The sequence below is a fragment of the Eublepharis macularius genome, chromosome 5 (assembly GCF_028583425.1).
Source record: "Eublepharis macularius isolate TG4126 chromosome 5, MPM_Emac_v1.0, whole genome shotgun sequence".
Taxonomy (NCBI): Eukaryota; Metazoa; Chordata; class Lepidosauria; order Squamata; family Eublepharidae; genus Eublepharis; species Eublepharis macularius.
The window spans coordinates 22317438-22460720 of record NC_072794.1 but is presented as its reverse complement, the minus strand read 5'-3'; the positions used below and the strand labels follow the sequence as shown (position 1 = coordinate 22460720).

At 45.6% G+C, this 143283-nt stretch overlaps 4 protein-coding genes across 4 annotated transcripts; 3 read left to right on the top strand and 1 right to left on the bottom strand.

Moving 5' to 3' along the window:
• Nucleotides 1-30776: 30776 nt before the first annotated feature.
• Nucleotides 30777-56188, bottom strand: NUF2 (NUF2 component of NDC80 kinetochore complex). The gene is made up of 14 exons (XM_054980812.1): nucleotides 56102-56188; nucleotides 53675-53798; nucleotides 51316-51390; nucleotides 50088-50164; nucleotides 49326-49387; nucleotides 46176-46273; nucleotides 44643-44716; nucleotides 43158-43254; nucleotides 42753-42815; nucleotides 41562-41699; nucleotides 38220-38360; nucleotides 36473-36648; nucleotides 32660-32795; nucleotides 30777-31755 (listed from the first exon to the last, which is right to left on the bottom strand). Exons 1-14 carry the CDS (start codon nucleotides 56146-56148, stop codon nucleotides 31618-31620), a joined length of 1446 nt encoding a protein of 481 aa, XP_054836787.1. The 5' UTR covers nucleotides 56149-56188; the 3' UTR covers nucleotides 30777-31617.
• Nucleotides 56189-63091: 6903 nt separating this feature from the next.
• LRRC52 (leucine rich repeat containing 52) lies at nucleotides 63092-75557 on the top strand. The gene is made up of 3 exons (XM_054980327.1): nucleotides 63092-63794; nucleotides 72814-73047; nucleotides 75385-75557. The coding sequence occupies exons 1-3, from the start codon at nucleotides 63092-63094 to the stop codon at nucleotides 75555-75557; spliced, it is 1110 nt and encodes a 369-aa protein (XP_054836302.1).
• An 8276-nt stretch (nucleotides 75558-83833) lies between these two features.
• On the top strand, nucleotides 83834-100404 carry MGST3 (microsomal glutathione S-transferase 3). Its single transcript, XM_054981719.1, has 6 exons — nucleotides 83834-83938; nucleotides 91302-91425; nucleotides 96190-96263; nucleotides 97127-97184; nucleotides 99481-99553; nucleotides 100191-100404. Exons 2-6 carry the CDS (start codon nucleotides 91309-91311, stop codon nucleotides 100310-100312), a joined length of 444 nt encoding a protein of 147 aa, XP_054837694.1. The 5' UTR covers nucleotides 83834-83938; nucleotides 91302-91308; the 3' UTR covers nucleotides 100313-100404.
• A 2772-nt stretch (nucleotides 100405-103176) lies between these two features.
• TEDC1 (tubulin epsilon and delta complex 1) lies at nucleotides 103177-139676 on the top strand. The gene is made up of 8 exons (XM_054980326.1): nucleotides 103177-103350; nucleotides 105591-105669; nucleotides 112375-112577; nucleotides 118729-118896; nucleotides 119893-119991; nucleotides 131843-131929; nucleotides 134523-134726; nucleotides 139031-139676. Exons 1-8 carry the CDS (start codon nucleotides 103177-103179, stop codon nucleotides 139406-139408), a joined length of 1392 nt encoding a protein of 463 aa, XP_054836301.1. The 3' UTR covers nucleotides 139409-139676.
• The last annotated feature ends 3607 nt before the right edge of the window (nucleotides 139677-143283 follow it).

Below are 143283 nucleotides of genomic sequence, written 5' to 3'. Positions count from 1 at the left end.
TCAGGCTAAGACCAAACAACCGTTTCTTAAAATCCGTATAATTCCACCTTATAACAAGACTCAGCAGGAAGGAATTGGTGGCTGTCTTAAGATCTTGGAACACAGCAAAAAATGGTGATGTTACTAAGTTGTTTGGAACCTTGAGAGTCACGTTTTGCTCTGTCTCTTCTGAAAATTACCGTGGTTGCAAAGAGCTCCTTGTTAAGTCTTGCCTCCGTTCGACTCCCTGCTCTGTCTTTCTTCAACATTTTAAGTGTAAGCTTCCTATGGCAAGGTCCTGGCTTTTGCTTCTGTTATTATATGTGCCATGGATATCAGCAGTACAAATAATATAACATTTAATATTGTTATACAAATTATTATGATGTTTAATTCTGCCACATTGGGCCACACACCCCACCCCAGCAGAGAAATGAGTTTTAGTTTGGAAGTTTGGACTGTTCCAGAATCTTTAGACATGCAGATGCCTTGACTGGCTGCAGACAAAGGAAGGGCCTGTTGAGACTTTTTGCTAAAAGTTGACCCTTCCAGGTGTGTGTGTGGGGGTAGGGTTACCAACTCCAGGTTGGGAAATTCCTGGAGATTTGGGGGATTTGGGAGCCTGAGGAGGGCAGAGTTTACGGAGGGGAAGCTCCTCAGCTGGGTATAATGCCATAAAATCCACCTTTCAAGGCAGCTGGTTTCTCCAGTTGAAATTCCAGGAAATGTCCAGCCATCACCTGGAGGTTGTCAAAAGAGAATACAATACAGGAGGGACAAAATATAGTAGTTTCAAAGAACAAAATTTTAACCACTTATATCCATTTAGCTATACATTACACTCTAAAGCCAAACGTTCTCATATCAACACCAACTCTTATTGGGTGTTGCTCTTGGCGTGTTAGCAATGGAACTCAATAAGGTTTCTTGCCGCTGAGGAAGTTTGTTTGGACGAAGAACTTTAGAAAATTGCCGGCCTTGGTTCCGGGCTATACTTGGGACTGTGCTTTCCATCCTCCTGAATTGGAGTGTCTCAAGACCATCTATAAAAAGGAAGAAAATACGCACAACAAACATTCCATTGCCAAAGACTTACCTTTGCCATCACACCCCTATGTCCTCCCTCTGGGGACGTCAACTGGATTCACAGAGAAAATTTTGTTACAATTTCATGTGATGTAACTGTTCACAAGTTGATATGAGAACGTTTGGCTTTAGAGTGTAATGTATAGCTAAATGGATATAAGTGGTTAAAATTTTGTTCTTTGAAACTACTATATTTTGTCCTTCCTGTATTATATTCTCTTTTGACAGTGTCTTTTCATGGGGGAGCCAACTTTGTTTAGTCCATCACCTGGAGGTTGGCAACCCTAGTGTGGGGGTCACACAGAGCTTTGGAACTCTAAAATGACAGCAAAGATTTTTCCTATAGACATCAGGAAAAGCCTCTTTCACCTGCCCTGGAGTGTGAGCGAGATGATTAAATTCCCTGATGTAGAGGGAAAATTCTCTTTTGCTAATTGTATCTGTAGGAAGAAGCTGTGCACACTTGGCCACCTTACAGACAGCAGCCATTGGCATGTGGGGTGAGGGGGAGCTGCAGGCCTAAATCAGGACAACCAGGTATGAAAACATTTCAGTAAACTGTAACTGAAGTTAAAGAACCTGCCTTAGGATAAGATGAAGTCAGGGCATGTGTAGAATAAGGAACCACGGAATTGCTTTTTCATGTTTCTTTTGAAATCTCTCGCTCAATGTATTGCTGTACTAGAAAGTAAGAGTGAGAACAGCTGAAGCTGCCTGCGCTCTGCTGACCAGGGAGGCTACTCCATCGAGGGCTGAGCTTTTCCACCTGCTCAGCCCTGCCCCCTGAGTGCTCTGGCCTTAAAGGAGCTGCTGCCGGGGACTGCTGCTGCTGAAGCTGCCTGCGCTCTGCTGACCAGGGAGGCTACTCCATCGAGGGGACTGCTGCTGAAGCTGCCTGCGCTCTACTGACCAGGGAGGCTACTCCATCGAGGGCTGAGCTTTTCCACCTGCTCAGCCCTGCCCCCTGAGTGCTCTGGCCTTAAAGGAGCTGCTGCCGGGGACTGCTGCTGCTGAAGCTGCCTGCGCTCTGCTGACCAGGGAGGCTACTCCATCGAGGGCTGAGCTTTTCCACCTGCTCAGCCCTGCCCCCTGAGTGCTCTTGCCTTAAAGGAGCTGCTGCCGGGGTCTGCTGCTGCTGAAGCTGCCTGCGCTCTACTGACCAGGGAGGCTACTCCATCGAGGGCTGAGCTTTTCCACCTGCTCAGCCCCGCCCCCTGGGTGCTCTGGCCTCAAAGGAGCTGCTGCCGGGGACTGCTGCTGCTGCTGAAGAACTGGTGCTGTTTATTGCTGCTTAGGATGTTTGTATGCTGTGATAAGGGGATGGATATGAGGAAGGCATCTGAGATAGGGCCAGGGATACCAGTCCTCTGGGGACGGGGGAGGTATGGCGGTGGGGCCTGGTTTAAAGGGAGAAGGTCACGGAGATGTGGAAAGGCTCAGTGCCCTTCTAACCTACGCCCCATCCCGAGGCACGCCGGTGTTGGAGCTAGGAAAAATCCTCCTTCGATACTGATGTTGTGCAATGCCAGGTCCATAAATAATAAGACCAGTATGCTGCATGATACTTTTATGGCAGCTAATATGGACCTGGTATGCGTGACCGAGACTTGGGTGAGGGAAGGAGAAACAGTTGCTCTTGGTGAGCTGACCCCCCCGGGTTATGCGGTCCTTCATCAGTCACGAACTGAGGGTCGGGGGTGAGGGGTGGCAATCCTTGTCCGGGAGGGTTTCTCCTTCAAGCCGCTTCCCGCCCTGAAAATCTCTGGCATTGATTGTGTGGGCCTGGTGTGGAATGCCGAGGAGAGTTTGGCTGTCTGCTTGGTGTACCGACCGCCCAGCGCACCAGCAGACGCCTTACCGCGCCTGCTAGAGGTGGTTGCTGGGTGGGCCTTGGAGTACCCCAGGTTGATGGTGCTGGGGGATTTCAATGCCCATGTAGATGATGCCACCTCGATACAGGCCACGGACCTGGTGTTAGCCATGGCAACACTGGGACTCTCCCAATTTGTATCGGCACCCACACATGAAGCAGGCCACACGCTAGATCTGATCTTCGGGATGGGATTGGATGTGGTTCTGGATAAAGTAGAGTTGGTGCCATGGTCAGACCACATGGTTGTGAAGGCCCGGCTGGGCGTGCCACCCCCCTCCTGCAAGGGCGGTGAGCAAATTTATGCTCGCCCGCGGAGACTTATGGACCCAATTGGGTTCCAGAATGCTCTGCGGGAACCAATGCTCCACGGTGGTTCATTAGATGAGCTAGTGGAGGGCTGGCAAGTCCGGCTCTCTGAGGCCATCGATGAAATCACCCCCCATCGTCCTCTTCGCTGCCGGAATCGCTGGGCTCCTTGGTATACAGAGGAGCTGCGGCAACAGAAACGGGAGCTAAGACGACTTGAGCGCGTGTGGCGGCGATCTCGTGACGAGGAAGCAAGAACATCTTATAGGCTGTTTATGAAGTCCTATGAGATGGCGGTGAAAGCTGTGAAGAAAGAGTATTATGCAGCTTCCATCGCATCAGCTAGCTCTCGCCCAGCTAAATTATTTAATGTGGTCCGTTCATTGGTCTCCCAATCAGGTGGAGACCATCAAAAGTTGAATTTGGAGATAAGCTGTGAGGCTTTTGCGAGCTTTTTTACTGATAAGATCTTGCTTCTCCACCACGACTTACCAGCCCCAGTTGATACAGTAAATGAACTAGAGGCCCCTTGGCCGTCTTCGGGACCCATATTAGATCATTTCAGCCCTCTTTTCGGGGAAGAGGTGGACAGGATTCTGCATGTGGTACGGCCTACCACGTGCCCCTTGGACCCGTGCCCGTCATGGCTGGTGAAAGCCAGTGTTGACGGGCTTCGGGATTCCTTGGAGGCGATTATAAACCTGTCCTTGAGCTCTGGGGTTTTTCCCAAGGCACTGAAGGAAGCTGTGGTATGGCCTCTTCTGAAGAAATCATCATTAGATCCTGCTGACCTGCTCAATTACCGACCAGTTTCCAACCTTCCGTTTTTGGGGAAGGTGATTGAGCGGGCGGCAGAGAAGCAACTGCAGAATTTCCTGAAGGAGACCTCAGCCCTAGACCCCTTCCAGTCTGGTTTCCGCCCGGGACATGGGGTCGAGACATTGTTGGTCGCCCTCACAGACGATCTCCACAGACATCTGGATCAGGGCGGATCAGCACTGCTGATTTTGCTGGATCTGTCAGCAGCGTTTGATACGGTCGATCATGAGCTTTTGACCCACCGCCTTGCCGATGTGGGGATTCAGGGGACAGCACTGCAGTGGCTGGTCTCCTTTCTCCATGATCGGGGACAGAGGGTGGCGCTCGGGGAGAGGGTGTCATCTCGTAGGCCACTGGTTTGTGGTGTGCCACAGGGAGCGATACTCTCTCCATTATTATTTAATATCTATATGCGCCCCCTCGCCCAGCTGGTGCGGAGATTTGGGCTTGGGTGTCACCAATACGCGGATGACACCCAGCTTTATCTGTTGTTGGACGGGCAGCCTGGATCGGCCCCTGATGCCCTGGAGCGTGCTTTTGAGGCTGTGGCTGGTTGGTTGAGACAAAGTCGGCTGAAATTGAATCCCACGAAGACGGAGGTCCTGTATGTGGGTCGTGGGGAGATGGCTTTGGGACCTCGGCTTCCTACACTTGATGGGGCAGCACTTACACTGGCCCCGAGGGTTAGGAGCCTGGGGGTGATTCTGGATTCCTCCTTGAAGATGGAGGACCAGATCACTGCAGTTGCCAGGTCTTCCTTTTATTATCTTTGGCAGGCCAGGCAGCTTGCCCCTTATTTGTCTCCCCGTGACATGACTACAGTGGTCCAAGCAATGGTCACCTCTAGGTTGGATTACTGTAACGCGCTCTACGCTGGGCTTCCCATGGGCCTGATCCGGCGGTTACAGCTGGTACAGAATGCAGCAGCGCGGGTCATTGCTGGAGCACCGGTGTGGGAGCATATTACACCAGTGCTACGCCAGCTGCATTGGCTGCCAGTGGAGTACCGAATCAGGTTCAAGGTTTTGGTGTTAACCTACAAAGCCCTACGCGGACTGGGACCGATATATCTGAGGGACCGTCTCTCACCATATGAGCCCCGGAGGACTCTCCGCTCTGGCGGAAAACATCTTTTAAGTGTCCCTGGCCCTAGGGAGGCCCGCCTGGCGTCGACCAGGGCCAGGGCCTTTTCAGTCCTGGCCCCGACCTGGTGGAATGCTCTGTCTTGCGAGACAAGGGCCCGGCAAGATTTGCTTGCATTTCGCCTGGCCTGTAAGACAGAGCTATTCTGCCAGGCATATGGCTAACGCCGGGCAGTGCCCCCCCCTCCGTGAAGGGGGGGTTAAACCATCACCCCTATGCAAACACAGAGGCATGTATGAACCACTATGCAGCATGAATTGTTATATTTAATGTTTTTAAATGTATTATTTAATGTTTTTAAATGTTTTTAAACATGTTTGTATTTGTTATCCGCCCTGAGCCAGCGAAGGCGGGGAGGGCGGAATATAAATGTAATAAATTAAATTAAATTAAATTAACATTTTTTTTTCTTTTTTAAATAATGCTTTTTTCATTCCTGAATGCTGGTACCTGTTCTCTGTACCAAACAGACTTTGTTGGCAAATTGCTGATCCCAGGACCAAAGAGTTCCCGTGGTAACCAGTCCCTGGATAGGAGGAGATTCAAGTGCAAGGCACAGGGGAGTGGGGAGCCTTGTCCCTCCCCATGGGCAATTCCTACAAAAGTCACATGGTAGCAATGAGTAAAGGAAAGGAGGAGCCCCTTCCAAGAGTTGGGATTTCTGGGAGGGGGGGTGGCATGAGCCAGGCAGAGGCCACTGGTGTCCAGACATCTTGGAGGGCAAGATGCAACAGTGCCTGCAAGTCAGTGACCTGTTCCAGCACACCCCCTAAGGCCTTTGGTGATGACAAATAAAATTGTACTTAAAAACAACAGTGTAGAGAAGATCCTACCATGGTTGCCAGCTCCAAGTTGGGAAATTCCAGGCAATTGAGGGGAATGCCCAGAGAAGACAGAGTTTGGAAAATAGAAGAGAGCTCAGCAGAACTCTCCAAAGCTACCATTTCCTCCAGGGGAACACATCTCTGTAGCATGAAGCTAAGTTGTAATTCCAGAACCCATCTGGAGGTTGGCAACCCTGGCTGCTAGCAAAGAATTATTTCAGTAATGCAGTTTTTCCCATGTGGGGGCAGTGGCGTGTACAAGAATATTGTTGGCAATATTCAGTATCATATAAATCTGCCTTATCAGCCCACGGAAAGGGAAGAGCTAGTCAGCATTTCAGGCTCTATTACGCTATCAGCCGGCAGTTATAAAACATGTCTTTTGCAAATACAAGGCCAGCATGTTTCCTCAGCTCTGTTTTTGCTAGAATGAAGAGGTTTGGCATCCAGCCTCGTTCTCAGCCCCTGACATGAGGCAGCAGTAGATCACCCGCCTTGGAGATGGCTGAGACCAGTCCATTTTTTTTAAAAAAGGCACTTGATTCAATGGGTACTTTTGGAATTTTGAAAAAAGGTACCTGATGCCACCACAAAATGGCAACCACTGTATAAGGTACCAAGCCAAGCATCCTGCTACAACTGAGACTGTTTCTAAATTTAAAAAAAACCCGCAGACACAAAGCTAAAACCTGGCATGATACAGCAGTTAGTAATGAAACAGGATCAAGGAGACCCATGTTTGAATCCTTGCTCTGCCATGGAAATTCACTGGGTGACTTTAGGCCAATTATATATTCTCTCAGCCTAACCTACCTAACAGGGTTGCTGCGAAGAAGAGTAGTAAATGCTGTTGTAAGCGGTTTTGTATCCCCACGGGCTATTGTACTAGTAATGTGGGTTTCCTGAAAAATATTAATTGGAAAATATCCAATGTTCTGAAGAAGTCATCTGATTAAGCATGCTTATTTTAACACCATTTCTGAAGTATCCTGTTATTTTGATGTTCCCCAAAGCAACATATTTAAACTGAAATGTCTTCACCACCTGTACAGGTAGGCCAGCTTCAAGCTTTCATGTAAGAATGCAATCCTCCAACTAACCCCAAAATAGCAGTCCACTGGCGCCTTAAAGACTTACAAAATTTACTCCAGCATACGTTTCATAAGTCGGGTTTCATCAGATATCTAGAACATACATCCATAATGATATATTTATACACACTTTATGCATCTGATAACACAAGCTCCAACTTGCAAAAACTTATGCTGGTATAAATGCTGCTAGTCTTTAAGGTGTCACTGGACAGTTATTTTAATTTGCTGCAGTGGACTAACAAAGCTACTCCTAGAATCCTGCCTCCATGCTTTGCTACCTTCCAGGATAGATTATCACGATGAGAGATGGGCATGAACCAGGGGAAAACCGAACCATGCGGTTCGCAGTTCCTCAAATTTCACGAACCACGAATTTTCAGGAACCTGCCCCTGGTTCATGAAGCAATTCGTTTGGTTCGTGAAAATGTCACATCCAGGTCATAAAAGCATCACTTTCGGGACAGCAGAAGGTCACTTCTGGGCCAGCAGAAGTTCACTTCCGGGTCAGCAGAAGGTCTGCAGGAAGTCCATCCCCTGTTGCCTAGGAAACTGATTGATTGGCACCAGGCTGTCTGCAGTCACAAACCAAAAAACGAACCAAACAAACCAGCCTAAAAGTTCGTGGCAGTTCATCAGAAATGGGATCTGACAAACCGTGGTTTGCAAACCATGAATCAGCCTGGTTCATGCTTAATTTTGGTTCGCTTTTCGGTTTGTGCCCATCTCTAATCATGCATTATACATTGGACCTGAGTTTGACAAACGTTGCAAAACTCTCCCAAGGTAAGAATATAGCAGCCAGTTTACCAACTGGGACCTCCAAGATGGATTCGTATGTTGCCAGTACTTATTTACTTAGAGTTTGTTGCCTTTTTTTTACATCCTTAAGCAGCCTAGATGGACCATCTCCTCCCATATGAACTTGCCTATGTCTAAAAATATTTTTATTGAATTGTGGCTCCAACTGCCTCTCTACTTTCTGAAGTAGGTTACTGGCTGCTGAGGTCAGGGCCTTTTCCAACATTCTTCCAATGAATATTCTGTGTTATTTTGGGGACAATTTAAACACTTTAATGCTTTATCAGCATTGAAATTTGTGTATTTAATCTCAGCTACTAGAGCCATTTAGCTTTATTTTTACTTTTTATTACAAATAGTTAAGCTATGAGACCTATATTTGACGGAAAAACAGGATTATATCTTTTAAAGAAATTATGCTGGTCCCTCAGGAAGCCTTTTCTTGCCCTTTATTTCTTTTGAATTTTTACAATATTAAGAATTGCTTTTTAAAGTTTACAGCAACTCAGCACCTTCTTCCAGATGTCAAGACCTTAAAAAACAGAATTGGATTTGGGCATTTTGATTAAGATCTGCCAGACTGTACCCAAAGTCTTCCTGGAGAGGAGAAACAAGCCACAGAAACCTGAACATTTTCCTTTGTTTTGAGAGGGAGTTCTGTGACATGCAGGGCTGGCTGTGTTCAAAGCTGCTTTCTGAGGGGCTGTCAAAAGGCAGGCGATTCACCTTTGTTCTGGCAGATATGCAGCTAGAAATAAATATTCATTCGATTCCAACATCAAACATTTCAGGGTACAACAGTGTCACCCAGTGGACAACCCTCAAAATTACTTATCCTAAAAAAAAAAAAAGGGCAAACACCCAAACTATAGCCTGGCCAATTTAACACACTCCCGTAACACTAGCAAGATCCAATACACATAACAAAACAAGCATTTCCGATCAATAAAACATTTCTACAGTAAGTCCAAAAATAAGGCAAAGAAATGTATCCCCCCTGGAAACCAAAACAAGAGCAGGGCCAGTGATAGATGATAGCAGTTAAGTGATGTGTCTGTAAGTAAAAATGCTCCACACACACAACCGAACAGCAATTCTTGTAAAGCAGATCACAGCAACATTATCCATATAAGGTAGATGGGAAGAGGGCATGCCTAGCAAGAATGGTATGTTGAAGGGGTTCGTGGCCAATGTGAGATTAGTACCAGGGATCTCCTGAGGTACAATTCAGTCTCTTGGGATCACAGGAGACCTGCAATTCCAGTAGGTTTATTTTTAAAACTACATTAGCAGCCCCCTTTTTCTGACTGGAGAACTGGAGCTTAACTCTTTCCTCCTGCGCCTCCCCTCCAATTTATATCACACACCCAAAGCTACAATTACCTCAGCAGGGCAAACTCTGAAACAACAAGAGGGGTGGGACAGTGGAATAGGATTATGCAGAGGGGTAGAGATTAATGGCTTGGGGGGGAATCATTCCCTTTTTTCCATGAGGATTTTCCGCAGTTTTTCCCAATGAAAAAAATGGAAACATTTGGGAGAAACACTGGGGGGGAAAACTCCTGCGAAATAATCTTTTAAAATGAGTAAAATGCTTCCTAAGGCAAGTATTTTCAAGCTATATATTCTGAGTGTGAAAACTTCTTAAGGTCTATTTTCAATTTTTCCCTGTTTTAAAAAAGGGGAAAATTGGGGGAGTTTTGAAAATCGCCTATAAAATATTTTCATTTTGAGTGAAAAAACTTCGGCTTACAAAGCATTTCACTCATTCAAAAAGTGCGCGATGAAAAAAATGTGAAGGCTTTCTCAATTTTTCCAGTTGAAAATTTTAGTACATTTTTAAAGAAAAACGTATACTGTAGACTTATGCAACAATAACTTCATCTTCGTTCTTCTGTGCCTCCACACATGGGTACTGCGCACGCGCAGGCCAGCCGCCGGAAGATTCTTCACCGCTTTCCTAGCTCCGAAGGGGCCGTTTGCCGCGCGCCTCAGCAACCGTTTCCCACCCAAACGGTCACATGCTCCTCCAGCGGCCAACGGCCCCTTCCCTCAGTTCTCTTCTTGCCGCCGCTTGAGGAGAACGTTCGCTTGTAGCTCCGTGCTTGTTTGTGTCTTTGGATTGCTTTTTCGTGACTTGACTTGGATTCTGGATTTGACTTCTCTTCTGCTTAGTGATTTGGACGGACTGATCTTGGTAGAGTATTTGACCCGGACTGTGTTTGACTTCGCTTTTTGGTTTGCCCCTCGGAATGGCTTCTACAGCCCTGTTTAAGCACTGTGCCCAGTGCCGTGCTAAAATGGCCCAAACGGATGGGCATAGCCTTTGCCTGCTTTGCCTGGGGGAGGAACATATAGTCCCCACTTGCAAGGTCTGCCAGGGGTTCACGCATAAAGCCAGGCAGGAGCGGTCCGCCCGCCTCAAGGCTTCACTGTGGCAGCGGGTCTTGGACGCCCCTGGGCCCTCCAAGGCGGAGAAGCCGGGGGCCGCGGAGAAGGCTGGCCGAACCCCCACCCATGCCGGGGGCCGGTCTCGAGCGGGCTCTGTGGCCTCTTCCAAATCAGTAGCTACATCCCGCCCGGCGGGCAAGCCGGCGTCAAGGGCAAGCTTGGTGGCGAAGTCGTCGAAGTCTCCGCTTAAGTCGGCGTCGGTGAGGTCGGAACCGGGGAGGTCGGCTCCGAGGCCGGAACTGAGCGGGTCGGATCCGATAAGGTCAGCCCCGGCGTCAATCGAAGGGCCTGCGACAGTCCCGGGACCGGAGGCTGCGCGGAAGGCATCGACCAAGAGGGCGTCGGTTCCAAAAGCTTCCTCCGAGTCGGTTCCGAAGAAGAAGGCTAAGAAGTCCAAGCATCGCTCTCGGTCCCCTCGGCGCCGGTCTACGGAAGAGGTGGTCCTGGTGTCTCCACCTACGCCATCACCTCACCTGGACTCCCCTGACCGTCCCCTCCTTGAGGAAGAGGTGCCGGATCCGGGGGCCTATGTGGTCCTGTCGAGCGGACGGCGTTCGCCAACACCGGAATCGATCCTGGCTCCGCGTCGTCGGATCCGAGAGGCGACTAGGGATCCGTCGCCTGCACAGTCTGTCCGTAGCCAGCGGTGTTGGTCCGAGGGGAGTGTCGGATCCGAGCGGGTCGGATCCGAGTGGTCCGTGGCTCACGTCACCAGCAGGCTTCAGGTCTACCGGAGGCCTATCGGTGCCTGTGGAAAGGGGCTCCACCTGGCTTCAGGTCATCGGATCCGGGGCCGTCGTCATCTGGCCATCGTGAGTGGTTGCCTCCACCCTTCCCAGAAGGGGAAGTGTCAGCACCAGCGTCTGATGAGGATGACGAGGATGCAGGGTCCGGCTACCGCTCTGAGTCGTTCTCCGAGCCATCCCCGGACGACAATGTTGGCCCTTCCACCAGCTCTCCCTTCGAGGACCTGCGGATTTATGCAGACCAAATGGCCCGCATGTCCAAGGCCTTGGAGATTGACGTGTCTTCTGTGGTCCCGAGGACGAAGGACAAGTTGTTGTGCAGAATCTATGGGGAGAACCCGGCTACAGTAGGTTTTCCTATGTTGGAGGCCTTGGAGGAGATCATTGACAAGGTCTGGAAGTCACCATCTGACCTGCCTGCCACGTCCAAACGCATCGAACAGATGTATAAGATCAAACAGGGGACGTGGCAGTCTCTCATCAAGCACCCTCCACCGTCATCCCTGATAGCCGAGGAGATTCAGCACAAGAGGTCGGGGTCCTCCTCCGTCCCGCCAGATAAGGAGGGAAAGAAGATGGACGCACTGGGTAGGCGTCAGTACTCGGTTGCTGCTTTAGCCCTCCGGATAGCCAACTATCAAACGATCATGGCGGGCTATCAGCTCTACCTCTGGGAGAAGCTGGCGAACTATGTCACTGACCTCCCTGCTGACAAGAAGGCGGTGGTGTCGTTGCTGCAGATGGAGGCAGTACGATTGTCAAAGCAACAGATGAATGCCGGGAGTCATGCGGCTGACACGGCTGCTCGGGGTATGGCGTCAGCGGTGCTTCTGAGGAGGCACTCGTGGTTGCGGTCGACTGCCCTCCCGCAGGAGGTGAAGGCCAAGATCGAACGTCTGCCCTTCGAGGGTGACTCCCTCTTCTCCACCACCACCGACGAGGCGCTTAAAAAGAAGAAGGAGGACCGGCAGACGGCACGCTCCCTGGGGGTCACCCCGACGGACAGGTCCACGTTCAAGCCTCGGTACTCGTCGAGGTATAACCCCTACCAGTACCGCAGCAGATATCAACCCCGTCCATACTATCAGCAGTACCCTCCCTCGCAGCGCCAGTACACACCAGCGCAACACCAGGGCAGGAGGCGTAGGCCGTTCAAGCCCCGCTCGTCTCAACCTCCGCCCCAGCAAAAAGATCCGCAAGGGGCTGGAAGGCAGTTCTGAAGGCCCGGCCCTGCGGCAGCCCTGAACTTTTCGGACAGACTCAGACCTCTCTTGTCTGAATGGGAGTCAATAACATCTGACTCATGGGTCTTAACGATTGTTGATAAGGGGTACGGGCTGGAATTCACTGAACTGCCGATGTGTACTTCACCGCTGAGTGCGGTGAATAATACCTTGGTTGAGCTGGAGGATGAAATTAGGTCCCTCTTGGCTAAGGGTGCTGTGGAAGAGGTGCCCTTTGTGGAGTCTGAGAAGGGTTTCTTTTCCCGGTTCTTCCTGGTCCCTAAGAAGGATGGGGGTCTACGTCCAATTTTGGATCTTAGGGGCCTAAATGCCTTTTTAAGGGTGACCAAGTTTAAGATGATCACACTGCCTGCTGTAATTGCCCTTTTGAAGAGGGGGGATTGGTTCGCTGTCCTGGATTTAAAGGACGCTTATTTCCACGTGGGGATCTTGGAGGAGCACAGGAGATTTCTGTGCTTCGTTTACAAGCAGTGGGTATTCCGTTACAAGGTTCTCCTCTTCGGCCTTTCCACAGCCCCACGTGTGTTTACTAAGTGCGTGGCTCCTGTGGTTTCCTTTCTTCGAGAGCAGGGCTGTACCATCTACCCCTATCTCGATGATTGGCTTATAACAGCGGGCTCGGAGGTTAAGCTGCTGCAAGATGTGGCATTGGTGCTAGACACTTGCGAACGCTTGGGCCTCCTGGTTAACTTTGAAAAATCTAAGCTGACACCTAGCCGTGTTGTGCCTTATATTGGGGCAGTGTTCGACTCATTGGAGGCCAAGGCTTTATTGCCTCCAGAGCGGGCACGTTCCTTGAAGGGCCTGGTGTCCTTGTTTAAACGAAATCGTTTTCAGCCAGTGCGCATGATTCAATGCTTGCTAGGGCATATGGCTGCTGCCACCCCGGTGGTCCCTTTTGCGAGGCTGCAGATGCGCCCGCTCCAGAATTGGTTTGTGAGGAGATACAATGCTTTACAGCATCCTCCGACTGCTAAATTCTCTGTCCCCAGAGCCGTTATATCCTCTCTTGACTGGTGGTTGTCGGATATTAATTTGTTTAAAGGGACCCCATTTGGTTTCCATCATCCCGAGTTCTCCGTGACCACGGATGCCTCTCTGCAAGGGTGGGGGGCTTTCTGTGGGGAGCTATGTGTTCAGGATGTGTGGTCTGAGAGAGAAAGGGGTCTCCATATTAATGTGCTTGAACTGAGGGCTGTTCGTTTTGCACTTATGTCATTCACAGCGATCTTGCGGAACCATCAGGTGCTGGTGCAGACGGACAACACTACCGCCATGTATTACCTGAACCAGCAGGGCGGCACGGTGTCCATGATCCTCTGCAGGGAGGCCACGCTCATTTGGGAATGGGCAATCAGGAATGGGGTGACGCTTCGCGCCATTCATGTGGCTGGGTCGGACAATGTGCAGGCGGACACCCTCAGCAGGGTGCACATGCTGAATCACGAGTGGGGGCTCAACGCAAAGTACGTTGGGCCGATCTTTCGGAAATGGGGTCGCCCGAGCATAGACGTGTTCACGACATCGGCGAACACCAAGGCCGAGATTTTTTGTTCTCGGGCAGGGAGCGATCCCCTCTCTATTGGGGATGCCTTCCAATTTACTTGGGCCCGGGGACTACATTACATGTTTCCGCCTTTCCCTCTCATACCCAGAGTGCTATGCAAGGTGGAAAGGGAAAACACGGACTGCATCTTAGTGGCTCCGTTCTGGCCACGGCAGCTCTGGTTCCCGAAGCTGCTGGAGATGTCCGGCCATGCTTATGTGGCCCTTCCGCCCCGGCGGGATCTCCTCCTGCACGGGAAGCTCTTCCACCACGAGCCCAGGAAACTACACCTGACCGCTTGGCGGATTCGACCCCGTCCCTAGGCTTCTCTGAGCCAGTCGAGAGGGTCCTATTGAACGCTAGGAAGCCCTCCACCCGGCGTACCTACAAGTCGAAGTGGAGTAGGTTTGAGGCTTGGGCCGCCTCTAGGAAGGTAGAGCCTCTGTGCAGCCCCTTGGGGATGGTCCTGGACTATCTTTGTGAACTGAAGGACCGGGGCCTTAGTGTGGCGTCTCTGAAGGTGCACCTTGCGGCCATCTCTGCGTTCCACGACCGGGTGGATGGCTGCACGGTTTTCTCTCACCTTCGGTCCCGCCAGTTTTTGAAGGGGATGCTTAATCTTTACCCGCCTGTGTCACCCCCTGTGCCCCAGTGGTCTCTCTCCCTGGTCCTGGCTAGGTTGATGTTGCCCCCCTTTGAGCCTTTGGCTACATGCCCTCTGGACTTGCTCTCCTACAAGGTGGCATTCCTCGTGGCGATCACTTCTGCCAGACGGGTCAGCGAACTGGCTGCTCTTAGGGCGGACCCCCCGTTCCTTCGCTTTCATGCGAATAAGGTGGTCTTGCGACCGTGTCTTTCGTTCCTGCCCAAGGTGGTGTCAACCTTCCACCTTTCACAGGAGATTTCTCTGCCTGTATTTTTCCCTGAAGCTTCTACTAAAGGGGAAAAGGCCCTCCACAGTTTGGATCTGCGGAGGGCACTGGCTTTTTATTTGGAAAGGACAAGGGTGTTCAGGGACAGTCCCTACCTTTCTGTGTGTTTTGGGGCAAAGGATAAGGGTCGCAGGACGTCTGCTCAGACGGTGTCCCGTTGGATTGTGACAGCCATTGTAAGGGCCTACGCCACGGCTAAGGTGGACTGTCCTTTGGGTGTCAGGGCTCACTCCACACGGTCCCAGGCGGCATCTTCGGCACTGCTCAGGGGTGTACCTTTAGCTAATATTTGTAGGGCTGCAACTTGGTCGTCCGCTGATACCTTTGTACGACATTACGCTGTTGATGTAAATGCCAATGAGGATGTGGCTGTAGCTAGGGCCGTCCTCCACTCCTTGTTTCCCTAGGAGTATGCTGATTAATCTGCTCTGATGGGGAAGGCGGAGTCTCTGTATGTAGTGTATATATATATGTATATCTATATGTACTTGTTAGATGTTGTGGGGTTGGTATGTTTCCACATGTATATGTGTGTATATATTGTTGCTCTTTTTCCCTGCTGTATAATAAAATTGAGTTGGATTTCACCCCACCTTCCTTATTGTGTGAAGCTTGGTACTCTCCCATGTGTGGAGGCACAGAAGAACGAAGATGAAGACAGGGTTAACATACCTGTAACTTATGTTCATCGAGTTCTTCTGTGCCGACACACAACCCTCCCTCCTGCCCCGCTGTGAACTCCAACGCAGATTGCTGTACTTTTGGGCTATAGTTCTAGTTGCTTAGTCGGAGTTATGGCTTTGTGTATTGGATGAGCGGCGGCAAGGGAGAACTGAGGGAAGGGGCCGTTGGCCGCTGGAGGAGCATGTGACCGTTTGGGCGGGAAACGGTTGCTGAGGCGCGCGGCAAACGGCCCCTTCGGAGCTAGGAAAGCGGTGAAGAATCTTCCGGCGGCTGGCCTGCGCGTGCGCAGTACCCATGTGTGTCGGCACAGAACTCGATGAACGTAAGTTACAGGTATGTTAACCCTGTCTTCTTTGTTTCAAAGTAACTAATTTAGCCAACAATTCATATGCTGTGTATAATATATTATTAGAGTTCAGTTCAGTACTTCCAGTGTACTGAAAAGCTTTACAATATAGTATAAAGTTCAGCTTAATATCTAAACATGTTGGCAATCCTACTTGTTGTGATTCTATGAGTTTCTCTCAGAATATTTTTTCGTTTACTCCAGAAATTGTAAATCTTCAACTTTTATTTCTCTCTCCTTCCTCTCAGATAGCAAAAATTAAAGATACGTATGTCATGGTAGCATAGGTGCAGCAGTTTGCAACTTTCTCAAGTATTAAGGCATTTATACTTTGAAATTCCATAAAGATGCTGTCAATAGTTCAATTTTAAATACTAATTAAGTCATAAAGGATGCATTTCACATTAAAAGAATTTTAGGAATAATAGGAAAGTATAGCATATATTTCAAATTCTCCCAGAGTTTTTTCCAAAACAATTTTTTTTGCCTAGGGTTTCAAAATTTCTAGAAATGTTACATCTCTAGAAGAGAGGAAATTGCAAGTCACTCTCTCCTTCAACAAAAGCACCAACTATGAGCTACTGAAAGTCTTTGCATGCAGTTTCCAGTTCCCTTGGGTAGGGGCTGAGTCAATGGTAGAGCCTCTGCTGGACATGCAGTTCTCCAGTTATAAAGATCAGATAGTCAGGGATGTTGAAGATCCCTACCCGAGACCCCTGTAGAGCCAGTCTGAGTAGACAAGGCTGCCTTTGATGGACTAATAGTGTGATTCAGTATAAGGCAGATTCATGCATTCCATGATTGCCTAACATGTTCTGCATTAAGATTCATATTTGCTCTAAGCTCATTCTTAGGGACTGGAGTGGTAGGAAGACAAAGATGGACCAATGGGCACCCCTGGAGAAGAGATTGGCCTCCAGAGAAGTAGGAGGCTTCTTACCTTGACACGGCCAACCAGGCCACCTGGATCCATGCTATGGTAACATCAAAACTTGACTATTGTAATGCACTATACATTGGTCTCCCATCTAAGTTAACTAGGAGGCTCCAGTTGATGCAAAATGCATCAACTGTTAGCAGGAGTGAGTAGGAGCATGAACATCATTCCCATCCTACAGTGACTCCATTGGCTACCTATCAGTTACCATGCTCAATTCAAGGTATTGGTTATTACGTACAAAACTCTTCATGGCTCTGGCCCAGCAAACCTATGGGACCACAAACCTCCCTATGTCCCTCCACGGCAGCTTCGCTCATCAGAAAACAGGGTTAACATACCTGTAACTTATGTTCATCGAGTTCTTCTGTGCTGACACACATGGGACTGCGCAGGCGCAGGCCAGCCACCGGAAGATTTTTCATCGCTTTCCTCAGCTCCGAAGGGGCCGTTGGGCGCGCGCCTCAGCGACCGTTTCCCGCCCAAACGGTCACGTGTCCAACGGCGACCAACGGCCCCTTCCCTCAGTTCATCCTTGCCGCCGCTATCCCACACACAAATTTAATTCTCATTGTAATAATTCTTAATAACACTTTCTTTCTTTTCTTTTTTTTTTGTAGTAGGAGTTCACAGCAGGGCAGGAGGGAGGGATGTGTGTCAGCACAGAAGAACTCGATGAACATAAGTTACAGGTATGTTAACCCTGTTTTCATCTTCGTTCTTCTGTGCCTCCACACATGGGAGAGTACCAAGCTTCACACAATAAGGAAGGTGGGGTGAAATCCAACTCAATTTTATTATGTACCAAAAATATTAGCACAAGATAACTTGTTCAAGAAACATTAGAGTTGTTCAATAAACTATATACGTATATACACATACAGAGTTTCAGTCTCCATCATTGGAGCAAAGCATTCAAGTGTACTGTTATGCAAACAAGGAGTGAAGGACTGCCTTGGCCACAGCAACATCTTGCTCTGCATTAACATCCATAGCATGTTTCACAAACATGTCAGCAGACGACCACGTAGCCGCTTTGCAGATGTTGACAAGCGGTACACCCTTGACAAGCGCTGACGAAGCTGCCTGAGAGCGTGTGGAGTGGGCACTGACCCCCAGTGGACAATCCACCCCAGCCAGAGCATAGGCCTTAGAAATGGCCGACACTATCCATCGAGACACTGTTTGGGACGATGCCTTATGACCCTTGTCCTTACTTCCAAAGCAGACAAAAAGATGGGGACTGCTACGGAAGTCCTTAGTCCTGTCCAAATAAAAGGCTAAGGCCCTCCTCAAATCTAAGGTGTGAAGGGCATTTTCCCCTTTAGAAGATGCATTCGGAAAGAACACAGGCAACGTGATCTCCTGCGACAGGTGGAAGGTGGACACCATCTTGGGCAGAAACTTAAGGCACGGCCGCAGGACCACCCTATTCTTATGGAAAAGAAGAAATGGGGGGTCAGCCCTGAGTGCTGCTAACTCGCTAACCCTTCTAGCAGATGTTACAGCCACCAGAAACGCTACTTTGTAAGACAGTAAGTCCAAAGTGCATGTAGCTAACGGTTCGAAGGGAGGCAGCATCAACCTAGATAGTACTAGGGAGAGAGACCATTGAGGCACTGGTGGTGACACAGGCGGGTAAAGATTAAACATCCCCTTTAAAAACTGACGAGATTTATGGTGTGAGAACACTGTACTACCGTCAACCTGCTCGTGAAATGCGGAAATAGCCGCAAGATGTACCTTTAGGGAGGTAACCCTAAGCCCTTGGTCTTTCAAATGACATAAATAGTCAAAGACGAACCCTAAGGGGCTACTAACAGGCACCACGTTCTTTGAAACTGCCCAAGCCTCAAACCTAAGCCACTTAGCTTTGTAAGCCTGTCTAGAGGAGAGTTTCCTTGCATTTAGCATGACTTTCTCCACTTGCTCAGAATAAGTTACAGGCGGGGTAGAATCCGCCAGACAGACAGGTGCAACTTCCTGGGCTCGTGGTGGAACAAGCTCCCGTTCAGCAGAAGATCCTGCCGGGGAGGCAGACTCACATATGTCCGATTGGACATCTGCAACAGTTTGGGGAACCACACTTGTCTTGGCCAGAAGGGTGCTACCAGAATGCAATCTGCATTGTCCTTCTCTATTTTGCACAACACCCTTGGTATCAGCGGGAAAACAGGGTTAACATACCTGTAACTTATGTTCATCGAGTTCTTCTGTGCTGACACACATGGGACTGCGCAGGCGCAGGCCAGCCGCCGGAGAATTTTCTAGAGCTTCCATGGCTCCGAAGGGGCCGTTTGTCGCGCGCCTCAGCGACCGTTTTCCCGCCCAAATGGTCACGTGATCCTCCAGCGACCAACGGCCCCTTCCCTCAGTTCTCCTTTGCCGCCGCTTGACCAACACACTTCAGCCATAACACCTTAAAAACACCAATTTCCGTTACAGCCATCACATTATTGTGCATTGGAGTTCACAGCGGGGTAGGAGGGAGGGTTGTGTGTCAGCACAGAAGAACTCGATGAACATAAGTTACAGGTATGTTAACCCTGTTTTCATCTTCGTTCTTCTGTGCCTCCACACATGGGAGTGTACCAAGCTTCACACAATAAGGAAGGCGGGGGTGAAGTCCAACACAATTTTATTGAACAAACAAGAACAACAATAAATAGATATGCATATATACATCTATGTAAAAAACTGTGTAAGGACACATAAATACTCAATATTTACATATATACACACCCCCAGGTACATATATACACACTTTCACTCAAGGGTACCCAGCAGGTACGCCAAGAAAGTCATTCCAAAACTCCCTTAGGAAAAAAGGGAGTGTAAGACAGCCTTGGCCACAGATACATCCTGCTCCGCATTGACATCAACGGCGTAATGCCTGACAAAGGTGTCTGCAGAGGACCATGTGGCTGCTTTACAAATGTTAACCAGGGGCACCCCCCTGAGGAGTGCCGAAGAGGATGCTTGGGACCGCGTGGAGTGGGCTCTGACATGAAGCGGGCAAGCCACCCCTGCCAGGGAATAGGCCTTGCTAATGGCCGTCACAATCCACCTAGACAGGGTCTGTGAGGAAGCCCTGTTACCCTTGTCCTTGGCCCCAAAACATACAAACAGGTGAGGACAGGAGCGGAATTCCTTCGTCCTATCCAGGTAATAGGCTAGGGCCCTCTTCAAGTCTAGGGAATGAAGGGCCTTTTCCCCCTTAGAGGAAGGTTGAGGAAAGAATGCAGGCAGTGAGATATCCTGCGAGAGGTGGAAGGCGGACACCACCTTGGGCAGGAACCCGAGGCAGGGACGCAGGACCACCTTGTTGGGATGAAACACAAGAAAGGGAGGGTCAGACCGCAGTGCAGACAGCTCACTGACCCTTCTGGCCGATGTGACGGCCACCAAGAATGCTACCTTGTAGGACAGCATATCCAAGGGGCATGTAGCCATAGGTTCAAATGGAGGCAACATGAGACGTGAGAGCACCAAGGACAGCGACCACTGAGGCACTGGCGCCGACACAGGTGGGTAAAGATTGTACATGCCCTTAAGGAACTGGCGGGATTGTGGGTGAGAAAACACCGTAGCACCCTCAACTCGGGCGTGAGCAGCTGATATCGCTGCCAAGTGTACCTTGAGGGAGGACACCTTCAAGCCCAGGCCACGCAAGTGGCACAAATACTCGAATACAACCCCCAAGGGACTGCTGTCAGGCACCACTCCTCTGGCAAGTGCCCAGAGCTCAAACCTGCGCCACTTGGCCGCATAAGCGCGCCTAGTGGATGGCCGACGGGCATTCAGGAGGACCCTCTGTACCTCGTCAGTAAAGCCTACAGGGGAGGAACGATCCGCCAAGCCGTTAGGTGCAGCTTCCTGGGATCGTGGTGGACTAGGCTCCCGTTTAGGAGAAGGTCTTGCCGAGGGGGCAGACTCACATATGTCCGTTGGGACATCCGCAGGAGCTTCGGGAACCAAACCTGCCGTGGCCAGAAGGGGGCCACTAGGATGCAGTCCGTCCCGTCCTCCTCTATCTTGCACAGGACCCTGGGAATCAAGGGGAACGGAGGAAACATGTAGTGCAAGCCCTGCGTCCACGTAAACTGGAAGGCATCCCCAATAGAGAGGGGGTCGCTCCCTGCCCTGGAACAGAACGTGTGGGCCTTGGTGGTCGCCGCAGTGGCGAACACGTCTATCACCGGATGACCCCACATCTGGAAGATAAGCCCAATGCACTCTCCGTTCAGTTCCCACTCGTGGTCTAGTAAAGGGACCCTGCTGAGGGCATCTGCCCGGGCATTGTCTGACCCAGCCACGTGTATAGCACGGAGCGACACGCCGTTCTTGATAGCCCACTGCCAAGTGAGTGTGGCTTCCCGGCACAGGGCCATGGACACTGTGCCCCCCTGCTGATTCACGTAGTACATGGCAGTCGTGTTGTCCGTCTGCACCAAGACCTGACGATTTTTCAGCAGTGCTGTAAGAGACACAAGTGCGAAACGAATGGCCCTTAGTTCAAGCACATTGATATGGAGGGTCTTTTCCCTGTCAGACCAGACATCTTGCACAGACACATCACCACAGTAAGCCCCCCATCCCAACAGAGAGGCATCAGTGGTAACCGTGATGTCATGGTGTTGATACCCAAAAGGGGTCCCTCTAAACAAGTTGTCATCAGACAGCCACCAGTCCAAGGAGGAGAGGATGACCCTTGGGACAGAGAATTTGAGGGACGGAGGGTGTAGCAGAGCATCGTACCTCCGCACAAACCAGTTCTGGAGCGGGCGCATACGCAGCCTAGCAAAAGGCACCACAGAGGTGGCCGCTGCCATATGCCCTAGTAAGCACTGGATAGTGCGCACAGACTGGAACCGGTTCCTTTTAAACATGGACACTAGGCCCCGTAGGGACCGAGCCCTCTCCAAGGGGAGCAGGGCCTTACCCTCCACAGAGTCTAAGAGTGCGCCAATGTAGGACACCTTGCAGCTGGGCACCAGTTTGGATTTCTCCAAGTTCACCAGGAGCCCCAGGCGTTGGCAAGTGCTAAGTACCAAGCCAATGTCCTGCACCAGCCTAGACTCCGATTCAGCCACGATGAGCCAGTCATCGAGGTACGGAAAGATGGTACAGCCTTCTTCCCGTAGGAAGGAAACCACAGGGGCCACACATTTAGTGAACACTCGTGGGGCAGTGGACAGGCCAAAGGGGAGCACCTTATACCGGAAAACCCTTTGCCGGTAAACAAAGCTCAGGTATTTCCTGTGCTCCTTCCGTATGCCCACGTGAAAGTATGCGTCCTTTAAGTCAAGAACCGCAAACCAATCTCCCTGTTTCAGCAAGGCGATCACAGCCGCCAACGTAACCATTTTGAATTTGGTCACCTTGAGGTAGGCATTAAGGCCCCTCAGATCTAAAATGGGACGTAAGCCCCCATCCTTCTTGGGGACCAGGAAGAACCTAGAGAAGAAACCCTTTACAGAATCCTCATAGGGCAATTCTTCCACAGCACCCTTGGCCAAGAGCGACACGATCTCCGCATCCAGCTCGGCCATAGTGTTATTGACAGCTGTCAGGGGTGAACTGCATCTAGGCAGCTCAACAAACTCCAGCCCGTATCCCAGTTCAACAATAGTTAAGACCCATGAGTCAGATGTTATTGACTCCCACTCAGAGAGGAGTGGACTAAGTCTGTCCGAAAAGTTCGGGGATACGGCTGGCGTGACCCGTCAGTACTGCCTCCCGGCGCCCTGCTGATCCTTCTGCTGGGCCGGTTGCTGTGCCTGACGAGGCTTGAAGGGCCGACGCCTCCTCTGCTGTTGTGCGGGAGGGTAAGGCCGCTGCTGGTAGGCAGGATACTGCTGGTAGCCCGGCCGCTGTGGCTGGTATCTGCCCTGGTAATGGTAAGGGCCAGACCGGGGAGCGTACCGTGACCTGGAGGAGGGCTTGTCCGCTGGAGCCAGACCCAAGGACCGCGCCGTCTGCCGGTCCTCCTTCTTTTTCTTCAGGGTCTCGTCGGTCGATTTGGAGAACAGCGAGTCCCCTTCAAAGGGCATGCTCTCCACCCTGGAACGCACCTCTTGGGACAGGGCCGTAGACCGCAACCAGGAGTGGCGCCTGAGGACCACCGCCGAAGCCATTCCCCGAGCAGCAGTGTCAGCAGCGTGGCTCCCAGCATTCATCTGCTGCTTAGACAGCCTGACAGCCTCTGTCTGCAACAGGGAGACGACAGCCTTCTGCTCAGGTGGGAGGTCTCGAGTGTAGGATGCCAACTTCTCCCAGAGGTACAGCTGGTACCCTGCCATGATGGTCTGGTAGTTGGCGATCCTCAGACCCAGTGAAGAGACAATGTACTGGCGCCTGCCCATGGCATCCAGCTTCTTGCCCTCCTTATCGGCAGGCACCGAGGAGTGACCCGATCGTCGGGGGTTGAACTCCTCTGTGACCAAGGAGGAAGGTGGAGGGTGCTTCACCAACGCCGGCCAGGTGCCCTGCTTGATCTTGTAAAGCTGCTCGATGCGCTTGGATGTTGGCGGTTGATCACAGGGCACCTGCCACACCTTCTCCACAATCTCCTCAATACCCTCGAGCATGGGGAAGCCAACGTACGCTGGATTGTCCCCGTAAATACGTTTGAGGAGCTTGTCCTTGGTCTGGGGGACTGCCGAAGAGATGTCCATCTCGAGAGCCTTGGCCATCCTAGCCATCTGGTCGGCGTAGATGTGGAGGTCCTCGAATGGCGAGTCCGCAGATGGCACTAGCTCCTCAGCTGGCGATGGTTCGGACCAGGACTCCGACTGGCAGCCACCAAAGCTCTCCACATCCTCCTCATCGGAACCGAGCTGGGATTCCGGAACCGGGAGCGGAGGGGGAGCCCACGCCGACCTCGATGTCGAAGGCCTCGGTTCCGACACGGAGAAGCCCGCAGGTGCCCCCTCCCATTGGCAACGGTATGGCGAGGGGAGGCGGGAAGCCTGTTGATGTCGGGACGCAGCGGACCGGACTGATCGGACACTGTCCCCGGAACCATGACGCTCACGACCGACCGGAGGTGGAGACGGACGGGCAGGCGACGGACGGCTCCGACGAGGGGACGGGCTCGGTTCCAGCCTCGGCGACCGAAGGGGAAGCGATGGTCGGCTCCGACGGCGCGGGCTCGGCTCCGGCCCCGACGAGAATTCTGCGGGCACCGTCTCGAAGGCCATCGGATCCGGCACCGGCACGGAGATGTCTTCTGGCTCCGGGGAGCCCAGATGAGGGGAAGGCGTGTGAGGAAGCACGATGACCTCTTCCTGAGGAGCGGGACGCGGCGACCGGTGATGCTTGGTCTTCTTCTTCTTCTTCGCTGGCTCCGAAGAAGACCTCGGAACCGACGCGCTCCTCGCCTTCGAAGGGGACCTCGGCTTCGACCTCTTCGCCTTGATCGGGATCGAACCGGTCGTCGGTTCCGACCGGGGACTCGGTACCAGGATCCTTGGTTCCGACGCTGGTCTCGGATCCGACCTGGTAGATGACGCGCTACGGGGCGGCCGCACCGGTCCCTGCGCTGGAGAGGCCGCTCTCGACGCCGAGGCACTCGGGGGAAGCGGTTTCGACCCCGACCTCGCGGAGGCCACTGAGCCAGCTCTTGATTGCCGTTCGGCAGAGGGGCTAGGGCCGGCCTTGGACGGACGTAACGGGGTTCCCTCCGACATGACCTTCTGCCACAGCGAGGAATTTAACCGGGCCTTGCGATCCTGCCGGGCCTTGCTGGTGAAACCCTGGCAGATCCTACAGGCCGAGACATTGTGGGTCTCTCCCAAGCAAAAAAGGCACAAATCATGGCCATCGGATTTGGCCATTTTAGTGTGGCATTTCAGGCAATGCTTGAAGAGAGCCGTAGAGGCCATCTTCAGGGGCACGCGAAAGAAGGGTCAAGAACAGTCCGAGTCAAATTACCGAGTCCACGTCAAAGTCCAAAGCGAAATCCAAAGAATAGTCGAGGTCACGAAGTCCGAAGTCAAAAGCCAAGCAATCAGTTAGAGTAAAGTACGAAGCACAAAAGCACAGAGCAACGAAGCTCACGTTCTCTCCAAGCGGCGGCAAGAAGAGAACTGAGGGAAGGGGCCGTTGGTCGCTGGAGGATCACGTGACCGTTTGGGCGGGAAAACGGTCGCTGAGGCGCGCGACAAACGGCCCCTTCGGAGCCATGGAAGCTCTAGAAAATTCTCCGGCGGCTGGCCTGCGCCTGCGCAGTCCCATGTGTGGAGGCACAGAAGAACGAAGATGAATGGTGGAAACATATAGTGCAACCTGTGGGTCCACATAAATTGGAAGGCATCCCCAATAGAGAGGGGGTCGCTCCCCGCCCTTGAACAAAATATCTGGGCCTTGGTGTTTGCTGACGTTGCAAACACATCTATGCTCAGTTGGCCCCACATTTGGAAGATCGGCCCAATGTACTCTGTGTTTAGTTCCCACTCGTGGTCCAACATGTGCACTCTGCTCAGGGCATCTGCCCGAGCATTGTCTGATCCCGCTACGTGTATTGCCCGAAGCATCACACCATTCTGGATCGCCCATTGCCAAACGAGCGTGGCCTCCCTGCAGAGAATCATAGATGCTGTGCCCCCTTGCTGGTTTAGGTAATACATGGCAGTTGTGTTGTCCGTCTGCACCAACACCTGACGGTTTTGTAGAAGTGCTGCAAGGGACACAAGTGCAAAACGAATAGCTCTTAGTTCAAGAACGTTAATATGCAGGTTTCTTTCCCTTTCTGACCATACATCCTGTACGCACACAGCACCACAATAGGCACCCCATCCCTGCAGGGACTCATCAGTGGTTACTGTAACCTCAGGATGCAGATAGCCAAACAGGGTCCCCATAAACAAGTTGTCATCTGACAGCCACCAGTCAAGGGAGGATAGAATGACCCTAGGTATGGATAACTTGAGACGGAGGGTGGCATCGTACCTCCACACAAACCAATTTTGAAGCGGACGCATATGCAGTCTTGCAAAGGGTACTACTGAGGCAGCAGCTGCCATATGACCCAGTAAGCATTGTATCATGCGCACAGATTGGAAACGATTTCTCTTGAACATGGAAATCAATCCCTTAAGAGACCTAGCTCTTTCCTGTGGAAGTAGTGCTTTACCCTCAACTGAGTCTAATACGGCACCAATGTAAGAGACCTTACAGCTGGGTACCAGTTTTGACTTATCCAAATTTACCAGCAGACCCAAACGTTTGCATGTGCTCAGTACTAACTCTACAGAGTGCACAAGCCCAGCCTCAGAGTCTGCCATGATGAGCCAATCATCGAGGTAAGGAAAGATGGCACAGCCTTTCTCTCGAAGGAAAGACACCACAGGAGCCACACACTTGGTAAATACTTGTGGCGCTGTGGATAGGCCAAAGGGAAGCACTCTATAATGGAACACCCTTCGCTTGTAAACGAAGCCCAGAAACTTTCTGTGCTCCTCTAGTATTCCAACATGGAAATAGGCGTCCTTCAAGTCAAGGACAGCAAACCAATCCCCTTTCTTTAGCAAGGAAATTACAGCAGACAGCGTGACCATCTTAAACTTTGTCACTTTTAGAAAGGCATTAAGACCCCTTAAATCTAGAATGGGGCGTAAACCCCCCCATCCTTTTTGGGGACTAGAAAGAAACGAGAAAAGAAGCCTTTCTCAGACTCCTCGTATGCCACCTCCTCCACAGCACCCTTGGCCAAGAGAGATATGATCTCATCCTCTAGCTCAGCCATGGTATTATTCACAGCCTTTAACGGTGAGATACACATAGGCAGTTCAGTGAATTCCAGCCCATATCCTTTGTTTACAATTGTTAAGACCCATGAGTCAGATGTTATTGACTCCCATTCAAATAGGAAAGGCTTCAGCCTGTCCGAGAAAGTTAGGGCTGTGACTGGTTCATCCCATCAGAATTGCCTCCCTGCTCCTTTTTGCTGAGCAGGAGGCTGAGATGGACGGGGCTTGAAAGGCCTATGCCTCTTGGGTTGCTGCGTGGGAGTGTAATGGCGCTGAAAAGCAGGGTATTGATGGAAGTAGGGACGCTGTTGGTATCTCCCATGGTACTGGTACAGGTTGTATCTCGTGGGGTACCGTGGCTTGAAAGCAGACCTGTCCGCCGAGGTCACTCCCAATGACCGAGCTGTCTGCCTATCCTCCTTCTTCTTCTTCAGCGCCTCATCCATGGTAATCCATGAGAAGAGGGAGTCCCCTTCAAAAGGCAGATTTTCAATTTTGGCCTTCACCTCCTGCGGGAGAGCTGTCGACTGGAGCCAAGAGTGCCGTCTCAGGATCACCGCTGATGACATACCACGGGCCGCAGTATCAGCTGCATGGCTCCCCGCATTCATCTGCTGCTTTGAGAGGCGAATGGCTTCGTTTTGCAGCAGGGACACCACCGCCTTCTTATCTGCAGGCAAGTCAGCGACATAAGGCGTCAGCTTCTCCCACAGGTAGAGCTGATAGACAGCCATGATGGTTTGGTAGTTGGCTATACGGAGGGCCAGGGCCGAGATGGAGTATTGGCGCCTGCCCAGGGCGTCCATCTTCTTCCCCTCCTTGTCTGGCGGGACGGAAGAGGAACCTGACCGACGGTGCTGGATCTCCTCAGCAATCAGGGATGAAGGTGGAGGATGCTTGACAAGCGATTGCCATGTGCCTTGCTTGATTTTATACATTTGCTCAATGCGCTTCGATGTAGCTGGCAGATCTGAAGGCACCTTCCACACCTTCTCCACTATCTCCTCTACGCCCTCCAACATGGGAAAACCCACCGTAGCCGGGTTGTCGCCATAGATGCGGCACAGGAGCTTGTCCTTCGTCTTAGGCGTGGCTGAAGAGATATCAATTTCCAACGCCTTTGCCATACGGGCCATCTGGTCAGCGTAGATATGGAGATCCTCATACGGGGAACTCGTACTGGGAGCCACATTGTCATCCGGAGACGGTTCCAACAAGGACTCAGAGCCACACTCGTAGCCAACAGCAGCCTCCTCCTCATCAGAAGCAGGAACCGACACCTCATCAGCTGGAAACGGTGGAGGTAGCCACTCACGCTGCCTGGATGTTGATGGCCTTGGATCCGAGGAGTCATACCCCGCAGGAGCCCCACTCCATTGACAGTGGTAAGGAGGTGGAATATAGGAGGCCTGTCGGTGCCGGGAAGCCAAGGAACGCTCGGAACCGACGCTTTCCACATCGGAGACAGGGCGTCGACTCCGAGTGGAGGAAGCTGGAGATGCGGAGGAGCGCTACCTGGGTGTGCATCGGATCCGACAAGGGGCAGCCGGGCTCGGTTCCGGCGACGGAGCACTCGAAACCACAACATATGTACCCAGATCCGGTACTTCCTCCGGAGCAGAACGGTCTGGCGAGTTCAGATGAGGGGAAGGCGTGCGTGGAGAAACTAGCACTACCTCATCAGCAGACCTGCGCCGTGGGGACCGAGAGTGTCGATGTTTGGACTTCTTCGGCTTCTTCGACGGCGGTTCCGAGCAGGCTCTCGGATCCGACGCCCTTTTGGTGGAGGACTTCTTGCCAGCGGAGTGTGGTCTCGGTGCTGCAGCGGCCTTCGGATCCGGCGTCGGAGTCGACAGGCAGGTAGGATCCGACCCCATCGGATCCAATCCCGAAACCGACTTCTTTGGATCCAGCCTCGACGACGCCTTTTTTCTCGGCGATTTCGGAGACATCGCCACTTGTGAACCCGCTTTTGGTGCTGCTATACTCGCCGGTCGAGATGTCGACACCGACTTAGCAGAAGCCACAGAGCCCGCTTGTGAATGCCGTTCGGCCGAGGAGTTAAGGGCAGCCTTTGGGGAGGACAACGGAGTTTTGCTCACCACCAAAGGGGGCCTGGAGGTCTCCTCTCCATCCAACACTTTCTGCCACAGGGATGCCTTCAAGCGCGCAGACCTCTCCTGTCTGGCCTTATGGGTGAACTTCTGGCAGATCTTACACGTTGGGACAATATGACCTTCCCCAAGGCAAAAAAGGCACAGATCATGCCCATCTGTTTGGGCCATCTTTGTCTGGCACTGAGCACAGTGCTTGAATAAGGCCTTAGAGGCCATGTTTAAGGGGTTCAGCAATACGCGCCGTCGAATAACAGTCCGAGTCAATACACACCGAGTCCAAAGTCCGTCCAAATCAGCAAGAAGAAGAGTAAGCCAAGTCCGAAATCCAAGTATCAAAACCAAAATATCAATCACGAAGTAACAATCACTACAAAGCATGGAGCTGCGAAGCAGACGTTCCCTTCTAGCGGCGGCAAGAAGAGAACTGAGGGAAGGGGTCGTTGGTCGCCAATGGACACATGACCGTTTGGGCGGGAAACGGTCGCTGAGGCGCGCACCCAACGGCCCCTTCGGAGCTGAGGAAAGCGATGAAAAATCTTCCGGTGGCTGGCCTGCGCCTGCGCAGTCCCATGTGTGGAGGCACAGAAGAACGAAGATGAACAGGGTCTCTTGCAGGTGCCACCCTGCACATGGGTGAAATCAACAGCAGCCTACACACGGGCTTTCTCTATGGTGGCCCCTACCCTGTGGAACAGGCTGCCTGAGGAGGTCAGGAGAGCTCCCACTCTCCTGGCTTTCTACAAACAATGAAAAACCAAATTATTCAAAAAGGTTTTTTTTAAATCAAGATAGAAGTATTGTAGGCAGGGGGGTCTCAAATGCTTTGCTAATGGGTTAGGGACCATAGACTTCACCACTAAGTTGCCTTGCCTATTATCTGTTGCTTTGAATATGTACTCCTTCCTATATACTACCTGTTCATGTTATCTAATGGCAGTCCTAGAATTATGTTCTGTTTCAGCAATTCTTCAACTCTGTACTGGATCCTTGCTAATGCTATGTCTTTGTGAAATCCTATTATATCGTTTATGGAAATGTCCTCGACACTGTATGGAAATGTCCTTGATATTGATTGCACTAATCTCAGACTGTGTAATCCACCTTGAATCTCAGTGAGAAAGGCGGACTATAAATGACATTAAATAAATAAAGTAACAGCTAAGGATCCAGGCTTCCGTTGATGGACACATCAGAGAAAGAGGAAGGACAGGAAGCAGTCAGTGTTATATGCATGAATCCTGCTTGGTGAAGAAGCTGCTCAGCAAGAAACATTTTGTCATTTGGAGGCTGGATCAGTGTTGGGAGCTTATGGTCTCCCTTTGACCACTAAAAGAGACTATGTTGAGGATAATGGGATTTGCATATACAAAGCCATCTGGGATGGAGGCTGTAGTGATGAGAATTAAAGCAAGAGTTAAAACACTAGTTGCAGCCAACCCCTCAAGTAATGGGATATAGAGCCAGGGGTAGAAGCAATATACCTGACACAAGCATCTGAAACATCTATCAGTAGGGTGCCAGACATTGCCTTGGAAAATGCTGGGGGATATCAGGGGCAATGGAGCTTAGGGAGGATGTGATATCACTTCTGAGTGATACTCTGGGATGCCTTCTGTATGGTCTTTACCACAGAAACTAGGGCAAAATCCTAGAGTGTCACTATGGAGGCCATTTTGTCTCCTGCTCCACTGTTCCTTGGAGATGGGAAATTGGGGCTGGGGCAGTTAAATGGGAGGCCTGTATATACAGGTCAAGTTCTTGTTTGAGATACAGATTGCTGACACTTATCCTTGCACAGGAGCAGTGGGAAAAGTATTCCTAGAGTACCTGGCAGTCCAAGGACAGGTTGAAAGTAAAGTGGACAGATCTTTGGGCTAATGCAAACATCATCCAAATCCCCTACCTCTTCCCACTAGAGTAATCATAGACAAAATCTGAATTGATGTATTGTCGAAGGCTTTCACGGCCAGAAAACGATGGTTGTTGTGGATTTTCCGGGCTGTACAGCCCGGAAAATCCACAACAAAAATCTGAATTGTTTGGAGGACTTTGACATTTGAATGAATAAGAGGGCAATGAAAATATTGATGAGAGCCAAATGCAAGCAATTATTTTATTTTAATGCAAAATATCAAAGCCTAAATTAAAAGTCGAGCTAACAAGACTTAATCAAGATTCAGTGGGTTAATGCAACTAAAAACTTCAGTTCAGGAGTTACATGGCACTCGGGCATAAATGCACAGCAAAAATAGTGTATCAGATGCACACGCAACATTAGGCTGAGCAGTGGCCTTACCACCACAGAAAAACATGCTCCTATTTAAGATGTAAGAAAGCCTCCAGCCAGACCAGTGGAAGTTGACTGAAGCTCTCACCCGAAGGCTGCTGCCTGCTTGCCCCAGGACAGTTGTTGCTTAGAGACGTTCAACCTGGATGCTGCCTTCCACTCTGCATTCTTCTCCAGCTGAGGATTCCATGCAGATTCTAGACCTTCTGCAACCAATGGGTTAATCCAAAAATAATTACCAAGATGACTTGGCTCTTTTATTACAAAAAAAAAAAAATTACAAGATCATTCTGGAAACACAAAGTGCATCATCTCTGATGCACAGAAGAGAAGGCATCAAAGGATATGTAAACACAGAAATGGAGTTTATCCAGATAAAAAGAAGTCCAACCCACTCTACAGCCCTCCCAACCAGTTGCAAATAATCCCATTGTTGACCTTGCGTAATTCTGGTATTCGTTGTGCTGTCGTGACTTGGCTGGCAGAGAATATAATGAAGAAGGTATGAACATGCTCCATCCAACAGGCCCGATGCTGGATCACTCCAGCATTAAAATGGGGACCAATCCCCTCCCATCAATGCCCCAAGAAAGCCACTCTTAAAACTGTCTCCTGCACCAGAAAAACAAGTGCAATAAAAGCAGAGTATGAAATCAAGAGCGGAATGATGCACTCAGAAGAGTCTCTAATTCCATAATTTTGCTTTCTCTTGCAGATGTACAGCTGTCCACCATCTTCGCCAGATTTTCATGGTACTTTTCCAAGCCAACCCTCAGGTTGAGATAGATCTCCTTAAGTGGAGGGAGGAAAAGACGTGTCATGTACTTATTCAAAGTAAGGAATACACCGAGCATCCCAACAGGTCTCAATATTCTTCAGCCCTTTCAGATGGATTCAATATTTACAAAACCAAAAATGCGCTTTCTGCTTATGAGAACAGTTAATAAATTCGTCTTTTCTGGGTCCTTCATGCTTCGTACTCTACTTTACAGCAGAACACACCCCAATTGAAGAGGGATCTGCGAGGGTGGGGTGCTCTAGGTCCTCCCCAATCAAGCCCTTGAACCAGAGCTGTGGCAGTATTATCCAGGGCCCTTGTCTGCTCAGGGGACTGTGGGAAGGAGGGGGTATATGGGGTTGGAGGGCTTTGTGGAAGGGGCTTCCCATCCACAATCAACCCTAGACAGCCTGGTCCATTCCTGCAACAGCTAGGCTGCTGGCCAAATCTAGTTACTGCTGGCACAAATGGTGCCACTGCACCAGGTCTGCTAAGCCTAGTCCTACTGCTCCTACAACACTTCCTAATCTCCGGATCATGCCCCCAATTCATGTTTGACACACAGGAAAGCCTTAACGCCATACTGTTTTTATCAGTCTCATTCATGCATCTGTTAAGGTGAGAAGCACATTCATGGCTGCTGGGGTTTGGGGTTGGTGGCCACCACCAAAAAAGAAAGCATTTAAGTGTTCCACAGGTTTCTCTTTGCAGCTCTGCCAGATCATATCTCCAAAGGGGTTTGAGGATGCACTTAGTGGAGAGCCAGACAACCCTGTCAGCAGTCTACTTTCCCAGCACTCCGCTGAGCAAACACCACATCATGGCCACCTTGGTCTTCCGTGCGTGCTTTTAAGTTTGGTCCTATCCAACCTCAGTGGGAGTTTCCTACAACACACCTGTTCTATGCACTCACTCACCTGTGCTTTTGCTTTCTCTCTTCCAACCTTGCCATTTAGTTGCTGAATCCCTGCTTTGAGTTGCTTGATTTCAGTGTGAATGGAGGTCAGCTTCTCACAAACAGCCCCTCTTTTCTCCTGAAACTTGTTGCAATACCTGAGGAAAGGAAAGCCATCCATCAGCACGCTCCTCACAAATATTTCCTGCTCTTGGCAAATGCCAGATTATATTTTCTGTGTTAAGTTTTCCTCTTGCAACAGGAACTGGAGTTGAGTTGCTCTGCAGGTTGGTAACTGAACAGCTGTCGCTTCACTCTCTCCTGCTAGCTCTTCTGAAAAACTAATGTTGCTCAAGAAAAAACCACAGCCAGATGTAGTTTTTAAACCAATTTTAAACAGCTCCAGGAATCATCAAACAAAACTAAGCTGCTTACTTCCAACCAATAGTCTTTGCACAGTTGCATGTCTGGGATGCTGCTCCTGTGCAGAAGCCCCTTCGAAAGCATTCTAAGTCTCTAACTGATGGTCCTATCTCCTTGAGGGACTTCTGCCCCTCTGTACATGCTCTGAAAGGAGAGGCAAGTGCTTTGCTACTCAGTTCCTTCAGACTGGGGCAACCAGCTCTTCCGAAAGGATAGAAGACGAGCCCACAGGAGAGAATTAGCCACACAGGTTAGGTAGTTGGAGGCATTCATGATGGCCTAACTGCAAGGATTGTTTTGTTTGTGCATGATAATGCTTAATCATCGTTTGGGGCAGACTGGATACGTGAAGGAAAGCCAGCAGGTAGAATAAGAGTTGGAAGGGACTTCCAGGGTCATCTAGTCCAACCCCCTGCACAATGCAGGAAATTCACAACTACCTCCCCACACACACACACACACACACACACACAGTGACCCCTGCTCCATGCCCATAAGATGACAGAACACCAGAAAGATCCCTAGCCGAACTGGCCTGGGGAAAATTGTTAGAATACCTGTACAGATTTTCAAGGTATCCAGGCTACAGGAGCTCTTAGTTGCTTCCAAGAGAACCCAGACGAGTAGATACAGCATAACTGACTGGACCGGTAATATTTAGAGGAGGTTGTTAAGTTTTCAGTCCTATGCCTAGAGACAAACATTTGATTTGCTATGTGTAGAAAAAGAAGGTAGACTTTGATCCATCAGCTGCAGAAGCTGCAGGCTATTCAACAAGCGACTAGACAATCACTTCCTTCTAGCTGGCTCATAAACCAGTGACAGCAGAGGAAAGGCTTTTATGCTACCTTCCTGACAAGATGGCCTGAGTTGTGTTCAGAGAACTTGCTCCTATAAGTAGGACTACATTTCAATGTAAACTGCTGTGCCTTAAATACACAACCGCGGAATCAGACACAGAGACAAGATCTGCCTAACTTAGTACAAGAAGAATGGAAAAGGGAGAAAAGAAAAGAAGCTGGAGGTGAGAAACGGAAGGAAAGGCTGAGGAGGTGACCCTTCAAGCTTTTGGCTATCACTGCAATCACAAAAGAATGGAGTACTTGACCTTGCCTTCAGAGCACGATGACCTGAGCACCACTTCCTTGGCTAGAACACATCCAGGACTGAATATTACAGAACCACCCTATCTTTGACCTTAATTCAACTTAGTTTCTAAACGAAGGAAATTGGGATTATTTATCGAAAAGAAACAGGTTCACTCATTCACTCTCATCCCTTCCTGCCATCCCTTCCCTCCACCCCTCCCTTGCCCTTTTCTAAATTTAGGCTGGAAGCTTCCTGTCTTTTGCCCATGTTACTGTCAAGTGTCAGGCACACCAGTGGCATCGTAATAAATTGAGATATATTTTTAAACAAGCTGTCGCATCAACAGGATCAACTTCCTTGTCAACAGGGACCCTGCAGCTGCAGAAGCAGAGACAGCCAAGTCCCTTCCATTTGTCTACTTTTCGATGTTCATTTATATTTCTGGTCAGCCGCCTGAAGATTTTTCTGACCAAAAAATGCAAGCTGAAAATACCTCCCGTGTGGCCATTTCTTTTGTTGCCTCCTCATCATATACTTTAAGCACAATGGGTGGGGTTCCTTCCCATCTATTACTGGTCAGTCCCCTTCCTTTCCCAAGTACTCATTCAGTTCTTTCTCATATAGTCTATAGCACTGGTCTCCAGCCTCGTTGGATCTGTGGGCACTTCTGGAAATTTGAGAATAGACAGTGGACACACCACAACACAATGAAGGCAATTGCATGGACTTCATTCTTGGTTTCGGATTTTACACAGGCCAATATGGCTGTGCACCTTTTTCTGCTTCATAATTTAGAAACCAAGCTGCCCACTAACATTTCTCAAAGCAAAAACTGAAATCATTGTTCTTGAATGTGACTGGAATAAAAATGGCACAAAGGAAAACCTTTGAACCCAGCGGAGTTGGACACGCACTGTTTTAACAACATGACTTTTTAAAAATTCATACCCCAGCGTTGCTGTTGCCATCTGGCTGTTGAAATAACTGCTGTGGGAACAAGTTACCAAACCCGGCTTATACCTTCAGCAGTTTTATTTTGTAGGCCACTAAGAAAGAAGGCTGCTTTAAGAGCCATATAGGAAGAGAAGCTGGATCTGTGCTTAACTATAACTATATTTGAAAAATCAGACTGGGAGCCTGAGAAGAATTTCTTTATCAGTCCTATTATGATTAGATTCTCCCAGGGGTCATTTCGTAGAAAAAGAGCTGGAGGAACTCATTAGCATATGCCACATCACCAGAAATGTGTCATTTGCATAACTGATTTGCATATGCCACACCCCCTGACATCACCTATCCTGGCTGTTTTGGACCCAATCCTGGCCATTCAGTACTGAAATTGGGCCCAAAATGGCAAAAAGGGGCTAAAAATGGCCAAAAAGGGGCCCAAAATGGTCAGGATCAGGCTGCTGCTGAGCAGGAGAGTGATCTACCACCCGTCAGAGGCCCGATCTGGGCCGTTTCAGCCCCAATCCAGGACTAAACGGGCCCAAAATAGTCGAGAGTCAGGTGGGCGGGGCCACCTGACATGTGACCTCTTTGGGAAACTGCCGTAACTGCGTTCCTGTGCGTTCCCCCTCGAAATGAGCCCTGGATTCTCCATTAATTGACCCTCATTCTTCTATTTATCATCTAGATTAAGAATTGCCACTACTGAAAGGCAATTTCTTGATTTCTTAACAAAGTCATAGGTCTGAATACAACTCTGATATCTACTGTCATTAAAATGTTCTTAATGAGAAATTGGGGAGGTTAGGTTAGGGGTTAGCTTTTTGTTTTGTGGTGCCAACAACCAGGGTTGCCCGCATATTTACTTATGTGCTACAACACTTTTGTCATTGCATCAATAAAATTATCAAGAAACTGTGATTAGGATTCAATTTTCTGGTAGCAATCATCAGAAAATATGGTCATTAAGATACAAAACATGAAAGTGCCTAGAGCCAAAGAAAATTTATCAAGGCCTGAATTAGTACTACACTGAAAGTTTCTGGTGGGTAGCTGTATTAGTCTTTAACAGCAGAACAAAAGTAGAGTCTAATAGTACTTCAGAGACCAAAATTTCGCAGGGTATAAGCCTTCAGGAATTAAAGCTCACTTTGTCAGTGAAAACACTGAAAACACTGTTGTGAAACTGCAATGCAGACATTAATGTACCATACCATCTGCCTATAAACACAGTTGCTTTCATACCCAAATAACTATTCCACCCATTTCTCAAAAGAGAACAGAAGACTGAGTATGCTTTCTTCTAGTTTTGAAGTTACATTAAATTGCTTTGAGAACTAAGTAGGACAAACACCAATGCCAGTTTCATTCATACTCGGTTATTGCTTGCTTGCGCTGCTCCATATCCTCCCGTATCTTCTTTATTTTGATTTCAGTAGTGGTGAGCTTTTCCCGTTTTGTAGTAACCAGCCTCTTCAAGGACATCTCTTCCGTCTTGGAATTTCTGAATCCGCTTTTGCTGCTCTCAATCTGGTGCTCTAAGGTTCGGATCTGGAACGTGAATGTTTTGGAAGACATGTCAGAAGCAGTTATGGAAACAGTCCTCTCATCTGGACAACAAACTACTACAAGGTAAAGAGATGCAATATCTGGGCGGCCAGTGTTAACAGAGTCAGAGCCCACTCTGCAAAACAAAGACAAATTCATAACTAACAAACATACGCAAAGAGAAAGACTTGGCATGTTCAGGCACTCAGATTTGTTTCAGGATGCTGTCATTTTATTGTTTTCCTCAATTTCCTTGGGCACTATTTGGTGGAAGGCCAGGTTAGAAATTGTAGCCCCCTATCATATTAATGGTGGGGGGGTGTCTCCACAAAGATCAAGAGCAGAAGACAATTTTGGAAATCATCTTATCACTCAAATCACCCCCTTCAGAATTCTAAGCTCTTGGGAGCTTGAACTGGCCAACCCTCCCTGCCTTTTATTTTGACATTCAACTACTGCCAACATCAGGGGTATGCATTTGGGTATTTCTGATCCAAAACAGGGCCCCCAAATCCCTGTATTGTTTCTGACCAAAAATACCTCAAACAAAGCAAGGCTCGGGCACCATTTTGGAAATATCCAAACGAACTGCCATAGTCAACATTCTGTCCCTTTTGGAGCATTTGCAGATCTTCACAGAGTCAGTTTATGTCTTTTTAATCTTTTCTAAATTAACCAGAGTTGTAGCTCTGTATATGTGGGGGGTGGTTTTCCCTGAATAGATAAAAGACCCTTGCCTTGTCTGTGAGTGGCTCTCTTGTGCCATTTTCATTGTCCACACAGGTGCCAGCCATTTTACTATTGGGTATAGTGATCTCTCCGTGCCAGGCAGTCTTAGATTAGCTGACTTTTGCATCTTGCTGGCTTCTGAGAATCCATTTCAATATATATTAACAAAATTTCATGTATGTTTTACATTTCCTTGGAATGTCTTTGGGCAAGAGGTGATGTGAATATAAACCAGCACGAACTGGAATTTACTACAGGGTTAGAAAAGGATACCAAGAAATCTACAGCTTTGCACTGCACATACAGTTTCTATTCATACTTGCTCTGGAGCGCACAAAGAGTACATCTTTCAACCCAGAAACTAAATGCCAAAACCCCTGCCAGAAAGCCAGTGTGGTACTGTAGTTAGGAGTGCCAGACTGGGATCTCGGAGACCCAGGTTCAAATCCCCACTCCGCCATGGAAGCTTGCCATGTGACCTTGGGCCATCAGTACAACTCACAGGGTGCCTTTTGCAAAGATAAAATAGAGGGGAGACCAATGCTGTAGAGCTGCTTTGGGTCTTCTTTCAGGAGAAAAGGGGGGTTTAAAAATAGCAATGAATAAGTTGCTGCATACATTTCAGGATTGCTATAAGGCCTAACAGAACAGTCTGCTGGTGCACGTGCGTGGATTGCTACAGCCTGGCTGGCCTGCTTACTGGTTCTTCAACCAGCCTTCTGCCCCCAGCCCAAGGCTCAGTATGGAACTTATTTTGTGTGGTGCTCACACCAGGAGACTGTGCTCCAGGTGTTTGAACAACAACAGTTTTGTAGCTCAAGTTAGAAGGAGATGTAAAGACAAACCTCTGCCATTACACTGGACTGCCTATCCACATTCGCCTCCTGGGTTCGCATTTTCTCCTGATACATCTGTATCTCTGTCTGACAGGACGGCAGCATCTCTACCAGGTCTCTGTAGACTTCATACTTCTTAATAACTTCTTCCTTTAACGATTAAAAACCAAGAACTTTTAGTATTCCCATTTTACATTAAGTAGATTATTAAGTGTTCAAGATTGGTCACATGCCTCAATATCATGACAGAGAAGTTGCATGATTTACAGTTACTGATCAGTACTAGAAAGCCAACATAGCACACGTCTGCCTGAACAATGGGGTTTTGATTTTTATTCTACAATTTATCCTGCATTTCTACTTCAGAAGTACTCAGAAACAACTAGCCATCAAGTTTGAAAGTCTCGAAATATAAAGCATTAAACGTTATATAATAGAACCAGCACTGGCATATAAATGACAGAACCACACAGAGTACCCTTCAGTTTATCCAAAAGACTGCATCAATTCCCACATTTGCAAATAGTTTTGCATTTATATTACCACAGCCAGGGCTTTTTTTCAGCAGGAACACGGCGGAACAGAGGCCGCTGGAGCGGCACGGAGGGCAATCTAAACTCCCCTGTCTGGAGATCAGGGGGCGGGGGCCACTGGCCATGTGACCATTTTCGCTGAGGGCGATGTAAACTTTTAAAAACTCCCCCCTTGTTCTGGGTAACCCAAAGTGATGTCATTGTGTGGTCCTGATTTCCACCACTGAGTTCCACCACCTCTTTTCCCAGAAAAAAAGCCCTGACCACTGCAATCCAAGTTTTTCCCTTTGGCACTGTGTCCTACAAGTTACTGCGGTTTCCTCCAAGGTGGATGAATTGCAGTAGAGGTCCCCGGTGTTCTTCAGCAAGACATTTGTTAATCGACATGAGCCAGCCCGCTTTTGTACAATGCTTTCACTTTCAGGAAACAATTCCTGGCAAACCGAAGAGTGCTTGAGAAGCTAAATAGAGAAGCTTGAAATTATCAATACCAGTACCAAAGAGTTTATTGTCTATAGCCATAGGCCGTCACAAATTTCCCAAACATCAACTAACAAACAGTTACATCCAGTATCACAGTTTGAAAAGGTTAATTAAAATTAATTAAAACGGTACAGTATGCCACACTATCCCAGAGCTTGAAATTATGCTGGGATTGTTTTCCTTTATTTCCAAGCAGAGGCCTCCTCTAATTTACTCATCAAGACAGGTGTCTCCCCCCTGCCCCCAACCAAGCCAGGAGAAGCCTCCCCAACATGGAGATGGCTCTCGTGCGGGTGGCAAGAGCAGCATGGATCTCTTGGCGGCATTTCCACCTGGTATCAAAACAGAGCTCATCATAAGCTCCTCCTCCAAGTTCCTTTGCACATGAAGAAGGAGGGGAAGGGCCAATGGTTACCGCAAGTTATGTCTGGCCAAGCCCAATCTTCAATATTTATTATTTATTTATTTGCAAGATTGGTAGGCCACCTTTCAGTCAGGGCCACTAAGGCCCTGATTGAAGTAGGTATTGTGCCAAAACAAGGCATAATAAAAACATATAAACGACTGAAACCAAAACTAAAACACATATATAAAAAAACATAAAACAAACATTAAAACGTAAGGCAGGAAGGAGGGAATGCCAGATGAAGCAAAAAAAAAAAATCTCCACCTGCTGGTGGAAGACAAGAGATGGTAGGTGGCAGAGAAAAATCCCTGGGGAGAGAGTTCCATAGGTTTGATGCACAACCAAGGTGGCCTTGTCTCAGACTGCCACCTGCCTAATCTGCAAGACGTATATGCCTAACTAACAACTTCAGTAATTCATTTATTTACACATTCATTCATGCACAATACACATAATAAAATCTATTTATACATACAAATCTTCACTTCCCACATGGAAAATCCTTTGCACAATTGCTAAAAACAGGTTACCTAAAAATATTAAAGTGCTGGTGCTACAAAATGCTATACAATTTTATTGCACATATAGTCCATAAAGTGCAAATGCATAGTAACAACCCAGCAATATCCCTAATTACAGGTCCCAATTTGCAAAAGTTCAGCTGGTATGTGAAGACTACAATCAAAGTAGGGGAAATCCTTCTTGTATGTCAATTTCAAACGGCTGTGTAAAGTAGAGTCCAATAAAATTGGTATGGTCCTCAGAAGGCGACCTTAGAGGTCAGGTTCCTATGGGATTAGGCAGTCTTTCACATAAGCTAGTATAATGCTGCCAATTTCTCTGCATCCAAAAAAACCCCACCCTTTTTAAGAGATGAAAGTTTCCCCAGATTCTCCAGTTACAGGTGTTTAGGGGTGCTATCATCATTTACTCACTAAGGTTTGGCCACTATGTCCTTCTTTCTGCTGAAGCAAGAAGCTGTCCACCAGCAGTAGAAACACAGGGCAGTAGAAAGCAGTAGAAATGCAATGCCCCTCTCCCGCAACAGCACCGTCTTTTCAGTGCTCATAGGTAGTGCTAGGAGAAGGTGGGAAAGATTCTTTTGTGCCACCCTATTCACTAGAGCTGCATGGGATCCTGCCCAAAACATGTGGAGAAAGAACATATGCTAGAAAAGTGTAGATCAGCACTAAGAGAGATCTCTAAACTACCATTTTCCAATTGACATCTGATTAGCAATTGTTAAATTCACCTGAGCTAAAGGCAGATATCATGGACTAGCTTTTCAGAGAAACAGACACCATGCATGTTTCAGCTTAACCTACAGTGATACTGACTGCATCCTCAAAGCTGGTGGCTTATGATTTAAAGTACAGCATACGTTTAAGCAGGCAAACATATTCTTTGAATAATTGCTTTGAATAATTGCTCCGGGAACTCTGCGCTTTCCACAACATTGCATTGTCAAATCATGAAGGGAGGGGAGTAATACAGTAAGGTCTATAGATATAGTAAGTGAGAAAAAGAAGAAAGTATATTGCCTTTATATAAAAGCTATGGCTAGAGATCTCTCTGACTGCCAATTACACACTACAAGCCTCAGTAGACCAAGAGACTAGGGGTGTGCACAGAGACTTTTAAACATCCCGTGCTTGTTGTGTGGTTGCATACACAAGAAGTGCAACTGAGGGTGCAGGGATACACAGTCACAACAAATTAACTGATGGTATTTAACAGAGTCCCACCTTGGCTATAGAATCCATGATGTGCTAACCATATGCCGGAAGGCAAAGCAACCCAATTGAAACGATATAAATACCTAAGCATCAGAAATACTGTAGATAAAATACATTTTATTATTTTTTGTATGGAACTTGGCTTGATCATTGCTGCTAAATAAAACACAAAGGAAGTGACTGTATGCCTCACCTTGTCCTTCTTGATCTTCTGGAGTGCCTCCTTTAAACGTTCTTTTGAGCTGGTCAGCTCCTCCGGAGACTCGGTGATCTTGGACTTCAACTGCTCTTGTTCCTCTTTTAGTTCACATATGGTACGTTTCAGCTCATTCTAATGAACAAGAACGAATGCAGACTTTAGCTGATGCCAAGGCAAGTTTCCATCCAACAGGATTCAAGAAGTCCATAGGCAAGCCTTTCTGTAGCCAGTGATCAGTCATTTTTTGGTCTACAAATAAGGAAATGTCACTAGCAGCCAAGTCTTCCACTTATGCCAGAGAAGAGAAATGCAACAAGCGGTAGCTTTGTTCAGTTTTTTTCCAAGCATTAGAACTGGTTCTATGAAAGGGGCATCCAGGGTTCTCAGCACCTGCTGCCCTGCTCACAACTATAGCGATTGTCAAGAGTGGACTATTCAGTTGACCTAACCTTATCTCCAAACTGAATTTAAAAGAGCCTGTATAAGATTGCTCACAATTCCAGACAGCACATGGAAGGTTGCTATTTTTGAAATCAAAATGGAGCTTCTTAGTGTTTCAGTGCATAGCAGAGGATTCATTTGAGTAGCTGGAATACATTTTTTGCTGTAGTAGGTAAAGCTCTACTAGTAGGGAAAACCTTACAAGAGAAAATTCAAATGTAGTACCGAACAGAATGACCTGAAAGCATCATCCTTACTGCACTTGAAAGTTTCACATATTACATGAGAATGTAACGTGACATACTTTCCAGGAAGCATCGGGAAGTTCTAGGGCTCAATAAGAAATGCTAATTTTATGCCTATCCCACCTCTATGCCTATCTCCTAGTTCTAAGCAAGCTAATTACATTTTGCTTTGTCCCATTGCATCCTGACTCCAACCGGCCCTTGTCTGTAATCCCCCTCCCATCTTCTGATCTGCATATAAGGGATGAGGGATCTTCATTCTCATTTGTATCTGACAAAATGAACTTTGACTCACAAAAGCTCATACGCTGGAAAATTTGGTTGATCTTTAAGGTGCTACTGAACTCAAATTGTTTTACTACGATAGATTAACAGAGCTACCTACCTGAAAATACATTGCATAGAGACAGTTGAAGATAAAAATGCATTCAGCTGGGCATCGCTGCATGTTGAGGTTATTCTAAAGTCTACCGTCAATTCCCTGCTGAGATGCACTTACCAGATTTTGGGTTTTTTCTGTAATTTTCGTTCTCTTCTGGCTGATCACTTCTTGCAAAGCACTCTAGTGGAAAAAACAACTGTTAGACAATTAAGGGAACAAGAAACTCGGCTTTTCACTTCGAGCTCCAGCAGAGCCGAGACCTTTGTCTGACATCCCATCTAGCCTGCAGCTATACAGAAACTGCACGTTTTTCTAAGCTTGCAGCTGCACAAGGTGGCCAACCTCCGAAGAACAAGCCATTGACTTTGGCATTTCACAGAAGGTGACAGAATGAGCTTGCAGGGCACAGAGGTCACATTTTAAGATCCAAAACACAAAAATGCCATTTGAGACCAAGTTCTTAGAGAGCAAATCTAAAGGAGTCTTGCATCTCAAGCAGTCTCCGGCAAGATAAATGCATACCGCTTTTTGCTGATATTCCTGCTTGAGCTTGTGCTGCAACTCTTGAATATCTTGAGAAAGCTCCTTGAACTCCTCTTGTTGATCAGCAGGGATAGTACTAGATACACAAGGAAAACGGTGCTGGGCACTCAGGGCAAATATGCACAGACTTCTGCTTATTAGGAAAGCTTTGGGCAAATCTATTTTGGAATTGCTAAGTGCTCAGGAGCAGAGATCGGCTCCCACGGTTGAAATCTCAAATCCACTGGGATTAATTGAAGGGAAATAACATGCACAGCTCTATTTCCCTTCCTTCTCCTCAACCCACAGCAAGCCCCTGCGATAGGATGTGCAGCACAGGTTCGTCAAGCACATTCAGCTTGGCTGTCCTGAAGTTATTGCAGTGGCTTCTCCTTCCCAAATGACCCCACCCACATTCCCTAGTGGGTATTCCATAAGGAGGCAAGGGACTTTGCCCCATCCCACTCGGAGACCTTGTGTGGAAAGAGGAACAATGAGAAGACTGTAAGGAAGGAAGTCTTCCTAGACTTGCACTTTGGAACGAGACGGATGTTCTACGGGGGGAGTAAACTATGCGTATCAGGTGCCTACATATACATTGTAAATAAATACCATTTTAAAAATCACCCTCCCAAGACCAGCAAGACAACATGACAACTGTGAGATGAAAAGCTTTACTGCCTTTTATTCTTTATCATCCAGTAGCAGCCAGTGGCTTCTATGGGGTGGGAGACACAAACCTCACACTGATTCCATTGATCATACCCAGGGCTTTTTTTCTGGGAAAAGAGCTGGTGGAACTCAAGACCACACAATGACGTCACTTTGGGTCGGCTGGAACAATTGCCCTTGGCGAAAATGGTCACATGGCCGGTGGCCCCACCCCCGGATCTCCAGACAGAGGGGAGTTTAGATTGCCCTCCGCGCCGCTGGCACAGAGGGCAATCTAAACTCCCCTCTGTCTGGAGATCAGGGGGTGGGGCCACCGGCCATGTGACCATTTTCAAAAGGTGCCGGAACTCTGTTCCACCGCTTTCCCGCTGAAAAAAAGCCCTGATCATACCCAAGACTAACCAAGCATCACTGTCTGCAAGAGTAAACTGCTGCAATGCATTTGTCCTCAGGCACATTGTAAGAAGTTATTGGTAGTAACAAGGGACTACCACCTATAGAGATGTCAGAAGAAGGGGGAGACTGCAGCCCTGCAGCCCTCCATTGTGCCTGGAGTCAACTCCAGCTTATAACCACCTCCTTTATTTCCAACCACCATCAGGACAAAAGATCCCAGAGGTGGCAACCAGATACTCCTCTTCTCTGATTGGATCTGAAGCCTGCTGCAGCTGAGAGCTCCGCTTGCCACTTAATACAGGAGATTATAGACTTAATGGGGGGAAGATCTGCATGTAAAATGTATGGTTTCGGGTCTATGAACTCAACATAGGCTACAGTTTTAAGATGTGATCACTAAATCCTACTTCAGCTTACTCAAGTTTCTCCAGCTTCAATGTTGCCTTCTGGATAGCCATCTGAAGTTGCTGCACTTTTTCCATAGCTAATTTCTGCAAAATAAAAACTGGTTCTATTAATAAATGTGACACACATCACACAAAATGCGGAACATGTAGTTTGTATAACATTGATAACTGATTGGACAATCCAGCTTGATTCTACAAGTCAAGTGAATTAGCTGAACTTAATTCGGTCAAAAACCAATAGCTCCACTTTTAGGCAGCGCCGCCTGCTAAGCAAGCAGGCGAATCTTAGATCGCGGGTAAGCCGCAATAGTCTTTGCTGCGGGTCCCCATTTGTGATGACTGGCCCGTATCTTACCACTCCACTCAGTGAAGGTGGAGGCCTTCCTCCTACAGAAAAGCCACTTCAGTTGGAGGAAGGATTCACAGTTTGCTAAGCCAAGTGGGAGGGTACAGGTCCTTGGAGGGCTTATATCAGGACTGCGCTCAGTTAGACAGAGTAGGTCTCTGTTGGTATCTATTTTGTAATATGCCAAGTAGTTGTGCATGATTGTCAGAAAGGGGGGGGGGGTCTCTCTCTCAGTGACTGGTCATGCTGCATGGATTGCCACAGGATATCTGTTCAACTGCTGAGAAAATGCAGCTGTCAGCAACAGGATGATTTCAACCATCCGGCTTCTGTGAGCAGAGTGAAAGGTCAATTTGGAAGGAAAAGGTTTACATAGACCCAATAGACAGTAAGAGAGATACATTGACATGGCAAAGAGGCTGAGGAACTGGAAAGCCTGGGAGGAAGAGATCCCAGGAAGCAGAAAAGCAAGGAGTCCAGCGGTACCATGGATAAAACTGACAAGAATATACAGAGGACTGAGAAACAGGATATGGGAACAAGACAAAGGCACTCAGGTTCAGAAAGAAAGCAGGGCCAATGGAACCGGATGGCAAGAAAGACTCCAAGGACTATGGAGGCATTGCTCTTAGAGGAGGAAGTTATGGATTGGAAACGAAGCAGCAGTGAATCAGGCTGGCTCAGTCTTCTTAGACTGAACTCAGTCTCCTTACCCAGTGCACCTAACTTCTGTTGGACCTTTTGGTTTGTGTAAGTTTCTCTCTCTCACTCTCTCTCTCATACACACACACTCAAAATTGACTTGCTTTTACTCACAGAAGCTGAACTGTTGCAAGCATGTTGCTGTTATTACTGACAGTTTCTCTTCCTAGTGGCTTAGCCAGTCACTGCAAGAGACCAAGAGCTTCTTGCAAATGACAGAACTCAGCATATTGCAATGAAAGATACAACTGGAAGCTCCCAACACACAAACCTACTCCTTCAAGCTGAAGGCTAACATGGTGCACGGTTGGAACAGTCATTTCTACGTGAGTAAGAGAGAAACCTTGTGTACTCTTGTGAGCAAACTATATTCTGCCTCTAGTCAAAAGCTAAGCAAGCGTGCAAGAGGCTAGAATTTTTCCCAAGCAGTCGAATGCAGCCCATTTCATGCAACTTCTGAAAAATCTGACTTGCAAAAAGGACAAGGAATCTTACATGCGTGCTCTGGATTTCCAGGTAGGCCTCACGGCGGGAATCACGGAATAAAAGGAAGTTAATAAGGCCACTCAAGAAATGAGCTGTCCTCTTGGTTTCTAGAGTTTCATCCGCAAGGGGGGGGAAAAAAAGAATTCTTTCATTAGAGGAACAGGACATGCTATTTTTCAAATTCAAAAAGACTGTACGACGTTTAACATTAAATCGTTTGGAAGATGTTGCAGGATAAAGGAGACTACAGCAGTGGAGGATTCCAGGAGCGCATCAAATTGTTTCTTGTGCTGAACAAAGGAAGAAATCCATCTTCAAGTTTTGGAAGCAGGGAAGCCTCCTGGGGAGCGTGCAGTGAGAGAACAGCGAGAGACAGGAGCAACAGGGGAGGCAGGTTCTGTTCGACAGCACAGATCAGCACTCAAACAAGGCGAGTTATGGTGAACCTTACTGCACTCGCCAGACTAATACGGTATCATGACATGATGTAGTGCTTAGAATGTCAGACTAGGATCTAGGATAACCAGGTTCAAACCCCCCGTTCTTCCACGGAAGCTTGCTGAGTAACCTTGGGAAATTTCCCTTGCGGACATTGTAACGTACGTATCAACTGCTGGAGGGTGCCATTTTTTGAAGATTCTACAGAAACTAAAAGGCTTTGCATCTGGTTGTTTGTTGATTGCAATACTAAGGGGGTGATACTTGCTGCACAATGTCCTCACAAGTTATTGTATGCAGGGATGGTCAAGACCAGGATCTGTGATCGTAAGAGTTACACGAGAACTAGAAAAATGCAGGCTCCATTGTCATGGGACGTACTGAAAAGGATCAGAGATGCTGGGTCACGGAGAAGATGGTCCGGCTTACACTTTAACAGAAAGTCAAGAGACAAGAACTCTTTAGGACTATATATCTAAGATGCCCTGACCTGGATAGCTCAGGAAAGCCTGACCTCGTCAAATCTCAGAAGCTAAGCAGGATGGGCCTTGGTTAGAAATTGGATGGGGAGACCTCCAACGAAGACCAACCATCTCGGTTAGTCTCTTGCCGTGCAAACCTCAGCAGAGGTTGCCATATATCAACTATAATTTGAGGGCAAGTTTTCATTGTCATCTCTAAGATAAAGGGTCATGGGCTCACGCCTTCCAGAATTCCTTACAGGTGATGTTAAGTATTTTACAGCTCGAACTCTTTGGTCCATAAGTACAAGAGTTAGCTCCCCACAGTATCATCTAGCATCGAGAGCCTTTAAGGACCATGCTTAAGTAGACTGACTACTATTCACTCTGCATACAGGCTTTTTTGCATAGGTGGCACGCAGGATACGTGCATGCCAGTTTTGTGCCTACAAGACCATTAATTCCACTGCTTTGTTTTAAAATGGTAAGTTATCTGAATTCCTTATTTAGCTATCAACTTTGGTACTGCACTTAACTGCAGCAATATCACTTTAGAGCATTTTATCTCCTAGGAGATGGCAGTCATCTTTTTGTAAGCGTATTCCAACTACCAACAGGTGGCATTTTAGCACACTTGCAAATATATTACAGTAGAAATACTACATCATGGTTGCAAAAAAATATTTTTAAAAATTTTCTTAAAATGTTTTGAATTATCTTTTAAAATTAAGAAACATCACAAGATAAAATAATGTTTTTTATTTATCCTTAGGATTTCTAAAACAAGGTCTGTAAAGAGTTATTTGAAGGATCTTGGACCAACTTTTATATTATGTTTATTCTCTTGACATATACATGCAGTTTTATGAATCAATACCATTTTCTAGAGACCACTGAAGAAGTCAAGACATGTTTGGGCTACATGACTTTTTATCTAAATATTTTCTTGCTTTGTTATGCATGGTACTTTATACTTTTCAAATTATATATGTAGTAAAGCAGAACTGCTTTACTATAATTCTTGCAAAAGATTTTATCAGTGCCTCGGCATTTTTTTTTGTTTATCTTTTAGGCCCTCATCTGTTGACTTAATTTTATCTTTGCCCAGCAGCCATCACGGGATCTGAAACAGGTGAATGTGTATTGTTAGTAACTTAGCAGTATGATTTGAGGAGGCTTTTAGTTTAGTTTATTAATTAGCAGAACTGGAGGCAACGTGGAGCCGGATACAAGGATCTAGAAGATTAAACTTAGCTTACGAAGTAGATGCGGAGGAGGCATGTTAGACCATAGAGCTTTTTTGCCATTAAGCTGTTAATTTTTATTGTTAATTGCTTTGTCTTAAACGCATCATAAGGTTTTTATGTTTTGATAATGCCCACAGTATGTACTTGAATTTATCATGCTTAGTTATTTCAAGGTTCCCCCCTTCTGCTGTTTCATTCATAAACATTTTCTGTTTATCTCTTAGAGATTTAAATTCCATTATATATGCCCCAATAAACTGATTCAAACTGCTTAGTTCAGCTCTGCATTGTGTCTTTTTACTAGTTAGGTATTACCCAATAAAGGAGCCCCTTGGTGCAGAGTGGTAAGCTGCAGCACTGCACCCCAAGCTCTGCTTACGACTTGAGTTCGATCCTGGCGGAAGCCGGGTTCAGGTAGCCGGCTCAAGGTTGACTCAGCCTCCCATCCTTCTGAGGTCAGTAAAATGAGTACCCAGTTTCCTGGGGGCAAAGTGTAGATGACTGGGAAAGGCAACAGCAAACCACCCCGTAACAAACATCTGCCAAGAAAATGTCGAGATGCGACATCCCCCCATGGGTCAGTAATGACTCGGTGCTTGCACAGGGGACTACCTTTACCTTTATTGCCCAATAAATGACCCAGATTAATAGTAAGTGGCTTATCTTTTTTCTTCACAGTCTCAGTGCTGTTAGACAAACTTACTAGCCTCCCTTCAGTGTAACTAGAGTAGGGCACACTGTCCTTAGGATAACTGTGTAGGACCACCACACAATTAATATGTCTGCCCTGCGCCAAACATCCAAGATAGCAGCACTCAACAAAGCTCCACAACATGGATTGTGTTGTGACTTTAAGGAGGGCCTAGGCCAAGAGACCTCTAGGCAGAGCATCATCAATAAATCTAGATACTCCTGTAGCAAAATGGCCGCTGCCATGCAAGACTAGCAGCCGTTCTCCTACCTCACAAGACAGAAAAAAGACAGTATAAAAAAACAAGTATTCAAATTCTTACTTGGACTTATGATATCAGCCATCTGGAAGTCATTGACACGGCAGACTGGGAAAAACTGCTCCCTGTCAAAGTTTTACAGAATATTAATAATTTTATCAAACAGACCTTTTAGCACAGTAAGTATTTTCTTGGTATTACACGGTCTGACATGGCCATGTTCAGATATCCAATTACTAGCAATGGACTTGAGCATGACTGGATAGCCATGATCACACTCTCTTCGTGTAAAGCATCAAAACAAAATCCCATTGCCTTTGACATCAGAATGCAGGCAGCCAAAAGAATCAGACTTCATTTGACTCCTCCAACCAAGATACTGTCCCATCATAAAATCCAAGCTTGTAGTAGATTAACTTCAATCCATAGAGGCACATGCATTTGAACATAATGAGCACCCCGAGTTTGTTTCTGCACTCCGTGCAGGGAGAGAGGAAGGAGATAAGGTGAATAACAGCCAACATCAGAATGCTGTTTCTATACAATTAGTATGTCCTCAACATGGGCCCACTGATTATCTCTCCCATTTCCTGCACATGCAGAAATTCTGAATCAAGAGCGAAATCCTTTATTTATTTACTTACAATATTTCCACTCCTCCAGTCCAGAGTCCTGCTCGATTCTTTTAGAATGTTAACGGAAGAAGAGCATCTCTTTATGACCAAAATTAGCTACAGACTTGCCTCAGTTGCACAGAAACCCATCACAAATCAAATTTGAGGAAATCAGAAGGTTAGCTGATGAAGCCGATCTGAGCATACTCACATGTGAATAAATAGATTGATAACAGGTAGGAGGCCTTCAAAAATCTGGGGATATGCTGTTTCAAAGGCGACTGGCATCTAAGAGCACAGCAGACAAGTAAGCCGTAACAAAGACACATGACTTTAAGAATGTGGGTGAAGATACAAGTGCAGATTCAATATGTACGTGCATTCCATTACAAGCTACTTTCTGTGCACCCAAGCCAGCAAATGATCTTGGCCTGCATTCTGCATTTTCCTTCCATTTGCACCCCACTAGACATTTTCTGCTGATGCATGACTCTGTGCCTTACGTGAGCAGAAAGGACCATGCTACTCAAGTGAAAGGAAAGCAGAGAATCTAAGTCACTGCAACAAACTTTATGTTTATGCACAGGTCATCATGAATACTGGAGTGGGAGGGTGGAGGTCTATAAGCAGGAGGAAAGAAATCAGTGAAAATCTTATACAACCGAGGAACTTGTAGATGTGGGCTCAAAACCCATAGGGGTTCTGTGGGATTCAAGCCCACATCTACAATTTCCTTCACTGCAGACTTAACAAAACCCCAAATATCTTGACTATTCATTGTCCACGCCTCCATAAGGCAGCACATCCATAGTGAAATTCTTTCATTTTATGATGCTCACCTGCCATAACTATTGGCTCACATCACCATAACATACAATGTCTTAGTACATCAGGTTTTAAGACTGAGGCATGAGAACTAGAATGCCACATGGACCAGATCATCAGCCACTCGAAATTATTTGTCTACAGGGGGACTGGCTTTTCTGACATCAAAAGATCCTTCTGGAACCCTGTGGGTAATTTTATGGGAGAGGCAAAGCTCTTTGGCAGAGTATCTGTTTTTGGATGCAGAAGGTGGTGGGTTCAGATCTTGACGTCTGCAATTAAAAAGGGCCTCATGTGACAGTGCTAAGACAGACCTTTCCCCCTGAAACCTTGGAAAGCTGTTGCTGGTTAGGCAAACACACTACTGGGCTCCCTCGTGATCTGACTTAGCAGACAGCTTTACTACACTGATGGTTATTTGATAGAGGCAAAAGCAAGTTATTAACATCATCTCATCTCTTGAGGGGGCTAAACAGGACCTTTAGTTTGCAATCGCTGTTCAAGAACAACCACAACTGCTTCAGTTGATTCCCCTTTTCGCTATGGAAGACATTTCAGCTTCCAGCTTCAGTCCGGATTCAGCATCTTTATCCCATAGCCTACTGCAAGCATACCATGTAAAAGTGTTCCAGGCGGATGCCATAAACAATTTGCAAGGCTCTCATGAAGATCATATGCAGTACTTCAGGCTGAAAAAAGAGGAAAAATTGATTTACCAAGTCCCCAGATTAGACTAGGAACAGATTTTATTTACTTCTCAGTAATTGACAACCTAGTTTAATGATGCACCATCGCTGGAAGCAAAAGTCGTATTACAATACTGTCGTAGGTACATGGCACTACATTATGATGAATGATCAAGCAGCACTCCACAGAGAGGGCTGCACAGCAGCAGCCATAAATTTAAATCAGTAGAAAAGTGAGACCTCTCCCTATCCCACAAAGCGGAGAGAATTCTGGGGAGATCCTCATTCTACAATGGGTATAGTGATAAAAGCTCTCCAGAAATTTTGAAGGTGGCGTTCTTTAAGCAGAAGAGTATGCTGGCTAGAATCTACAATCTAAACTAAGAAATTATGTTCTACTTGAAAGACAGAAGCATAAGAATACACATTTGTTTAAAAAAAGCATTTTTACTGTTCCCATCCTTTGAGAATCCTCTCTGGATTCAGTAAAAAAAAAAAGCCAGTCCAAAATATTTTCTTCCTTCACACTGTAAAATATTATTTTATCAGACAGAAGTATCAGAGAGAAAACTAGCCTGAACTCTTCTCCCTATCAATTATTTATGGGCAGAAAGAACCAGAGATGTGGGGCAGAAAATGTTCCAGTGCTTTTATTTTTCTACAGAAAGGTTACCTTTCTAAAGATCTGTTGTTTCATAAAATTAGCAATCAATGGGCACCATAGTTAATACAACATTGGCAATTTCAAAGCTGCAATTGATGTTTTTCAGGCATTAGTCCCTAAGAATTATGAGAGATTACACGTAAGTTTTCTTAAATTTGTAAACTAGAAGCAAATGGATAAAGCCACAAAAACATGAATTATCCAAATTAAAAAGCCAAGTTATAAATTCTCCTGATCGGCTGGGTAGAAATCAAAACCAATGCTAAAATTCTTACTTATAGGACTCCTCTCGCCCAGACCTGGATAGCTCAGGCAAGATCAATCTTGTCAGATCTCAGAAGCTAAGCAGGGTCACCCTTGATTAGTAATTGGACGGAAGACCAACAAAAACCAGGGTTGCAGAGGCAGGCAATGGTAAACCACCTCCCTTACTCTCTTGCCATGAAAACCACACCAGGGGTCGCCATAAGTCAGCTATGACTTGACGGCACTCCCCACCACCACCACATCTCTTCCCAAATGGTAGAAGAGATATTGTAATCATCAGTCTGATTGGAACTAACAAGTAATGCAAGTGATGCTAAGGAGAATGACAATGAAACTGAGGTGTCCCAAAGACTTTCATAGAACAGATGTAAATTCCATTAAAAGAAATGAGTGAATAACCACATCCACAGCATATCACGCACTGAGATTTCAATGCAATCCTAAACAGATCTCTTGAAATCTGGGCAGGATTGCACTGTCACTGTATCAATAGTTTCTGGCATCTTTGGAGGGTTGTCTTAAACAAACAAATGATGTACATGCTATAGTTTGCAGTCCTAAAAACATTTTTCCAAGAGTAAGTCCCCCGTTTCACATGGCTCTTTTACAAGACTGCTGAAATTATTTTTACTGGATTACTGAAGTTCTAAACACAGTATTTAAACCATACTAGATTACTTTTTTTCCTAATCCAATATTTCAGTTCAAGTACTGGTAATGATCAGGACATCAAATTAATATGCACTACTTTTTATTTACTAAATACATGTCCAAATAAATATGCTAAATCAGATCGCACTAAAGCACTGGACATTTTCCCAAAAAGTTTCTGATTCATATTTTCCTGGAAAATCCACATCACTGGGAAGAATGGGGCAAGAGCATTTCGTTCTAGATTTCCATCCATCCCAAAGGAAGTATAAAGAGATACAGACCAGGAAAGTTTTCCTTTCACACGATACGAGTAGATCCACTAAATTATGGCCGAACATAGGTCAGAACACCACACGAAGTGAAACTCTGGTCCCAAGCAAAACTTAGTATGCACGTGCTTGAAATACAAATGTCAAGATAGTTTCAGGCAGGTAGACGTGTTGGTCTGTAGCAGAAGAGCAACATTTGGGTCCAATAGCACCTTAAAGACCATCAAGAATCCCAAGGAATGAGCTTTTGAGAGTCAGAACTTCTTTCATAAGATATCATCCTTAGCTCACCCAAGTAAGTATGGTTAACTTCATTGAGGGATTTAGTAACACGAATTTTGCATAGAGGGGGAATGAAAAAAAGATGCTAGGCAATCGCCCCAATGGCAATTTAAATTATTCTAAGCAAATAAACCAGTTTTGCAGCACTTACCTTGACGTTTGGAAATAAGTCACTTTTGGAAAAGTTTTTGGCTTCGCTTCCTGCGAGCAAGGAGTTGCGGATGTGCAGAACAATGTCATTGTTACTATACTTAGGAAAGGTACAACTCTCCATTCTGCAAGGAAAGAACACCTGCTATACTTTTTTTGCAGTCCAGTGATATAGGGTGGAAATTTTTCCGATGCTATATTTTTCCATTGCAAAATTTCCATCCCGCATACATAGCTGTCAGGGCTGTTGTGCTGCAGTTCAATCATGTTAGCTGGGCTTAGTGTGGGATATGAACCACGGACAAACCCCAGGACTTGTACATGAGCCAGGCTTGTATAGGGGTATTTGCCTTATTTTGTTAATACTATTTCAATTTTGCAAATATTATTCAAATTTGAATTGGAAATTTTCCCCAGAAAACCAACACACGTTAAGGACAGGGTACATTTAAGGAAAACACAAACTGTAGCAGTGGAAGACAGTAAGAGTCCAGTAGCACCTATAAGACTAAGAACATTTGTGGTAGGGTATGAGCTTTCATGAGTCACTGCTAATTTCTTCAGATACAGCTAGAATGTGAGTCCATCTAGCTATATCTGAAGAAATGACCAGTGATTCTCAAAAGGTCATACTCTACCACAAATTTTATTAGTCTTATAGGTGATACTGGACTCTTGCTCTTTTCTACTACTACAGACAGAGTAACACAGCTACTCATCTTGACAAATAAACTGTAGCACTTAGCAGTCCTAGTGAATAGTGTTAGAATACCATGATCCAACAGTCAAACCCAAGAATCTACAGAAGAAGGTAACAAAATATTCTTCGTACATTGCAACAAGCATCTCTTAATCTGGGTAGAAAGAAGTCAAATATTAAACAGCCCCAAGACAATTCCAGGGATTACTTAGGGACTACACTTCCCATTACATCCCCCATTCAAACCATTGATACAACAAGGAGAAACTGTTAGGATATCCTCACTGCACCTTTGCCACTGATCAGAGCCAGCGAACACACTATGCTACAGATCTGCATTGTTGCTAAAAGGCTTCCGTAAGTAAAGACTGTTTAAAAGCTCCACCATATGATCTACTGTGGAGTCTATAAATTCTGACCTGAGACTTAGGAAAAGAGAGGGGTGAGAATCCAAATAAATTGACAGATCAAAAATCAAAACAAATAGGATATCTTGACAATATAAATTCCTGAATACAGAGGGAAAAGGCAAAGTCTTTGATCAGAGATTGAAAATAAAAAGGTCAGCATAGTAACACTCTTTGTATACATCTATGATGCAGCCACATTTGGAACAGTCTAATATCTCAAAAAATATTGTAGAGATGGAGAAAGTCTCAAAGAGAGCATCCAAGATGATTAAGGGGATGGTGAAAAGCTAAAGAATATGGGAGTTTAGGAGGGGAAAGGAGAATGATGAGCATGTAAAAAGTTTATCAAATATCAAATTGGCAGAAAACTTTTTCTCCTACAACAGTAGAACTGAAGGCACATAATGAAGTCAATGGGCCATAAATTCAGGATAAAAAAAAGAAGCACTTCTTGACTCAACAAGTAATTAAACTATGGAATTCACTGTCAGTGGGCATAGTTACAGCAACTAGCCAGAGCCATGGATAAGATGTCTAACAATTCCTACTAGCCACTGTGACTAAACAGAACCTCCACATCCAGATGCAGTTAAACTCTGAGTACCAGTGCAGAGAGGCAACATCAGTAGGGGGCCTCAACCAATTTGCTATTTTGTTGGGGGCTGGCTTCTGATACTTGACGCAGATGGCCCACCAGTCAGATCCAGCAGTTCCCTCCTCTATTGACAAACGCAAGACCACCAAACCCTCTTCTAAAATAAGAAAAACAGAATCAAAGGCTAAGGGAGCAGAGAAAGGGAGATATTTTCTTCCCCGCCAGTAGGCAGCATGATCAGAAGTCACCGGCACGAAAGTTTCAGGTAAGTAGCCACGTTGGTCTGCAGCAGAACAGCAGGATCTGAGAGCAGTGACACCTGAAAGACTAACAAGATTGTCAGGGTGTAAGCTTTGGAGAGTCAACGCTTCTTTCTTCAGATACAAGTAGGAGTCGATATAAGGACTCCTACTTGTATCCGAAGGGAGCTCTGACTTTCCAAAGCTCACACCCTGAAAATCTTGTTGGTCTCTAACAGTGCAATCCTATGCAAAGTGACTCCAGTCTAAGCCCATTGAAATCAATGGAGTCACTCTGTATAGGACTGTATTGCACAGGGCTCAAATCCTGCTGTTCCTCCCTCCCCCAACAGCGGTAGGCTGCGTCTGCCCACGAAGGCTCCACTCACTCCCCGCCCGCCATTTTAACCCGAGACCCTTCTCCAGGCGCCTCTTTTGCCACCCAACCTTGCCAAATCCCACTCAGCTAGCCAGCTCTCCAAACCTCGCCTCTGAAGCTGCTCGAGAGCGCGCCTCTACCTCCCTTATCATCCAACCTCCTGCAACGAACCTCGCCCGCCGGCCCTTCAAATTGGGCGGAAGCCCCGCCCCCTGACTGGCTGACAGGAAGCTTTATTTCTGTTTCTTTCTCTTTTCAGTTATTTTCGCAGTTAAACAATTAATAGAAACCATATTTAAAAAAAAAATGAAAGGGAAGTTTGAAATAAAAAAAGGGGCATGACTTGCTCCGCCCCCATAGCCTATTCCCTCCCAACGTCCGCCTCTAGTGTCATGGCGGCCTTGCAGGGACGGTCTATCCTATCTCTATGGTGTATTTTCTAACGTATGTTCACCAGGAGGGAACCGGAAGTTGTGCTCGAAGTAGCCGGAGGCGGGAGTTCGGGTGCTCTTTTTGTAGCTATGGGAGGAAAGAAGTATTCCATTGGAAAATGGCTCCTACTGGGAAGCGGGGAAGAGAAGGGTGCCTTAGCCGTCGCTGCTCAATTTGTGGCCGTCGCCGTTTAAATGAGTTCAGCCTCTTCTCATCCTTTGCAAATCTCAAGGCGCAGAACAAAGTAGCAACAGGGTTGCCAACCTCCTGGGATCCCCTGGAATTACAACTGATCCAGCCCACATAGATCGGTTTCCGTGGAGAAAATGGCTGCTTTGGAGGGGGGCGCTTTATGGCATTATACCGTGCCGAGGTCCTTTCTTTCCCCCATCCCTGCCTTCTACAGGTTCCGCCGTCAAAATCTCCGGGAATTTCCCAACCCAGAGCTGGCAACCCTGAAAAAGCTGCCGGGGCAAAACATAAGCATCCAGCAACTTAAATCCAAACACATTTTCAAAGCAATAAAAGTTTCCTTCTTCGGGGACATAAAGGCTCAGGGACCGCCACTCCTCCCTGTACCTGAAGAAAGTGTTTTAATTTCAAAAATTTATACCCTGAAAAATGTTGGTCTCTAGGGTGCCGCTGCACTCAAATCCTGCTAGTAAAAGCAACTATTCTCCTTAGCCCGTTACTAGACTTTTTCTAGGGGTGCGGGGGGGGGGGCGTGTTAGGCTTTTCCCCCTTTGCTGCTTACTGAATTTGTGTCTTCCCTGCATGGGCAATATGGGAGCATTACCAGGAACAGTGCTCTGATGGGTGGATGGCCATCACCCAGCTAGAAGGAGATTTCTTACGCTGCCCTTGTCCTTTTGACTTTGAGAGTAACAGACCCCAAGCTGTGATACTGATTGAAACTCCCAACAGGACTCTCACTACACTGGATTGTCCCCCTCATCTGTTAGACTTTAACAGACTACAAAACTCGTGGATCTTTTTGCTGCAACACGCAGGCCAGAACAGCAGGGCTACCACTCTGGAATTCATCTCCTGTTGCAGTTGTAATCATCTTAACAGCTTCGAGCTTCTTAAGGGGAGGGGGTTGCCAGCCAAAGGACTGCAACTCCCAGGGAGAGAAATGTTGCTAACAGATTCTCCAATAGCCGGTTTTTCTCTGGCATCTTCCCGGCTGCAAGATGCACAGGCTCACAGACAAAGAAAAGGCACAGTGAACTTGCCCAATGGTAGCAATGAGTTACCTCCTGATCAAATAAGGCTTGTTCCCACTCTTTTTACCTGCCTCTTTGTGTTTTACTGGCAGGGGGTGGTTGCAAGGCCGCTGTCTGGGGGCGGTGTCAACAGGAATTCTGCTGTTTCGTGGATGTTTTAAAATGTAAATTGTTTTATTGTTGTAACCCACCCTGAGCCCGCTTGTGGAGAGGGCGGGATAGAAGTCCAATTAATAAAATAAAATAATTCTCATAGGAAGAGGAAATTGGATTCTTGAATTTGGTAATAAACCATGAAACTAGATTCAAAATGATACCCTGGTGAGCTGGTAAGGAGGAAAGGGTGGCTGAGTTGAGCTTTGAAAATAGACTCAGAACATTTCTCTTTAATAGTATGTGCTGTCAAGTCCCATCCAATTTATGGCGACCCCAGCAAGGGGCTGTCAATGCAATTGAGAAGCAGAAGGGGTTGCCAGAGCCTTCCTCTGCAGAGTCTTCCTTGGTGGTCACCCATCCAAGTACTGACCCAGCTTAATTTCCAAGATCGGATGAAATCAGGCTGTACGATGCCACCTTCCTTCCTGTCTGATATGTTTTAATGAAATGCTATTGTTCAAAAATATAAAGATTTCTGCCTGGCACTGTTCATAAGTACATAGATTTGGGGGGCTATAGGTTTGTACAACAGCTGTACATATTTATAATTTTCCTCTCCTTTCAACAGCTGTGGGAAAATATACTCTCCATTAATTGCAAAGATTTATGGTGATTTCTCACCAGGTCATGACTCCTGTTCCACTCCCTTTCCTCTCCAAAAAAAACAGTTACCTGTTTTTGTGCACCAAAATTATTTTATTTGGCAATAACAGAAAGTGAGGGACCAATTGACCAATGCCAAGGATCCATCATATTTAAAAAAAATGCTAAGAGCAGCTGCAAGTGGGAGCAGATCAATATATTATTTATTTATTTTGTTTACTGTATTTATACCCCACCCTTCTCCCCAGTGGGGACCTAAAGCAGCTTACATCATTCTCCTTGCCTCCATTTATCATCACAACAACGCTGTGAGGTAGATTAGGCTGAGAGTATATGACTGGCCCAAGGTCACCCGGCAAAGTTTCATGACAGAGAAACACTCTGCACAAGACTTCTGACACATGTTCTTCACGTGTCAGGAGAAGTAATGTTAGCCAGGAGTGGAGGGGATGAACTCTCTTATAGCCCTCCACCACTTCTGGTGTGCTGGACTGTCTCCCTTTCCAGAGCCTTTGCCCTGCTGAGGCTTGGTTAATTCAAAGATTTATGCAGCAAGGGCAACATTCAAAGGCTCTGGAAGGGGAAACAGTCGGGCAGCACACCAGAGGTGGCGGAGGGCTGTGAGAGAATCTGTCCCCTCCAGAGTGATCTCCGATGGCTCGGTCTTTTAAAACTACCCTTCCCAGAAGTTCCAGGCTAACATTGCATCTCCTGGCACTTGACGAACACGTGTCCTGGCATCTCGTGTAAAGAGACCCAGAGTGGAGATTTGAACCTGGCCCTCCCAGATCCTAGTCTAGCACTCTAACCGTTACACCACACTCTCGAGGGACACTTTCATTTGCACCGTGTCTTTATGCTATGGCAAACTAGCAGGATTATCATAAATAAGATTTGCAGAAAATATTTTGGCATAATACGAGCCAAGCTTTCCACTGATCCAGTTTGCCTTTTTATGGTGAAGTACTCGATTGCTTATTCAGGAGAATGCTGAAATGAAAAGTGTAAATTGCATTTGGTAGAGAGGATTTGTACTGTAGATGACCCAAAGTAGTCTTACAGTGCTTGCAAAATCCTATTGAGATGGAGTCTGCAATCAAATCTGTGTCCTTCCCCATTAGATCACATCAGAGTTTGGCCTATAGGAAGTCTGAAAGAACACTGCAAACCTACCACCAGGCCCATTTTTCCTCAGAGACCGTAGAGACTGCAAACACTGGGGCGGGGGTGGGGTGGGGGTCTTGCTGCTGCATTTATTTTTTTTATCAGTCTAAATTTTCTGACAATGAATGGTTATGTTCAGAGAGTGTGTGAGAGAGAGAGAGAGAAAGGGGGAGAGAGAAATGGGTTTAATTTATTTTTAAAAGACTATAACAAATTTGCGATGACTCATTCGTCCCACTTATTTTAAAACTTTCCCTCCATTTTCTAGCCGAGGCTCACAATATGATAAATCCAATCAACAAAACCAGGGTTATTCTGTCCTTAAATTAGGCCCACGTGCCAGAATGTGGTTGCTTCAACAAAGCGCAACCCTATGGTGATGGAAAGAGTGATTCCGACGATACCTTTGCTCAAGACGGAAGTTACTGCTCTTATACTGGCAGAACTCTACCACAGCCAGGGGAAAAATGGGATGGAACTGGGGATATGGCAGAAAGGGAAAGGAATGTCACTGGAGTCCTGTTCTCATTTGGGTCAGTCTTACCCCCCTCCCCGGAAAACTACTTAATAGGAAGCAAACAGGTGGGGCTTATTTCCAGGAAAATATTCTCAGGATTGCCGCCATAATGCCTGAAAAAAGAGGTGTGGTAAGTTAACTCTCACAGTGGAGTCAATCAAGATGGGTGGCCAATTGTCCAGTAGCACCTTTAAAACTAACAAAATTTGTGGTAGGGTATGAGCTTTCATAAGTCACCGTTAGCTGTGACTCACGAAAGCTCATACCCTTCCACAAGTGGAGTAAATGATACGTTAGTCCTTTTTCAGCCTGTTTCCCCAGGAGACTACAGGCAGAGATCAAACCCGCAGCCTGTGCTGTTCTGCTGAGGTAGGTCTCTATCTCGAGCCTCTTCAGTAATGTGCTATACAGCAGGGAGATCTGCCGAGCACAATGCATGTGTTTCCCTGTGTCAGTGTTATGGAACAGCCCCAGAAAGTCTCAGCAAGCATTGTTCTTACTTGGTATTGCTCTGCAGTGCAGAAGATCTGGGTTCTAGTTTCCCCCATCTCACTTTTTTCCCAATGCAAAATGACTATTGCTATTAGGATCCCCAAACGTTGGCCTTTGTCTTCTCTGCCTCCCATTTTCCATTAAATTGCACTTTCCTACCAGGGAAATGAAGGAGCATGTGCACTGCTTACTGATGTACCTTCTATAGTACTTTGTGCAGATGGCCCCAATCCTTGCAAAACAAGTGTCTCATAGAGACAGCAATGCAAACATGCACTATTCTGAAAATGCCTCCCCCCGCCCCCAGTTTATTCTGTGTAGGTAGTCTGTGGTTCTGCATGCCACAGCCACTTGCAGATAGAGAAACTTAACTCTGTGTTGTGCTGAGTTGGATAACATCAGGGGGTTGTTCAGCCATCACCTTCAGTTGATTGGTTGCATCCCTGGCAATTGACATCCTGATGGGCAGGGATTTGTAGGGTTTCCAGGGAAGCTATGGGAAGGTCTGCCAGTGTTGCTATGACTACCTTTCCTGTTGTTTCCGCAGCAACTATGTTATTAATGTCATGCTATACCATTGAAGTCAATGGCTTAGACTGGAATAACTCTCCATAGGATGGCATTGTTGGGCATTGTTAGGATTGCTAATTAGGTTACAAATAGGTCATGAAGTTAAAGTTTCAAGGGCATGTATGTATTTATTTATTTCATGTTTACCCCACCTTTCTCCCCATGAGGACCCAAAGAAGCTTGCATTATTATCCTCTCTCCCACTTTATCTTCACAACAACTCTGTAAGGTAGGTTAGTCTGAGAGCATGTGATTGGCCCAAGGGCATCCCGCAAGATTCCATGGCATCATCATCATCATAGTGCTTATATACCGCTCTTCTAGACAGACGAATGCCCCACCCAAAGCGGTGAACAAGATAGTGTTATTAATATCCCCACAATGCAGCTGGGGAGCTGGGGCTGAGAGGAGTGGCTTACCCAAGGCGACCTGCTGAGCTCATGGCAGTAGTGGGATTCGAACCAGCAGAGTGCTGATTCACAGCCAAACTATTTAACAACTGTGCTACAGTGGAATAGGGAGTCAAACCTGGGTCCCCCAGATCCTAGTCTGACATTCTAACCACTACACCATACCACGTTGTTTCTTTCACTACTGTAAGTAGAATTATTTTTCGTGATACCTGAGGAATAACACACTGTAGTGAATAATATTCCAAATCAAGATTAGGTTGGGATTAATATAGCCACAAGGTGTCAGTGCTGTATTACCCGTGGGTATTCCAATTCATATTTGCCTGGCTGCCACTCAGCAGAGAGAGAATTTCCAGAGCTGCTTCCTACTTCACTACAGGACCACTTTGAGCAACATGGGGTTGATCCAGCCAGCTTTTTCACTCAACCTGCTCCTTATTATAGCCCCTGTCCCAAATGACTTTTCTCTAGGCAGGTCCCATGATCTCCAACAATGTCTTTTTGGAGGTCAAAAGGGACCCCTCCCCCCTTTTTTCACCAGCAGAAAAGTTGGTTGGATCAGACCCATAATTTAAAACCTCATGGGTAGAGGAAAGTGTTTTAGGACACCCAACCATCCAAACACTGCCCTCCTTCTTTACAGTGTTAAATCTGAACCGGGCCTTATTTGGGACATTGGCAGGGTGGTCCTATGCACAATTACACCCTTCTAAGTCCACTGAACTTAATGCTCTTAGAAGGTGAAGGATTGCCAAAGCCCAGCTGGGAAATTCCTGGAGATTTGAAATCAATGGGTTTAGACTGGAGTAACTCTGCTTAGAATCGCACTGTCTGTCACTTGGGTCTCCCTTGCAGAGAAAAGTGGGGTATAAATATCAGAATGGATAAATAAGACCCTTTCGTCTCTTTCAGCATCTGTCAGGCTGAAAACTGATAGACGCAAGAAGATCCCTTTTTTTCTAACATGGAATCATTAGTAAATTTAATGAACTACATTAGTAAACAAAATTTAGAGGTAATCACTTCTTGTGCAAAGTAGATTGCAAAAAGATTGCTTGGGAGTTCCCTTGTAATTCACAATTTTTGTAAATTACAAAATAACACCAATTGCAGCAATTGGTGTGTGGTGGGTGTCCTTCATAACTTCTGCTTGCTTGTTATAAATCTGAGTGTACCTTTCCCATTTGCCTACTCTAAAATTCATCCCGTTATCTGGAAACTGAAAAGCAGGTGCACGAGCCAACCCCTAAGTCACCTCAAGTCTGGAGGCACACATGAGTTGAGACATAGATAGTGCCAAACCCACCTCTGCTTACTAGCTCCCCGGGGACGTCATCAAGGTGTCAACTGACAGTCAACATGACACGGAGATCCTTCCAGCAGCCTGTGGCTACTCTACACTTTTCAGCAGATAAGCTCTCTCTGTGTCCCAGATGCTTTCACTGACAGTTCACCAGAGGTCTTGGTGAGCCAAGAGGAACCCAAAGACCAAAGCTCCCTTCAGGGTGAGCGGTGAGGAGAAATGGTTTCTCTTCTCTCGGCACAGCACCGAGCCCAGCAAACTGCAGGGGGGAAGGCGGGCTGCTTGAGATGCCACGTCTCATCCCCTTCAAACAGTTCCAAGGGTGTATGGATCGTCCTTCTTTTTGGAATCGGCTGTGTGATGGAAAGCATTAGCTGCCCGAAGGAATGCACTTGCCAGTATCTGGCTGTGAACTGCACAGGCAAGCATCTGGAGGAATTTCCTTCCGCCATCCCCCTGGACACCCGGCAACTGATTTTGGCACAAAACAAGCTCAGCTATTTGCCGTCAGTGGAGCTGAACTTCCTCAGCGACTTGATCTACCTCGATTGCAGCGGCAACACACTAGGGGAGGAACTGGACTTCACCTTTGTCAGCATCATCAAGCTGATCTACTTGGACCTCAGCTTCAACAACCTCACGCAAGTCACATTTGGGACCTTTTCCCAGCTCAGTAGCCTGGTGGTGCTAAAACTCTCAGACAACCCCAGCCTGGTGGAGATTGAGAAGAATTCCTTTGCCAACAACACCTGGCTGAGGCACCTGGACATCAGCCGCTGCAGCTTGGCGTTCATAGACACGAGCACCTTCCGGGATCTGCCCAACCTGAGAAGCCTTGGCTTAAGTGGGAACCCCTGGTTTTGTAACTGCTCCTTTGTGGAACTGTTCGCCTGGATGAAAGGGAGTGGAGTAACTTTTCTAGGTGAGTATTTGGGGCAGTGTTCCACTACCTCATTCAGCCTTGCCAATAAAGGACAAGACTTTATTCAGTTCAAAGAAAGGTGGATAAGGAGTCCACAAGGCCCAGACCCAGTCAATACTATTAATCAGGGCTTTTTTTCCAGGAAAAGAGGTGGTGGAACTCAGTGGTGGAACTCAGGACTGCACAATGATGTCACTTTGGGTCAGCTGGAACAAGGGGGGAGTTTTTACAAGTTTAAATCACCCTCGGTGAAAATGGTCACATGGCTGGTGGCCCCACCCCCTGATCTCCAGACAGAGGGGAGTTTAGATTGCCCTGTGTCTGGAGATCAGGAGGCTGGGCCACTGGCCATGTGACCATTTTCAAGAGGTGCTGGAACTCCATTCCACCACATTCCCGCTGAAAAAAAGCCCTGCCATTAATGGCCTAGTAAAAGGTACTCTGAATCCTATCTGACATCCTTTGCCCAATGCCATATACACATATGCTGGGACTTGGTCCAAGAGATTTTGGTGAAGGAGAGGAAAACCCAGTGGCAGCCACTATTATTAGGCTTGTTTGTTGTAAGACAAGGGAACTTCAAAGGGGGGACCCAATGTGAAACTGCTGAATTAGCATTCATTAACAAGTCCAAAATTATTTACTCCCCAGGTCTACCTCATTCACTCTAATCGTCCTTACCCTTTTGCAACTTCCTGTTGTATTGGATTGACTTCTAATAGAGTTTGTGCTAATCCTACTTTGCTGAACTAACTGACGTGGGTGGCCCTCACCCACTCGGAGGGAACCTACTCTTCTCTTGATTAGACTTTTTCAAATTGGACTTTATTTTGTAACTTCTCCTCTCACCTCTTCTGTTGCAAACATAAAAGCATCAGTCCAACAGATATGCACTCCACTACATCTGATGAAATGAGCTCTGGTTTAGGAAAGCTTAAGCTGGAATAAGCTTTGTCAGTTGTTAAGGCGCCATGAGACTCCTGTTTCATTTGACTACTACTAGGCTTATATGGCTCTTGTTCCATCAAAAGGGCCTTGCACTGGAGACCTTTCCCGTGGAGAGGGCCAGTGGATCAACCTGCAACATGAGGCAGCCATCTCATGTTTCCTAATGTAGGCCCAACAGGGGAACCAGTCCTGTATAGCACGGGCTTACCGTCCCCTCCCCTTGTGTTTCAACCACACACACAATTATTTTTCAAAAGCACCAATGACTTTTGAACGGTGATTATCGGGGCTTTTTTTCAGCTGGAACGCGGTGGAACGGAGTTCCGGCACCTCTTAAAAATGGTCACATGGCCGGTGGCTCCGCCCCCTGATCTCCAGACAGAGGGGAGTTTAGATTGCTCTCTGTGCAGCAGCGCGGAGGGCAATCTAAACTCCCCTCTGTCTGGAGATCAGGGGGCGGGGCCACCGGCTATGTGACCATTTTCACCAAAGGTGATTTAAACTTTAAAAAACTCCCCCCTTGTTCCAGCTGACCCAAAGTGACGTCATTGTGCGGTCCTGAGTTCCATCACTTCTTTTCCCGGAAAAAAAGCCCTGGTGATTATGAAGTATAAAACCACATGCAGAAGTATAAAATAAAATCACATACAGTGCAATCCTAAGAAGAGTTACTCTAGTGTAAGCCCATTAGAATCGGTGACTTAGACCAGAGTAACTTTTATTAGGAACGCACTGTTTATGACCTTAAAACATAATGCTTTTGGGAAGTTGGATTCTGAATTATTGGAGAGCAGGCCATTGAACGGTGTGGTATCCTGCCTCTTTCCACTGAAATCTCATGCACACAAATCTGGAATAGCACCTTGCTAATGTAAAAGCAGCTGTAGAATGGAGTACTGTTTGGGGAGAAGCCGTAGCTCACTGGTGGAGCAGCCGCTTTACATGCAGAAGGAACCAGCTTCAATCCCCAGCATCTCCAATTAAAAGGAACGGTTGCTGTGAAAGACCTCTGCCTGGGAAGATGCTGCTAGTCATAGTAGACAGTATGGACATTGATAAACCAATGGTCTGGCTTAGTATATGTATGGATATGCATGCCATCAATTTGCATTAAGGTGACCCCATTGTGGGTTTTCATGGCAAGTGAGGAACAGAGGTGTTTTGCCATTGGTTTGCCATTGCCTTCCTCTGCAGAGCAACACAAGTCTGCCTTGGTGGTCTCCCATCCAAGTTGAGTGCTTAGCTTCTGAGATCTGACGAGAATGGGCTATACCATGCCACCTTACCACTGTCTCAAGATGGTTTAGATGATGGTCTGTGGCTCGGTGAAAGAGCGCCTCCTTTGCACGCAGAAGGCCCCAGGTTCAATTCCCGGCACCTCCATTTAAAAAGGATCAGGCAGTAGGTGGCATGAAAGACCTTGACCTGACACCCAGGAGAGCTGTGGCCAACCAGAGTAGACAATGACTGCAATCACATGTTACAGCAAACACACGTAAGTCCTGCATGTTCAACCATTTGTGACAAAGAGCCATCACATGTTTACTTTGCCATTAAAACTGGGGACCAGTACCTGGATAAATGTGCCGTTTCAGTAACACATTCAGCTGCATGTGTTCTGAATATGAGAATTACTCAGCATCCGTATATAGAAAAATAAGCATACCCTGTACACGGATTGTTTGTATGTTCACTGTAACTTCTGAAGAGGGATAATACTGACCTTGACAAACTAATCATACCACTGCAACACAAGGAAGCTTTGTGTGTTCACATGTGACTCTCTGGGCCTCCCTCCCTGTGAAAGTCTTATCTTAAAGACCGATGATGTGAGTAACAAGCCATGGGCTGGGGCATGATCCCTGTGTCCCATCATTCATAAATACAGACAGCCACAGGTGTGAAGCAATCCGAATTTTCATTGAAAGCTTCTCTAATGGAATTCTAAAGGCAAGTCAGATAAAGGGGATGACGCCTTACTTGTTTGAAAGCCACATGCCAGACAGGGTAATGGGTCAAATCACTGCAGCTCTGTGTTAGCTTTGTAGCCCAATCCATCACCATCACATAACTATCTTAAACAGCTTGCAGCGCAGTTCTAACCAGAGTTATACCTTTTTAAGTGTTTTGGAGGCCTAGAAGGGTGTAACTCTCCTTAGGACCTCTCTGTTGCAAAGCGAGATGAACCCTACTAACACAAGAGAGTTGGCATCCCCCCAGTAGAGCAGCTGAATACCCTCTGGCCACAGCAGCTGTTGGGTGACATTTCCATATTGTTCTGTGTGTCTCTACACATCCGGTTTGGAGGACTACCTAAAATAAGCCAGGAAGGACAGAAGAGCAGGAGTTTACGTAGTCATTTAATTATATGCATGACTTTCTTCTGAACAAACTTAGGACCCGTTAGGCAGGAACAATACTACATTTTAAAATTTTATTTATTCAAAATCTTTATATGCCCAGCTTTTTCCTGAGCATGTAAGAACCCAACACAGCCCTGCAATAAAACTGTATACAAACCACGAAAAACAGAAAATATTAAAGCAGCAAATATAAAATACATGAACACTGCATGAAAATCACAAATCAGAACTCCCGGTGCACATTTGTGGACTTAGACTGGAGTAACTCTGCTTAGATTGCACTGGTTGTCTTTTGTCAAGACGCAGACTGGCCTCCGAGCTCTTGGGAATAATTCCATTTTGCAGCCTCATTGGAAAGCCAGGAAGGTAGAAGTCCGCCCTGAGCTCTTCCAGGAGGCCATTCCACAAATATGGGGCAGCCACTGAAAAAGCCTGAGCCCAGGCCACTACAGATCATGCCGTAGATAAAGGAAGCAAAGAAATAGACCTTACTGAGAAGGAATAATATCCGGCAACTGCCATAGACCACACGCATGCTCAGGCACTTAGTAGGGTTGCAAGCAAATGAATGAGTGGAGCTACTTGGGGGCTCTTCCAGTTCTCATGCTTCATCCCCCTTCCTTCCTCGACTTCAGGATTCCTTCACTGAGAGGCATTATTGTTGTTGTTGAGACAATACACACCCATGCCATGATGTAGGGAGCTTCATTTCAAGTCTGCCTGTATTTAATTTGACCACACAATATGTACATTCTGCTGCTGCACCCATTTCCCAACAAGCTATAACATTCAGCTACTGAGTCAGCCCCTCATTCTACCAAGATCTGCCTTGTCTACTGTGATGGGCAGGGGCTCTTGGGGTCTCAGGTTAAGAAGATCTTTCACATCACTTACTATGGTATCCTTTTAAAGGGAGATGCTGGGGACTGAACCTACAATCTTCTCTATACAAACCAGATGCTCTATCTCTGAGCAATGACCCCTCCCTGCATTGCAAACTGCCGTCCCTTTTGTCAACGTTGGGGGTCCCCTTTCCCAAGCCATGTCCTCCACCCAGTAGAGGTTTGCAAGTGTTTTTCCGACTCCATCTTAAAAAATGCATTAATTGCGTTTGTTATTGAACGTATCCTTTTTCCTCTTTTCATGTTGCCTGTGCCTTGGGAACCATGCCTGCTCCCTTCCCTCTCCTCCTCCTGCTTGCACTGGCTGAGTGACAGGCACTGGCTTCTGATGCTGCTGCTTGTAACAACAACATTAGATTTATATGCCACCCTTCAGGACAACTTAACACCCATTCAGAGCAGTTTACAACGTGTTTTATTATTATCCGCACAACAATCACCCTGGGGATGAGAGAACTCTGGAAGAGCTGTGGGCTGACTAGCAAGGAAGGGGATTGATTTCTCCTATTTATTCTAGGTGGCAAACTTGCGTACTCTTTGCGGTCTCTTTTTTAACTGGTTCTTTTTGCTCTTCGTTCCTTCGATCTCATTCCTGTTCTATTGCCTAGCTGGCCAGTGTTTTTAGTGGCCACTCCAGACTGCTGCTGGGTGTGTGAGTTTTGCCCCCTGCTTTGGAGGACATTTTTGCTCTCTCTTCTCAGCCTGGTCGTGGAGGGGGTTATTTTATTTATTTTATTTTATCTATTCTACTGTTTGATTCTGATTGGGTGGGTGGTGGAACAAGGGAAAGAAGAGAATAAGAACAATAGGGTGTAACTACTCTAATTAGTAAGACCTTGTTGCATCCTAATTACACGGCCGATAGCACTATTCAGCTGCACCTATTTTTACAGCTGTATTGTGATAACTCTAGGAAGTCGAACTTTATGCTATTGCTGTGTCATTATAATATATTTTAACTTGTCTTAAAAAGTAAACCTAAACTTGGAAGAGCTGTGACTGACCCAAGGTGGCTTCAAGCAAAGGAGTGGGGAATCAAACCCGGCTCTCCAGATTAGAGTCCTGCTGTTCTTAACCACTACACCAAACTGGCTCTCAGCAGAAGCAGAAGCTTGGCTGGCAGGCTGGCAAAGGACCAGTGGGTGGTGGGGATAGAATATTTTCTTTCCTGCTTGTTCTTCCCCCACCATACTCAGGACTTTGTTTCCTGGGTACACCACCTCCAATTCATCAGAAACAGCATCTGATATTTTCTTCTTGCTCACATACTACCTGTCTGGCAATTGTCTTGCTTTGCAAGGCAGTAACTGCAAAGAGAAGGGTGTGGAGGAGAATTTTCTGAGGCAAAGGGCAATGAATGAATACGAAGCCATTTATTTAATTCGTTTTTATCTATCCTATGCGTTTTTATCTATCCTCGAAGGAGCTCAGGGTGGCCTAGATTATTCCATGCACCTCCATTTTATCCTTAACAACCCTGTGAGGTAGGTTATGCCAATAGAGTATAACTGGATCAATGTCACCTGTAGGCTTCATGGCAGCAAACTTGGGTCTTCCAGGTCCTGATTTGACATTTAATAACTAGTATACCACATTCCCCTACCCACTTCCATTCATGTTCATTGCACAAATGAATGGCTCAGCCTTTTTTTTGTTTTCATTTGTTTAGAAATGAATACACACCGCTACTCCGGACACAAAACAAGTTATGTTGCAGGAAGCTTCTTATTTCTTTCCAAGAATCATGGCAAGGGATGAATGGAGGGTGAAGAGGTGAAAGAAAGGGTAGGCTAGCCAAGGCTGCTCTCTTTCTCACCTCTTCCGGGTGACTCCCTTGTAGCTTTGCAAGATGCTGTGTGTGAAACAGACGCATCATTTTGCAATTTCTCTGGGCCTTTTGTGAGAGCAGCAGTTAAACTTTAATGCTCAGTGTAAGCTTATCAGGCGGCATGGCTCTTCTTTCCCTTTGGAAGCGAAATAAGACACACCTTGTTCCATGTCAGCCGCTGGTACAAGATGGCATTGATAGCACAGGGGCTCGATCTGAACGCTACTATACACCTTGCACAAGTGGGTTCTTCAGGCAGCTTCCCCCATTATTGAGCACACAGCTGTGGTTCTGGGGTCCGATGTGAGTTGCGGGTTCTCTGCAATTCCTGTGCAGTGCTCGATTCAGATTGGGGGACCACAGCGCATGTGGAGAAGCAGCTTCAGCCTCCCTACTATGGCATTTCCTTGAGCAAAACAGTCCTGGAGGTGCTATTTGGCCTGTTGCAGAAACCCATGTGTATTTCAAATAGGCCTGCCGGGACTATTTCAGGTGCGGAAAATGGCATGGAAATGGGGGGGGGGGGGCGGTTAAACCTTTTTGTCACAAATGTGGTGATCCCAATTCAAATTGAGTACCATGTTAGTGGAAATGGTGAAACCTACAGCTTTGATCAGAGACAAAACATTGTCTATCTTTTTGGCTAACTGGAAACTCTTCATTGACTTCCTGCACGAAATGAGGACTAGTGGCTTGATGATTTGTGGTCTCGATCATTAAGAAGATAAGGGGGGGCATGTAAAACAAATAGAAGGGAGGAGGCAGTAGTGGAAAAGAAAATTTTGGAGAGATTGTAACTTTGTTAAAATAATGTAGAGAAGAATGAAAATGCAGTATGTATTATTGTTCTTTTTCTTTTCTAAGTTCCAAGTTCTGTTTTCTTTTTTTTTCCCCTTTTCTCTTGCTTGTAAGCTTTCTTTACTTTTTCTTTATTCTTGTTTTCTGCCTTTTCTATGGGCTTTTATTTCTATTAATAAAATAAATATAACTTTGAAAAAAAATTGAGTACCACGTGCACAGCAGCTGGAGAGAACTCACATCTATGTATTCTGTACACCAGAATAAACTGGTGTCTGGTACATGTGTACTAAGGCAGAAAATACACACATTGCTTCTTGAAGGAGGAGCGGAAATCATACCTATTGGGAGCATTGCATGTAGGCTGTTTGTCCCAAATGCACGCAGTTACACAGCCCTAGGAATGCAATGTTTGAAAGGGGCAGTCATTAGACCAGTGATAGTGGCTTGAGTACCCAGTTTCCAGGGGGTAAAGTGTAGCTGACTGGGGAAGGCAATGGCAAAGCACCCCGTAAAAAGTCTGCCAAGAAAACATCGTGATGCGATGTCCCCCATAGGTCAGTAATGACTCGGTGCTTGCACAGGGGACTACCTTTACCTTAGTGGCTTGGAAACCATATGCAGCTTTTTGACATGCCACCTATGGCTTTTCTCAACACCATTCCCCAACGTGTGCTCCAAGAAAGTGGGCAAAGCCATTACTTTTTAGGGCTTGTGGTTGGTGGGTGGTCCCCACCTTGAAACACCTGCTGCAGGAGGGACTGGGTGACAGCTAAGCTACGAGCATCTCTGAGCTGCAAGAATGGCTGGGCAGTTATCCAGGGGGCACTTAGGTTTGGGGGGGAACTTCAGTTTGGTTCTCTGGATTGAAGTTGCATTTGGGAGCATGCCTTTGGTCATTGGCAGTCTTTCCCCTGTGTGTGTTTCTGCTTAGAAATGTTTCCCCCAATAGGAAACAATGGAGAGTGGCAGGGAACACCTTCTTCAGGGGCCCATAGAACTGGACCCCAGGGTCCAATCTTCTTGAAACTTGGGAGCTATTTATTGAACAGTCAGGAGTAGATGCCCTGGAAATTTGGTGGAATTTGCTTGAAAAATGCTCCCCCCCCCCCACGATAACCCCTGAATAGTTTCCCCTGTAGGGAATAATGGCCAAATAAATCTGGAATCCTAGATTTTTGGGGGGATCCCTGAAACCCAGATCTGGATTTCCCAGACCTTTTTGTGCCATGCCCCCTCTCCTGTAGTTATTCTTAATGTGGTCACTACAACAAACTCCATTGTCACAATGTATACAAAATGCTTATTGGGAGTTTATCTAACTTCATTATTGTTGAAATACGTAACTGTAGACCTTTTTGTGGGTTTCCACTATTTTTTTTCTCCTTTGACTCCAGAAGTCATCCACACCAAATCAGTTTCATGTGGAGATTAATACACATACTTCTTGGGCACATGGTCAGTCACTCGGTGTGTTCTTACCTCCTTTTTGGGAGAAGTGATCTTTCATTATTCTTCCTCCTAGAATGTTCCTTGGTTTCTCTTGGTAGATGTGCAGTTCACAAGTATGAAATGGACTGATTCAATAAAAGCAAGTTTTCCATTTGTAAGACCTGAGTAAGGCAGTCAATAATACGACATCTTTGAAGGTCATTAATTCATAGGATCACCATAAATCGGAAGCAACTTGTTGACACACAACACACAGATCACGTGTGTAAAGGGCAGAAGGACTTCAAAGTTAAAACCAACCATCTGGGGACCTCACACACTCAGACATTGGCAGGGCCTTCAGAACTGGTAGGCTGGATCATTACCAAGAGAACAGAAGATATTAGAGGCAAACTAAAAGAGGTGTGGTGGGGCAATGTACAATACTTTATAGATTGATTGGCATGTCTTTATATACAAGCCAAGACTTAGATCAAGATAGGTAGCCATGTTCGTCTGTCTGTAACAGTAGAAAAGAGCAAGAGTCCAGTAACACCTATGAGACTAATAAAATTTGTGGCAGGGTATGAGCTTTCATGAGTTACAGCTCATTGGTATCTGAAGAAGTGAGCTGTGGCTCATGAAAGCTCATACCCTGCCACAAATTTTATTAGTCTTATAGATGCTACTGGACTCTTGCTCTTTTCTACAAGCCAAATCTTGTTTTCATTCCTATGTTTCCTCCACAGACGCAGACAACACCACCTGCTACAGCCCAGCTTTCATGCATGGCTTAAGTATGCTGGAAGAGGGCCCAGAACAGCTCCATTACAAGTGTTACATCCATTTTGACGACCAAGATTACCTCTTCCTGGGTCTGATTGGCTTCTGCATCTTCTCGGCCGGCACAGTGCTGGCCTGGCTCTTGGGAGTCTGTGCAGTCATATATGAATTCCTGACCGCCAGTGATGAGGATGAGGAAGGTGAAGGTGGAGGGGAAGGCGAAGAGGAAGAGGAAACCACTCACTAGAAGTCATTGTACAATGGTAGGTACATAAAGGTCAGTGCATGAAGCAAATGCTTAAGCATCTTGCGAGACCTGGAAGCCAGTGCACAGCAGCTGCTGAGAGGAAACCTTTCGTGTTAAAAAAGAAGAAATGAAACAGAGTCTGCACCGGTAGTTTTCCAACGGTTTGAAAACTGGGACTGGAAACTGGAAACATTACACACCATGGCCAAATCATCTTCCTTCTTCTGGAGATATGCCAGTTTGGGAATACCTAAAACAAAAATCTGAATAATGTGCTAATATACTACATGGCTGACTTGTTAAAGAAAACTGACACTGTGTTGAGGGCAACTAGAGAGAGTTCTCTTAACAGCCAACTCGGGCTGTCCTACATTGTCCAAACACCCAGCACTAGCTCCGTTCTGCCATGGACACAGTTACGTTCATAGGCTAACAAAAATGAAGATCAGTCATGTAGCTTGGCTAGATGAAACTTTCAGAAATAAAGTGTTCTGTGCTTGGATACCGGGGGGGAACCAGGTTAAGACCTTACACCAGGGTCTGGCCTGGTGGTATAAAGAAAGTAGAGCATTGGTCTTCAGATGGTTAATGGGGGCCCATAAGTTGGTTACATCATAACAGTGGAGTTACTTTGGTGTGATCCACCTTTTTTCTTTTCTTTTTTTGGGGAGAAGGTTGTGATAGGAAAACACCAGAGGAAGACAGAGAGATGTACAGGGGGGAAAGCAAAGAAGAGGCAATGTTGTGTAGTGGTTAGAGTACCAGACCAGGATCTGGGAGAACAAGGTTTGAATCCCTGCTCTGCCAAGGAAGCTCACTGAGTGACCTTGAGCCAGTCACATACACTCAGCCTAACCTACCTCACACGGTTGTTGTGGGGATAAACTGGAAGAATAGAGAATTATGTAAGCCACTTTGGGTCCCCTTGGGGAGAAAGGTGGAGTATAACTGAAGTTAATAATATTATTTTAAAGAGATATATTTTGCCTCTCCAGAGCCCTGGAGCTCAAGAAGTAAAAAAACAATATAATAAAATCTTTATAAAACATTAGAAACACCAGTATTAAAACAAGTCATTTAAAAAGCCATAAAACAGCATAAAACAACATTCAGTCCCCTAAAATGATATTTATAAAACAGTCCTCAGTCTATGACGACAGCTTAAAGAGATGGAAGCTCTCAGTTAAAAGCCTGGTAAAAGAAAACATATTAACTTGGTGTCTAAAGGACAGTAAGGTAAACATCAGGCAAGCCTCAAGATGGAGGGCATTTCAAAGATGAGGGGCCACCACAGAAAATGTCTTGTCTCTATCAGCCACCAAGCTCACCCTTGCAGGCAGGGGCTCAGAGAGAGATTGGTTTAGCGTTTCTCACCAGTCTATGAAACGCAGAACCTGTTGTCCCTTCTGTAGTGCTATTAAAGGGTTAAAGACTAGTGATCTCTTGCTCTCAGAACCTGAAAGAAAAGCGAACAGCAAATATGGTACAAAACTCAACAGTGGTGCAGCCTTTGATTAAAGGTGGGTCCTGTGCATGAAAAGACGGATGGCTCTTGGTCTAAGAGAAATGGGATTGGCTGTGGTGCATGCAGCTCAGCCTACACGGCCAAGGTGAAACCCTGGCCCAGGTATATCTTTCTATCACGTTTGGCTAATGTAACTTTTCACCGGTGTAAACTTAATCCTGCTCTTATCAGTGCCACTGGGAGCACACTGGAGAAACTCAGACAAACATATAAAAGGTACCACCAAATACAGCGAGATATCCTGGTCCGACCTTTTAACTTGGGAGAGCTACAAGGTTCTTTTAAGATCCACATCCAATGCTAGGTTGAAATGCAGTTTTCCCCTTTTACTTTGTGAAGGTTCGCAACTGCTTTTTACTGGCTGGCGATGGAGTACTAGGAAGAGGCAGTATGTCCAAACAAGATGCGCTTATCGAGATCTGAAATGCTGGGGGCCAAACTAGTAGTGGTGGGGGATCCATGTGCATTTGTATACATGTCCACCCATTCATATTTGAGGAAGGTGGGGAAAGGTCTTTTTTTTAACAAAACGGGCACGAGGAACTAAACCTGACCTGCTTCTTAGCTTTAAATTGCTGCATTCTATCGCTTCCCTGTTCGTTCAGCCTCTCTTATTTCACTATTGTATCTCATCTGGAAGAGATTTACAAAAGAATAGAGCAGATCAAGAGGTGGTAGAGGAGAAGGGCAGAGTTTAGTTTCCCCTTCTCAGCATTCTCCGCAGGGCAGAACTCCCCTTGTCATTACCCCCTCTGATCTGCTCAGGTACTCCATCTCCGAATCCTCCAGAAGCAGCCCAGGTGAGGATTTGTGGAGGATCAGAGGGTCCCAGCACTGTAGAGGTACCAGTTGAGGATGTACGAGTGGCATCAGAGTCCACATTGTCAGAGCCTGCCAGAGACAAGTTAGCTGCTAGGCCTCTGCTGGGCAGGACTTGAACCTGGGTCTGTATCCCCCTCCCCCAGGACCCTCTCCCACTCCTCAGGAACAGTGGTGGTGGAAAGCCCAGGCTAAGGTGGCACAAAGGAGGCAAAGTGCCAGACAGGCCACACGCAACCTCCCTGTAGATTCAAAGCACGGTGCTACGCATAGTACTTCCTTGCAAGATTCTGGCCAATCCCCATTGCAGTCTTAGGGACTTCAGCACCTGCTGGAAGTGCAACTGAGACCAATTTTTCTCCCAGCCTATTTAAGCTGAGCCCTAGGAAGCCTCCCTTACTGGATCAATTGGTCCACAAGGTCCAAGATATATATAACTTGAGGAAACCGGACTGTCCTAACTGCAGAGTGCAGGACGCACATGTCCTGCCCTGATGCTCTGCACCACAGACCTCCCCTTGCCTACAAGCTCCTCTTACCTGCATGTTCTGGTTTTAGTAAATAGGCCCCCGTTCCTACTTTAGATACAGACATGTGGTTCTTCGGTCTCATCTTCTTTGGGCCTAACTCTATTGATCAGCAAGGAAACATTCACAAGAAATCTACTTCAGGTTGCCGCCCCCCCCTTTTTTTGGCCATGCTGCTGTGCCATTAACAGACATCTGGTGCACACAGGTTGAGCACGTGGAAATTTTTCTGACTTCTTCATATTAAGCTGCTTCAAAAAGATCAATGCTACTTTTAAGTGACAATTTCTGATCTGATGGAAGTGGCATCTGGTAGAAAACAGAACGGAGAAGAGCGAGCATGAAAATTGGTTGACAGGTGTAGGTTAAAAAGGGGTACGTAAGGTCGCAGAGTTTGATAACAGCGCATTGGAAATAAGTAGGCAGACTTCTGTGGGTTTAGCTCTATAAAAATACTTTACTACATAACAAGGAAAAAGGGTACATTTGGTAAGAAAAATAAAGAAGAGCTAAATAACTACATCTTGATGGCTAGACTAGGAGCTTAGAGAGAGAAACTGAGAGCCAAGCTACAAGTGACGAATTACACTTGCCTGGCAAGTGAACAGACTCATGTGTATTCCTCCCTGTTCACTTGCCAGTAGAGTGCAAGTGGAGGGCAAGTGAACAGGGAGGAATACACGTGAGTCTGTTCACTTGCCAGGCAAGTGTAATGCTCCCTGTTCACTTGCCCTCCACTTGCTCTCCACGCGATCCACTTGCCATTCAAGTGTCATTAGTCACTTGTAGCTTAGCCCTTAGACTGACTGAAAAGAAGAGCAATAAAACCTTAGTATATGTTGCTAATTGCACCCCAATAAACTGGCCCATCCAATAGACAATCCTAGATTCCTTCATTAAGACTAAAGACTCCTCTTTCTATGCAGGAACTCCCCGCCCCCGCCCCCAGGCCTAAGTGGTCCTATGCTTAGCTATCTGACTAAACAAACAGAATAACAATTTAACTCTTTCATGACTGAAGGTAGGACACTTGCAAAAATCCCAACCAAATTCCATAGACTTATCTTTGGATGCGTTTGTGCACACAGCCTGTCACACTTTCCTTGACGCTGCCGCTAATATCCTGCAAAGGAATTCCACCAACAAAGGTTGAGAAATAAGAATCTCCATAAATGATACTGTAGTTGCAAATATTTTAACTGTACAATGTTACCAATTGTATATTAGCAGTGACCTTGGTTATTGATGGCTGTCTACAAATGTGCAAGGAAGGGGAGGGATAAGTGGTAAGTATGAATGGGGTATGTGGTTCATGTATGAATGGGGTACAAGCTGAGCTTGTGAGAGCAAACTTACACGAATGGGTGCATGTGAATGGAGAATGAGCATTGACAAGGATGTTACAAAAATCTGACTTTAAATTTTCACACGTCTGTTTATTTTTGTGTGTTTCTTTATGACTATATTTATAATTTGTGCAATTGGAATACCTTATGCATACACACACCAATTATACAAATTCACAACAACCAGGGCTTTTTTTCAGCAGGAACGTGGTGGAACGGAGTTCCGGAACCTCTTGAAAATGGTCACATGGCTGGTGGCCCCGCCCCCTGATCTCCAGACAGAGGGGAGTTTAGATTGCCCTCCACGCCGCTCAGCGGCGCGGAGGGCAATCTAAACTCCCCTCTGTCTGAAGATCAGGGGGCGGGGCCACCAGCCATGTGACCATTTTCTCCGAGGGCAACCCACTGAGTTCCACCACCTCTTTTCCCAGAAAAAAAGCCCTGACAACAACCATATTAGTAATCTATGACTGCAATCCCAAGAACGCTTTCCAGGCAGCAGAATTTCAGCCCAGTGGCACCTTAAAGACTATAAGACCAACCAGTCTTGATGGTCTCTAAGGTGCCACTGAATTCAAATCCTGCTGTTCTACTGCAGACCAGCACGGCTACCAACCTAAAACTTTCCAGGCAGTAAGTGTCATTTAATAAAAAATGACTTCAGAGTAGACTTGCTTAGGGTTGCGCGCTGCTTTCTGTACAATGCAACCCTATGCAGAAATTCCAGTCTAAACCCTTTGATTTCTGTATAGGATTGCAGAAGAAATGGCCTACTTTGTCTCAGAAAGCCTGTGCCTGCCATTCTACAAAGGAAATCTTTCTTTTCATCCCCCTGTTCTTAGACTAAAGTCTTGAACAATAAAACTGAAAAACTTAAATAAAGCCCGCCGTATCTAAAAACACCTCTCTTCAACAGTTCTCTGCAGCCTCTAGAAATCAAACAACAAAATAAGTATGTTTAGGATCAGAATCCTCTAAGAGGTATTGAACCTTTTGCTCTAATGTCGCTAGAAGAAATATAGTCCATTTATCAAAGCATGGCATAATCCATTTTAGCCTAGACTGAGATACATAAGGACACTGCAAGAGAATATGTACAAGAGAGTCGACTGACTGGAGAGGACAAGGGCCTAACCGATCTGACGATCCAGCAATATTATTGAAAAGAGGCAATTGAGTCGTCAGTGCATAAAGGGTCTACATAACTTTGGGCTAACCAAGGAGTCTAAATAAAAAGGCAGTTTACCCTTAGGCAGAAGGCTCAAGGCAAGTGGAGAGCATGTCCTCCGAGCATCAACATGGGTTAGGGTTGCCAGTCCCCCACTGGGGGCAGGGGATCCCCCACTCCCACCTTCTGTCCCTGCCACCACTTACCTGGCCAGTGGGGGGGGGAAACGGAGGGGGATGTGCTTCCCAAGGTGCACTCCCAGGTGGCACTGCACGCTCCTGTGTGCTGCAGTGGGCCAATTTGTGCCCCAAACAGGCCAAATCGGGCCCGTTTGGGGCTTAATTTGGGACTGTGAAGCACAGGAGCTCTCTAGGGCCCTCCTGGCAGCTCTCCTATGCTCTGCAGTGGGCCAAATTGGTCCCATTTGGGGCCGAAATCAGCCCGCTGAGGAGCGTGGGAGTGCTCCCAGGGGCAGCATGATGCCCTGCGCAATGATGTCACTTCCCAGAAGTGATATCATTGCATAGCCCAGGAGTGCATGCGAGGACAACAAGCAAGATGAGTGCCAGGTCTACCTCCCAATGAGCCTACCTCCCACTGGGAGGTTTGAGACACTTCAATTAGGAGTCAGTCCAGGAGCTTCACTGTTTTACATTTTTCACAAACACACGCGCACAGTTTGAGAGAGACTCCATAGAGAGATCTGCTTCTTCTGGACAGAAGCCAGTGTGGTGTAGTGGTTAGAGAGCTGATATAGGACTAGAGAGATATGCTTTCACCTCCTGCGGCCTTAAGCAAGCTGCTGTCTTTCAGACTCCTTGTTCTGATGAAAACAACGGAAGGAGAAACCTGTATAACCACCCCGAGCTTCTTGAAGGAAAGGCAGAATAAAAACGTGACCAGTGGGTAGAACAATATTCAGTACCTCGACACTATGTTTCACTAATTACTGCATGATTCTCAGATGTTGTCAGGGCAACATTCGAATTAGCTACAGCACATGACAAAATTGAATGCAGCCTGGTTTGAAATCATTCTGTTTTAGCTTTTGTGACTTTAACATCAAAAGGCAGTGTGTCTTCTGGATGGGACCCTCAAAGGGAAGGCAGGAAGTAGCCAGCCCCTTCCCTGAAAGCTTGGATCCCAATCCAGCTCAGAATTCCCTCCTCACAGAATAACGCGATTACATGTGTTAAAGCTGTTTTGGGGAACTGATTTTGACTGAAAAGATGGATTAAAATACAATTACACCCTGTCAATCTTAGGCTGCACTTTCCTGGAAGTGTCCCCTCTGGTTCTGTGACTTCTCAGAGCGGGAGGCCCCTTCCTTGTTGAGTCGGTGGACATTTCTGGATTTTGGAGGTAAGCAGTGAGCATCGCCACAAAATGGCTGCCATAGGGCCAGTCACAAAATGTTGGGGAGTTCCAAAAAAAGAGTTTTCTTACAATGATACCATTTCCAAATGTGTGCTTCCTCCCTGCTGACATAAAGGTGATTTCTTTTGGGGTTTCCTGAAGCACCTCCTGTTCCAATGAGGAGAGGAAAGCCAGGATTGGATCTTTGGTTTGAGGAAGAGGTTATTTGGGATGAATGAAATGGGCACCAGGAAATACATAAAAGGACGCTATGTTGGGGATCACTGCACCACAGGCTTCTCTCACTAAATAACCCAGGACTTACTTCTGAGTAGATCTACTTAGGATTGTTCCAATTCAAGGAAGACAATGTAAATGTAATGGTGCTGAAGGGCTTTTTTGACGTGCCACGGAGCCTTGAGATGTAAGGTGCCACAGATATATGTTTACTGTATGTTTGTTCACACAAGAATTCCTTCAAACTAATGTGGTTCAGTGATTAATGTATGGGAACCTTTCTTATCAGTATGTTAAGTGGTTCAAAATCCACTGATGATTTTCTGCACATTTGGGATGGCTGGCACTCACCCGTAACCTTTTGAGGTTCAGATCCACTGGACATTTGTTTTATCTTACATGGAAAATACTCCCATAAGTTCACTGGTAGATGAAGTTAAAACTTCTGTGAGGCTACTGAATCACAATCAGTAGAAAAGAATCATCCAAACATGTGTCTGCCACTTGTGTAGGCCAGTGCAATATTCCTTGGTTCATTGTTGGATTTTTAAAAAAATTTATTTACTTCATTTATACCCCAATGGGGGCTGAAAACAGTTTTACATCCTTCTCGTCTTCTCCATTTTACCCTCACAACAGCCCTGTGAGGTAAGTTAGGCTGAGAGTGTGTGACTGGCTCAAAGTCACCCAACAAGCTTTCAAGGCACAGCGAGGATTTGAACCCAGGTCTTTCTAGTTTGACACTCTAATGATGACACCACACTTGCTTTCAAATATTCCAGGCACATGTATCAGTTCAATTTACTCTAAACATTTTAAAAAACGAATAAAAATGATTTTTACTTCTAAACATGATTAATTATATTTCTATACGAGATTTCCATCTTCTTTTTCTAGCACTTCTTCAGTGCCTCTATCATAGAATTTAATAAATAAAACTTAATCTGTGCTACATTTGTTGCATCAGACAGCTCTTTAAGGGCCATAAGAAGTTTGTAATGCAAATCTCATGGAGTCACTTTAATAGTCTCCCATGATTGGTAGTAAGGGGGCATGGTTACTGGATATACACATAGTAATACCCTTGAAATTTTACAGTAAAGATGGGATGGGACCAGCTCTGGGGGTATATGGCACAACAGCTACAGAAAGATTATACCATGACCATAAAACACAGTTAAATAGTAGGGAAAATAGCTAGGCCGATAAGCCAGAAGGCAAACATAAAGACACGATATAAAATCCAGTATGCTGCAAATTTCATGCTGAATGCATTTTGTCACATTTTCCATGTTCAGCTCTGATAATCAGATATGAGCTGATCCCTGGGTCTGTTCACTTCAGCACCGAAAGATGTGAACATCTGCCAAACAGGTTTGCAAAGGGCTTCTCAAAACTGCACGTGTGAAAACTGGCAATTCAAACAGATCTGTAGCCGTTGTTGTTGCTAAGGTCTACTTAGATGAAAAGCAAATGGTACAATTTTAGAAGCATTTATTTTTTACTGATTTATGACTGATTTAATGATGTATTTAAACAATTGTTGTCAGACAGACCAGCAGCACAACAGGATGGGGAAAATAGACTCAGTGTAAGCATGTGCAGGCATAAAACGCCTATTGGTGAAGCAACCTGTCAGACGTCTATAAACAGGCCACCAAACTGACAAACAGTCCGCTGAAAAAGTGGCTTCCTATTTGCAACTGGCAAACAGGCCACACGTTGAATTGGTGTGCGCTTGAGCATCTCTAGTCAAAAGTAGATGTCTGTTATATTTCCTGGCTGCACATGAGCAGAAAGAGCCAGAATGTACAGGATTTTCAAGGGCTCCTCCCTCTGTACCCACAACATTTGCATTAATTAAGTGGCCATAACAAATTCTCAAAGCACCATACTCGCTTACTGTTTATTTGATAAAGCACATTCTATGTGAGAGGGGAAACATGTAGATGGGACACAATTGTTTTTAAGAACATTTTCATAAGGTCATACTCTTTATTCTAATGCAATCACTGATCAGAAAGGTTTTGACACACTGCAAAAAAAATTAGGAATTTAGGAACAAAGACATCATAGGGATCACGAGCATGCAACACTACGGGTGATAGTGATTCTCATATTATCTTCCTCTAGAGCTCCTACCTATAATTTTTACAGGTCCGTCCATAATTTTATCCTCATGGCTGACTGCCAGTCCCAAAGGATATGAAGCTGGCAGAAACAGACACGGAGTCATTCTTATTGGCATATCCCAGTACATGAAGATATACGGAGATAAGAAGTTGCATTTTAAGCACAAAGCACATGTGTACATTGATACTGCAGCGTGTACTCTTACTGTGTGTTCTCAATCAAATGATCACTGAGGTTATGGGTGCCATTTTACTGGGCAAGAGCTAGTGCAGATTCCAACGCCAAAGTGCTGAATTAGGATTCATCAAGATCAGCACTCTCCTTGCCTTCCCAAACTGCCACCCGACTCGAATAAGGACTTGGGTTTATTCACTCTCTCCAATAGTTCAGCATGGCCTATCCTTTACAGATGTTAGTTTGACTGTACTTTGATAAAGACTCTACACTGCACAATTGGATCTCCTTGTCACATCTCAAGATCCGTCTTCATTGATTAGATCTGATTTTATGCTCTTCCTGCTCTTCTTCTCTGTCTCCAGTTGGGAGTGTCGTACCCACTCGGGATGGATTGATTTCTCTTCTCTTGGTTCCTATTTCAAACAGGCCTCTCTGCCACATCTCCCCACACCTGCCTCTCTGTTGCTTGAAGTATAACTATGAGTGTTTCCGCACACGTTGGATAATGCACTTCCAATCCTCTTTATAGATCATTTGGAATGGATTTTTTTGTGTGCGGAACAAAAAATCTACCTCAAACGATGGATAAAGAGGATTGGAAGTGCATTATCCAACATGTGTGGAATCTCTCTATATCTCCTACAGATGCACACTTCATGCTTCGGACTAAGCGATCTTTAAATCGCAGAAGCACATTTTGTTAGTCTTTATGGTGCCACCGGACTTCTGTTTGTTTGGTCTTTCAACCGTCGTAAAACAGAGAAGCCTGCGGACAAGAGATTCCTCCTCCAGCCTTTTACCTCATCTAGTGGGATCTCTGCCACAGGATATGTACAAATCGTAGGAGGCCCAATTTAACCCTGAAAAGACATTTCTTTCACAAAGCACACACTTAAAAAAAAGCAGGATATGAGTCCAGTGGCACCTGAGAGACCATCAACTTTGGAGAGTCAAAACTCCCTTCTTCGGATACAAGTAGGATTCCTTGTATTGCCTCCTACTTGTATCCGAAGAAGGGAGTTTGGACTCTCCAAAGTTTATACCTTGGAAGTCTTGTAGGCCCCTCAGGTGCCACTGGACTCAAATCTTGCGGTTCTACTGCAGACCGACCCGGCTACCTACCTAAAACTTTTTTTCAAAAGTTATTTCAGGAGGAACTCTGTACATGCTCGGAATCACTCTGCTCAAGGCACTGGAACGTTGTGAGCCGGCAACGTTCGCTTCCAGGGGATCTAACTCAGTCTCCCGACTCATTAGGAGAAATGAAGCTTTTGCTCATCAGCGATCTCCCTCCCAGGAAAGGAGCAACACTGGAGCTGGGAAAGGCCGTTTGCATCTTGCTCCCCCCACCCGCTCCCACGCATGAAACTCCTCCCGGTCAAACGCCCCCGAGAGGCTGTCTCCACACGGTGCATACTCCGGCGTCTATTGGCCAGAAGCGGGGCTGAGCTGGGTCCGCCCCGGCTTGGGCTGGGGCGGCCCTCCCCGAGACGCCTCCCCTTTCGCTTTCTTCGTTCCCTTCGCTCCGGGACTGCTTGGATCGTGCGGCGGCGGCGGTGAGTTACGCGTGCAGGTGGGGAGGAAGGGACAGTCTCCGGCGAGCTTTAGGACAGGGGCGGATGCTGTAAAGCAGCGGCAGCAGCAGCGCGGCGTTGCCTTCCGAGCCGCCCCTTCCCGGTGGAGAGCTGGACCGCGCGGGCGCGTCGCTTGCATACCGGTTGCAGAAGTTGCCGGGGGAGGCCGAGTCCTGGCTTCTCATGTGGATTCTGCCTTGACACTCTACTGCGGAAAAGCTCGTCCTCAGTCTCCTAGAGTGTCTCTGAGCGTGTGCGGAGAGCCTTTCCCCCAATTCTGGCTACCTCCCAGTTAGGGTTGCCAACCTCCAGGTGGGCCCTGGAGCTCTCCAAAATGCCAGAGATCAGTTCCCAAGGAGAAAAGGGCTGTTTTGGAGGGCGTATAGCATTATACTCTGCTGAGATCCCTCCCTGCCCTCTCCAGGATCCACCGCCAAATCTCCTGGAATTTCCCGACCCAGAGTTGGTAACTGTTTAAGGTTTCAAGGATTGCACGGGCTAATATCAAGCGTGCTTCAGCCAACGTGCCTCTTAGATCGGAAGCTAGTATGACCTTGGACCTCTTTGCCTTTACAGCGTTCATATAATCAGTTGTCAGCCATGTTAATACTTAAGAGCAAAATTCGAGTCCAGTAGCGCCTTGTAGACTGACCAGATTTCCAGCTTTTGAGAGTCAAAGGTCCCTTCCCGTCCCCTTTCCTTCGCCTCCTGTGAATCATCTTGGCTGTGTCTGATTGTGCATTGATGCCAATGAATGGCTGTTGGTTGGCAGAAACTTCAGCAACCTTGAAAGCGCGCCCGGGAGTTGTGGGTGTGAGCTGCCATCGTGCATGGCTGGGAAGAGACATGCGCGGGAAGGAAAGAACGTCCCAGCTCTTGTTCTGTTTCCTGCATTGGCTTAAAAGTGGGATCCTGCCTCTAGCTTCCTTTTTATGCAGATGGGGGCATTGGGGGTTTGTACAGAATTCTGAATAGAAGAGTCAGATTGCTGCTCTCTCTTTCCCATCACATGAGAGGTTCTCGTCCCAGGGTGGCTGTACAGTGTGTGTGACCTCTGCCGGTGATGTGGAAAGCGCGAGGGCAAGCACAGAGGCCATTGAATCCGTGAATGATAACGCCTGGATTCATGTGCTTATGCGCAAGCGGCTATACCCCAAGGGACATGATCCAGGGGTTAAGTTTTGAATGAAAGCAGGGGAGCACAATTTGGCCTGGAAATTCTACTCCACAAGTCTTAAGTGTATGGGGAGTAATAATGGTTTCTCAGGTCACAGCTACAAGTTATACTGTTTATAGGTTCGCCGTGTGTCCACCTCGAGTCCTGCAAAGCAGGAAGCTCCACGTTGATTCTCAGAAACGTGGGGTCCCAGTTTGTTTTAGGGCTATGGCAGGCACGGAGAGAGAGCATAAGACTCCCTGCTGTTCTATTTCTCCAATCTTCCATGTCCATGCTACCTGTCGATAAACCAAAGTTTCATCAACGGGGTTCCTTGGGATTTTTTCAAGCCAGAAAAAGGGTGCAAGGAGGATACTTTGTGCTGCCAGAGGCAGGGGTTCTTCTGGGGATTTGGGAAGTCAAGAAATACACACTTGAGGCATGATAGAAAAGAGTCCAGTAGCACCTTTAAGACTAACCAACTTTACTGTAGCATAAGCTTTCGAGAACCACAGTTGCATCTGACGAAGAGAACTGTGATTCTCGAAAGCTTATGCTACAGTAAAGTTGGTTAGTCTTAAAGGTGCTACTGGACTCTTTTCTGTTTTGCTACTACAGACTAACACGGCTAACTCCTCTGGATCTTGAGGCAAGATGAAGGCTTTAATGGGAAGGGGCGGCATACAGCACTCCCTTACCCCAGGAGAAACAAAACAACAATCTCAATTTAGAGAGAAAACAAACAGTAATCCCTTAATTCAGGGGCGGGCGGGCAGGCAGGGCGCTTCCTTCTCCTATTATATACTGTGCCTCTGCTTACCAGGAGCAGCTTCCCGGATGAACAACACCTGGCAATCTGTACCTGGCCCTCTGGTAGCTTTTTCAGCTCTTTCTCAGGAGATTGCATGGAGGAGACAATCCTGCACCTACTTATGGCTAGGGGTAGTTAGTGCTGGTATCCTTAAAGCCAGAACTGGACCACCTAACAACACCATTTCTTAATCCTCCTTGGTGGTTCTTCCACAATTACATTACATGCCCTCTCTCTGCAAGATGTGGTCCTGACCTCAATTTTGCCCCCATGTACCTGAGAATCTCAGTTTCAATAGGGAATTCAGAAGCCAGGGCAGATAAGCAAACTGTGTAAGGTCTGGCTGGGCTTTCAGGGGAGCTACGTAGCTGCTCAGAGAGATGCTCCTCTTGTGTATGCATTCACAGGTCTCATGCCTGCTGACATACACGGACAGGTCAGCAAAGATGTGTGTGTGTGTTATGTGCCATCAGGTCGCCTCCAACTTACGGCGACCCTATGAAGGAAAGACCTCCAAAACGTCCTATCGTTAACAGACTTGTTTAGATCCTGCAAACTGGAGGGCGTGGCTTCTTTGATTGAGTCAAGCCATCTCATTTTAGGTCTTCCTCTTTTCCTACTTCCTTCCACTTTTCCTAGCATTTATTGACTTTTCCAGATAATCTTGTCTTCTCATGATGTGACCAAAGTACGATCGCCTCAGTTTTGTCATTTTAGTCAATTCAGACTTGATTTTATCTAATACCCACTTATTTGTCTTTTTGGCTGTTCATGGTATCCACAAAACTCTCCTCCAGCACATTTCAAATAAAACAGCAAAGACAGATGAGGGGAAAGTAACTTGCCGGCCTCAAGTATAAGCAACACAGGGCGAGCAGGTTTGATAAACCAATAAAACGCTTTGGAGCCAGTTCACAGCCCAATTAGGACTGCACACAGCCACCTCTGGCTCAGTAGATGTGCACCCTGGTATATATGACAGATCCCATGCCTCTCTTTGATGTGGCAATCAGACGTGCCCATTGCGCACACATCCTTCTGTTTCCTTGAATATGCCCTCCATGCAACTGTTGCTGCATGTGCATCCGAGCGCAGGTGCACTCACGTCCCCACTGATAACATGGAAGCCGCTGACAATTCAGTGAACTGGCCTCCAGTCTCTAAGGTAGCGCAGCACAGTGGCTAAGGCAGTTTCCCAGTTCAGATCTCATCTTTGCCGTGAACTCACGTGTAACCTTATGCAATCCACTGTCTCAGACTCGGCACTCCCCTAGCTGCAGTGACTTGCCTTTGCAAGGCTGTTGTAATGATCATGCCAAGATACTGTAAGCGTCCTGAAAATGATAAAGAAATGCAGGTGCCGCAGTACTCCTTGCAGACAAAAACCCAACAGAGGCATTTTTCTGGAAGCGTGTTACTGCTTAAGAAGCAATTCTGTACACTCTTGCAAGGTTAATGAAACCAGATCCACAAGCTGCTAACTATGGTTTGCTTTCTTACTGGCAATTGCCCACCTCTAGAATAAAGTCTGATTTAGGCCTAACACAATGATTTACAGTTGTGAATCTGACCAGTAGTCCAGCTTCACTTCTTGGAGGGAGGATGCAGAAGGTAAAAACATGGCAGAGGGGTGCAGATTAATTGAGCTGTGGCTCAGTGGCAGAGCATCTGCTCGGCATGCAGAAAACTCCAGGTTCTATCCCTGGCATCTCCAGATAGAAGGATCAGGTAGTTAGTGATGTGAATGACCTCCGCCTGAGATCTTGGGGGGCTACTGCCAATCAGAGCAGACAATAGTGACTTCAATCGACCAAGCGTCTGACTCAGTAGAAGGCAGTTTTTAATGTGCTCAGAGACTGTAGGCAATTGATTGTGTGGTGTGTTCTACATATCAGGTAGAAGTATGGATGTAATCAGTAGGCTTCTGATGTAGAGCAGTATTCTATTCCCATTTACAGTGGTGTCCCAAAATTGGGCCAGTCCATGCAACAGGTCTGGGCTAAGACTGGTGGTGGAATTTCTTGAGAGTCCCCTTATTGTTTTATTTACTTCATTTATACCAGGCCTGTCTCCTTAGTGGGGACCCAAGGCAGTTTACATCAATCTCCTCTCCATTTTATTTCTTATAAGTCAGGGTAATAAAAATACCATTCATGAATCGTGGGTAGAGAAGAGGAAGTTGGGGACAAAAGCTGAGGAACTGTTCTAAATCTGCCATAAATACGTTGGCTGACTGTGGGGTTGTTAAGGATGCCATTGGCTTGAAGATGGGTGCATCCCCAAAACAGAAATAGTTGTCAGTGAGGACAAAATTAAAGCGTATATCAGGCAGTTTTACCGTAGCATCATCAGGAATGACATTCCTGTTGACCTGTCGTTCATCTTAGCCTAGGATGTTGGTGTATAGGGATTCTTGGGGGCCAGGATGGTATTTTCAGGAAGATCATCAATGGACTGAATGATATCCTGCAAACATCTAAGAGTGCCGGTGGCATGGAATCGTAGGGTGGAGTCGACATAGCTGGACACTCCTGAAGTGAGATTGCCAGCTCTTGAGATGATGGGACACCCAGAAGTCCACATTTTGTGCATCTTGTGTAATAGATAGATACCCCCCTCATCATATAGGTTTTGCTCCTATATAGGAAGATTCTTCAGCAGGTTACAAGATTCTTCTTTGTATTCCTCAGCCTAAAGATAGAGGCTGGCAGAATAATAATAATAATAACAACATTCGATTAATATACCGCCCTTCAGGACAACTTAATGACCACTCATAGCGGTTTACAAAGTATGTCATTATTATTCCCACAACAAAACACCCTGTGAGGTGGGTGGGGCGAAATGGCAGGAATGAGACTTGATTACCAAAAAACAAAAATAATTACTAAGAATATGACAAAAATACAAATCGAGAAGCTAATGGAGAAATCCGGTTTTCAATGGGGAAAAAAAGTGAAGTATTTAGGAATCCACATAACTAATAGGGTTTCCTCCTTAATGGAAGATAACTATCAGAAATTGCTAAAAGAAGTTAAGGAAGATCTGAATAAATGGAAAGACATGCATATATCTCTTTTGGGCTGAATAGCTACAATTAAAATGAACATATTGCCAAAACTCATGTTCCTATTTCAGACTATCCCAATTATAAGAAATTATAAGAAAGCAATCATATTTTCAAGAATTAAGCAAAATAACTTCAACATTCATATGGCAAGGTAAAAGACCAAGAATAAGATTCAAAGTCCTACAGAACTCCAAAGAGAAAGCAGGATGTGACCTACCTGAGGAATGGATCTTATTGCACAATCCAAGGCTTTTAAAATTAGAAGGGCATAACCTTAAAATGGGATGGCATGCCTACCTCTGGTACCAAAAAAAAGATACACATAAATATTTTAAGGATCACTTAATAAGAAAATCCCCGATGAATGTCTGGGAGAAAATAAAACCCCAAATATATACCAAAACACCAAGATGGATATCACCAGTGGAAGCATTCACCCAACCAAATTTACTAAGGTGGGAGAATATCCACACCTATGAACAGCTACTGGGGGAGAATGGTAAGCTAAAGTCAACAGAAGAATTAAAAGAACAGAACATAGAGACAGGATGGTGGCTAAGAGTGCAAAGAGAATCCAGATACTCTCCAGTCTGGGGATCTGACCATTTGGAGGACTGGTGTGTTGATCCATTGGTACTGGAAGTATTTCATTAGTCTGAGACATTGAAATGAGTCTCTGGGTCAGCACGAAACTATTTTATTTCTGTGGATCTGGAGGGCAGAAGAAGATAGGACACACTGTTTTGCCTAGCTCAGTTTGCAGCTGAACAGATCGATAGTATTTCTGAGGGAGTCAGTAGTACCTCTGTGGTGGATCCATGCATCATATAGGAGTTTAAAGCTTTTCGTGTCCTCTTATTTCTGTAGAATACCTACTGTAGGTGGTTTGACTTGTATACGGAAAAAAAAACCCTCCCAGGTGCACATTTTTGGGATAGACTGGTTCATTATCTGAGAGTCCTGGTCTAAAGGAAAGTTCCCGGTTCTCTCATCTACTGTACAGGATGATCAGATAGTTATATAGTTTCTTTGGGAGTGTCTGGCTCATTCTACCACCATATTCTCTGCAGTATGTAGATAGCAATAAATGTTTCAACCTGAGCCCATTTGGCATGATTTCCAGCTGTTTGCACTACAATAAAAAGATGATATCTCTCTGTATCTACACAAGGGTGTTTTTTTTAAAATGACATTGATGGATTTCCACTTATTTCGTCTTCCTCAAGGACAAATGTAAGAGGGGTAGCCGTGAAAACAGATTTTGACCTCTTACTGGTGATAATGCTTCGTAACAATGTAATAATGCTCCATTACCCATCGGCTGTTTGAAGCTTCGGCTTTAGATTTCTGTGCCTACTAAATGTGTGTGTGGTGAGTGCTGGTTCAGGAAAGATAATAGCACAATAAATTCGTTAGAAGCCACAGGACTCTTACACGTGGTGCTCTGAACCTTCGACCCAGTGAGTGCTATGTGAACAGGTAAAGCCAGTTCTAGCATCATAGAGTTGTGAAATACTGGTTTTGCCGTTATCGGTCAAAGTGATCATGACTCTGCTAATTGCTGAGCCGGTAACAGAGTCTATAGAAAAGTGTTAATGCAAGCTGAAGGGCTCTTGGAGTATTAGTCTGCCACCATTAACACAATCTGTGGCAACATTTCAGCCCCTTGAATATTCTAAAAAGACAACTAGTAGGTTCATTGCTATGTCAATTGAAGGGATTAGGGAGGACTTGAATATGAAACTCTGTATTAGTTTTCTTCCTCTAGCTTCTGACTGGAAAATTGTCTAGGTAGGTTTGGGGATTTTCGGTGCAGAAAATGACTTGTTTTTTCATTCTCTGTTGGCGACAAAGAAACTAAGGCCTCGGCCTTCTGAGTTACCAACCTATTGAGACTAGCATCCACTGTAGTCTTGCTACTGCTTTGGATTTTGAGTGATCCCATATTCATTTCAGGAAAGGGCTTGGCAAAATGGCTCCTGTATTATCTCCAGAAGGCCCCATACTCAGTCCTTGGCATTTTTAGTGAAAGAATTTAAGCATTCAGGTCCTGGAAAAAGACCCTTCTCTATGTGAAACCGTGGAGGTCAACTGCCAGGATAGACAATGCTGAACCAAATAGACCAATGGCCTCTCCAATGACATACTCTGGGTGACAACAATCTTGAGGGGACAGGACCAGTCCCTTAACACTCTACCATAAGGTGGTATCCTGTGACCCATGTTCATCTTTTGAATTCTGCCCATACATTTGGGGGGCCTCTGGTTCTCTTGCCAGGACTGACACATCCCTTTATTTTGTTCACAGTGGCAAGATGGTGGTTTTGTCCAAGGAATACGGCTATGTGGTCCTGACTGGTGCTGCCAGTTTTATTTTAGTAACTCACCTTGCAATAAATGTCGGGAAAGCACGCAAGAAATATAATGTGGAGGTAAGTTGTGGATGGCCTCAGATTTACTGTACCTTGTGTCTTTTTAAAGAGTTAGAAAGCACAGTTTTTCATGACCTGGGAAGGGAGGGGGCAATATCCTGACCTCTTGACTCTCTGTCCATTATGAAAACTATTGTTGTCTGTAACACTCAATCTTTGACCCAGTCTGCTCCGGAAGCTGAATGCAGTGGCAGAATTCTTGAACAGTAAAATGGATCATACCATTATAGGGATCACATTTATGAATGTTTTATTTATTTATTTGTCATTTAAATTTTCTTCTCTGTGATTCCTTAAAGAAGATTAGCATAATATGGAACAGGTGGGATTGGAATCTCTCTCCCTAATGTATTAAGGTTTTCTTGTAACTGGGAGGAAGTTTTTTGAGTGTGTTAACACTGGAAATGGTATCCGCACGTGCATGCGGAAATGGTATATTGTTGTTCTACTGCCTTCTGCTAGCAGTATAGACCAGGCCTTAATGCAAATTCTTACAGTGTTCAGCGCTTGAGATCAGGCTTTGTGGAGACACTGGAATTACATAACCTGGGGCCTTCCTATACTATTCCTCACGGTGTTAGTAGAATTCTAGTGATACAATGTTCCTCTGGGAAGAGAGAATCTGACACAAATTTCAATACCTCCTCCAGGATTCTAATAAATCAAATCTTTCATCTCTGTCTTTTTTCTAAGAATGTTTTTTTTTACCTCATGGCTGCAGAAAATGCATGTTGGCAATACAGTAATTTAGAAATGAGAGGCGGGGATGGGCGACATGCCAAACTAGGATGGTGAAGTGTCATACTAGGATCTGGGAGACCCCGGTTCAAATTCCCAGTCTGCCATGGAAGCTCTCTGGTGATGCAGGCCAGTCACTTTCTCACAGCCTAAGCTACCTCACAGGATGGTAGTTAGGAGTATAAGTTTGTGGACAAGAGAAAGATATAAGCTGCTTTGGGTCTCCATTGGGCGGGAAACAGAGTATAAATAATTTTTATGAGGTGGGGAAACTGATTTGTACCATCTTGTACCATTTGTACAAGATACTGGAAAATACTTCTGTGCCACTCCTGTTCACTTTATTGGAGCTTGAGCAGGAGAATTTCCCTGCAGTGCTACCAGTTCTGGCACCCAAAATCTGCTGCCTGCTATGGTCCGTGTTCCCAGGCCCATTCTCAGGGGAAGCTTCCAGGAGGTCAGGCAGTAGTAGCATGCCCCCCACCAAGGTGCTTTTTCTGTGCTTTCTAAATTGTGTAGATCTCAGATAAGTCTCCTGGTTGCAGTTAGACTCTGCAAATAACCTGCTTCAGGGAGAATAGAGTGGCTAGCAAGAGCCAAGAAGACCAGCTGGATTCTTTGTGAGTTAGGCCCACCTCTGAAAGGCCTCTTTGGAAATTTCTTATGAGAAAAAGGAAGTGAGATAACCACTTTTCTTATGAGGAAAAGGAAGTGAGGTTCTCCACTTCTCCACTTTCCAGTGTAAAGCAGACTAGAGAATCTGGTTGCAGATGGGCTCAGATTTAAGCTCTTCTGCTACCTGGACTGTGAATTGGACTGTCAGTACCTTGGGCCTGTATGAAAGTGCCTGGCTTGCACTATAGCTCCTTTGCTGTGTTCTCTGTGCAGCTCCTATTACTTGCCATTAAGCTCTATCTTTTGATGCCCTGATTGCCACTCACCTGTGATTGATTCCCACATAGGCTTACCATGTGTCTGTTTATGGCAGGCAATCTCCCAGTGATTTGCTCCATTGCCTGACACTGCTTGATGCGACAGTGGGAGAAAAATAAAAGGAAAAAAGGCTCTGGCCTAATTGTCAGCACATCACTTCTAGGTTGTACCTGGAAGTAACTGTGGGTAACTCTAAGAATCGTTGGAAACTCTATGATAAAATAGTTTTACCATAGAGTTGCAGTGATTCCTAGAGTTACCTGTTGTTACTTCTGGGTTTTACCTAGAAGTGATGTAGTGATGTTTCTACTGTCACACACACATATGTCCCCATCCCCTATCCTTCCATGCTATCCAGAGGCATTGGAATTGGGATGCAGGACTAGATGACTCTCCTCCATCCCCGGTATATTGTAACAACGCCAATTCTTGTGATCTAAATGAGACTGATCCTGCCTCTGCAGTGTTGTGAGGAATTTGGTAGCGCATCAGGATTTTGTAAACATGCCCACACTCGTTGGCAGTATAGAAATGTTTCTAATAGTAAAATCAGATCCACAGGCCTGCCAGTGGTAGAGCCACTCCTGCCAGTATAGTCCTTGGCTGCTACTATTGTGTGTGTGTGTGTTTGTGTCTTTGGGAACAGGCAGGCCCTGGCCTAAAACTGGAGAGGAGACAGGGAATGGGCCTCTAGAGATCTTTGACATGTCAGAGTCTTCTAGAAATTGAGGAAAGCATTCCAAGCAAATGCTGGCCTCTGCTACCATTGGAAGGCCTTGGGGCGACAGCTGGGCAGAGAGCCAAAGGGTGTGTACGCGGCTTTCATCCCTCTGAGTCAGATGCATGTTTAATGGGTTTAAATAAAACCAGCAGGGTAGAGCTTGCAAACACACACACACACTCTCTCTCTCTCTCTCTCTCTCTCTCTCTCTCTCGCTCGCTCGCTCGCTCTGTGGACCTGGCTGAGGAAAGGGTGGAGTGCCTCAACCATAAGGTTGGCCAGCTCTGGCTCCCGTAAGCGCCTCATCACAAAGCTTTCTAACTATGTGTGGCAAATAACTGCGCTTGCTGGATTCACTACACTAGATTAACCTAGGCAAAGAGTTTGTTATTGGACACAGTTCTGAGGGTCCCTAGGGTTTGGGCTTCTGTTCCCCTGTGTAGAGTGATGTGTAGCTGTGAAGACTGCTTCTAGCTGTGCTTGAGGCGCCATGATGGTTTTTGGCACTCTGTCCGCAGCTGTTCAAAAGAGCAACTCTGACATGAGAGCAGCAGGGTGGGAAAGTATTTTATTCTTGTGCTGCCATGGCACCAATGCTGCTTCTACAAATCAGGCAAGGCAGAGCTCAAAGGGGAAAGTCAGCAGGAAGCTGCAGACCAGGCTGCTGATCTACCTCCAGATAATTCAACAAGAGGGCAAAATTTGCATATTCTAACTTACATTCAGAGACTCAAATTTACATATAATTAGTACCGATCAAATAGAAATACAGCTCATGGTGCAGCCGTATTCCATCCGGGGTCTGACTGTGGATGGGAAACTTATCAAGGCCCTTCTTCCTCCCCCTTGTCTAATTCACCTCAGCCTGGTTACCTTGAGGAGCTCTCCTTCCAACTGCAGGGAATTCTGGGTCCCCCGTGCTTGCTCAGGAATCCAGTCTCCACAGCCACTTCTGTCAATTTTATTGGACAGACTCAAAACCCGGATATTTCAGAGGGCAGACCTAAAAAAGAAAGGCTTCTGAAAAAGAAGAATATGTCCACCCTGGCTGCTGAGCGAGAGCGACTAGTTCAGACTCTGGGGGAATCATGCCCTGTAGAAGGAAGGGTTCTGGGAGTGGCACAGGATGTATACATCCTTCTGCCAAGGGTGCCAAAATGCCTCCCTTACAATAGGCAGTGTGGATTTACACACGAGGAATTCCTCCCTTTGTGGCTGAGAACTGGACTAGATGATTCTGTTCCTCGACAGACCTGTGCATATTTGGGATATGAGTGAACCTTATCTAGACCAGGATTTCAGCCCATTCACAGGCTCCTTTTGAAGACTATTTGGTGAGGTCCTCAAAATCCGGATGGCTTTGTCTGAGCCTTGTGTCGGATGGCAGCTTTATGTCAGTATACTTGGGATATTTAATGCCACTTGTGGCTTGTCCTTCATTGCCCTTCGTTCAGGGGTAGATCACTTTCTTTGCATGCAGAAAGTTCCAGGTTTGATCCTTAACATTTCCAGTTTAAAACAGATCAATAATAATAATAATAATAATATTCAATTTATATACCGCCTTTCAAGACCACTTAACAGCCACACTAAGCGGTCTACAAAGTATGTTATTATTATCCCCATAACAATCATGCTGTGAGGTGAGTGGGGCTGAGAGAGCTCTGAGAGAGCTGTGACTGACCCAAGGTCACCCAGCTGGCTTCAAGTGGAGGAGTGGGAATCAAACCCAGTTCTCCATATTAGAGTCCCGTGCTCTTAACCACTACACCAAACTGGAGGTGATATGGAAGATCTCTGTCTGAGTCCCTGGAGAGCCAATGCCAGTCAGAGATGGGAACACTGACTCTTGATAGACCAAAGATCTGACTCGGTATAAAGCAGCGTTGTGTGTTTTTTATTTTTATTTTATTTTAATTTATGTCATTTATAGTCCGCCTTTCTCACTGAGGCTCAAGGTGGATTACACAGTGTGTGTCAGTACAGTCAGTATCAAAGGCATTTTCAATAAACATGTAATGGGTTCACGAGAACACGAATCCAGCTTAAATGTGATGAGCTGAGAAGCAACTAGACTTTTGCCATGCAACTGCATTTAAGGCTTTAAAAGAAATATGAAATCCCTCCAGTGCAGGAGCAAATTTAACCATTGTTTTGAAAGTATACACCTAAAATTGTAGTGTATATATTGAACTTTTTTTCATCAAGTGTATGTTCCTAAGAATGATAAAGTATACATAGAGAGTCAGTGTGGGGGTAATGTGTGTGCTGCCAAATGGTGTGCAAAGCATCCTTCGGTCTCCTGTAGCTTAACCAGAATCTTCAGTTAATGATACCTGGCTGTCTACTAACTGATTTATCTCCCTCAACAGTACCCAATCATGTACAGTGCAGACCCTGAAAACGGGCACATGTTCAACTGTATCCAGAGGGCACATCAGAACACGTGAGTGGCCATTGCCAGGGCTTTTTTTCAGCTGGAATGCGGGGGAACGGAGTTCCGGAACCTCTTGAAAATGGTCACGTGGCTGGTGGCCCCGCCCCCTGATCTCCAGACAGAGGGGAATTTAGATTGCCCTCTGTGTTGCTCAGCGGCGCGGAGGGCAATCTAAGCTCCCCTCTGTCTGGAGATCAGGGGGCGGGGCCACCAGCCATGTGACCATTTTCTCCGAGGGCAATCCACTGAGTTCCACCACCTCTTTTCCCAGAAAAAAAGCCCTAGTCATTGCTGTAATGAACCCATAACTATTTGGTGTGGGGAGGGGGGAGGTTGAGTGCTGACTTTGCTGCATTGCCCGCAAGAGAGAAATTGGGAATGGCTGAGGGACAGATGTGAGCCCTCCATGGCAATAAGTATTCTCTCTTCTAGATACAAAACTCAGTTACTGAGTAACATTTAGTGATGGGTAAGCTCCTCGTGATTCAATTAGAACTGGTTTTGGCAAACTGCATGCATACAAGTTCCTGATGTATTTGCCCCTAATTTGCAGGGGGAAATGCTATAAGGAATTTCTGTGAGAGGAATACATTGAGAAGAACAACTTAGTAAAGAATTGTTAGGCCCTAACCGTGCCTGGAAGCTTGTCTGCATATCCGAAGGTCTCTAATGGGGCTGAGAGTTCAGCTTGTACAACTTAGGATTCTTGCAAGTTCAGGGACAATCAGAAGCTCTTCCTTGGGCCATTTTGTTGTTCAAAATGATGTCCAGGTCTGAGCCAGGGTGGTTTGTGGGAATCAGAAGGGTGGTGACACTGGTTCTAGATTTAAGGCATTATAGCCCTTTCCAAACATTTGTCTTTGTATTTTCAGGTTGGAAGTATACCCCTCTGTCCTGTTCTTTCTTGCCACAGGTGGAGTCTATCACCCAGTAAGTACAAAGCTGTGGCCTAGCTTTAATGCAGCTTGTCCCACAAAAGACAATACCTTTTCTTGGCTCGGGACTGCTTGTTCTCAGTAACAACAGTATGTGGCTGCAGAATCTAACTCAGTTGGTTCCCCGTAACTTCCCACTTTTTCGGAGCCAAGTTTTTATAGCATTTCCTCATACCCTGGGATTCTATATATTGGCAGGAGTCCCCAACCTTATTGAACCTGTGGATGCTTCCAGCACCGGATCTAGGGTTGCTGGTGCCCGGGGCAACCCTAGGCCGATGACTTTGCGTGCGCGCAGTGCGCTCACGCTCCCCGTGCTGCGTGATGACGGCACTTCGCTAACATCATCACGCATGGCGGAACATCAGAGGCAGCGTGTGGGGCTGGGAAGCCACCTGCGCCATTCGCCTCCCCGCAGGTGAATGGCGTGGACCACCTTGCAGCCCCCCGCTCTGCTTTTGCGTGCACTGCAGGACAGGGTGCGGACGGCTTGCCGCGCACCCCCTGCCCTGCAGGGCAGGCAAAAGGCAGCGCGGCTATCTGCGCCATTCGCCTGCCCCGCAGGACAGGGGGCTGCTGCTGGCTGCCCCCTGTCCTACGGGGCAGGCGAATGGCACGGGCGGCCTGCAGCTCCCGTGCTGCCTTTTGCCTGCCCTGCAGGAGAGGGGGTGCGCGGCAAGCCAGCCGCCCCCTGTCTTGCAGGGCAGGCGAAAGGCAGTGCAGGGGGCTGCGAGGCTGCCCGGGCTGTGAGGCTGCCCACGCTGCTGCCTGTGCCCTCTGGCAGTTGCTTCCAGCGCCCCCTCCCTGGTGGTGCCAGGGGCAGACTACCCCCTGCCCCCCCTCGATCCGGCCCTGGGTGCTTCTGGAATTTTGTGAACAAGTAGGGGATATCATCAAAAATGGCTCCCAGTGTGGGCAGAGTACGGACATTGACAAAATGGCTGCCATGGATACTGGGGCGTGTCACAAAACACTGGGAGGTTCTAATTCAAACATCCTCCTATGATGGAGGCTGTTTCCAAACGGGGTTTCCATCAATTTGATGCTTGCTGGAGGAAATCTGGGATTGGTTCTTTGTTTTGGGGAAGAAGGCACCAGGAAACACATTGGCAGGTTCCTCACCTGAATCCGGCTGGCCTGATCAGGATGTCAACATGTCAACTGTAACATTATCTTAAAGCAAAAACCTCTTTCTTCTCCCATGTCCTAAAAGATGGAAGTTCACATAAATATCTGTCCCAATAATTCTGTTCTGCACAGCCTGTGAAAAACCAGTAATGTGCGGGCCTTCCTGGCATGCTCAGAAAAGCTGTTTCACCACATGAGACCCATTATGGAGAGAGGAACGGAACGAGCAGATGCTGTTCTGACTTCTCTGCAAGATGGAATCTGTAATAAACCTTGATCTGCAGAGTGGAGCTATCCCAGTGGAACATAACATGGGATTAAGCGTGACTGATCCTGTCACTTCAGAGCTGGTCTGCTTGCATTTTCTTGGATCACAGTCCTGAATTAGAGACAGTGATAAAATACATTTTGATACGTGTGACTGTCTTTCTCAATTTGGGCCATACACGATCTATGGAGAAGTGCTGACAAATTTCTAGCGGATTGCTGCTGTCAGATGGCTTCCTATAACCTTTCCAGAGTGATCTTCCCAGGGCAAGAGTATCAACGTGGGTCAAAGATAAGTTAACAAACAGCTTTGGCTTAACAGCCAGCTCTGTGTTGCTAATACTCACCACTCCAGGACTCCCAAGTTCTCAGTTGTGTTGACACCGTCTTTTTTCTTTGTCACTCTTCCCTTTTTCAGATGTTACGTTTGGGAGTATCCGACCGAGTGTACCAGATGTATCTATGATCCTTCTGCTATGCACAGTTGTCAATTAGTCTGACACAGGCACCATGCATATTTTCAGGTATAGCATAGGTGTAGCACTGAAAAACGGCAACTGCACGTATCAGGAGGATTGTAAGTAATGCATACTCTTGATATGCATAGCGGGCAGGCTCTGGGTACATGCGGCTATAAAATCTGAAAAGGTCTTGTCATGATGCTGGGCTAACAAAAGTGTAGAGCTTAGCCTTTCCCCTCTGTTATATTTTAAAACCTTAATATTGGCTGCGTCCTTCAGTGAGGAGGACTCGATTACTGTGCCCCAGGTCGCTTCTGTGGGCGACATCAGGGTTAACATCTGGGGAATTAGAACCGGGTAGTTCCTCCTCTGCACACCCAGCTGTTTGCCAACACCACTCCTAATGAACACTAATTGTTGCTGTTTTCTCACCAGCGTGCTGCCGCAGGACTTGGTGTAGCCTGGATCATCGGAAGACTGCTCTTTGCCTATGGCTATTACACAGGAGGTGAGTATTTGGAAACTACAATAAGCTGCTGCTTCCAGGCAACTCATTCCCTTGGGCCCACGTTGTTTGCTTGTGAACTCTACTTCTCGGTGCTTTCCCTCCTGTGTTATGCTCAAGGGCTAGGCAGCACGGCAGCCAGTTGGAGAGTTGTCCCTATTCATGCCCTTCTCTTAAACTGAGCACCCCACCGCGATAAAAAATGGCAAAAGGGAAAATAACATGGGGCTTATTGGGTTTCTTTTCAAGAGTCTTTGGCAGCACCTACTGAAGACTATTCAGTGCCCCGAGAGTAAAGTGGAAAGGGCCATGGCTCAGTGGTAGAACATCTGCAGTGCCCTCATGAGATCCCAGGTTCAGTCCCTGGCATTTCCTATTAGTGACCAAGGAGTAGGTGAGGGGACTGACCTCTGCTTGAGCCTCTGCCAGTCAGAGTAGACAATAGAACAAGGGTCTGACTCAGTAGGCAGCTTCATGTGTAAAAGAGTAGAAAATACCGTTGTTTGGATCTTCATTTTAGTTAATTGTCTTTATATATTGGATAGCCTTTTTTTTGTAAACCTTGAATATTTTTAAGTGGAAGGGTGGGGTGTAAATCTTGCAACAATCAAAATGTGAACCCCCTGTGTTCTCCTTGCAGATCCCAAAAAGCGTTCCCGAGGAGCCATTGGCTCATTTGCTCTTCTGGGCTTGGCAGGGACTGCCCTGTGTTCCGCTTTCCAGCACCTTGGCTGGATCAACCAGAACTGTGCGTTTTCCTGAGAAGCTTCTTGGGCTTAAAATGTTTGAGAATGAAATTCACTTCTGACGTGACTGACTTTTGTAAAAAATAAATAAAACCCAACATGAACCACTGTTGGCTGTTCTGCTTTGTGTGTTGGAATTTGTTCGAGCTTTCTTAATCCTCATCATAATGAACAGTGTGCTTATATGCTGCCCTTCTGGACACATTAGTACTACACTCAGAGTGGTGAACAAAGTCAGTGTATCATTATCCCCACAATACAGCTGGGGAGCTGGGGCTGGGAGGAGTGGCTTACCTAAGGCCACCTGGAGAGTTTATGGCAGTAGCAGGATTCAAACCAGCAGAGGGCTGCTTTGCAGCCCAGTCACTTAACCACTATCCTACAGCAGTTCTTGGCTTTTGGTACCGGATGTTTTCTGTGGCAAACTGCTCTAGCCCCTTTTCCTGGTTAGAAATCCGAGGGGCAGCCATAGACTAACTGCATAGTTAGTGTCTCAGCCTATTCTGTTACATTTCCCTGGACTTGGAAGAGCACAACAGGGCACTTTAATACATTCCTCCGTGCCATTCTGAGCAACTTGACACCTTTTTCCGCCTGATTCCTGGGCTTATAGACTTGAAGAACAAGGCTTTGCAAAGCGTAGAAGTGGTTCCTTTTGCAATTTCTAACTGGGAGGAAACAGGTATAAATCCCAGACCGTTCAGGTTTTGCTGCTCTGCAGTTATAACCTATGGCAGCTTATTAACCAGCTATGGCTCTTCACCCAGAATCAAGCTGGCACCTTTCCACCAGCCAGGCCATCAGCAATGCAGACATCCAGAAGCGTTTCACTGCTCCACTTGGCCTGTGTCCCAGTTTTGACGAGCTTTGGATTCAGCCCTTGCTTGGTGCCAAAGGACATAGCCCATCTCCTCCAGCAGCAAGAATGTTGAATCTAACAGGGATCCTATACTTGTTGCTCTTAGCCTGGCCAGTACTGGCCCTGAGTAAAGAGGACAGGGGATTGCTTCACTAGCTCAGTTTCTAGGCAAGGAAGACTTACAGCCACTGCACCATGCACAAAGGGCAATATGCAGGGGAAATGAAACCTGCTGCCACTGGGCGGATGGTGGTTGTAGACTTTGTTCCAGGCAGAGGTCAGATGGTTTCCAAGCCCGCCAAGGCTATCTACAAAAAAGTTCCATATGGTTGCAACACAGTCCTGTACCTTAAAACAGCTGCCATTTCACTTTTTTTTACTCAGTCATATCTCTCTGTGTTCTAGGGCAGTCACCTTGGAAGCTTGCCCCACCCCACACGACATTATTTGAAATTTGCTTTTGAAAGTGTACAAAAGTATTTATGTGGTAAGGGCAGCATCTTGAAAGCTCAAACCCTGAAAATCTTGTTATTCCTTAAGGGGCTACTGACACAGATCTTGCTCTTCTACTACAGACCAAGAAGGCTACCCACTCAAAACCTCTTTAAAACAGATAGTTTTAAAGCATTTTTTTTGTTTAGCTATTAAGTGCTAATGAGAAAGAGGACTTCAGATGTGTTTAAGGAACGGCAGGGGGTATGTATCATTTCTGCAAGACTTGGATTCAGCAGGAGGTATGGCCATGAACTCGTTTACAAAATCTAATTGTTTCTCCTTACAGGTTTATGTATATTACTCAGAATCACCCCATTCATCAAGGGCTGGATCCTTTTCTCTTTTGACTGGCTCTTATTTTCATCTTTGCTCTGCTATGTAACTTACCCACCTCCTGGGGGACTGGGTGGGCCTTCTGACTTTTTAACATCTACCCCCCTGCTATAGCTACTAGTGGTTGCATGAAGTTGTCCTGTGGCACAGGGGAACAAGGTGGCTGACCATGAGGGGGATGTAGGGCCTTGGTTGGTTGCTCCAACTGCCTCTGCAGTTAAGCGTACAATGGGAGGGGGGGCATTGCCATGTCGCAGCAGAAGCAACCCACCACACTGGCGAAAGAGGCAGTCCCCAAGGAAAAGAATAAACAGACCAGTCTGACATTAAAAATGTCAATATGAGAAACCAATGGGAAAACATTTCAACCAGCAGGACGGGGCTGCTGGTTCAAAAGTCAAAGGGAGCTTTGACTCTCGAAATCTCATACCTTGGGAATCGAGTTAGTCTCTAAGGTGCCGCTGGACCTTACGGGGCCCCACCCAAAATGACAATTTTCCAACAAAACAGCTTCAAAGGTGGGCAACCAGTGTGAAACTGCTAAATGAGGAATTTACTAGGAAGCTGCACGCCTCCTCCTCGACCACCCTCCCCAACGATTTAGGAAATTAAGGTTGCCAGCTCCAGGTTGGGAAATTCCTGGAGATTTATGAGGAATCAGGGAGGTCACGGATTGGGAAGGCCTGCAGTGAGGTATAATGCCAAAGTTTCCCCTTTCAGCCAGCCATATTCTTCAGGGGAACTGATCTCTGTGTCCCATTATATTTCCGGGAGATGTCCAGCTACCACCTGGAAGCTGGCAACCCGAGATTTATAACTCATTCCAGCCACCGACTGCCTTGGCAAACCATAGCCTTGCGGTTAGCGTTGTTGCTTGATGGAAGTGCACCGGTGACATTACAGCCTGTACTTCCTGCTCAGTGCTGTTTTGCTTTATACTCCTCCTCCAACATAATCAGGCCGCTGTAGTGGAAGAGCCACGCCCCATCCCGCCAAAGCTTTTACTGGAACTGGGGCGAAACGCGCGCCGCGCATGGATTCGTGCGAGAGGTGAAGGACTATTTTAAACATTTTGTCTCGTTTCTGTTTGATTTCTGATATATCCTTCCGTTTCCCGCTCCGTCGACTGAGAGCCCGGGAAAGGAGAGGCCGGCTCCTTCCGCGCATGCGCCCCCGCGCTTCAGTGGCCAGCCATGCGCAGTAGCTCGGTTCAAACGAGTGGCGCGGCTGGGGCGATGAAGAGGCAGAAGCCGGGCCGGTCGACCGCGGATCTTCCGGCAGCCATTGGGGCGCTCAGCCTGGCCTTGCCCGGAGCGAGAGTCTCCCCAGAGACCTTCCGCTTGGCCAAGTTCGACCGGCCGGAGGCGGTGGGTGCTGAGGGGAGAGGGCACTCTGTACACGCTCAGGGGCGCCCTTGCCCTTATTTTTGTCTCAGACGTCAATGTGTAAAGCGAGCGGGTCCCGTTCCTGCCTCCTCAGGTCGGAGGCGCGCTTTTGTCGCGTGTGTGGTCGGGCCTGATGGTGGGAAAGGACGAATCCTGGTACCAGCAAAGCTGTCGGTTCATTGGATTTTTAGGGAAGCAAGAAACCTGTTAAAAATGTATTTTAAAAAATATATCTATGTTCTGCTATGCCCCTGGGTGGGCAGGGGCAGAGTGGCTTACGATACGCCTACAATTTAGCCGTACAACAGCCCTGTGAGGCAGGTCAGGCACTGAAAGAATGGTCAGGCCAGGGATGCCCAGCAAGATTCCATGGGATTCAAACCTGAATCTTCTAGGAAGCTCATCCTCTGAAAATCTGGTTGGCCTCTAAGGTGCCGTTCTGCAGACCAACATAGCTACCCACCTAAAACTTTCCAATTATTTTAATAAACAGGGAAAAGTTACTGACTTATTTATTTACTTCATACTCAACTTTTTTTTCTGCAATGGGGATCCAGAGACTTTCCTCCATTTTATCTTCACAACAACCCTGTAAGGTGGGTTAGACTCAGAATGTGTGTGACTGCCCTAAGGTCACCCAGCAAGCTTCCATGTAAAACGTAAATAAAAATCCACTTTTCAAAATCTATATTATCTAAGCAAGTTAAATATCCTTTAATAAATAAGCAGCATACCTATAATCTGTAGAACATTTTTGTTGTAAAAGACCAAAAGTAGTTCAGCTTACTGTCTTAATTGATGATGTGTTTACAGAATTTCATAATTACAACTGTTCCACAATGCATAGAATTAAAATAGCAGAAATGCAATGTCAGAGCTGGCATGGAGTAGAGGATAGAGTGTTGGACTAGGATCTACACTTTTTATCATGGAATCTCACTGGGTGACCTTGGACTCTACATGCTGTCAGCCTGACCTACCTCACAGGTTAGTTGTGAGAAAATAGGGGAGAGAAAAATGATGTTCTAAGCTGCTTTGCGTCCCATCTGATGAGAAAAGCATGATGTAAATAAATAAATGCAAATGCTATATGTTATTGAATCATGCCCAAGCAGGCATTCTTTACAGGCTAATTTCCAAGATCTGAAAAGATGCAAAATATATAATACTTATTTTTTAAAAACTTTCATGTATATAGTCAGACTAAAACATTTATGAACCATGTCATAAGAATCTTGATAAAAGCCATTTTGCAATTTCATAGAGAATGTAAACAAAAGCCGCATAACGTTTCTGCATTTTAAATATGTGGTAAAAGATTTTGAATTTGGTTAAAGTCTTAGATATATAGATGTAGCCAAAACCTTATCTGGATTGTTTCAGTAGTTGTAAGTTAAAACCCCTTATTTTTTACATAAACAGATTCATTTATTTGGGAGTCAGACCCTCCATCCGAGTCGTCATTCCTTTAGAAAAAGGAATTTTGAATATTGTCACTGATCTCAACACAAACATCATAAACTGTATTGCAGGATCCTCTCAGAAGGCCCATCTAGTACAATATTCTGTTTCCTGCAGCCAGTCAGCCAGATGTCTCTTGCAAGCTCACAAACATAGCATCAGGGGGGTTGACCCCCCACCCCCCCACATTGGTGCTGCCATCCAGTATTCAGGTGTACATTGCCTCTGAACATAATTCTACATAGTTACTGCAGCTAAAGACCAATAAAAATTCTCTTTTCCCTGAATTTATCTCATCTTGGAGATTTGAACCTGGGCCTCCTAGATCTCGGTCTAACACTTTAAACCTTATACTATTCTCCACTGATGAAACTGATTGCTGGTAGATTCAGGACAGGGGGAAGCAAGTACTTTACACGATGCCTAATTAACTTACGGCATTTACTGCTGCCAGATATGATGATAGATACTAGCCTAGATGATTTTGTAAGGGAATTGGACTAATTCGTGGAAGTCGGAGTTCATTGGACAAATTTATGTCCTATTTAAGGCTATTAACTGTGACAGCTAAATGGAACCTCCATTTTCTGAGTCAGTATGCTGCTGGGAAGCCTCAGGGGAGGGCTATTGCTTCATACCCTGGTTCTTTCTCGAGGCATGTGGTTGTATGGAAATAGCAGGAACCTTATTGACTTTTGGGCTGATCCAGGGTTTTTCCCCCAGCAATCTCATGAGGTTTGCTGTCTCCTTCTATTAAACAGAGTATCATCTTCTGGAAGTTACTATACTCTCTTCTGACGCAAATCCAAGGTGGAGAATGGAAGGAGTCTGCTGATACAGGTAGTAAAATGCTGTGCTAATTGTTCTGCAATCTTATGCAGAGTTCGGTATGCCTAAATCCCTTGGAGGGGTCTGATGACTCCTTTCTGCTAAACGTTCCTCTGTTAGATTTCAGGGGAGTTGGGTGCACCCACACTTACACAGAATCATCTATTAGTAATGTTGTGATGTTGCATGGCTGCAAAGAGAAAGCACTAACAGAAAGGAAATTAATGATGAACCACTGTAAGTGCCCAAAATAAGTTTCTCAGATTATTTGGGTTTTTTTTTGAAAAATTTTTTATCAGGTGAGAATATTAATACATACAACTTTCAAATAACATCTCAATATCATTTTCCCCCACCCTTTCCCTCCCCCCCTTTTTCAGGACTTCCAACAGCTTTCCAACCCTATATCTTAATCTATTCCTAATCTATCCCCTTTTTCTATAACTCATTATATCATGTTTACATTCTACTTTGTTAAGCTAAGCTCTATCTGTTAGCTTCAAATCTATTATTATTAACTTAAAATCTGTTATCTATTACTATCTGTTAACTTCAGATATATTTAAATTTAAGCTAACAATTAAATAAAATATCTACTTTATTAATTTTACCAATATCTATTAACTCCAAATCCACTTATGGTTGTTGTGGGTTTTCCGGGCTGTATTGCCGTGGTCTTGGCATTGTAGTTCCTGATGTTTCGCCAGCAGCTGTGGCTGGCATCTTCAGAGGTGTAGCACCAAAAGACAGAGATCTCTCAGTGTCACAGTGTGGAAAAGATGTTGGCAGGTCATTTGTATCTACTATGAAATCCGAAGAGCAATCAAACCCAGGATGAATCAAACAACCAAGGAAAAACAGTCTCCTACAGGAAAAGTGTTTTTGCCATATATCAAAGGAATTACTGATCAGATGGGAAAGCTTATGAAAAAGCATAACCTTCAAGCAGTATTCAGACCCACCCGAAAAATACAACAGATGCTACGATCAGCAAAAGACAGTAGAGACCCCCTCACCTCTGCAGGAGTATACCGTATACCCTGCAGCTGTGGACAAGTTTACATCGGGACCACAAAGCGTAGCATCCAGACAAGAATAAAAGAACATGAAAGACACTGCAGACTTGGACAACCTGAAAAATCAGCAGTGGCTGAACGTAGCCTAACTCAAACGGCACAGTATCTTATTCCAGGACACCAAAATACTGGACAACACTTCCAACTACTTTGTCAGACTGCACAGGGAAGCCATTGAAATTCACAAGCATAAGCAAAACTTCAACAGGAAAGAAGAAACCTTAAGAATAGGGGTGTGCAAAGGCACTCTGTTTCGTGTTTCTTGTTTCGGGTTTACCCGAAACAAGAATCTGTTTCGGAAACAGCAAAACCCGAAACGGCTAGCCGTTTCGGGTTTAGCGTTTCGGGTTTCTTTCGGGTTTCTTTCGGGTTTTTTCAATGGGAAAATGCCTCCGTCTTCCCGGATGCCTGGGGGAGGCATTTTCCCACCGAATCAAGCCAAAATTGGTGGGGACCTTCCTCTAACTCCTTTCTAACAACCCACCAAGTTTCAGACCGATTGGACTTTGGGGGGGCCATGTTATGGCCCCCCAAACCAGGTCCCCCTATCCTGGGAAGGGTGAGCATATTGTTAGCTTGCTGCTGCTCATTTCTTCTTCATTATTTCCTATGGGGAAAAAATGAAGAGGCAGGCTTCCTTTGCCAGGGGTAGCATTTTGCATGCAAAATGCCCCCCAACCCTCTGGGGCCCTTCTCCCACCCTTCCTCCCACCCCCCACTAAGGCTCAGCCTGCTCCCACTTGGGGGGGGCATTTCATGGCCTCCCCAAGTAGGTGCTCTTTTCTCTACTACTTACAGCTGGGGGAGGCTTGTCTTGCCAGGGGTGGCATTTTGCATGCAAAATGCCCCCCGACCCTCAGGGGCCCTTCTCCCACCTTTCCTCCCACCCCCCACCAAGGCACAGCCTGCTCCCACTTGGGGGGGCATATCATGGCCTCCCCAAGTAGGTGCTCTTTTCTCTACTCCAGCTGGGGGAGGCTTGTCTTGCCAGGGGTGGCATTTTGCATGCAAAATGCCCCCCAACCCTCAGGGGCCCTTCTCCCACCTTTCCTCCCACCCCCCACCAAGGCTCAGCCTGCTCCCACTTGTGGGGGGCATTTCATGGCCTCCCCAAGTAGGTGCTCTCAGCCCCCAAAGTCCACCCCTTACAGCCCCACACAAACCCAATTCCCCCCCCAGCTGCCACACACAGACCCAAATCCCCACATTAGCCCCTCACAGACCCAAATCCACCCCCAGCAGCCCCACACCCATAATTCCAGGAACAGGCTGGCAAAGGCCAGCCCTCTCCCTTTGTTCCCTATGCTGGGAACTTCTAAACTCTCTTTCCCTGGGCATTTCTGCACAGCCCAGGGGTGCCACAATGGTGGGCACACTTCTGAGTGCCAGCTGGTCCCTGTGAAAGAGCACCTGAACCACAGACACCCTCCCTCAAATTCCCCCCCCCCACCTACAGAGATGGCTGGCCAGCCAGCCCCATTGTTCCCTATGATGGGAACCAACTGCACAACAAAGAATAAAACACGAACAACACAAAATAAAGTTTTTTAAAAATTATTTTCTCCCTTTCAAAGTACAAGTAGGCAAAGCATTATGACACATTACACCAGGGCCGATTCCAGACGGCCCCCCCTCCTCGCGAAACGTCGCGCATCGTCACGAGTCGTCGCGCAGAAAATGCGAAATATCACGTTTTCTCGCGTGAGTTTTGCGCGACATCGCGCAAAACTCGCGCGAGAAAACGCGATATTTCGCGTTTTCTGCGCGACGACGCGCGACGTTTCGCGAGGCGGGGGGCCGTCTGGAATCGGCCCAGCAGTCCCCCACACAGAAAAATAACACAACTCACTTAACATCAGAGAATCACAAAGCACAATTCCTGTCAAAAACACTTTATTTCTTGAACAGCTTTAGGTTACACAGCAGGGGGGCACACCAAAGGGCATTCCAGCATTCCAAAAATAACACAACTCACTTAACATCAGAGAATCACAAAAACACAATTCCTGTCAAAAACACTTTATTTCTTGAACAGCTTTAGGTTACACAGCAGGGGGGCACACCAAAGGGCATGGCAGCAGTATCTTACACAAAAACAACACAACTCACTTAACATCAGAGAATCACAAAAGCACAATTCCTGTCAAAAACACTTTATTTCTTGAACAGCTTTAGGATACACAGTAGGGGGGGGCACACCAAAGGACATTCCAGCATTCCACCTCACAAAAATAACACAACTCACTTGACATCAGAGAATCACAAAAACACAATTCCTGACAAAAACACTTTATTTCTTGAACAGCTTTAGGTTACACAGCAGGGGGGCACACCAAAGGGCATGGCAGCAGTATCTTACACAAAAATAACACAACTCACTTAACATCAGAGAATCACAAAAAACACAATTCCTGTCAAAAACACTTTATTTCTTGAACAGCTTTAGGTTATACAGTAGGAGGGCACAACAGGGCATGATAGCAGTGTACTACACGAAATAATACAACCCACTTCACCGTTTTTGACAGCAATTGTGTTTGGGTGATTCTCTGATGTGAAGTGAGTTGTGTTACTACTTAAGAATGAACAGAGCATGGTTTCCAGTTCTGAAAAACACCAGGCTAACAAAACACTCTATACTCAACAATAGCCCTGCAGAGAAGATTAGCACATCAAGCCCCAATCCATATGCAAAAGAACCTCTTCAGGATATAGTGAAGCCTCCCGCCATTAGCATTCCACACCCTGGGAAACTTTTACAGGATGACTCAGCTCAACCCCACCCCTCCTGAGTAGATACAAATGACCTGCCAACATCTTTTCCACACTGTGACACTGAGAGATCTCTGTCTTTTGGTGCTACACCTCTGAAGATGCCAGCCACAGCTGCTGGCGAAACGTAAGGAACTACAATGCCAAGACCACGGCAATACAGCCCGGAAAACCCACAACAAACATCGTTCTCCGGCCGTGAAAGCCTTCGACAATACATCCAAATCCACTTAAATTTAAGCTAACAATTAGCTAATACTTCACTCCATATGGTAAAGATTCCATCTCTTCCAATAAAAAGAAACCCATTGTAATAATTTTCGAATTGCCATAGTTCCCCTTTCACGTCCCACTTCTTTTCTAAATATGTTTTCAGTCTTCCCCAATCAGTAAAGAATTCTGCCAGATTCTGATCTCTCAGCTTACTTGTCATTTTATCCATTTCTGCCATGTACAGCAATTTATATATCCAGTCTTCAATAGTTGGTATTTCTTGCACCTTCCATTTCTGCGCATATAAAAGTCTTGTTGCCGTCGTCGTCATGTAGAATAATAATGTTCTGTATTGCATAGGAACATCTTCCATACTTAAATTCAGTAGCAATAGCTCTGGGTTCTTCTTTATTTGGGTCTGCAAAATCTCATTTATTACTTCTAAAATATCTCCCCAGTACTGTCTAGCTACTTCACACGTCCGCCACATATGATACAATGATCCTTCATGCTTTTTACATTTCCAGCATTTATCTGACAGATTATTTATGCTTTACTTCCTTTATACCACCTTTATCTCCAGTGGTGTACATCATTCTCCTGTCGTCTATTTTATTATCACAACAACCTTGTAGGTTAGGCTGAGCATGTTTGTCTGGCCCAAAGTCACCCAGGAAGCTTCTATGGCAGAGTAGGGGTTTGAATCTGGTTCTCCCAGATCCTAGTCTGCCTCTCTAACCCTTATGTCCTACTGCCTTTACCAATTTGAAGGATAAGAAATAAGATGCAAGTTTGTATGCTTCCTTGCCCCGTGTTTGTGGCTTCCTTATCAGTTTATTGTTTGTTATTTTTATTCTTAATACATTTGTATAGTTTCTCATCAGAGTTGTTTGAAGTAGTATACAATAAAACATATAGAATGTCTGTATAGAATAAAACGAAGGCAGCCTAACATTATCAAGTTCTAATTAAAAGCTGCTAAATCATTAGATAACGATGCTTGCTTACCAAAGCAAAACCAGAAACCAAAGTTTGAAGTGGTTTTCTGATTCTGATTTAAATAATAAATGGATCGTGACAAAGCGTAATTTATGCTGAAGAAGAAATGTCTAATGAGCCCAAGGTTTGGTAACAGTTGTCTGAATTGAGCCATTGTGCCCATATGCCACTAGTCTGTTTAATGTTAATGTACGATAGAAATATTGTTCATTAAATCCAAGCAATATTGAAAGATAAGTATGCTGTTAACTAATGAAAGATAATTTCAAATTAATTAGGTTAGACCCTTTATGTTGTCAATAAAAGTAGTATCAGTGGAACTACTAAGTGAAATGTAAACAATTGGATATTGTCATTAGTAATGAGGTTCGTAAGTGTCTGGATGGGGTTTTTGGTTGGTCTCCCTGGCTGCGGTGTTGGTGCTTTGGCTGCATCTGTTGCCCACTGACCAGCTTATTGAAAATACCTCCTGGGAAATCAAGGTAGGCTTTGCATCAGACATTTAAGTCCTTCAGGTCGTAGTACTGTTGGTTTGACTGTTGTGGCCTGTGCATTGACAACCGGCTTCCTGTTGTGAACTCCAGGTCTGAACATCTTGGAAATACGATATCCAGCTTATGCTTTCTCTACTTCTAAGACTTGCAGTGCAATCCTAAGAAGAGTTACTCCAGTCTAAGCCATTTGAAATCAATGGGCTTTGACTGGAGTAACTTTGCTTAGGATTGCACTGTAGGTCTCTGTATCAACGCAGAGACGTTTCACCTCATTCCAACCTATCAAATATAATTCACTGGCTCAGTCCTTGATGCCACGGTGCCTTGTGTCTTCCTACCCTTATACAGGGCCTGTGGTTTTGTTCTGCAAGAGCGCAATCCAGTATCTGCTCAGCCTAATGGCAGTCAGTACCTTGGTAGCCAGGCTTGCAAGACTCAAGATCCAGCTTTATTTCCTTCCAGTGTTCAACCCACTTTAAAAACTTGACCTTCGCATGAGCTCACTGCTTATGGAGCTGTGTAGACTAGAGACTTGGATGGCCTCCTCTGCCTTTCTTTCATAGTATGCCTTGACGTCTGGGCGTTTCGGTAGGCTGTCCTGTGATCTCTAGAGACCCCAAATAAAGACAGTTTGATTACCCTGCAGCTGATGTTCTTCAAATAATTATGTGTAAAATCACATAACTTGCTCTTCTTCCCCTGTTTGCACACTTTATCTGTCGCTGGGGGAGCTAGAGGTCTGAAGGAATTATGGAGAAAGGTAAACACTGAAAGACAAAATCAAAAAGAGTCCAGTAGCACCTTTAAGACTAACCAATTTTATTATAGCATAAGCTTTCGAGAATCAAGTTCTCTTCATCAGATGCCTGATCAGGCATCTGATGAAGAGAACTTGATTCTCGAAAGCTTATGCTATAATAAAATTGGTTAGTCTTAAAGGTGCTACTGGACTCTTTTTGATTTTGCTACTACAGACTAACACGGCTAACTCCTCTGGATCTATGACTGAAAGACAAAGTTATCTCTTAGGAGGAAGATTTGAGTCCTGGTTCTTTGGCTAGAGTCTGCTCCAAACCTGTTTCTGCTCACAGCCCATGTGTGCCTGCTATATGTCCAGTTGGTTACAGACAAGCAACCTGTTTTCTGTCTTACCTACTTCTCAGGCTCTCAGGTCCGATTTGTTAAAAGTGTGGCCTTCAGCCATGGGTACAGAAGGCTGGCGTTCTATGATCTTCCTTGTGACGGTTCGGCAGGGAGCAGGGAGCTTCTCTTGGTGTTTTCCTGGTTCCTGTGTAGAATCAACCTGATGGAACAGCTTTTGATGCTGAACAGAGTGAAGCCCTGGGATGAAGTCACAGTATGCACAGTGAGTCGTTAGTGGCTTTGAACCATATTTGAATATTTTCCTTCAATTTGCGTAAAAAGAGAATAGGCTGGGGCCCTTGGATGTTGCTGTATATTTTATGAAAGCCTGGGGCTTGGTGGTATGATCAATAGTTAGCGTATTAAAGGAGAGAATCAGGTAGCCAAAGGCACTCTTTTTGCTTCATGTATCACCAAAGCAGTTCAAGTCACCATATAGAAATGTCCGGCCCTCACCTTTTGCACTTGGTAGATGTCGAAACCGTCCTGTCCCACAATGAAATTTCTTACGGGGGTCAAAAGTCAAAACACTGAAAACTGGAGAGTGAAACCTCACTTCCAGAGTGGCAAAATCCTGACTGGTCTCTTTAGCTAACCTTCAGTCTGAGACCAAGAAGCAAATCTCAAGTCCTACGGGGTATTAAGCAAAAAAAAGTCAGCCCTGTAAGGTAGGCCGTGTTGCTGATTGAGTTCTACAAAATAATTACTTGAGTTGCTGTGGCAAATAGGCCAAAGTACCAGATTCAGATTGAAGTGCTGAAATCCAAATAACACTATAAGAATGTAATTAATAGTTAAAAGACGTGCAAGAGAATACAGTTACAGCAGTGTGCAACAGGGAGAAGAAAATAACAATAAGCTAAATAACTATCCTAATAATACTGTACAGGCTTTCAGTCCTTAACCAAATGTTAACTTTATGCAACTAGAGCATACGAGTCCAGGCAAAACCTCGTACCTGGGCCCAAGAATGATGTATGGCCACAGGCATCCACCAGCCACCATCCCAAAAGAAGACATTGTCAAGAGCAAGGATGTAACTAGAATGAGGGCTTAAGTTTTAAGGCCACCTGCCCATAGTATGGCCTGACCAGCTTGACCAATCAGTGAGTCGCTTACCTTGTGACAAGATGTCTCTGTAGCTGGCATGTCCTCACAATTAGCAGCTAGTCACTCCACTCCCAGAATGCTATGCATTAATGAGATGGAGTGCTGAGTGCAAAACTCCCTTCTGAGCTCTGCTTTTGAAGCTCTGTACTCTGCACCTGTGACTAGTTCCATCTCATGCTTATGTGTCTGAGAACTTGTAGCATCGTGACTGCCCTTTCCCAGAAGAAAAGGCCTTTTCTGCTTCTAACTAGGTCAGGAGCCTGAAAATGTTTGAAAAAGGCCACGCAAGAGATCAGGTATAGGCAGTTTCTTGACAAAAGAGACCAAGAAGGCTCTATGTCTGTTGCTATTTTTGTCCTTTAAAACTTTGAGGCCTTGATCATTAAAAAAAAAAAGTGCTTTCACAGTGTCATCTTCTGGAAACATTGCAATACTGAATTCCAAGGCATAGTTCATTCCGTGACTTGCCATGGTAAAATAACCATTGTTAAGCACCATCCAATGAACAGCGATTGTTCAGAGAATATCCATTTCCCCAGTATCAGTCATTTACCCACTACCTTGAGACTCCATTGCAAAACTTGACATTTCTCATCACTAAAATGCTACGCCAGCCATTGAAGACTACACCGATGGAGAAGCCTTTATCAAAATCCCTTCTTAGTGTAATGACTTGTTCAGGGGAAACGTTCTTCATCACTGTTCACATCAGTAAGGTCCCATATGGAGGAGAGTCCAAGCATGTAAATGGTGACCCAGGACATTAACAAAATCTTCCATTTCTTCTCATGTATTAGCACTTTTCCCTGATGGTTGTGTGGATGTGATCACTGTTTTAAATCTAAGGGATCATTCTGCATCCTCAAACTATCCCCTTGGAAAATACCCTGGTGGGTAGCAGAAGTTGTTATACCCGTCCCACAGGGTTATGAGGAAGAGTTGGAACAACTTCCAATTTTATTTAGAAGCCTTGCTGTTGGAAGTCTATACAGCACTGTACGTCTGTTTTCTGCAAGAGACAGCAGTAAGTAGTCCTTGCACAGTGCCTTCCCAAGAGGCTGCTTTCTATACTACTAATAGAAATGGCTAGATACCCTGACCCAGGTCATTAAAAGGAAAACGGGAGAAAGCTATCCTGATGAAATGTCCATTTCTTAGGAAATAAGGCTACCATTCCCTTCTTTATTCTCACAACAGCTCTGTAACGGGGAAAGCTGAAAGTGAAACTGACCCAAGGTAACCCAATGAGGTTCGTGACTGTGGGATTTGAATCTGGGTTGCCTCCATCTGACGCCAGCTACTGTAGCGTCCTGCCTCTCTCTTGCTGTAACTCTCAGCAAACACCTGTTCTAATGGCTGCTCTGTTGATCACCAAAATCCAGAACTTAGTGGGAAAACTTGCCCCTCTATAGCGGCAAGAAAATTGCCGTTTTTGTCTCCATATATGTTCATTATAAGAAAACATCAGATCAGTTTCTTTATTCTTGAGTGAACAAAAGACTTTTCTCATTTGAAATTGGGCTGGGCTTCCAGTGTCAGTAACGGTCAGTGTCCTGTTGGGTTCTGTGGGAGGGGTCACAAAACGATGCTCTTAAACATGATTGGGCTGAGAAAGAGCCTTTGGGAGCTGCACTGTAGTCGTGTTCTGCTTGCCATTGAAAGTGGAATTCTCTTTAATGTAAGATGAGATCATTCAGGAGACTGGGAAGAGCAGAATTCCCTAGCCTGGGCCCCAGGTGTTGTTTGCTACACAGTCTGATCACAGTCAGGAACAAACAGATGGTTGCAATCCTCATGGTATATAAAACATATGGTTGCATTCCAAGCATGCCATGTATTCAGTTCAGCCATTGCCTCTCCATACATTCTTTTTATTTTTGTAGCAGTAGAAAAGAGCAAGAGTCCAGTAGCACCTATAAATCTAACAAAATTTGTTGTAGGGTATGAGCTGTGACTCACGAAAGCTCATACCCTCCCACAAATTTTATTAGTCTTACAGGTGCTACTGGACTCTTGTTCTTTTCTACTGCTACAGATAGACTAACACGGCTACCCATCTTGTTTTATTTCTGGTAATTGTTCCTTTTAAAGTGCTGTTTATCTAGATACCCTTAAATGTTTGTCAATGATAAGTAAGTCTTCATGGTCGTTTCATATGAAGGCTAATAGAGGTGCTTGTTTATTTCTGGTTTTTTTCCCTTCATTTTTTCTTAAAGAGTTCCACTGCTCTGTCAGGGGTATTGGGTGAGGAATACAAAGACAAAGATAACTACAGCTAGCTTTTAGATCTAAGACAGAAAGGTTTATCTTACTAAGCCACACAAGCAAACTGAGCACAGAGTATGCAAACAGAGGTTTTCCTCCACCTTGGCTTCCAAACCATAGCGGAAGTTTTAGAGCAAGTTCACAGTATTTCCTAATTGTCCACTTTCCGGGCTTTACTTGTCCATGGTATGCTCTTTGTCAGACCTAGTTTGGAACGATCTTTTCCAGAAAGAATGCAGACCACGTACATTAGCAAGCCGTCCAGGTGGGAAGATGCACAGTTTAGAAGATCCCACCCACATCTGTGCCATTTTCCTTGCCTCAGCATCCATGGCCACTTCCCAACCACAGCACCAGAGGGCTTTTTCATGGTTTTAAAAAAATAAGTAATTGCTGTTGTGCTGTAGCGCAACAATGTTATAATGATCTATTGCCACAATCTGCTAGTTCCTCTGAATTCCCAACTTTCATTTTTTTTTAAAAAAAAAAAGTCTCTGTAGCTCTTTTCATTGGAACGAACAGTGCTGGTTTGTGGTCAGGGAGCTTAAAGGAATAGCTCCTAACATTCCTTGGCTATCCATATTGCTTGTCCTGCCTTTTAGGAAAAGGCACATTCTTCTCTGTTATCCACCGATTGCCTCAATTCTAGCAAAAACCAAGAGAAGGGTATTTGTGCCGCCTTTCCCCAAAGTCCTGGAAAGTGGTGGAAGAGTACTTGTTAGAATAGATATACCGCTGCCTTTCCCAGCCAGTATATAGTGGAGGTTTAGCATATTGCACTGTATATAGTGGAGGTTTTGGATATTGCCTTCACATACCACCACCACCCCACCTCTAAGAAGCTTTTACCAGGTTTCCAGCAGAACACTGTTAACCCACCGGAGGGGATTTTGCATTTCTCCTATGAAAGAGAAGTAACTCGAAATGTCAGCGTTTTAGGGAAGAGCCAAAGTTCTTTCAGTGATCCCAATGAGATACAACTTTTATTCTCTGTCTTTTTCTCACACGTGCACACATGCACACGCACAGACATGATAAGGAACAGGCTGGTTTTCTTCCCAAGCCAATCCGTAAGTCTCCTGGGCCATCAGAATCTGCTATCCTAGGACGTTGCTACAATGATAAAACCACCTCCCGTTTTTATTGAGAACAGTTTACAGATAATTCAGATAAATAATACGTCCCTTGTTTCCAGTAGTAAATGTCATGTTTTTTAGTTACTGGGATGCGGCAAACAGAAAATTGTCCTCATAGACTTAAAATTGGCCCCCGAGGGTTAGGAGCGGGAGACTAAAATTTTATTTCATGAGAATGCCCAGGTTTTTTGCAAGCAGCATTTGAAGGGAGCAATTTAAAATACCTCTCAGTTACGTCTGCGAGGAGAGCTAATGTTTGTCCGCTTTACTTTTGTTGTGCTCACTCAATTTGCCAGCAGGTGGCAGCTGCATGGCAACGCTGCCTCTTCTAGGCAGGGAGCTTGTTCCGCGAAGCTTTCCTGATGCAGAGATGCCTTGCAGCGCCCTCCCCATATCAGGGATCAAGCTGCAGAACAGACACTTAGCCAGCTTAAATGCAACAGAAAACAAGGATATGATATCTTTAAATTAGGAGAGGGGAGGGGGGGAGCCTAATTATGCCACAGGTACCACTGTAATGGGGTCCTGTTGAAACCTACAGGAAACTTTTATCATCATGAGTTTGGACCAAGGGTGGGTGAGAAACCGTGTTTTGTTCTTTAGTTTTCCTGGTTAGTAGCATTCTGAAGAGCAACATGATCTTTTAAAACAATTTTAAAAAATTGGCTTCTGAGCATAGCCTTGTAGTGCCTTGAGCAGATGCTAGAAGCCAGTGTGGTGTAGAGGTTAGAGCATCGTACTAGGATCTAGGAGACTCAGATTCTGTCCCTCCTTGGCCATGAATTTCGCAAGGTGATCTTGGGCCAGTCATTCTCAAGCTTCCTCACAGGGTTGTTGTGAGGATGAAAATGGAGCCACACAGAACAATGTCCACTTCCCTGGATTCTTTGTAGGAAAGGTAGGTTAAAATGTACTAAATAAATAAAATGGTATTGCTGCTGCTTGATGCCCTGGCATACACATTTGGGGATGACATTTTCATTCTCCATTTGTTTTTAAACGTACTAGTTGCATATCCTGGTCAAAATGGCTGCCACCAGGATTGCTTCAGTCTGTTGCAGCACGCTGGTCTCTTTGCCCATCTTCCTAGGGCTTGGGAAGTTTGGTGACCCTTTTATTTTGGTGAGTCACTTGATGGAAACACTGGTGAGTGCGATTGATTGCTGCGGAGATAGGGAGCTGGTCGCAGCAAGCGGTTGGCTGCTGCTCAATGAGTAACCAGCTCCTCAAAATAAAAACATTTTTTAAAACATATTGGTACCAGAGCAGACATCCATCACAGACCTCTTGGAGGCTATGGCAGCTGAGCTGTAGTAAGTACTTGCAGGAAGTGTCTCTCTGGGGCCCTTGAGTCTGCCTGACCCACTGGCTATGAAGATTGCAGATCATCGCCTACCCTGGCTTAAATGTCAATTGATTTTTCTGATTCGTAGAAGCACTGTGAAATAGCTGTTTAAGTAATGTCATCATTTGAAATGAAAGATTAGAAGAAAAATCTGGATGATGTGGAGGAGGGCACCGGGAGAAACAAATTGGCATGGGGGGGGGGAGAAAAAATGTAATAAGGGGAACTATTTGGAACAGGTTGAGAGAGATTAATTGGAGGTGGGAAGGGGCTGGTGTGGCATACTGTCTAAGAGAACTAGTGGTCATTTTCGGTTCACATCTTCCTTCTTGCCTAAGGCAAGCCCCTCTTGGCCCACCTCCGTGCAGAACAGGTCCTGTGCACTTTAATGGGGCTTACTCTCAAATATGTGTGCCTAGAATTGCAGCCTCACAGGACAGTTAGACGAGATGTGGGCAATCAGTCAGTCACACTGCATTTTTTAAAACACCCTGCTTCTTCTTGTCTCTCAATCTTAGTGTGATACAACTCTGAAAAGCTGGAAGGAAGAGAAAGACCTGGCTCCGGAAAGCCACTCGAAAGGCCAAAGAGATGTCCGATACCTGCAGTGGTTAAATGGCCGCCTGCAGTTTCAGTGGCGGAGTTGGCACACCGACCAGCAAGAGCAGTGCAAACTCTGGCACAAGGTAGCTACTCTTAGGGATCAAAATGGCAAAGGAATCTTCTAGTTCTTCTTTCAGCTTGTCTAAGAAGAGAGTTAAAGCAGATTTAGCCTATACTTGGTGTTTAAAGCACAAATTGAAATCGAAGAGTTAATCTAATTTAAACAGCCTTGCCAAACGAAGTCTTCATCTGGTGTCAGAAGGCCTGTAGTGAAGGGACCAGAAATTGTTCCTGAGAGAGGCAGTTCTAGATTCTAGTGCGGCCACAGAGAAGGTCCCGGTGCAGGTCCGCACCTAATGCATCTCTGCAGTTGTGGGTTGTCACTGCAGTACCTGCTCCGACAGTCTTAGAGTACAGATGGGTGCATATGGATGGGCAGTCTTTCAGGTACTTTTGATTCAGACTGTGTCGAGCTAGTTTAAAGGCTCAAAAGAGTACTTAGTAATATTGAGACAGGGAACAAATGCAGTTGGTTACATGTTTTTGCTCTCCTGTTACAGACCCTTGCATTACACCTAGTGCTGTTCTGGCCAGCCCCTGAACCCTAGGATAGGAGTGAGCTGCAGCAGCGGAGTGGGTGTAGGTCTCTTATTTACCCACCAGGAGCAGGGATTCACTTGTTCTAAGCCTCCATTTCCTGTCCCTGAGGAATTGAAGAGCAGGAGAAAAAAATGGCCTCCACATAGTGATGCTCTAAGAATTTCCCCATGTCTTTCTGGCAAAAACCATATAGACTAGGGGAGCCAGCCTAAAGCATCACCCCAAAGGGGCATGACATCCTTATTAAGCTCTGCTCTTCCTGGGTGCCACCTTGAAAATCTCAGGCATTTACTGTGGCTGGGTTGGGAACCCTAATGGTGTGTATATGTGTAGAAAGGGGGTTCTGTGAGTGGCACTCCACTTGCTGTTGGTTGGATACAACCCACCAACCCCTAATACGTGCTGACAGCATGAAAGAATTGACAGTGTGAGAGGCAGTGCATGTTCATCACTGTTTGTAATTCAAACCTTTGTTCCAGGTACATTCATACACAATCGGTTCTCATGCTAACCCCACAACTGGCCATTTCTCCGTCACGGAAACAGATGCTGTGAGACATCCAGATAGTTGCATGCAGGTAATTCTCCTTGTGTGTCATAATGATGCTCTGGAAATCAGCTGAAGAGGTTCCCCCAGTAAATTAGTATATATTTGGATTTCACTACTATTTGTATATATTTGAATTTCACTACTGTTTTCAATCCTCTTGATGTACTCTGCCTGTAACGTGGGACTTGCTGGTTGTGTGGTTGCTAACCACAATAAATAAAGAAAACCTGTGTTGGACAGGACTGACTCCAGCTCCACATCTCCCGAGAGACAGCCAATGGAAGTGGGTGGGATGCTAGGCCAATGAGAGTAAGTGTCCGTTGGAGGAGAGAGGGCTTTGGGGGAGCTGCTCAAAGAGAAGGGTTTTGACTCTGCTGAGGGTAGGCAACACACACAGCTGATTACAAACTTGTTCTGTTATATTGAAATATTCTCTGTTTAACTCTAATTTATTAGTTTAAAATCTGGCAGAGGAAAGAGGGGGCCCTGTAAGGATTTGGGTCAAGACTCTCTGTCTGCTGTAGTGCAAGCTAGACAAGTGGCATGGGGTGACCCAGCCTTTACCTGCCTGGGAAGCCCCAAGCCTGTGAAAGCAGGCTTAGGGTGGGTGGCAGAGTGTGTGAAAGGCTGTGAGTGGGTCATTGCCATACCTCCACATTTAGAGGCAGTGAACCACTGAAACCCATGCTAGGGGGCAGCTTCAGGGGAAGCATTGAGCCTATGCCCCGTTTGTTGGCCCTCTAGGACAACTGGTTGGCCACTCTAAAACAACATGCTGGACTAGATGGATCACTGGAGTGATCCCGCAGGGCATTTTCATGTTCTTAGGTCATAGTTTCAGTGGCATGGTGGTTAGTTTCTTGATAAACTGGACCTCAAGGAGGCCTGTAGATACCAGGGGAAAGATGTGCCATAGGTTGCAAAGTTTTATGATGCTTCCAGACATGCTGGGGCGTTCGTGGCAAACTAACATATGTCCAGCTGCTCTGTAATGACCACATGTATTCTCATGCACTCACATTCTGATCTCAAGAAGTTCACCATCTTCAGGCACTGAAAACTGTTCTTTAGGCCCCTCCACTTGAAGCTAATATAATTTTTGGCCTCTCTGTAGAATCCTGCCTTTAACTAGCAAGAAGTTACCGCTTCTAATTGTTGGTCTGTTTATCTGTATTAAAATTTTCAGTACAAATATTTCTCTCATGAATGGTGGAGGCAGCTTGCAAGAAGATCATTTAAAAAGATTAGTCATTCACTAATTGTCTTCCGTTTGTCTTTTTCCCCCTTTCCTCCCCTTGCAAATTTCATGTCAGTTGTTTTCTTTCTTTGTTTATTACATCAGGCTACTCAGAGATTGGCTTTGAAGCTTTTTGCACATTTTAACTTTGACTGAATGCAAATTGTATGTTTTAAAAAATAAATTGATGCTATCTTGTACCTGGGGATAGCCCTACATTGAGAACCGGCTTGCTGTAGTTGTTAGAGTGTTGGACTAGGACCCGGGAAGTCCAGGTTCAAATCCCCATTCCGCCATGGAAGCTTGCTGGGTGACTTTAGACCAAGGACATTGTTAACCTAAGCTTCCTCACAGGGTTGTTGTGAGGATAAAATTGATAGGAGGAAGATGATGTAAGCTGCTTTGGGTCCCCACTGGGAAGAAAGGCACAGCAGAAATGTAAATAAAGAAATTGACTTGCTATTAGGGAAGTTGTCAACTGTTTTTCGACAATTGAAAAAAATATTTTAAAATTACAGAGTTTAGCTTAAGAACTAGGGCTGGCCATTTGGAACATATAACACCGATGCTTCACCAACTACCCTGGTTACCTCTTTGCTTCTGGGCCCTTAAGGTGTTCGATTTTCTTTAATCATGCTAGCAACAGTGAAACTAATTGCCTGCTTGTGTTGAGGGCGTACGCAAGATCAGACCATCTTGACGTGACCAATCTGACTTTTTAATGCCTTTTTAAAATTTTATAACATCCAGCATTATGAAGAGTTCTGGTGAGCTCAAAAATTTGCACATTTTTTTTGGCCAAGGTATTACGTGGATTTTCTGGGTTTTGAATTTTACTTTTAAAGCATTTAATGACCTGGGGGGTCTAAGAGACTGCATCTCCCGATATATCCCATGCGCACCAGTTTTGCTCCTAAGATGATCACCTCTTTGCTGTGCCGTCTCTCAAGGCAGTCAACTCCTCTGCAGCTCAGGCAAGGGCAGAGGGCTCCTGCGCTTCCCCCCCCTTTTTTTTTTTGGGTAAAGTGTGTCAGGGCGTCTTAATTTGGGGAGACTTCTGCAGTGGCTAAGAATTTGTCATTTCTGTGGGAGATGTAGAAGATGAGTGGTCGTAGGCTGCCCGTTAAGTATAATTTGATTTTGGTATTTTTGTTCTGTTTTTACAATCTGGCATTGCCTTTGTAAGCAGCCTTGAGTCCTGAGAGAAACACCTTTGCATTGCCCGTGCCTGTTTTAATAAAAGACTTTTTAATGGCATTTTCTCCCTTCAGAGTGGGGGGCTTTAGCTCCCATTCGTACGTATAGCGCCAAATAGTAGAAGAAATTGTGTCATTCCCCGAGCATGCCAACACTTCCAGAGAGGTTACCTGGAATGAAACCCAGGAAAAAAGCTTGCGCGTTTTACTGTAAATATGCCTGTTGTTAGCGGGTGTTATAAATTACCTTGTCTGCTTGCTATCCTTCAAAGAATAGACGTATTGAGCCTGAGGAAGGCTCTGGAATTAACCAGAGGAGACACCGCTTGCCTTTAATGAATCGAAGAACAAATTTTCACAGAAGCGTTCCCGTGAGGTGACTTGTTCTGATTTATTATAAGTGAGGGAGTTAGTTCTGACAGGAAAAAAGGTGGAACTGATAGTGAGGCAGCAATTGTGTTTCAATTAAAATAGAAAAGTCATGCCGAGCCTTTTCTGGAAAAGCTTAGCACGTACTTAATAAAAAAAAGTTTGTATTCTCTCTGAAGATTTTTATCATATGTTATACCTGTGTTGCTTTCTTTATTTCATTTTCATCCTTCCCTAGCTCTTAAGTTGCTCAAGGCAATAAACGAAGTAGGTAGTTTGCTAATCAGTGAAAGCCAAGTTAGATATATGCATTGAGCTGATTTGTATGTGGAATTCACATAACTGTTATATTTTCAGCCTCTGTTCTGGAGATTTACCTGTGTTTCCAGAACACACTGGAGGATTATCCATCAAAGCCAGTGGTCATGCTCTTGAAGACTAAGTTTGCCTTTGGAATAATGATCTGATGGTGGACTTGACTCTGTCTGCTCTTTACCAGTGAAGTAGTTTCCATTGGTACACAGAGGAGCTAAGTTGGTATAGTGGGGACAGATGGTCAGATCTTAAATTGCAGAAAACAAGCTAAATCTCATCATTTTATGAAGCAGAGCATAACTGAAGACCGTTGATGGTTACTCAGCCTTCTCTACTGGACTACCTGTTCGGTTCCCACAGCTGGATTACACTGAACCTGTTTTTTCCCAGACCCCTGAAGATTCAAGATCTCTATTCAGCAGGGGTCTGCCCTTCAGAAATCTGGGGAAAACTGCAGCAATGAACACCAGGTGGAATTGTCCTTGAACAAGAGGTTGTTATGGCATGACAGGACTTGTATTATGACAGGTTCATTGGTTTCATACAATAATCAAAGCGGACAGTGAGGCACTGTTAGAATTCCCTAATGCCAACTTATTCCCTCTGTGTTTTTTGTTGATTAAAAGATCCTTGTTCTGAAACTCAGAGAGCAAGTTGCAGTTGGCATCCGAAATGCCTCTGGCACAATGCCCCAAAGTTCTCTATGGCCACAATCTCTGGGTGTCCCAGAGGCAGCATCGCTGTAGTGCAGGAATCCCCAACCTTTTGGTGCCTGTGGGCACCTTTGGAATTCTGACACAGGACACAACCACAAAATGGTTGCTGCAGGAGGCGGAGCCAGCCACAAAATGTTCGGGAGTGAGGTTATGCACTGTCCTGGCTTTTTGTAAATGATGCAAAACCAAACTATTCAAAAAGGCTTTTTACTCAAATGGGAGGGCTGTATTGCAGGGATGGGGTCTCAGATGCTTCACTAATGAGTTAGGGACCATAGACTTCAGTATATCGCCTTACATATTATCTACTGCTTTAAATATGTACTCCTCTATGTACCACCAGTGCTCCATGTTGCCTAATAGTAGTCCTAGAATTGATTATGTTCTGCTTCAGTATTTTTTCTGCTCTGTACTGGATTCTTGCTAATGCTATATCTCTGTAAACTTGTACTATTTACCCTATGGCATTGTTTATGGAAATGTGCTTGATACTGTATTGAAATGTGCTTGATACTGATTATACTAATCTCAGACTGTGTAATCCGCCTTGAGTCTCAGTGAGAAAGGCCGACTATGAATGACATAAATAAAATAAATAAACTGTAATAGTAACTCTTCAACTGTTCAGGCAGAAGCTCTGTTTAGCGGGGGTGGGGCGCGGGGGCTTTTCAAATGAACGTATTGTTTTAAAATACTTTGCTGCATACACACAGCTTACATTCAGTGATGCAGAGAAGATTCCTGTGCTGGGGTGGCTGCTGCTGCATAGTTTATCAGATCTCCAGGTCCGATGGCCCCGTTGGGCAAAAGCCTCATTTGGTCCCAGGCACTTTCTAAAAACTCTTGGCGGGCGCCTGGAAAGATACCAAGCACCCTGGGCCCGACGTTGGGGACCCCTGCAGGTGTAGCCAGTTCGTGCTGCATGTGAATGGTGGCATCCCGTTTCATGGGCCAGTCTCTTTGACCCGCTTTAGCAAATCAGTCTGACCGTGATCTACATAGTCTGATCATATCTTGCAAGGAAGCTCAATGTGTGAATTTTCAGATATCTTCTTTTTCCAGTGCATATACAGTTATTGTTGTTTCTCCCTCCTTTCATTTTTAGCCACTCAATGTTAAATTAGTTCTTTGATGGTTTCAGAATCCTCTCTTCACTGACCTTTCAAGGTCCACCTGTAAAATGTGTATATATAATATAGTGTGTCCAGGGCTGCTTGGTTTCATTAAGGTCATCTGTCACAGTTCCTTAGAATTTGCATATTTTGCCCGACTGCTTTCAGGGAACAATACTGGATGTTTGCTCTTTTGTTTAATAAGTTATTTTAAAAAAATGCAGCCTTCTTCTGAATCTTGCTTTTAGTTGAAAGGCAGCTGCTCAGGTGCTACAGGAAGCTCCTAACGTGATAACTGTCTTCACTTCCGAGCATCTGGCACTCAGAGGTGGACTGCCTTTGAACAGCGGGTGTTCCATTCACCTATCTTTTTTTAGTTTATCTAGTTCCTAGAGAATTAATTTGAGATGGCGGTGGCAAGAATTACCTTCCTGTGAGAGGCTGTTGGTCCCATTTCGAGCAAACAAACATGTGCTTCATTGCTGGAGAGGGAAATGGACATCCCCAAAATAAGAATAAAAGGTTTACATTGATGTCTGTAAGGAAAAGAATAGCCATTGCTGATTTTTTTTGCCTGCTAACAAAAAGGCTACATGAGCATTTTGCCCGGGATTGATTCCGCATTGGAATGCTTGCCTTCTAATAAAAAATAAAATCATAAATCGATGCAGAGAACGTGCTATTGGAGGGAAGAATCCCATTTCCCCTCGGGTAAAGAATATATCATGTTTATTGCGGGGAAATGCAGTATCCTCACAATAGAAACGTCCCTGAGGAAAGACATTTGGGTAGTGTGACAGATGGGCAAGAAGCATTGTGCTTTTGTGCTCTAAACAGCGACTGCCATGAAAGGCCCCTAGGCTACAAACAGCTTTTCTGGTCATGCAGGAGTGGTGTCCTTTCTGAATCTGAAAAGCTTTAGTCACATATCTAAGGTGTGCTTACTGAAGAACGAAAGCATCCGGAGGTGCACTGGTTAAAGCGCTTCAGCGTGCTGATGGTACCTGGAGCTTCACTTTGCCGTGCCAGTGCAGTGTTTTGGCAACCATGCTCTCTGAGCAGCAATCCATGCCTTTCATTTAATCCTCCTGGCTCCCCCCTCCAAGAGAAAATCAGCCTAGGGAGGAAACAGCAAAGATGGCCCCCAAGTGGCTTTGATAGCTAGCTCAACCCACACTTTCTCTAACCAATCTACTCTTCCCTGAAGTCCACCAGGAACTCTGGATTAGGCCCTCGTAGCCAATGTAGGCTCAATTTCATTGTCAGGTCAGCTTCATCATTAACTTAGCAGAACGTTAACAAGAGGGAGTATAGCTTAGGGGTAGTCTCAGGCTGTGCTATGCCTTGCTACAAATGTGCAGACTTCTAGAACTGTCACAAACCGTATGGAGGCCTCTGCACATGTGGCCACCCAGTTTCCGGAAGGCCTCCTAAGGCACTGCTAGCCTTTCCCAGGAACGCTCAGCAAGCCTTTCCTCTGCCCAAGTGCGTTGATGGGATGCTATGGTCAGGGTAGAATACAGTGAACTTTGCAAGTGCTGCTCTGATCCAGAAAAAAATGTGGCTCTCCAGAACCTGGACTGCATTCTGGTTTGGAGGGAACTGGGCAGCATCTTAGCTTTAACCTGTAGTTCCTTGGACCCCACATAACCTTTAAGACTTTCTCCACCTTTCCTTTGGCCTAGCATGATATGCTTGATCAACTGTGCCAATTTGCAACAAAAATGGACAGTTCAGTTTTCATCCTTGAAAAGTTTACAAGACATTGCATGGATGTGATGCATCGAACACCGATTTTTGCATATGGAATTTTAATTGGAGATGCCCCATATGAATATTCTAAGAGCTTCTGGCTGTAAACATTTGATTTTTTTTTTCCAAATCGTAACACTTGGGAGAGCTGCCAAAACATTACATTACATTGCCAGAGACACGAATGACAGCTTGAACAAATTAGAGAGGAAGGGAGGTCTTTCTATGAAAAAACCCTGGGGTTTTGTTGATCTCCAGTTATTTATTTAAAATTCGCTTCTGGTCCCAGCTATAAGACTCGGTGCAGGTTGAAGTGTGTGTGTTTTTAATGAAGTGTAAAAATAAACTCTCAAAACCTAACTAGCTCCTAATAATTTAAAATCCCAGTTACTCCTGCCGCTTGGGACTTGTTTCAGATTCTGAAACAAGTTTTTAGCCTTGCTACAGGGCTTTTTTTCTTAATAGATTCAGCACTGTCACCCTAATTTAAAGCATTAGAGCTAAAAATATTCAGATTCTGCATTATCTGTGAGACAGCTAGCAGAAAAAGATGAGACTAGATCTGACACTCATCAAGGGAGGGGTGGGAAATGCAGGGGGGAAGGGTCTTTTTCACTTGTGTAGGATACTGTTCGTGACGAAGTTAAGTCCAACATTTCCCCTCATTATCAGTCAACATGAACCTACCTGGGAGTAGTTTATTTGGCTATGCCGTTGAGAGCTGCTGTAGCATAGGAGCTAAGTGGTTGGGCTACAAATCAGCATCCTGCTAGTTCAACTCCCACGACTGCCATGAACTCTGCAGGTGGCCTTGGGTAAGCCACTCTTCTCAGCCACAGCTCCCCAGTGGTATCATGGGAATAATAATAACACTGATTTGGTTCACTGTTCTGGGTGGGCACTAAACTGTGCAGAAGGGCGATATATACGCACACTGTTGTTGCTGCTGTTATTATTACATCCTGCACTCTCAGATTTCAATCCAGAGGTAACAGCAACATTATTAAGGACTACTGTAATGATTTGCCATGTAAACAAGTATGTTTGTTTTATTTCTGTATATGAATGTGAAGATTTGAACATGTGTTTACTGTAGTTAGAGGTGCAGGCCTCTGAAGGAAGAAAGAAGAGGGCCAGATGGGTGAGTGGAGCATGCTGAGATTGCTTGTTAGCTGTACCAGAGGGCGTGAACTGCAATTTTTAATCAGAGTGCTGAGGAAAAAGGGTTCATTCTGGCTGTCAGGCAAACTGTCTGGAAGCTTGAGAGCTTCTCATTAAGTCTAACTTAGTCAATCTGTGTGGAGATCAGTGCGTTCTGTTTTGTGGATGAACACAACCTAAGTAGCAGCAGAGGGAAAGTTTAGTTCATTCGGGCAATCTGTGTAGAAGCCTGAGAGAATCTATGTCTGTTGGTTTAGAGGAGAGAGTTATTTATTTATTTTATTTGTTTCAATTTCTATCCCGCTCTCCCCGCACCGGCAGGCTCAGAGCGGATTACACTCCATAAAAACATTACAATAAAATTGCATTTAACAATTTAAAACAACAATAGAAACAGTACAATGTAAATATTTAAAAGATACAAGAAAGCAGCACAGAAGTAATCAAGCAATCTGCCACTCAGCCATCACTTAAAAAGTTCCTTTAAAAGTTCGATGGTTGATGCCTCTAGTAGGGAGGGACCCATTCTCCTCTATTCAGCTGGTCGGGGCCCAGCTCAGCCTCAGCCCATACGCCTGGCGGAACAGCTCTATCTTACAGGCCCAGCAGAAAGATAACAGATCCTACTGGGTCCTGGTCTCATTGAACAGAGTGTTCCACCAGGTTGGGGCCAGGACTGAGAAGGCCGTGGCTCTGGTCAAGACTAGGCGGGCCTCCCTGGGGCCAGGGACCACTAATAGTTGTTTATCACCTGATCGGAGCATCCTCTGGGGCACATAGAGAGGCGGTCCCATAGATATGCTGGTCCCAGGCCGCATAGGGCTTTATAGGCATGTACCAAAACCTTGAATCTGATTTGGTACTCTACTGGCAGCCAATGCAGCTGGCGTAATACCAATGTTATATGTGCACTACTAGGCACTCCGGTGATGACACGCACCACTGCATTTTGGACCAGCTGCAACCGCCGGATCAGACTCAAGGGAAACCCTGCGTAGAGTGCATTACAATAATCTAACCTAGAGGTGACCATTGCCTGAATCACTGTGGTTAAATCGCGGGTTGAAAGATAGGGGTCTAGCTGCCTGGTCTGTTGAAGATGGAAAAAAGAAGACCTGAGAACCTCTGCGACCTGAGCCTCCATTTTCAAGGAGGCATCTAGGATCACCCCCAGGCTCCTGACTCTTGGAACTGGCGTAAGCAAGGGCCGGAAGCCAGAGCCCCAAATCCGCACACCTGCGACTCAAGTACAGGATCTCCATCTTTGTGGGCTTTAATTTGAGCTGACTCTGCTTCAACCATCCAGTCACGGCTTCAAAAGCATGCTCCAGGACATCCGGGCAGAGCCAGGCCAGCCGTCCATCAACAGATATAGCTGGGTGTCATCAGCATACTGGTGACACCCAAGTTTGAGGCTTCACAGCAGCTGGGAGAGGCAGCACATACAGATATTAAACAATAATGGGGAGAGTATTGCCCCCTGCGGCACACTGCATACCAACGGGTGGTGGGATGACAACTTCTCCCCCAGCGCCACCCTCTGTCCCCAACCGTGGAGAAAGGAGACAAGCCACTGTAGTGACATCCCTTGTATCCCCACATCGGTGAGGCGGTGGGTCAAAAGATTGTAATCGACTGTTTTGAACTCTGCCGCAAGATCTAATAGTATCAGCAGTGCCGATCCACCTTGATCCAGGTGTCTGCAAAGATCATCCATGAGGGCGACCAGCAATGTCTCCATCCCTTGTCCTGGGCGGAAGCCGGACTGGAAAGGATCCAGGGCCGAGGCATCCTTCAGGAATCTCTGCAGCTGTTTCTCTGCCGCCCGCTCAGTCACCTTACCCAGAAACGGGAGGTTCAAGACCGGGAGGTAACTGACTGGGTCAGCGGGATCCAATGATGGTTTCTTTAGAAGAGGCCTCACCACCACCACCACCACCACCACCACCGTGTGTGAAGAATTGTGTGGAAAAATAAGTCCTTGTGACTGGGTTTGTGAACTTACCTTTAAGAACACTTGACTGTTTTGAAGCTCCCAAGCTTATAAAGCTGTTCTGGAAGTAATACTCTTCTCATTACTCTGCAACCATCTCATATATGTACTTACAAATAAATTCCACTTCTGGTTAAGCAAAACACCCGTTTCATCCCTTTCCCTCAAAATTTTTATCTTCACTGTTTTGGTGCTTGAAAATGTGAGTGTGTTGGGGGGGAGACCGGGGTCTACCATGCTGCACAATCTGGAGCCAAGCCCAGCAGCAATATTTAAAGAGCTACAACTGCTTTTAAAATGCTGGCTAGACAAGAGGCCACTGTCACTTGTAGTTTGGTTCTGTCCGATTGCCTTTTAAAGCCATCTATGCTCGTAGCCATCATTAAATGGAGACCCCACCAACCCAATGGGGGTACAGAGCAGCTTTTCACATGGTTCTCTTTTCTTCCTCTTTATCTTCATGACAGCTACCCTGTGAGGTAAGTTATGCTAAGAGTGTGTGATGGGCCCAACGTCACCCCGTTTGCTTCCTGGGCCTACCAGATGCTAGTCTGACATTCTGAACCAATACACTATACCATTCATGTGTCTGTCTTGACTCCTAGCTCGAGCAAAGGCTTGGATGGACTCTGCAGGGTCACTCCTTTGCTAAGCCTGTAATTGACTAGTGGCTACACTGACCTGTGTGCCTCTGGCAGCTGTGGGGTTGCCCCCTCTCTCACCAGGCTCCTGCACCTTCACAAACTGCTTAGCAGGCTGTTATTTGACCAGCACAGATGTACCTTGATCCTGCCATGGTCGTTTTTGATGCGGCATTTGTTGTGTGTGTGGCGGGGGCAGGGGGGGGATGAGCTTTCACTTAACGGAAGGGAATAGCCCAAATACAGGTTTATGGCCTCAGTAAGAGCCAGGCAATCCATAGCATGGTAGGCTAGCTAAGAATGTGAATTACGAAACAGAGGTTCTCAGTTCAAATCATTTGGTGGCCTGTGCCAAGCTACTCAGGCCCAACTTTTCGGTTTGCTAAAAGGCAGCTGATAAAGGGTTGAACAGAATATTACAATAATATATTCGAGGCACTTAAGCCTTATGCAAATGTTCAATATAATAATAATTGCTTTAGTTTTATTTCTGTAAAGCAGGGGTCTGCAACCTTTTACAATTAAAGAGCCAAATTATGGCAACATTTGGAGCAAGAGATTAACAATAAAGAATATATGAGAGCCATGTGCATAACTGAAAATATGCAACTTAATATTACTGACAGGTAACCTCTTGATTAATAATCCATAAATTCCTGCAGCCCCAAAATTAATAGTTGTGTTGTGTATTTTAAGAAGTGGTACACCTGAGATCCATCTGACAAAATACACAGGAGCACCCTGTATGATTGTTTCAGTGAACTGGCATAAATCTGTGCATGTTTCATACTTAGATTACTGGCAACTATTTGCCGATTATTTCCCTTTTTGTAAAGTAGGTCTAAGAAGTCCTTTACTCTTATAAAAATTTTTGTTTTCTAGTTACTCTAGCATCACGTTTATCCTTCCAATGTACCTTAATGATTTAATTTTCTTTTTAAAAAGAACCATGGCTTGGATCTCACCTAGCTTTCCACCGACACGTGGGTGGGGGCAAGTTTTCCCAATCCCTCTCCTCCTGCAGGAGACCGCTGATTCCACCCCCCCCCCCCCCGCTATTCCTGGGAATTCCCCATCCTCTAGGAGCAGCATTTCAGGATGTGTTTGGGGCTACCACAACTGGGAGCTATCAGCAAAAATTGTCCCGACTCCTGCACCCATGGAAATCTAGATGGGATTCAAGCCAATATTTGGTTCCGTACTGAGTCACATTTGGCTCTAGAGCCATAACTTGCAGCCCCCAGCATAAAGTAATACAATTTTGTCTTCAGGATCAGGGAGCTGTTTTCAGAATTGCAGTGGTGTAGAATTGTATGAAGCTGAGAGAGGCCCTCTCACTGCAGTTACAGACCAGTAATAATGCCAAACTGTTTTTCCCCCCTCCCAGATGTTGCAGTTAATGGAGTCTGAAAGCTCCCGATTGGAAGCCTTTCTCAAGTGGAAACCCTTGGAGCTGGTGTATTGGCATTGGATGGTATGGTGCAAATGTTTTTACTTTAAACCTTTTATACTGCCTTTCTCAAATTCAGGGTGGCATATGCCAGTCAATAGATAATATGCACATCAAAATAAAATTAATACTGTGAAATGTAGTATAATTTTGTCTTAGTTTTAAAAATAACGTACATAAACTTCCTTTGCTCTCTCCTCCTTCCAGATAGGCATCAAATGCAGAGCGCAGTAAGAAGGGGGAGAGGCAAATGATTGTGAACAATACATTTTATTAAGTGTCTAATAAAACTTAGGCAATGTACAAGAGAATCTACATTTACATAAAATATTTCTATTCTACCTTTTCCCCAGAAGGCTTGAGTTGGCTCAAATATGCAGATAAATGATGATAATAGTTAAAACCATCCACAGTTAAACATTGATTAAAAATATACTACCAAAAATTTTAGCAAAAATGGGAACTCCTATGTTGATGTTATATCTTTTATTGATTTTTTTTTAACAAAGTCCAGTGGCAGGGGGAAATGGCAGCTGTGTAGGGATGAGGTTAGGGAAATTTTCCCTGTGGATGCTCTGTTGCCACGGTGAATGCAGCTAAAATTATCTCCATTCTGGAAGCAGCTCAGCATACAGATTCCAGGGTCGTGGGGTTTGGGGGGAGGCATCCCCTGTCCTCCAGGAGCAGCATTTGGGGATTAATGGGCTGGAGTGGGAGGGGACAGACAAGGGGAATCCCATTCTAGTAATGGAAGTGCTTTCTGTTAGCAGATATGATCGTCTGGATCCAAGCCAGTGTTTGTTCAGTCATTTAGTTGCTTATCATTGTCTCGACTGCACAATGAGATTCCAGCTGATAGGAGAAAACCTCCTTTCATTCATTATCACAAATAGAAATGCCTGTTCTTCCTTTATGCCTTTTAAAATATGGCAGTACGTAGTTTGCTATAATCAAAATGGCTTTTTCAAAGAGAGATACTTAAATGTCAGTACCATTACAGGGCACTAAATTTTGGGAACTGCCTGAAATTGCAGTCGGGTAGCATATTTGGAATTGCAGATTTCCCTGAATGGCACTGAATTATGTGAAAAATCAATAAGATAGCATGAGAAACAAGTATATCCATTCTGCTTAAATATGACCCTTCAATACTTTTTCAGCTGTAGGAAATTGTTTTCACATAATGACTATTTAAAACCAGTGGCATCTAGCGATAAGTTTCTTCTAAATAGTACTGGGATAAAGTGTCTTCCCATAAAATACTTCCCAAGCTTAAAAACATGTGTACTGAATTATGTGTTGTCTTTAAGGTTTATAACCAAAACTTGTAAAAGATTTTGAAATCCTAGGAATTTTTAAGAAGCTAGAAAATTCCTAAGAAAGAATGTGGGTTTACCAACCAGATCCCAGAATTTCTTCATCCCGGTTACTATCCAATTTAAATACTTACAGTGAATTCAAGAAGCTACTTGATTGTTTTCACACTTCGTTAATTAGCAAGTTATTACCTAATTTAATAATTTAAGGAACTAAGCTCAATGTTCAAGTTACCTGAATTAGTAAGTGTAGGAATTTCATTTTCAGGAACATCTGTCTTTTAAAAGCGGATGGTGGTACAGGGTTCTCTCAACCCTTCCCCCAGAGATCAGAGTAGAAATTATCCAATTGGGGAAAACAACCATTGGTTAGCACTCCGTTGTTTTCCTCCATGAACTCTCCTCTGATTTCAGAGGTCAGTGGGTCTAATTTCTGTCATTAACTGGGGCGCCACATTAAAGCACATGCTGCAAACCACATTAATTGGGATGATTTGCTGTGGGCTGTTAATGATTGTGGCAGAGATGTGTTAGCATCTAATGTTCTAGTGGAGCCTTAGCCTGCATGGGTATAGGGTGACGGCTTAAGTTGGTGGTGCATGAGAAAACTCTGCTGTATTGTGGCTCTAAAACCATTTTAAAAACAGGGCAGGTAAGTTTCTGAGTAAGAAGGAGCTGGTGCCCACACCTGCTGACTTGATCGCCACCAGTGAGACAGTTCTGAGGTGTAGGCCAGAATTTGGATTCCAGGAATGAGCTTGGAAAGACTAGAGTAACACATGCTCCTTGATGCAGAGGAGCATGCTCCTTGGTTTCCAGTTTGATAACCTGGTCCTACAAGCGAAAAACAACAACATCTTTTGGTGGGTGAGACTGACCATGATTGGTTATTGCACCCTGTAAACTTGTTAGAACAAGGACACTGCTGTACAGTGCTGATACTGTGTCAGTGTGTGATCTTCTGAACCTAGCGGACTTGTGTTCCTTCCTGTTGGGGCAGCTGTAGCACCATTCCCATGTGCAAGAACATAGCAATCCCCTTTGCTGGGAATGAGCTGCCTTGTATTTTCTGAGGACAGAATCTGTGTCTCTTGAGAACTGCATATTATTTGACAAATAGGTAATGTAATCTTGCCTTGTTTTAGTATCTAAAATTCACTAGGTCAGGTCTAATTCACCTTGTTTTAAAATGTATCATTTTTAGGTCAAGTATGGTAGCGAGCCTCTGTACAAAACTATGGACTGCAAAAGAAAGTAATGAACCTTTGAAATCTCCCCCCCCCCCCCAACCACTCCTTCAGGAATCGGTTTTGGGTCCTGAAGCGGAAGAGACAAGACATCACAACGAACGTCACAAATGCATTATTTCACCAAGCTCTGGCGTGACATGCTACAGTGTTGACAGGATTGCGGAAGAAATTGGCAGATGCAAGAAAGATCTGCTGGCCCTCGGTGACATGGTGCGTGAACTCGTAAGGTGCAGGAAACTGAGCTGCCAAGGAAAGGTAAGGGTCGATCAGAAAGTTGGCTTTACTGAAGTCGGAATTCTCTTTTAGAGCCTCCGTTTGTTCTCCTCCCACTTCCGTAAAAGACATCGAAGACCTGAATCACGTGACATTAGTTAGAGAACTCATATCATCAACCCCCCTACTTCTTCTGCTGCATGTTCTAACAAATTTGACTGAGCAGATTGTGATATATTTAGGTACAGTTTGCAGGGTCCATCAGTTAAAAGTCAGGAAGGGTTAGCTGGGCTGGTTCTGCCACCTTTGGACCATCCTCCCAAGAAAACCCAGAGATGCCTCTTTGGCATTTTATCAGGGCTCTAAACTTTGCTTGTGCGCTCACGACAGCAATGAAGCCAACATTGACTGAATGGGCCACATACATTCCTAAACAATACTTTCTCCTAACTATATCCAGACATATGAGGGATACAAGCAAGGTGGAAATGTTGTCCATTGTGCAGTTCAGATTGAGCATAATGCCTAACAAAACCAATTCTAGAGTTTATACCAGAGATCTTAAATGAACAGACGTTACCTGTCAGATTTAAGAGAACAGATATTACCAGATTGTGCCTGTGCCCTTTCCAAAGATGGGCTGTGCTTCCTTGCTGTCACAGGCCTAAAGCCAGGATTTCATGCGCTAGGAGAATACCAGAGATGCTACCCATGTAGTTGCCACCTTTCGGGTCAAGGGCATATACTTTCACCTAACTGCAGTACTGAGGAACAGAGTTTGCCGCCTTCCAGATTCCTGAGCAGAAAGATCTGCTACATAAGCAGCACAGAGCTCCTATCCAGTTTTCTCCTGTCTTCTCTGTAATGTGCTTGGAAACATCAGATGGGGAAGCTGGAATGTTGTTGAGTAAACGGATGTGATGGTGAGCCCGTCATCTGAGAAGGGAAAGCACGGATATGTCTTACCTCTTCCACTTTACCAAAATCTTTAGGCTGTGTGATGGCAACAAAGGCATTGAAAACTAGAGGGATGCAACTCATTTACAAGATATATCCTCAGTATGAGAAGTTATCTGCTCATCTGCTGGGAGTTGGTCCCTTCTGAGGGTTTGTATCCCACTGTCTCAATAGGATGCCCCCCGCTAATATTCTTGTTCTCTGCAATATCACAGAGACACCAGCACTTGATTATCTCCAAACAAATTCTTGTGTCTTAATTGAGTTTTTGTTGTTGATTTGGTTTGCTTTTGTTTTGAGAAGAATCTCGTTTTGTGTTTTGCCTTAATGTGCTTAGCATCTCTGCGTTTTGCTCTCTTTCACCATTCTTGTGTTTTCTCATTCGTCAATAGTTATATTAAGGAATCGTTGCAGTCACTCAGCTGGGTTCATTTAAAAACCAGATTTGTTGGTAAAGATTAGGAGAGACTTACTGACTTACTTGGATTTTTTAATCTCACCTTCTTTCAAAGTGCAGATAATATTTGGCTATATTTTTCCCCGTTGATGTGTTTCACTTCGGTGCCTTGCATTCCCTGACAGAAACTGAGGACATTTGTTTTGTAAAAGCTTTCAGAGTCCCAAAAGGACTCAGAAGCGTACAATATACAATGCAAGAGAACTAATTTGAGTACACAATGGCTGTGCTTTCTCTTACTATTTCTGGGCACTCTACTCGTAATGCAGTTCTTTCTTTCCAGCATCCAGCTTCAAAACTTAGATTAAGTCACCTTTCAAAGGGTTCTGTTTTCTTCTGTTAAGAACCACCTGTTTTGGGATGAAATCAGCCTTCTGCAGTCCCACAGCCTCCTGCTTTTCAATGTGTCTCAAAATAACAATTAATGCTCCTGAGGTGGCTTTGAATGAAACACCTTGCTTCAAAATGTATGTGCCAGGGCTGCGCATATTGTTCACTAATTGCAGGAAATCACTGATCCTGACGCGATCCAGGGCCCAAAGGGTGTGGTTTGGTGCATTTAAGACTGCCCTGATTTGGAAATGGGGAAATGTTAATGTCATTTGGGAGCCATGACTTTGTCAGTGGAAGCTGTGAAACTTTACAAAATGGTGGGTGGATGCCATTTGTTTGGACTTAGGAATGGTTATGCTTTAACTTTCAGCACTTTGTGATGGATAATGGGGGAAGATTGTAATTTTGAGGTAGGCTGTGTGCTGGGTGTAATTTTGAGGTAGGCTGTGTGCTGGGTGGTAAGAGTTCCCTGTTTGCTTGGGAAGGTTCTCCCTTGCATATGTTCTTGCTGTGATTATGAATGTACATGCTGTCAAGTCGCAGACAACTTATGGCAATCTCAACAGGAGGCTTTAAAGGGACGTGAGAAGCAGGGGTGGTTTGCCATTGCCTTCCTCTGCAGAGCCCTCCTTAGTGGTTCCCCATTCAAGTACCAGCCCTGCTTAGCTTCCAAGAGCCGACACGATCAGGCTGTACCGTGCAGCCTTCCCTCCCTCTTGGTGTGATTAGCTATCAGAAATGAGTTTGTCTTACCAAAACACAGCAAGATGCAGCTCCTGGATGCAGAAATTAGGAAGCCATACCAGGGAGTGCATGTCAGCCTGAATTAATTCACTTCAGCAGAACCTGAAGACAGTGAGCTTCAAGGATCCTAAGGGGCTTAGCTAGGCAGGTCTCAGAACCATTAGCTATCCTATTTGAAGACTCGTAAAATGATGGTCAGGAAAGAATATTCTGCAACCTAGTTTGTTTACCCAACTCGTGAATTACAAATAATTTTTTTCTTATGTATGTATTATTTACCGTTTCCAGTAAATGATTTGGAACATCACATGTACATCACTCCTCATTCAGATAGATGACGTCTTACATCCCTTCCCTGACTGGACTGATTTTGTATGTGGCAGAATTCCTTGCAGAATTCCTTAAACTAGATACAGAGATGTGAATGTATTGGTTTTTCAAAATGTCCTTGGTATTTTACTCAAGTAAAATAGGGTATATAACACATATAACAGGATGATAACACACGCGCTTAGCTGTTGTGTGCAAGCCTATGCAGATTTCTAAGATGTGCTTAAGTTATGTGTAGATCTTTAGATCCACAATCATATCCTGAAATCTTCAGTCTTCTTTCTGAAGCATACAGCATTTTAGTAAATTAACAGCTCAGTCTGGGTGCAGGACCTGAAAGCATCCAGGGAGCCAGTGTTTCTCCAAGCATGGACACACTTCCTGGACCTATTTGCAGCCTTTGATACAGAACACCATGCCATCTTGTTGAGATGTTTGGAGGCAGAAGTAGGTATCAGGGGATGTACATTGGTCTGGTTTAAGTTGGTGACCAGCTATCTTCAGTGAGAATTGTCTTGCAGGGTTCCACAGGGTGCAGTCTTACCCCCATGCTATTCACCCTCTAACTAAGAGAAATCATTTGTAGCTGTGGTACTGGATGTCATCAATATGCAGATAATACCCAGCTCTGTATCTCTCCTGGTGATGCAGTAGAGGCCCTAAGTCGCTGCCTGACATCTATGATAAAGTGACTGAAAGCAAGCAAGTTGAAATTGAAGCCAGACAAGACAGAGATGATCCTGGTTGGGAAGGCAGAGATCTTGAAGGATATTGTGCTTCCCACCTTCAATGGGGTTTCAGTTGACACTTGCAGGCTCAGTTAAGAGTATAGGGCTTATACTAGATCCAGAACTACAGCTAGAGAAGGAAGTAAATGCAGCTGGGGGAAAAGTCTTTCTCCCAACTCAGCCTGAAAGATGGCCGCCAACCTTGACATGACTGAGCTGCCTACCTGGATTCACACTACAGTTACATTGAGACCAGAATGCTGTAATGCACTCTATATATTATTTATAGTTCACCTTTCTCTCTGGGACTGAAGGAGGATTACTCCTCGAGTCTCAGTGAGAAGGGTGAACTACAAATAACAACAAATAATATAAATAAATAAATATCCACTGGCAGAGCACCCCTGTGGCTCTGCATGCTGGCATGGCAACAGTGTGAAGCAGTGCTGGCATAAACCACGACCTACAGTGAAATCTCTTAGCATTGTCTTTCATTTGATTGCTACATACCAGGTGGGTGACATGAGGTTTATGAATTTAGAGTTTGATGTCTGTATGTTTTATAGTTTACACCACCTCTTAAACCCTTATTGTATAAATTCATTATCACTTACTACTATAAGAGAGGGAAAAGTACAAAAACGATAATGGTAAACCAAAATGGTCGTGGGGATTGGGTTTCCACTGGCACCCAGATTTCCACTGAACTCTCCCTGTCTTCCAGCTCATACAATGAAGCTCTGTTTTAGCTTTGCTGTTTTGGCGAACACAACCTGATCATTGTTTTCTCTTCACAGGTCGAAGCAAGAAAGCAAGAACTGGGTGAAAAGGAGTTCTGCAGGACTGTCCAAAGAGCACAAGAAACCGTGAGGCGGAAACTATCGGATCTTAGAGGCCAGAGTAGTCCCTGTGGAGTCGATGAAGTGCATGGCCCATACAGGCTTGTTTTTACAGGCAAGTGTTCGCGCACCATTAAAACTGGTTTCGCCCGGCCAGAACCCAAGAAAACTGTTGTGGAAGGAGTCACTGCAACCAGTGTAATCAGTGAGCTGAGGAAGAGAAAAATCAGACTGACGGCAGAACTGAAGCAGCGGCAGGAAGTGTGTCGGCGGAAGGTCGGCAAAGCTATCGAGGGGCTTGGTCAAGTGCTTTTAATCGCCCCAATGAAAAGATGAAGAGCAAGTGAATGCAGACCAGTTGTCGAATTCGGTGAGATAAATTTCAGAAGACAGGGTGTGAGGAGCAGGCTTTTACCTTGAACGCAGACACTTAATTTTGAAAACTCAGACTTGGGCCATGTATTAAGGTTATTTGCCTGTCTTGTTAGTATCTCTTTCCTTCTTTGAAGGATGGCTGTTGTGCTATTTTTAATTTATTACTGTGATTTTCTGTGTGTACTTTTGGATCTTACTGCAGAATGTATTTTTTAACAATATTATGTACATTTCCCTAATATATATATATATATATTATATATATTATATATAATATATATATTATATATATATATATATATTAGCAGCCATTTGGTTGTAGGTGGAAATTGCATCTCCCTTCCACCACTCATTTCCAGTGTTCGATAAAGTGCTCTGGATCTTTTTGCTAAAGCCTCCTGAACAAGAGAAATTGCAATAAATTACAAAGCTGAGTATCTGAGCAGGTGAGAGGCATTGGTTCTAAAAGCTCAGGTAAAAAGCGGTGCCTCTAGGCAGCATTGTTGAAAACAGATGGAAAGCACTACAGATGGTTAACATTGGCGGTAACCTCAACCCGTTGAGATTGCTCTTTGGGATCACACTGATTTCTAAGTGGCTGATGAGCAATTAGGGTGGAGGGTTACACTTCGGGATTTTTCCCTCCAGTCCATGCACACCATAAAGACAGGCGATTTTTTTAAAAAAAAGTTTTCTATGTTCTATAGGGATCTGAGGGAAAACACACCCATATTTTGGAATGTAGAAACAAACAGAATTAGAAACTCATTCAAAACAAGCCCTGTATATATTTATTGTAGTTTTAACTTTTCAGCACAGTTAGGGATAGTTCTCAAGGTGGTGTGGAGAGTGCCCTCAAGTCACAGCTCAGTTACAGTGACCCCTGGTGGATTTTTCACAGCAAGATACTAACAGAGGTAGTTTGCCATTGCCTGCCTCTGCAACCCTGTCTCCCATCCAATTCCTAATCAAGGCTGACCCTGCTTAGCTTCTGAGATCTGACTAGCTTCTGAGCTTCTGAGATCTGTCCAGGTCCAGGCAGTTCTCAAGGAATGGCTGTTAATTTGTTGTTTGATGTAGCAATACAGAGAGACAGTTTTTCCAGCTTCCCTGATCCTTGTGGTTGCAAAAGTAGATACTGTGGGATTTAAAATAATAAAGTTGAGGAGGAACAATCTCCCAGCTTCTTCTATGCCTTGGAAGTGTACCATATTCAATGAACGATCATTGAAGCAATGCCTCTAGTTTAAAAAGAGATAAATCTTAATTGGAGTGAAACTGAAAGAAGCCAGCCATTCTTAGTTAAAGTTCCTTGTTCAAGCTCCTGCAATAGCTGAAAGCTGGCTATTATTGACAAATTATAGATGACCTCAAGTTAAAACTCACGTGTGGATAAAAGACAGTTAAACATTTAAAAAGGTTGCAAGAATTTGGTAGAAATCCTAATTAGAAATAAGTTCAGTCTTATTCAATGGAAAGTGTTTTTAGGATTGCAGCTTTTGTCTTGGAGATTTTTTCATCTTTAATGCAGAGGTTTCATATGGAATTTTATATTGTTCCAGTCTGGATTTTAAAATAAGAAATAGGATGTAATAATCGCTGTTTAAGCCACTTTCTTTTTCCTTTGCAGAATTTAAATTGCTTTTTATTTTCTGTCTCCCTGGTCTTTTCTACTTCAGCCAAGTTATTTGCAAGATACAAACTAAGAATAGAAATGGGTTAGATATTTTTAAATGGTGCTTTTTCCCCCTATTAACTTCAAGCCAGTAGCACTGAGAATATTGAAAGGTGATTTCTGTTAGCATTGCTGGGCGTTCAATACTGGGGCGGAAATCCATATATCTCCCAAATTCCACTGTTGAGGAAGTCTTAGTGAAATAAAAATTAAACATCTGGTACTCATGATTTCCACTGTACTTTCCCCATGCAATAGATTATCCCAGATATATATATGATTCCCATGTGATATATATATTTTAGGGGTTCTTGTAGCTGGGAAGAATTTTTGAAGTACCTGAGATGAAATTTAGTTTGAGTCACTTTTTTAATCTTGGTGTTTGGCCACCATTTTAAAAAATGACAGCCAAAACTAATGAGGTAAGTTAAGGTCAATATTTTGGTACTTACGTGATTGATTTTGAATTACTACAATACTTGGATATTGCAATAACTTACAAATCTCATTTGTCTTTCAGTGAATAATACTCCATTGTTTGGCAGGTCCGAGCCTTTAAACACAAAAAATCATTATTGGTTTAATCATATATATATATATGAAGCTTGTGGGGGATGTTTTGGCAGACCTGTTTTGCTTCTTAAATCTGTTGAGCTGCTAAAGAAGAAATTTAGCCTCCTGAGTCACCTTTCTAATCTTGGTATTCAATTGCCTTATTAAAAAATGCTGGCAGCGGCTAACAAGATGAATAAATGTCAGTATCTCAGTCCCCGTGAAGACAGTTTTGAATTGCTAAATGATTTTAAATTTACTTACGGGTGGGAAAATACCTAAACATTTAGTGCAGCTGTTCTTTAAATATAAGACAGAAACATTACTAGCCTCATTCTAAAATGTTAAATATCATGTGTATTGTCCAAGTAAAGAAGTTGTTACAGATGTGATAGATGGCTGTCGGAAAGTTACTGGCCCAAAGAAGATGCCCTTGAATCTGTTAGTTGAAGAACAAGTACAAATATATTGAAGAGGCCTTTTGTAAGGATAAGGAGAGCCTCATGTCAAAGGGGCTTGCGTGGCAGGGGTGGGTTAGAGAGGGCCAAATAGTCCCAGAAAAGGGACCTGCCTCAGCTTGCCATGCTCCCCCCCCCCCATGAAGGAGCAAAACAAGCCCAACTAGCCCTGGGCAGGACATACTTGGCTAGGCTGTGGGGCCAGGTGGTGTGAGCCCAGGCTTTTCCCAGCCCCTCCTTCACCAAGTTGAGTGAGAATGTCCCTTGCCATGGCAAAGCCAGGCTGGGTGGGACATTCCTCCCTATGGCGAGAGAAGGGTGGGTGCTGCAAAGTATGAGACCACACATGTCCGTCAGTGTGCTGGGCAGTGCGAGTCCAGGCTAAATGTCTACTTTTCTCTGCTTCTGACTCACAGCAGCAGGGACTCATGTCAACCTCTCTCTTTGGGCCAGAGTGGCCCCAGCGGTCGGCAGGGGGGTCACCCTCAGGCCATTTGCCCACCAGGATCTTTCTGGTGGACTTGACGTCCAATCCATCCCTGTAATAAGGTGGGTTTCACAGGAAGACAATGTCTTATTTCACTTCTTTAGGAAACTAATGCAGATAGTGATCTTGAAGGATTATCTGGTGCTGCAGGGGTGTCACTGACATGGTTGAGCATTTTCAGGTTGCATCAAAGGAATGCACCTTCACCAACCAATCACAGAAGGTTTACTGAATATGCTAATCCAGAAGACTTTTGAAGTCATTGACAGCTTAACACAGCGGATTGCACTATAGAAAATGGGCATTTCTTCTTTCCATTTGAAAGCATTCCAGGAATTGGTATGCTGTGTTTGAAAACTTGTTCAGTTTTGAATGAGGTCTGGCCAAGTATTTTCCGTCTTGGAAGTCAACATTACCATGGTTTGTGGCACAATTTTCACAGTGCTTATACTTTTGCTGTGGAGCCAGTGCTGGACTCAGGACCAGGGTTCATGAGTGCTATGCTGGGGCCAAGGAGGACCGGAGTTTAGATCTTGGCTTGCTGGCTGAGCTTGTGCTAGCCATCCTCCTTCAGCCTAATCAATAAAACAGAGGAAGGGAGAACCACATACGCTGTGCTGAGCTGTATGGAAGAAAAGGGCGACAGGATAGCTTGTCTCAAATG

What these genes read in the sequence shown, in the direction of transcription:
- NUF2 (XM_054980812.1), bottom strand. Translation starts at nt 56,148, where the DNA reads ATGATAAGGGAGGTAGAGGCGCGCTCTCGAGCAGCTTCAGAGGCGAG. An exon ending in ATCAATCTATTTATTCACAT is followed by an intron (nt 49,388 to 50,087) that starts GTGAGTATGCTC and finishes AAACTTTGACAG; the next exon opens with GGAGCAGTTTTTCCCAGTCT. An exon ending in AGTCCAGTGTAATGGCAGAG is followed by an intron (nt 36,649 to 38,219) that starts GTTTGTCTTTAC and finishes TTCACGTTCCAG; the next exon opens with ATCCGAACCTTAGAGCACCA.
- LRRC52 (XM_054980327.1), top strand. Translation starts at nt 63,092, where the DNA reads ATGGTTTCTCTTCTCTCGGCACAGCACCGAGCCCAGCAAACTGCAGGG. An exon ending in GAGTGGAGTAACTTTTCTAG is followed by an intron (nt 63,795 to 72,813) that starts GTGAGTATTTGG and finishes TTTCCTCCACAG; the next exon opens with ACGCAGACAACACCACCTGC. An exon ending in CAGTGATGAGGATGAGGAAG is followed by an intron (nt 73,048 to 75,384) that starts GTGAAGGTGGAG and finishes TGATCTGCTCAG; the next exon opens with GTACTCCATCTCCGAATCCT.
- MGST3 (XM_054981719.1), top strand. Translation starts at nt 91,309, where the DNA reads ATGGTGGTTTTGTCCAAGGAATACGGCTATGTGGTCCTGACTGGTGCT. An exon ending in CAGAGGGCACATCAGAACAC is followed by an intron (nt 96,264 to 97,126) that starts GTGAGTGGCCAT and finishes TTGTATTTTCAG; the next exon opens with GTTGGAAGTATACCCCTCTG. An exon ending in CTATGGCTATTACACAGGAG is followed by an intron (nt 99,554 to 100,190) that starts GTGAGTATTTGG and finishes TTCTCCTTGCAG; the next exon opens with ATCCCAAAAAGCGTTCCCGA.
- TEDC1 (XM_054980326.1), top strand. Translation starts at nt 103,177, where the DNA reads ATGCGCAGTAGCTCGGTTCAAACGAGTGGCGCGGCTGGGGCGATGAAG. An exon ending in AGTTCGACCGGCCGGAGGCG is followed by an intron (nt 103,351 to 105,590) that starts GTGGGTGCTGAG and finishes TCTATTAAACAG; the next exon opens with AGTATCATCTTCTGGAAGTT. An exon ending in AGTGCAAACTCTGGCACAAG is followed by an intron (nt 118,897 to 119,892) that starts GTAGCTACTCTT and finishes CCTTTGTTCCAG; the next exon opens with GTACATTCATACACAATCGG.